This window comes from Hoplias malabaricus, chromosome X2 (assembly GCF_029633855.1).
Source record: "Hoplias malabaricus isolate fHopMal1 chromosome X2, fHopMal1.hap1, whole genome shotgun sequence".
NCBI lineage: Eukaryota > Metazoa > Chordata > Actinopteri > Characiformes > Erythrinidae > Hoplias > Hoplias malabaricus.
Genome location: NC_089819.1, coordinates 9,454,192 through 9,598,370, shown reverse-complemented (window position 1 = coordinate 9,598,370; position 144,179 = coordinate 9,454,192). Strand labels below are relative to the sequence as shown.

Sequence of the window (144,179 nt, the reverse complement as noted above, 5' to 3'; positions counted from 1 at the left end):
TATATACAAAAAAAAAAAAATTAACTTCGGGTGTTGAGTTTGGGTAGAACACTGGACCTGGCCTTTTTTGGGGTCTAACGGCATACAGACTGGAAAGAAATGACTACAGCTTTCAACACTTTCCTTATATATGCAAATCTATAATCATACCTCACCAAAAGAACAACATCACCACCCATTTGCACACAAACACACACTTTGGCAACACTGTCCTCGGAGAATTGGAATTATGATCCCAACATCACAGCCAAGAATGTCCCGCAAATTGATGCCAGTATTAGAACTGTTCACTATAAGGCAGGAGGTTTCAAAATGGCTGCCGAGTGAGGTGATGAGAGAATGAACGATGATGGTGAGGCTAATAGGAGCCATCTGTCCCAGTAATGAATGCACTCGTCCCTAAATGAGGTGGTTTTAATTAAGGCCCACTGAATTAGCCTTGCTACACTGCTTATCAGCAGCATCGTCATTATGCAAATATAATAAAGATCATCAAGCTGCAGAGAAATTAATAACCAAAGCGACTACCATGTTAATGCTAATGGATTGCTGTAGCTCTTTTGTGTTAATTCAAACTATTAACACTGAGAGGAGTTTTTTGTGATTTTTCTAATGTGATTTTAAGGCCAGACTCTAGGTAATATATGAGGAAGAGATTAGATTAAGTTTAGAAATGAATAAGTCTTGAGTCATATTGATGCAGATGGTTTCATGTTGAGAAATGATCTATCAAGGCAAAATGTACAGCACATGTTTATTTCCTTAATATGATTCATTCAGCTTGTGAAGGGATGGATAATTATTTTCCATCAAATAATGCTTATTGCACTGGGTCCCAAGGACCCTCCACAAAAGACAGATTACAAAGACAGTGCAAATATAACAACTAGGTAGCTAATGACACCGTATACACATACACCGTAGGTCTTGGTGGCACTGTAGCCAATGAATAATTTTTTTTTTTAATGAAAAAGATATGTTTGTATTTTTTAATTAATTTAAATTTATAGATGTATGGTCATGGGTTTTGTTACATAAAATATTGCAGACAAAATCCCATATTTTGTTTGCAGTAAACTGTTAAAAATTAAATATTCTTTGTAGGCCTGTGGAGTCTAGTTAGACACAGCAAAGCAAGCTTCCCAAGCTGGACTTGTGGCTATAAACATTACATTAACTCTAAACATAATTAGGTCGTGACAGTGGAATCGGCCAATCATATTTCGGTCTGCAATGGGTGGGACTAATTTCATGAGAAATAATCACTCTGGGATTTTTCTGGTCACTGAGGTAAATATATGCCTTCGTCTAATTAGTCAACTGTAAGAAATGGAAGAGTGAAACCTATGCAAACAATTATAGATACAATTTTTAAATATTATATTACAGATATTTTATTAATATAAAATAACGCTAAATATCATGCCTGTATATATAAGTTGTGACGTCAGTAAGGAGTGCTAACGGTCAGAATTTCTTAACTGTCCTATGTTGTAGTATACACTGAACACTTTGTTTTACATGAATGATGTGGAATATTCCTTTGAACACAGGACTGTGCTGAAAAGCCTCACACACTAACTATGGAATGGGTGAATAGAACAGCAACTTAAGTACAACCATCACCACACTCTTCAATTATTCTCACCACTGCTTACATCGTTTTGACGTACTGTACGGATGTTGTCAGTTTGCGTTTGTTTTTGGAAGAGTGTGTGTTTGTGTTGTTTATTGATCACTTCGCTTTGTTGCAAAGACATTGTGCTCTTTTCTGACCCCATGGTCATTAATCTCTCGGGTCGTAAAAGAATGGATGATAATAGACAAGTCAGTGTTTCCAAGGTATCATTACACACTTACTCCATCACTCACTTGTGCGTTCACACACACACAATCCTTCACTAAGTAGGTCTTAAATCTGTTCTGTGTGGATGATGTTAAAGTGTGTGTGTGTGTGTGAGAGAGAGAGAGAAATAGCGAGAGAAGTGTTGAGAGAAGGTGTTAGCAGTGAAACCTCTGCTGATTCAGCTTGAGTCTTAGCTTTCTATTAAGTGAGTATATGCTGATTGTACAGTCATTAGATCCATTTACTATTACTATTTACTATTTCATAAAACATTCAGCATGAAATTATGATTTTTGTTTTTTTAGGAAATAATTATATGCATAATAAATAACAGATTGTTGATTATTTAAATTGATTGTTTCATTAGAGATTCTATTTTTTTTCCTAGAAAATATTTAATTTAAAATTTTTACTATAATCCAAGTAATTACAATTAGATTTAGGAAATGTTTTGGTGTGAATCATTTAAAGGAAACAACACCGTGCACACTAGCCGACATGAACTACTGACTGAGTCAGAGGGGCCTCTGACTACCAGGATCTTGAAGAGGCCAGGAGACCAGAGCATTTAAATGATGCAAGAACTTCTTGCCTCTTTCACACATTCACAGTAATCCAGAAATATCGCGGTGTTTACCCGGAGGAGCTGTATGTGTGAACGAGACCTCCCGGACCTTACCCGGACTTTATCCTCCTCGAGCCCTAGAAAGTGTTCCAATTCAAGTCAGCGCATATGAGAACGGTGCGGTAAATGTTCCTGAGTTTATGCCACGCCCAAATCGCGTGTCTCGTCTCCCGCTGCGAGAGCGCGCCTGAGACACAACATCTCCCGCTGTGAGATACATGTGTGAACGACCGGTCCGGGGCAACTCCGGACTTCTCCGAGTTTCTCTAGAAATTCTCCCGAGTTCATGTGCGAAAGGAGCAAGTGTGACGACTAAATATATTTAAGGACTAAATAAATGATACAAAGCCTTTTAGCTTATGAAGTGCCACTATAGAAAGGGATATGTTATTACCCTTTTCCAATAGTTAACACAGTTCCCTGGGAGAAAAGTGTGTCAATTGAATGATAAAACGTAGTGTTGAAGACATAAAAGCCACATTTATTGCAAATTACCCATTTTGTTTGCATTATATTTTTTTCCAACTGTGTACAATAAAATATTTTTTTCCAGTTTTTTTCAGAATTTGCAAATACAATAATGCTTCAGTCTTTTATGACAGGGATTTTCTAAGTGATTGCACAAAACATCACACCATTGATAGTGACACTGGACCACACACTTTAAATGTATTTATTTATGGAAACAATTCAATACTAAAACTGATCTACACAACAGTTCGACTGGTTTACTACAGTTTGTGAAACAGTTCAAAATTGCTATATTGAATATTGCAGTTTAGGTAAACTACCACTTTCCGACTAATTGTGATTAATTTTTTTTGCTAACGTTATGCTAAGCTTCCTGAACTGGGCCTGTTTTTTCTTCATAGAAACTCTGGAGGTACCCCCTCTGTTGGCCAGTCAGAGACTTTCAGTTGGGTTTATTTTCTCTTTTGAGTGTGTGAATACAGATGGACTGAGGATTAAAGCATGAGTCACATCAAAGAGCCAAGAGCACAAAAACAAAGCTTCAGTGTTGAGTGGAAGGGTGGAAGGGCACACATGAACACGCACACACACACACACACACACATATATATATATATATATATAGAGAGAGAGAGAGAGAGAGAGAGAGAGAGAGAGAGAGAGTTAGAGTTTAAAAAAACGTTCCATGTAAAGTGTTCAAATACAGAGTCACAAAAAGGTTAAAAACACAACACACAAAACTACCCTTACTGCCTGCATACATTCTCTCTCTCTCTCTCTCTCTCTCTCTCTCTCTCTCCCTCCCTCACTCTGTCCAGCCCCTGTTCCAGCACATCTCAAGGCAATTACTCTGTGTTGATTTAGCTGTCATTGGGGGCATGTGTTTCAACATGATTTATAGACTAGCTTCCCGTGCCAGTCGGTTCGCCATAAATTGCACAATACTCAGAAAGGGCTCATTTGCTGAGCGCTACATTAGAGCGGCCGATGATTGCTGCAGAAAGTAATGTAAATGAGATCGGAGAGGCCCCATCACTCATGATGTCATGTAGCCAATCCTATTATTATTTATTACCATAATTGCCCCATGTTTCCCCAGGCCATGCCGCTCAGATGATGTATGCCATGACAGATCAACTCAGTGTGACAAGAGGAGAGAGAGAGAGAGAGTGAGAGAGAGAGAGAGAGAGAGAGAGAGAGAGAGAGAAATAATCCTTACTTATAGCAAAACCAGAGAAAAACAACGCTAATCAAAAGGGAAAAGATTTTATTTTTGGTTTGTGAATATTAGGATTAGAATATGGATTACAAAATTAATCCTTTAGAAATCTGTCATTACCTATTTCCCAGAGAGGGCTTAAGTCTAGTCATGTGCTAAACTGCTTTAAAAACATTAAATTCCCTCGGAATCCTCCAGAACCAGCCTTATTCTCTGTCCAGGCTAAGGGCAAATATATTCACCTTAGAACTACAAATTTAATGTGGTATATGTGTTAAAGATGAGAATATATTAAATAAATGGACAGTAAATATAGATACAGTGTATAGTCAAGTATTCGATGTGAATTTACAATACTTAGATGATACATTATGATGAAATATATTTAGGTGTTTACATATAAAACATACGTATAAGCCATCAATCTTGTTCACCAGCTTGTGGATTTGACCTTTGTTCTTATGAAGGCCCACATCGAAATTATCTAAATTCCACTGCGATCTCCCGTGTGCCACAGAGAACATGAATAGAGGCAGCAACATGAAAAAGCATTTGTATGTGTGGGAAAGTAGCTGCTACTGACAAAATATATGTTTATTGTGAAGTACCTGGCACACACTCAGACAGGTTGTCCCTCACGTACGCTCCCGGATGATGTGTGAGGGCTGTATGTTATCAGTGTGAGGAAGGAGACGCTCTTTCAGCTTTATCAGCGAACCTGTGGCAGGGGAGAGACTGATAGCATCACTGATTTTACCGACAAACTTATGCAAACACACGCTGTTTCTCAGCCATTCACACATAGATCTTCAAACACATGCAACAACAAAAAAAAAAAAATCACATGACACCAGCCACACTTGTAATGTGATAAAATTGCTAGTTGGGTAATTTTAATGGGTTATTTCTTTTAAAATAATACTGACGATAGGCCACAATATGAATCTACCCATTGGTCTATCAGTAATCTGCTCACAAATGTGTTCTTTATAAAATAATTTTTCTAGACTGGAGAAGCATTACAAAATATTAGCAAATTGTTTATCATAATAGCTAAAAACTATGTACTATTATCATGCGGAAGGTCACAGTGTTAGGATAAATCTGTGGATTTTTTTTTTGCCTGTGTTCTTGAGGTCCATTGGAAAATGGACATGACTGAGGCTTGTCCATGAAAGTGTTGACAAAAATGTAGATATATAAATAGATAGATAGCAGCACCTCAAACTCACTAAAGCATACATTTTGAATACAAACAGCAGGGGGAGTGCTTTAATTATGCCACCCCTTTGGATGTGGACAAAGTCTCAAAGATCACATGCTTGCTCACAAATGCTAGTGAGACTGGACCTTTCTGACCAAATCCCAGTGAAGCCTGGTTAGATTAACTCACTGTGTGAGTGTCAAGTGATCCAGCTATGGTTTACAGAAAGGAAACTGGTTGATTTTAACCAGGCTATTTTTATTTTATTTTATTTTATTTTTTACTATGTACAAATGGCACCACTGAACAGCCCACATGTTTAAAACATGTATTGTGTTGAGAGAGTTTCTATCTCAGCAGCAATCTGACATGTCAAAACATTGCTACAAGCAACTGCATCTGTCAGACATGCTGATCTGTGAGCCATAACAAAGATACAGTCAAACACAGTCCTTTTATGTGGCTCAGAGTTTGGCACTGGGCCCTTTCTCCAACTCCACCAATAATCTCATCACCCAACACCTGAGTGGCATGAGCAGATCAGATAGCACATTTTTTGTTTGCTTCGTTAGTCTTGCACTGAATGTACGAGGCTAGTGTAGCAAACTGCCATCAGCACCATGTACAAATGACAAATGTACATGCACTGCTCTCTATAAAAGAGGACAAAAGTTTTGTGAGGAATGCAGAGAGGGGAGATACTGCTAAGCTAACTTTACTGTAGTGGCTATTGTAGTATATTAGAGTCACAATGGGTGAATAAGCCTCACTGGACACTGGTGGAGAAACATTATGGTTGGAGTAGACTCTAATGCCCACTTTGACAGTATCTGTGGATGAAAATATGACTTCACCACTTTACCTCCCCAAGTCGCACCTGCACAGAATGTTGAGCGATCTGACTGTTGCATGTGCATCTGTGACGGGAAAATGGGCTGGGACATTCATGGTGACCCTATCCCTTGGGGCACCTGAACGAAGGAGCTAGTGCAGGGCTTCAGATTGTTGTCTCAGTCCCTTTTTAGCCGTACATCGGTCACAGCAAAGCACAGACAGTTCCACGTCTAATCAGCAGACTGGTGCACCGTATTCAACGGTCTTTCACCGGCTGTGGGGCACCAGCAAATATCACGCACACTGTCCTCACACCAGGTTCCTCCAACCCCCAGCACGATAAACCATTCTGGATACAAAAACCCTCCCATCCAGCCTGTTTACTGGGCACAGCAAATACTTCCACCCATGTATCACTCGGGGCCATTATAACAGCAGCTCACTTTTCAGTTATTTCCTCTTTTGCAGAAGGACACCCCTCGGTGGGAAAAGGCATCTGTATTACTGTGTACACACACAGCCACAGTGTTGAATTTTAAAGAGGTACTCCTGCAGTGCCATAATTTATCCCACCACCTGCCCTTTTGGGTTCTTTGAAGTGCAGGACCCATGTGAGGGAAGAGTGATCAGTCTGCAGGATGAAGGGGATACACATGGGGCAGCCTGGTGGGGCAGCCGTGGCCTGATGGTTAGGAAGGTTGCCGGTCCAATCCCCAGAGACAGCGGGTCATGACTGAAGTGCCCTTGAACAAGGCACAAATGTGTGTTTCGCTGCACGGATTGGATTAAGTGTGGAGAACAAATTTCTCCTTGTGCAAGCACAGTGACCAATAATGTGATTTAAATTCTAATTCTACAAATAGGGTGAAAATGATACAGCCCCATTAGCTAACAGTTCTCCCAGCACGATAAAGTGATTCTGCTTGGGTTGGCTTAAACACCAGCTAAAATATGCTATGACACTCTCAGTCCCATTCTGGACCTGTGAGAAAATGTGAGATACATGTCGCTAGCATCAGTGTCCACAACAAATTCTCAGTCTATCTTAGCCATCACTGGAGTGTTGCAAAAACAGGCATGGAGCATAGTGAGCATGTGCTCGGCTTCCCCAGTTCTCAGTGAATGTCATCAATGTGAGACTGGTGCAGGACTCAGGCTTGGTCATAGCACGAAGTTGACGGTAATTTACACAGAAACGCCAGCTGCCGTCCTTATTTTTCACTAAGACAACAAGGTGTATCCTGGGGTCTAGTAGAATGTTTAATGACCACCACAGCTGCCATCTCTTCCACTTTTATTTCTGCTGCTTCTCATTTTACCAGTGGAAGTCTGTTTGGTGTGAGTCAAACTGGCATGCCGTAGCCTGGATCGATTCCATGCTGTGTGTAGTCCTCCTCCACAGCTGCAAATATCCCTATATAATGCTGCAAAATTCCCCACAAATGTTCTTTCAAGCTACTTTTAAACTCCACAGAGTGCTGCTGCCATAATTCATCCAAAGTTAGCTTTAGCCCTGGCCCTATCTTTAAGTCTACTGTTAGCATTAGCAGAAAGTAAGGCAGGCCGCATTTAGCCCTGTTGCTAAAAGTAAATGTGCAATTATTTTGTTATTGTACAACATACAATAAAATGAGTTTTGTGCATTTAACACATCTCTGGCAGTGAACACACACACACACATAAACACACACTAATGCACTGAACACACACCCAGAACAGAGGGCAGCCAGCTCTGGGCACAGTTGTTGTTAGGTTCTATGCCCTTGGACATTTCAGCTGTGGATTGAAGGAGCAAAACAGTGCTCCCCTCTCACTGTCCCTGCTTTTTTCTCCCAGTCATGGAAATTAAACCAGAAACCTTCCAGTCTATAACCCGCTTCTCTAAACTTTAGGCCACAGCTGTCCCACATTAGGCCTCGCTAGCATTAGTAGTTGTAAAAACTTCAGGCTTTTCCCCAAGTCTACCACTTTAAGTCCAAGACAGTGCTGGCAGCAAAAACACTAAAGTCCTGTATAGGGGCCAGCCAAAAATCATGAAGGCACCATCCCCTCAGGTCGCCATGGGCCAAGGTAACTGACCTGAACTGAACAGTTGTAGAATCCTTGCCATCCGGCGTTTTGATCACTGTTGGGTATTACTCCGGGTCTCAGCAATGACACAGATGAATCTGTGTGCATTCGGTAATCCAATTTCTGCTCACACTGCACCCAAGCAAGAGTGCTTAGCAACAGCTAATCCCAACAGAGATGGCGTCAACATTGAGGGGGAAAATGCTCCAGAGTCTGGCCACCCCTCACTGGGCAACTCTGTTGTCATTTGGCTGGCACAGTGCCCTTGTTTTTGTGCATTGCCAGCAGATAAACAGCACTCCGGTGGCTTGTGCTAGAACCGCCTGGCAGTTTCTTCATCGAAGGGCTCTGCTGTGCAGTAGAGTACGTTGCACCACACTGGCCCCCTGCTGAGGATGTGCTCCATTCATTCTGCCTTAGTGATGACTGCTTGTGGCTAATTGGCACCTCAATTCGAACATATACCTTTTCAAGTCATTAGTGCATTTAATGTGTTCAGGAAGTGTTCCAAAGCCAGAGCTTGCCCCTAGGGAACGCCTGGCTGACTAAAAGAGCTCTCTGTTGCTAGAACTACATTGTACTCACTCAAAGTTTCTCCATTTTCCCCTCTTCATCTGCACACCAATCCACCACTGGACCTTTTAAATTCCACAGTGATTTCCTTCCAGTGCAGCAGAAGATGCAACCCCTTCTTTAAATGGCACAGGAAGCAAGTAACCAGGCAGTGTTTGAACTTGGTTGTGTACTGAGATACAGGGGCAACACCCACTGATGGTGAGCCCCCAAGAAAATGGTATACAATGGCCTTAACTGTTTGTGCCTGTAGTGGTCATCCAGTATATAAGGTAAAATGAAACACTGAAGTACTTATATATTGCGATGGTGGTTGGCTTGCATTGAAATACAGTAAAATTATTAATTTCTACTTTCACGTCCATATACCACATCCAATAGGGCACACAGAAAATATATTGATTCTCCCTGTCACAAAAATGTTGGCATAGTTATAGAATGATGATTATAGAATACAGATTTTTGCAAAGTCAAAATTACTTATAGCGGCCGGGTGGTGCAGCAGGTAGCGTCGCAGTCACACAGCTCCAGGGGCCTGGAGGTTGTGGGTTCGATTCCCGCTCCTGACTGTCTGTGAGGAGTTGGTGTGTTCTCCCCGTGTCAGCGTGGGTTTCCTCCAAGTGCTCCGGTTTCCTCCCACAGTCCCTCCCACAGTTAGTAGGTGGATTGGCGACTCAAAAGTGTCCGTAGGAGTGAGTGTGTGTGTTTGTGTTGCCCTGTGAAGGACTGGTGCCCCCTCCAGGGTGTATTCCCGCCTTGCACCCAATGATTCCAGGTAGGCTCTGGACCCACCGCGACCCTGAATTGGATAAGCGGTTACAGATAATGAATGAATGAATGAATGAAAATTACTTATGGCGGCCGGGTGGTGCAGCAGGTAGCGTCGCAGTCACACAGCACCAGGAACCTGGAGGTTGTGGGTTAGATTTCTGTGAGGAGTTGGTGTGTTCTCCCTGTGTCCGCGTGGGTTTCCTCTGGGTGTTCCGGTTTCCTCCCATGGTCCAAAATCACACGTTGGTAGGTGGATTGGCGACTCAAAAAAGTGTCTGTAGGTGTGAGTGTGTGTGTGTGTGTGTTGCCCTGTGAAGGACTGGTGCCCCCTCCAGGGTGTATTCCCGCCTGGACCCACAGTGACCCTGAACTAGATAAGCGGTTACAGTGTTAATACATAACACTGTGTTTTCAGGGACACAATTGTGTTTCAGAGTGTTTCTTTTTTTGTCTTATTTGAACTTAACTAAGACCCACTAGAGCAAGGACAAAGTCACAGTCATTCTGTTCATTATGTTCTTTATGTTCGGACATTTCCCTCACTTTAGGTCTTCTTGCATATCCCTATATCCTTCAGTCTCTCTGTTGCACTCTCTACCCTGCCTGCCTCTCTCCTGGAGGAGGATCTGTTTGAGTGAATGAGTAATTCAGGAAAACAGGGGCTATTAATCAGGCTGTAATTAGGCTGTGAGCAGGGTTACATATGAAAATGAAAAGAGCGAGAGAGAGAGAGAGAGAGAGAGAGAGAGAAGAAAAAAAAGCAGTGGAGGTGAGAAAGTGAAACAGAAAGAACCAGTTAAAAAGGGAAGGAGTGAGGGAGAAGGGATGGAAAGAGAGGGGGAAGGGTTGGGAAAACAGATTAGTAGTGGGTGCAAGAGAGATTAAGAGAAGGACAAAAAAGAGAGAATGGAGGACAGAGCGAGATAAATGGGCTTAGAGAGAAACAAAAAATTGGTACACATTTGAATAAAATAAAATACTTGAATAACAAGTACAAAAAGTGTCTTTAATACAAAGCCCTTTTATTGCAATCCTTAAATGGGTAAGTCCCTTGTGGTGCGATTTCTAACCTTGTGAAAGAGAGGCAATGTATGTAAGCATTTGAGTGAAACACAAACCTGTTTCATGAAGTGCTCTGCATCTAAAAATCGTTTTATGTTCAATTGTATATCAACACCTGCTCATCTAATGATATTGTGACACAAAGAGTATTAATCTGTAGTTTGTTCCTCGATGTAGATGTCAGTGAAATGTAACTTTTATTTTTTCAATTTACAAAGTTACCCTTTTATCAGATGTAATTTAAGTGTTTTGGCTGCACTGTTTATATATGAAATAGGCCCTCATTGGTCAGTCATTTGGCTTTCATGTTTAATTTAATGTCAGTCTTACATTCACATAAAATATGAGAATGAAAATAATGATATTATATTTAGACAAGGAATATATTCTGATCATGTTTATTTTGTGAAGTCATATAAATATTTTTTAATTGTCAAATATGGTATTAATGCTTTAATTAATTTTTAATGCTGCCTAATTTCTATGCAGACATATTTCATTAATGTAGAAAGAACATGCATACAGTATTTGAATGATATAAATGAAATTCATGACTTTTTCACAGAGGTTATAAAGGATGGCACAATAGCAAATAAAAACAACTCAATTGTTGCTAAAGAAAGCACTGCAAACAGAATCTCTGGAATAAAAATAAAAAAAGAAAAAATAGTTGCAATGTGGAACTGTTTGTCAAAACATGTGTTTAAAATCCTCCAGATATGACAGAGTCCACATCAGCAGAGACTGACTCATCTGCCTCAGTGCTACAGATGTCAGTCAAGCTAATAACCTTCCTTCACTCACATTGCTATGCTTTGAAGTCATAAGGCATAATCCCCAATCACATTCTCACTCTCTCCTTCACTCACTCACACTCACGCACACACATACACACACACACACACACACACACACACACACACACACACACAACTACACTCATTCCTAATGAGCTGTCAGTCTCTTTTAGAACTTCAGCAACTCACTTATGGATTGACAGCATTTGGGCAGAAACCTCCCCTTTGCCAAAAGGTCTAAATAAACATTAAATTAGGGCCACATGTCAGCCAGAAGTCATACCCTTCTATTGGCATTTTCATTTTTGGTCCATTTTGGCTCAGACCATCTGCTGCTGCCAGCACAGCCATATCTCTGTCAGAAGTGGGTCAGATCCATTTGGTGACGTGTTGCTATTTGAGCATTTTCTCATGAGTTTCCCTCTAGGATCAATAAAGTGATAGATCTATCTATCTATCTATCTATCTATCTATCTATCTATTTGGAACACAACTGAACTTTAAAAGGACTGTTGACTACATTTACACTGTTTATCTTTAGTGACAGTAATGTGCTTCTATCGTACCTTTTTTCAGAGAGTGTGGACCAAACCCTACTTTAAATTCCACTTTCATGAAGTGACTGGTTTGAAAAGTCCACACCCACTGTGTGATTCTTTTCACATCTACATTTCACTCATTTCTCGTGGTTGTCCTCAGATGTTCCCGTTACTAGATCTCATCTGTCCCCGCCTTGCGCCCAATGATTTCTGGAAGGCCCTGGACCCACCACGACCCTGAACTGGATAAGCAGTTACAGACAATGAATGAATGAACAGATCTCATCTGTGTGAAGTTGTGTTATAAAGGCACCTTTAAATTTATATTGTACGGCAGCACAGAGAAAGCTCCAATATTAAAGGCTGCTTCATTTTATTATGCATACCTGCTCAGCAGTTACTCAGGGGGCAAATTTTAATCAGGGAAAGGGGTCAGATGCAAACACTGGGGATCACTGGCCCTGGGATTTATCTTATCAATATGTGTATCTGTGATAGACTGGTACTTATGGGACTTTTAGGTGATTGCAAATAATAGTTGATGTCTTTTTGCTTTCTTGAATGTCTAAGGGATTCAATGTATAATTCAGGAACTACAAATCATTGAATGGATCTTTGAAACTTCTCATTCCCATTACAGTTGTATTAGATGTGTTATGCCCTTGTAATCTGAGAAGGTACTGTTGAAGTGTACTGCAGAAGCTCAAACAGTCCCCTTGTTTATATTTAAGCCACTGAGATTGCATGAGATGAGCAACACACTTCCCAGTATATAACAGCCGAATAAGAATCTGTAAATAGGACAATACTAAATATAACATTGTATTTTCCATTCGTATGACATTATGATGACGAATTTACAGTTTTTCTCAGTTGCTTTGAAGTATTTTTCAGATCAGGATTGAATTTCTCAAGATTACTTGTTTAAACTCTATATGATCTAGTTACATGTGCACCTCATAAACGCTGTTTTTCATCCATTGTGGAAGAACAGCACGTTTGGTTAATCATGCAGATGGTTTTGTCTGCATTTTCTTACATTATCAAATGCTTTTATCATGTCAATCATAATTTATTAGACTGTTTCTCTGTTGAACAGTTCAACCACCCAAACATCTTTACAGCTTTAGATCAACCAATGACTAACCAGTTCTCTAAAATAGCTCAGAAGTGCATCTTATGAAATTTCAGTTGCCAAACATATATACAGGGGTTAGACAATGAAACTGAGGTGTGGGAGGTTTCATGGCTAAATTGGACCAGCCTGGTGGCCAATCATTAATTTCACATTGCACCAGTAAGACCATGTGCATCCAATGGTTCAAACTTTGTATCAGGATGACAATGCACCAATACACACAGCAAGACTGGTGAAAGATTGGTTTCATGAACATGAAAGTGAAGTTGAACATCTCCCATGGCCTGCACAGTCACCAGATCTAAATATTATTGAGCCACTTTGGGGTGTTTTGGAGGAGCGAGTCAGGAAACGTTTTCCTCCACCAGCATCACGTAGAGACCTGGCCACTATCCTGCAAGAAGAATGGCTTAAAATCCCTCTGACCACTGTGCAGGACTTGTATATGTCATTCCCAAGATGAACTGACGCTGTATTGGCCGCAAAAGGAGGCCCTACACCATACTAATAAATTATTGTGGTCTAAAACCAGGTGTTTCAGTTTCGTTGTCCAACCCCTGTAGACAGAGTACAACACAGTGTTAAAATTTCTGACAATGTAAGAACAAGGAAACAACCAGGTCAACAGTCTGAAATATGTCAGGAGCCACCCTTATACACAGATGACCCTGCTGCCTGCTATGGATGCAGCATGTGAGGACATCACAGCTGATGCCTGTAGAGGCTGGATAAAATATTCAGTATGCAAGGGAAGATATCTGATGTGATGTCAATGAGAATCTGTGGCCCAACAGAGAGGAGCGTCAGGAGATCTAGAAAGACACCAGTGTAATTCCCAAGGCAGCCGTGTATGTACATCTCTGTCTAAAGTGTTTCCCATGTTTATGATTCTGATTTGTCTGATTTTTTCCTATTCTTTTGTGCTAAACAGCCTTGTCATTCTTTTCTGTCTTAATGACAGGGCCTGTCATTGACCTACAGTACAAACAGTAAAGCATCTGAGAAAAACTAAACTACACTGGCGTCTGTATGAACATTGACCATTGAGGGGATCTGTCAGCTCTGTGTGTGTGTGTGCTTCAAAAGAGTATGTTGAAAGCAGTCTGTCTCTTTATGTCTTCTTGTCTCTCACTGCTTCTTCTTTTACCACTGACATTATCTCTGTCTGTCTGTATGGTATGATGTGAAACCTGATGGATATCACACTATCACATACACACACATGAACGCACACACACACTGGGTGATTTACTTTGTCAAGAACCATACAGATGTGTGTGTGTACGTGTTTTCTCTCTTCTGCAAACACAAACACACACTCAGAGAGAGAGATTACCTACTAATCGCCACCTTCCTCAAATACATTTTTATAAATACAAAAAAAAAAGTTTTGGAGGTGAGAAATACTGGGAGCTTATGCTCACCTGCCAACTTGCCAAAATCCCAACTGCTTTGGAGTTTATTGCAGGCTTCAAATTCTGTAATTGTTCATATTTACAAAATACAAGACAATGGAAACAATAGGAAAAACTGTTACATTTTTTTTACTTTTGTCCTCTAAATAAATTTAAAACAAATTTGACAATTTACATATTTTTAATTAAATTTATTTCTACTAAATGTTCCAACTTCTACAGAAATGGGTTTTGTACTTAAAATATATCATTAACTGTATGTGTAGCTCTCTCTGTGTTTTGTGTGTGATTTTAGTTTTCAGTGTGCTCTCTTTTTCCTGGCACTGAGTATGTGTGTAATACAGAGTGACATGTGTAAGTGGGACTTGTCAGAAGCAGAAACAGCAGTGTGAGTGACAAACCGAGAAATACCGCAATGACATTTTGTGTGTACGTGCATTCATGTTTGTGTGTGTTTGCATTGTCCCTTCTTAAGACTGAGGCTTTTAAAGGATTTTTTAATAATGTAAAATCAAACTTAAACCCACTTAATTTCAGTGAAATGTGTTACAGCAGAAGGAGAGTAAAAGAAGAACATGAAAAGTGTATGTGGGTGTGTGTGTGTGTGTGTGTGTGTGTGTTAGTTACTGGAACAAAGACAACATGTTACTGCAAGTTGTGTGTAATGTATACTGAGGGCAGCTCAGTCAATCCCTTATCAACAAGTAGCATCTGTGATTTTTCCCCTATACACTCCAACACACACTCACTCCAGCATAGGCCCAGTGTGTGGGTGTGGGTGTGTGTGTTCGATGACGAGGGAGATGTGACATGTGTTCACGTACAAGCAGGTTAAACCCTGAGGTGCATGTGGGTGGTGAAAAAGCTGGGTGGACTGTGTACGTGTGTCTGTGGGTGGCCGTGCACATACACATTCTATATAACATCAAAAATGAAACTTTGCACAGGCCACATTTTGTTACAGTTAATTTGCTGAAAATGTGCAGAAAAACTGTAGAGAGAAAAAATACAGAACAACGTCCTACGTTTCATAGTCACTGCTCATCCCAATTTGAAGTTATCCACACATGAATAGAAGGGTGAAGGGCAATGTGTTTGATTATTTAAGAGTATTCTATATCACAATGTAGGAAAAACAAATGTGAAAAGAAATTTTGAAAAAGAGCGGTGATGACAATTACAGAACTGTCATTGTAGCAGAAAAATTTTACAATGGAAAAAAAATGTTTTTAAATAGTAAGAGGAATATAATCTTTACTTTGAAAGACTTTAGCACTTCTACTACAGCAGGACCTCACTAATTTCTCACACTGTTCTGGAATGATTTTATTCCATAATACTACCAGGCCTTTCCACAGTTCTGTAACTGTAGTGTGTTTCTTTGCCATAACTTTGTCTCCAGTGATCTTCCAGAGATTCTCTCTTAGGCTATGATCTGGACTATGGCCTAGCATTTTCATTGTTTCAATGTTACCAGCTACAAGTAAGTGCTCATTTATTTTGCAGTGCGCCAAGTGGCCTTGTCTTGCGTAGAAACCTCTGGCTAATGAAGAATTGTTCACAGGGAATGCTATGTGTTGCCAAAAGAGGTTCAGATAAAGATTAGCACTGATCTTGACGTGTAGGTGTAGAAGCCCATCTTCCAGATTCTCCCCAATGGTGAGACATCGTGCCAAGACAGAATCTTCCCCCATTCTGTGCTGAACTGGCAAGTGATTTCAGCTGAGCTATGCCAGCAAAAGTCTTCATATTATCCTGGTCTCTCATGCATTTGTCTTACGTAGACAATGAGTGTTTGGGGAAATGTGGTCTAATTTTGTTCTTTACTCTATGTTTTCTATAAATGTAGATAGAAAATGTTGCATCAGATTGTCTGTCTCTACAGAGAACGTGCACATTGTAATGCAAATAAACTAAACATAACATGTGGCCTTTGTAAAGTTTATGGCATGTTTTATACGTTTATTCCAGTAAGTTTCACTCAGCAACTAACTAGAAATAGACATCCTCTTTGGAGTTTCTTTCCATCTCACATTTTCTCATGTCTCATTCTTTTAGCTAGCTCTCTCTCTCTCTAGCCATAAAACTGTCAGCAGGTCATCTCTGGTGGGGTAAAGTTGGGGATTTTATTTTTGTTTTTCTTTCTTTCTTTTATATTTCAAGAACAATCTCAATAAATTCACTCTGCTTTAAACAGAGCTGTCAGTGATCACAATTCAATGAGGTGAGGGTGATTAACACTGTAGTGTTGGAAATCTTTTCCATGCCAGGAACTGAGAATCAGGAAACTGTTTTTACTGTATTTTTAAAATTATATTATTACATATTTTCATTATTATTCCATGTATTGTCTTTATTTAAAAATTACTTCCATTGTGTTCTAAAACTAATCTGACCAAGAGGTCTGAATATACAATACTAAATACTGCACAGGGTTAATGCTATAGCAACAACCTTTTTATGAAATAACACAGTAAATTTTTTCCTTCCCATTTTTAGTAGCACTTTATACACCAGTCTGCCATAACATTAACACTACCTTGTTTCTTCACTCCCTGTCTATTCTCTCAGCTCCTCTGACCATACAGGAGCACTCTGTAGAGCTACAATTACAGGTTGTGGTCCATATATTGCTAATAATACTTGCCCGTTTGCCCATAGTGGTAGTGTGTGTGGCGCTGGTACATGTGGATCAGATATTCACAAACTCTGTGAGGAGTTTAGTGTGTTCTCCCTGTTTTGGCGTTAGTCTCCTCCAGGTGCCCTGGTTTCCTCCCACGGTCCACAAACACACGTTGGTAGTTGGATTTGTTAAGTTTGGTAAGTGTCCATCGGTGTGAGTATGGGAGTGAACGTGTGAGTGTGTTTTGCCCTGTCAAGGACTGAAGCCCCCTCCAGGGTGCGTTCCCACCTTGCATCCAGTGATTCCGGGTAGGCTCCGGACCCACCATAACCCTGAACTGGATAAGCGGTTACAGACAATTAATTAATGAATAAACTGAGGTGTAAGACATGAGAGTGCAAGACTGAAGTCCAGACTTAAAGACTGTTTTATTCTTCTCAAAGTAGGAAACACAGGAGATGCTGGATGTGGAATGTCTGTAAGATATCAGCTATTGTTATGCCAAGCTGAGCAGGGTCACGGCTTGGAGAGAGCAGTGAAGCCAACCCCTGGTCAATGGTTAACTCTAGTGGGAAGGAACAGAGCAGAAATCCTTGTCTGTTGGCAGCAGGGGGAGGTCAGCTAGTGGGTTGGTGAAAACAAATGTAGCAGAAAACAGACCAGTTGTAGATATTCTCTTAATGTAATCTAAATGCTTTTCAAGGCATTAAAATTGTATCTTGCTTTCATCACTAATTCATTGAAGAGTTCTGACTTAAGCTTTCTAAAACGTTTTATCGCAAAACTCTCAATGAATTTGTTTGCATGTTAATAATTTATAGATTTTCTCAGTCACTTTGGAGCAGTTCTATGATTAGAAGTGCATTTCTCAAAATTACTTGTTCAAACTCCTCATCATCCATTCTTTGTTCACCTCATAAAAGCCATTTCTCATTCATTGTGGACAAACAGCACATGCTTTGGTTAATCATGCAGATGGTTTTGTACAACTGTCTGCTCTTTCTTTCTTTATCACTTGCTTTTATCATGTTGATCAGAATTTATTAGACTCGTTCTCAGTTGAACAGTTCAACTTCCCAAAACATCCAGGCACTAGTCGATTGAAGATTGTCAGTACACTCAAAAGTGTGAGGACATCATAGGTGATGCCTGTAGAAGCTGGATAAGACATTCAAAAATATTTGTTCCACACTGCCTTGCAAGAGAAGCTATGCAAAGTGATGTAAGTAAAAATCTGTGGCCTGACAGACAGGAGCATCAGGAGGTCTAGAAAGACTCCAATGTAATTTCCCCTCGCAGCCCTGTATGTACATCTCTGTCTAAAGTATGTTTCCCATGTTTATACTTCTGATTTGTCTGATTATTTTCTATTATTTTATGCGAAACAGTCTTGTCTTACTTTCCTGTATCATAGTGACATGGTCTGTCACTATGATACTTTTTTTTTTTCACTTTTTTTTTTTTCTGAGCTGGCGGCGCGCGCGTCAACACGTGTGCAGCGGCCGCTCCGGAACCAAGCGGGTTTTTTGTTTGTTTAAAAAACGTTTTTTTTCATTGTATTTATAATATATGGACGCAGGAACACCTGCAGTACGTATATATCACCGCCAGACACTGCTTCAATATCGCAAACAGGAAATTTACAGTATCAGCGATGACCTCCAGGAGACGCTGCGGAACCTCCGCTTGCTTCGGAGGCCTAGCCCTGAAGCCTCGACGTTTCCTGATGCTGGCGGCCGGGGAAGGAGACGACGCAAGCGGTGTGAGAGGAGACAGAAGCGCGGCAAGCGAGGGGGGATCCGTGCTAGGCTAAGAGCTAACCCGAGCCGGCAAGCTATCCCTTCTCTCTTTCTCTCCAATGTCTGCTCGCTGGATAATAAACTGGACTATATCAAACTTCAGCGAACTACACGGCGAGAATACAGAGACTGCTGTGTTTTTGTTTTTACGGAGACATGGCTCAGCGACAGTATTCCCGACGCCGCCATTCAACTAGATGGGCTAGCCGCATTTCGAGCCGACAGAGACCCAGCGCTATGCGGTAAGACTCGCGGTGGTGGTTTATGTGTCTATATTAACACTGAATGGTGTAAGAATTCTGTGCTAGTCTCTGCTTATTGTTCACCGTTAGTGGAGTTTGTGGCTGTGAGATGTAGACCTTTTTATTTACCTCGAGAATTCTCCGTTGTTTACTTAATCGCAACCTATATCCCTCCCGATTCAAATACAAAACAAGCGCTGTGGGAATTATACGAAGCCATAAGCGACTTCCAAAACACACACCCGGATGGTCTGTTTATTGTTGCTGGAGATTTTAATCATGCAAATCTCAAGAAAGTGTTCCCTAAATTCCACCAGTATGTGAACTTTGCTACGAGAGGAGCGAACACGCTGGATCTTATTTACACAAACGTTCCAGACGCGTACAGAGCAGAGCCCCGCCCCCACCTCGGACACTCAGATCACATGTCTGTTATGCTAATTCCTGCATACAGACCCATCATCAGGCGATCGAAACCTATCCTGAAAGAGGTGAAAATCTGGCCATCAGAAGCAATCTCTACTCTGCAGGACTGTTTCGAGTGCACTGACTCGGACATGTTCAGAGAGGCTGCAACTTACAGCGACAAAATCAACCTGGAGGAGTACGCATCATCAGTGACCAGCTACATAGAGAAGTGCATCGATGATGTGACCATCTCCAAGACCATCACCATCCGCTCCAACCAGAAGCCGTGGATGAATGCAGAGGTGCGTGTGCTGCTGAAGGCTAGAGACGTTGCTTTCAAATCAGGCGATAAGGCGGCCCTGAGAACAGCGAGGGCCAAACTCTCCAGAGCTATCAGAGAGGCAAAGCGTGCACACGGCCAGATCATCCACAGCCACTTCCAGAGCAGTAGAGACACTCGGCGCATGTGGCAGGGCATCCAAAGCATCACCAGCTACAAGACTACACCACCTGTTTGTGACGGAGATGCTTCCCTACCAGACGTGCTGAACCATTTCTACGCACGGTTTGAGGCACAGAACAATGTAACGGCGAGAAAGTCCACCCCTTCTCCCAGCGACCAGGTGCTGTCTTTTACTGTAGCCGACGTGAGGAAAACTCTATGCAGAGTTGACCCGCGGAAAGCTGCTGGACCAGACAACATTCCTGGCAGAGTGCTCAGAGAATGTGCAGCCCAGCTTGCTGATGTCTTCACTGATATCTTCAATATCTCTCTTAGCAGCGCCGTTGTTCCAACATGCTTCAAGAACACCACCATCATCCCGGTGCCTAAGAATTCTTCTGTGTCCTGCCTCAATGACTATCGTCCCGTTGCACTCACACCGGTCATCACAAAGTGCTTCGAGAGGCTCGTCATGAGGCACATCAAAACCCTACTTCCCCCCACACTGGACCCTCTACAGTTCGCGTATCGTCCTAACCGTTCAACGGACGATGCCATATCCACCACGCTGCACCTGGCACTCACCCACTTGGACAAGAAAGACACATATGCCCGAATGCTGTTCATAGACTTCAGCTCAGCATTCAACACTATCATTCCTCAGCATCTGATCGGGAAGCTGAATATACTGGGCCTCAACACTTCTCTCTGCAACTGGATCCTGGACTTCCTGACTGGGAGACCTCAGTCAGTCCGGATCGGTAGGAACACCTCCAGCACCATCACACTGAACACTGGAGCCCCCCAGGGTTGCGTGCTCAGTCCACTGCTGTTCACATTGCTGACCCATGACTGTGCAGCGATGCACAGCTCAAATCATATCATCAAGTTCGCTGATGACACGACTGTGGTGGGTCTCATCAGTAAGAACGACGAGTCAGCATACAGAGAGGAGGTGCAGCGGCTAACTGACTGGTGTGAAGTGAACAACCTGTCTCTGAACGTGGACAAAACCAAAGAGATGGTTGTAGACTTCAGAAAAACAAGGGGTGAGCACTCGCCGCTGAACATCGACAACTCTGCTGTGGAGATTGTCAGGAATACCAAATTCCTTGGTGTTCACCTAGCGGATGATCTCACTTGGTCCACTAACACCAGTAACATCAAAAAGAAAGCCCAGCAACGCCTCTACTTCCTGCGAAGGCTGAAGAAGGTTCATCTCCCCCCTCCAATTCTCACCACTTTCTACAGAGGAGTCATCGAGAGCATCATGACCAGCTGCATCTCTGTCTGGTTTGGGAACTGCACTGTGGCAGATCGCAAGTCCCTCCAGCGGATCGTGAGGACAGCTGAGAAGATTATCGGTGTGTCTCTTCCCTCCATTACAGACATCTACACCACTCGCTGCACTCGCAAAGCACTCAGCATTGTGGGAGATCACACACACCCTTCACACACACTCTTCAACCTACTGCCGTCTGGAAAAAGGTATCGAAGCATTCGAGCCCTCACATCCAGACTCCGTAACAGCTTCTTCCCACATGCTATCAGACTCCTGAACACCTAGAGACTAAGGCTGGACTGAAAGAAGCACACACACACACACACACACACTTCACACAAACACTGGTCTGTTGGACTGTAAATGTTTTCACATATCCGGTTTACATCATGTTTACATCCAGTTACCGTTTACAGCACAAATACACTTTAAATTGCAGTGTCTCTCTCCCTCACCCCCTCCGTACTTATGGTTTTTGCCTTGTCTTGTATTACATTGTATTGTATTGTACTGTAGGGACATTGTTTTGTATTTTTCTTAGCCATATCTTCTGCACTTTAATGTGTATGCACTGGTTTATGTTGCACTAGATTGTACTAGTTGCACTTTAATGTTGTGTATTGTTTTGTGTTCTATGTTCTTTGCACTTTAATGCGTGTGCACTGTTTCATGTTGCACTAGCTTTACACTAGTCGCACTTTAATGTTGTGTATTGTCTTATGTAGCACCTTGGTCCTGGAGGAACGCTATTTCGTTTCACTGTGTACTGTAAACACTATATACTGCTGAAATGACAATAAACTTCTTGAACTTGAACTTGAACTTGTCATTGACCTACAATATGGACTATGAATATGAATCTTGTCCAGTCTCTTTCAGTCAATCTCCCACATACAGGAATGCTCCTCAAATTACAAGTGCAGCTTAGTGCATTTTCAAAACATTCTCAAAACTCTGTTGCTGATATACTGACAATGTGGCTTAACGTTTTGACTGTGTTCGTAATCAGTGACACATGGTCTTGATATTCTGAAGACACAGACATGCTCACTGAGGTAAATACTTCATTTTGGGACATGGATTAAGTATTCTGAGCAAGTTACAGGCATTTGCCGATAATCTAGTGTCTGGCACTCTTTGTAAAAAATATTTTGAGAAATGCACTTAATGTTGTGCAAATATAAATAATGATTTGAGAAATGCTCCAAAGTGACTGAGAAAAACTCTAACCCACTGGAAATGTTTGAACTGTACACTGTATTATTGCAAATAAATTTATAAGAACATTGATAAACACAATATTCTTCCACACAAATATCTCTACTAGTGTAGTGTAGTGTAATGAAGAAACAGAGTGCAGTTTTCCAATATGTGGGATGGCATTGTGAGAATATGCAAATGAAGCAATGACACAAGCAGCATAAGCTGTTGAATTCAGTTCTTAAAATGCACATATCCTGGCATTTTTTTATTGTGGCCAGGTTGTCCATGCAGCAGCGGGGGCCAGTTAATCAGCTCAGAAAGTGCTGAGGTGGGGCCATAATCCACCAAAAAAGAAAAAAAGAAAAATTTAAGAAGACTCACAGTTTTAAAGAGCCATTTGGGGAGTCCAGCAGGCGGTACAGGCCAAAGCACATAATCTCCAGATAGTCCAATGCCTGGCAGAATAAATCCTCAAAGTCATCACACTGCAGAATGAGCACACTGAGGGTTCAGTCTTCGCAACCAAGCTTTTCAAAATCACAATTCTTCAGACTCCACTGCCACTTTCCTTTTTCTATTTATCAGCAGCTTTATCTATCTTACAAATATAAACCCCCCTTCACACTTTCTGCTTTACAACCTGCTCTGGCAAGCTTAATATTCTTTATCTGAAAGAGATAACATCATATAGGATGGCAAGGATGTAACAGCTCATACATACTCAAGTCAATTACTGTGGCATGTAAGACTATGCAGTGTAAATACATTAAGGATTCAGGTTGTCAGGATGTCAGACATGCTAAGGCTAGTCTGCACTATTATGCAAAACTATTACCATGTAGCCATCAAAAACTTTTTTCTCAATCTCCTTGTATAAATTAAATGTGACCAGACACCCCTTTGTCCAATTTTTTGGCAATGGTGAGTGAAGATGTTCTAATGTTGTAATGATTCACGTCTTGGTCTGTTATCATGGCTGTTTCTCAATACAAAGTATGTCAAGTTCGAACTGCTTTACTTCGTAGTACAAACTTGGCGAATTCAACTTGCGAGTGCAAACTCCTGAGGCCGCTGTGGACGTTATGTAATTGGAACACCGGATTACTAGATGAGTCACCATCTCTGTGGTGTGAAAAATTAATAGCTCTGAGGTTGGTGCGAAATGCATTCTGGGATATCCGACTCTCACGTCTACAGACGTCATGTCCCAGTGCATCCTCTATAATACGGGTGGAGCAAGAACACAGCCGGGTATTTGAACTGTACTTGGCTAGATGTGGACTTTTAAATGGAACAGTACTTGGGCTGAGACCAATGACATTTCCCAACAACACAAGTACAGACAAGAACACGTATTGGGAAATGGCACGTATTCAGTTCTGTTTTCCCAGCTTTGTGTCTTTTTCCCAACCTGTTTCCCTAGTCACTTCCCACACCTATGATTTCTTAGTGTATCTTGTGATATTGATCACAGGAGTTGCCTTTTGTGTCCACTATTTAAATCCTGGTTATTCCTCAGGACCAAGAACACAAAGAATGGACTTGTTTTCTTCTGGAGAACATTCTTAAGGAGTCACCTTGCAGGAGCAAATTCATGATGCCATAGTGAATGATAGAATTTTCAGGTTGTTTTCTTTGGCAAGCCATGAACTGATGCATCTGCATTATTTTGAGTGGAGTAAGAACCACACCTGTGTATTTGAAACATTCTTGGTGTTTGTGATCTTGAGTATTGGAACGTATTTTCGGCACTAGAAAATGGTATCAAGCACGAACACGAGAACGTAAGAAGACACAAGAATGCATATTAAGAAACAACCCCTCTTTGTGGTTTCTCTGTTGTCATTCATTGAATGTACCTCCTGCCATAGTTTACTAGGTGTTTATTATGCTGTTGTTTACTACTTGTTCTTTCTGACTTGCTTTAAGTTCATGTATGTCTGTTTTGTGTCATTTTAATTGTCAACCTTGTACATGGTTCCACCCCTGTGCCTTCTTTGCTCAACACCTGACAAATATATTCCAGCTGCTGCAGGGTTTTCTTGGCTAGTCACATAGTACTGAAGATCCATGTGAGGTCATCAGCAACATGCACCCCAAAGGAACTTGGACTTTTTGACTCTTTCCACGGCTGAGCCTTTGTTGTGCAGTGGAGAGTGATCACTATTGGCACTTTTCCACTGCATGGTCCCAACTTGACTTGGCTCTTTTGCTTTTCCAGTAGGCAAATCTGGAACCTGGTATGTTGAACCGAGTAGATTTTTAGTCCCTTAATATGATGTGAAACTTCATATGCAAAGTACTGACTGGCCAGAGACTTGTCAATCACAACAAAATGCAGGCACTGAGCACAAACTCATTTGTAAAAACCGGCAAGCTACAGTAGCGATCACAATGGCAGTAAAGCTTGTAAAATTACGCCATGGTCTTTTGAAGAGGTTCAAATGCACCTTGGATTGGTGGCTGATAAAATACTCCAGTGTGAGCCAGGCGGGGCAATAAGGAATAAAAACACTCTTTTGCTCTGTCTGAACTGGAAGGCAGAATTGTGTTCAGTCCCAGAAAACAACAATCTGCAAATACATTATGGGTAAACAATACTTAACGTTACTGATGCCGTTGTTGTTGTTGTTTCCAAAGCTCCAAAGTTCCAAAGTATTTTGCCACATCACCAGCTACATTCAGTGAGAAAGCAACATATGTGTCCTCCTGAAGCCAACAACCATCACTTTTGTTTTATCAACATTTATAAATAACGGTTCCAGACTCTGTTTGTGCACCAATCTACCTTCTTTTTACAGTCCTTTTACAAAGGTTGAAGTAATATAAACTGAGCTGGGTCCTATGTGAAAGAATGTTTATTTTTTATGTTAAATACCCAGCCATTCAATGCATTTCTTGATGACTGCTATGAGTTAGTAATGATGATCATCATCGTCATCATCTTCTTTGCCGCTTAATCCATTTCAGGGTTGCGGTGTTAGTAATAATAGTTATCTTTAAGGCAAGACAGATGATTTCCTTGGCACAAGTATGGTGGTATTTGTCTTGAAACAATCTGGGACAGCTGCCTGGCTCAAGGAAATATTGATTATGTCTGTAAGGACATCTGCAAGCTGGTCAGCACATTCCCTGCACACTCAGCCTGGTATGTTGTCAGGCTCAGCAGCTTTCCACAGGTAAGCCCTGGAAAATGTTATCTTGACATCTGCTGTGGACAGGCTGAGAGATTGGTCAGTCGGAGTAGGGTGCTCATGTCACTAGCTGGTGTTTTGGTGCTTTAAACTGTGCAGAGAACTCTGGGAGGGAGGCCCAACTATCTTTTTTTTTAGTCTGTCTGACTGAAAGGCAGCATTACAGTTTTTCAGAAGCATACACACATATGCAGTGATCCAGAATCTGTTAGGCATGCTTGAGCAGAGGTTTGCATGATGGAATTAGAATAATAAAGATGAAAGAAGTGTTCCAAGCAGTCCAGTGGGATTTTGAGAACAGCAGAGATAATCTGAATTTCTCTAACCAACATCAACACCATGTACACCAAGAGTTTAAAGAACCCTTTAATGGTTTGAAAACCCATCACACAATCTACCCATTTAAATGTATTAGCAATGGTTCTTCATGGACCCCAAAGTGGTTATTCTATTGCATCACTCAAAAAAAACCCTCTGTAGCACTTTTATTTGTAATAGTGTAATTTTCCTGTCTGTCATGGGAATCAAATCCACAACCTTTCAATCCTAAGTCAGCTGCTCTAACCATTAGGCCATGGCTGCACCCAATCACTCACAGCCATCACAAAGATAACCACTTTAACTTCATCAACCCAGGCCTTTGGGTTAAAAGACTGTTCAGGTTTTTTTAATCATCTATAACACATCTCCAAACATCTCTGGAACATCTTATCTGGAACTGGTGCTCAGGATTACATTTTTGTCAACTGATTCTCAACATGTGAATAGATCTTTATCTGTGTTTCATAAACATGTCATAAATTCAATCAACTGATTACAAGTCAGTTCTTGACTCTAGAATGACAGATTGTTGACAGTCTGTAGCTAGTTTGCTGACTGTACAGTCTACAGGTGGACAATTTTAAAGTACTGTTGTTTTTACTTTTATTTTATTTTTTGTTTTATTATTTTTTACTTTTGAATCTCTAGTTCTCTTATCTTGAAGCATTTGATTGGATCTTTATTCAGGGCAAGGAGAGTGAGTTTGGAGCTCATTTTGCTTTCTTCCAGATGGTTACTCTCAGCCAGCTGGGCCCCTAGGCAGGGGGTATCTCCCCCATCATTGGTAGCACCCCGATCAGAGCTGGGACATAGCGTTGAAATATGTATAAATACATACAAATCCTGTGTTGAACATGCTAGAATGTGTAGTATATTTTTCACTTCAAAAACCTTTAATTATTTTTTTTTGTGATAAAACCGTGAGTTACATTCTGAAAGTGGGAACATGTGCTTATTGAGAAGTGCACAGTGCATCTAACAAAGCAGTATAGAGCTTCTTTTATATAGCGAGAGAGAACAGCATATTATCATCCTGTAGGGTGTTTGGAGTACTCACTGCAGTCGATAGGTCCAAAGAAAACACTGATCCAACTGTGAAGGAGTCAGAACTAGACAGGAAACCCCACAGCACCATCCACCTTACTGATGTACTGCATATTAGATGGGAGGACAAGTCATTTTTCCTATTCAGTGAGAAACTACAGTTAACCCAGCTGTCTTAATATGCATCTTGAACTTGAACACAGTAACTTAACAACATTTTATTCTGGCAACTTGTTTAAAAGTTTGAAAATTAATCATTAATATTAATCCATTCATTTCTCACCATCATAACTTCAAAGGTACATATTGTAAAGCAGAAAAATAATTTATGGAAACTACATCTAGAGTTTGAGGGGTTAAAATAGAATTTATGTAACTTAAGAGTCAGTGCACTCTGAAAATCAAATAAAGGTCTCCTGAAGCTCTCTTACACCCTGTGAAGAACTGGTTTCCCCTCCAGGGTGTGTTCCCGCCTTGTGCCCAGTGATTCTGTGTAGGCTCCAGACCCACCGCAACCCTGAACTGGATAAGCGGTTACAGATAATGAATGAATGAATTAAGCCCTCTTAGCTCTTTTACATGTGTATTATAACAGTGTAAAGCGTGTGGAGACAATAACGTGGTTGAAAGAAGTGGGCAGCATGCACTGTATGAGCGACCATATAAAGAAATTAGAGTGAAAGTGAAGCCCCCAACACACACACAGTATGGTGATAGGCATATAGCAAACAATTTGGTAGTGGTTTTGACACTGTGGGCATGTAAGGAGATAGAAGCAAGTATTCTAAAATCTCCTTGTAGATTGCTGTGTTGACTTTGAACATGATGAAACACAGTGGACCAACACCAGCAGGTGACATAGCACTCAGGTAATGTGTATGAATGCAGTGTGCAGAGTCCACTGTGTGATCAACCATAAAATGAAATTAGTGTGATAGGGAACCCCCCAATGCACGCACGCACATAAACACACACACACATTTTTCTCTGTCTCTCCCTCTCTTTCTCTCATTAGACACCATGTCTTAATTATAGATTAATTGGATCATTAGTGGTGAGCTGCTGCTTGTGACCACACTGAAGCTGTCAAGGTTAATCACTGTAACAGGTTTATTCTGAGGGTCTCCACAGCAGGCCATCACTCACAAAAAAAAAAAAACACTCACTAGCTGTGAGTGTTCAAAAGCAATGTTGTTATGGTTAAAGCAGAGATTGGAGAGACTGACAAAGAACGGGATGCTATCATTGTCCTGCATGGACTCACACAGCTAAAAACACACACATACAGCTTTTTATTAGTTCCACAAAGAGGAGAACCCCAAAAGGAGAGAGAGAAAGAGGGAGAGAGAGAGAGTAAATGTTCTCTGTTCTGACTGGCTGACGTCTTTTAAATATCACAGAACAGGGCAAAGCCAAACTGCGTGACGCAGAGTAGGGGATCATATGTAAACTCATTGATAACCGCGCTATAACAACAAGGAATTATTTAAAATAAGCACAATTAGCAGTAGACCATAGAGCTGTTATGGACTGATATCAAATTCTACAAGCAGAAATATTAAGACAGACAGGCGTCTACTCCCTTAAAATTGGCTCTTGGGGTATTTTAGTTAAAACACTGACACATTAATGCACATATAGTTCTTTATCTCGTATATAGTCCTTCTTTGTGAAGAAAATCTTTTTTTTTTTTTAATAAACGGCTCTAAAAATGCTTCTATAGCACCACAAAGAGTTATTGCTAAAAATCCCCAAATCCCTTCATCAGCAATGTATATTGTTTTTGCTACTTGTACCATATTTCAGAGCCAATGAAGTAACTGTACGACAAGTATGGAGGCACACATAAGTCAGAGTGATACAAAATGTAGTATTTGCATTTTGGCAATGTTATATGTTTTGCTATAATTTGAAAATAATTAAAAGACCACAGCCATCATACAAACAGCCCACAAGCCAGGACAAGACCATTTAAGGTTCTAATCCATCCCACTAAATGTGCACTGTGTCCACGTCCTAAATTGAAAATGTCCTGTGGCCCGTACCTGCACACAGATATCCGGGTCACAGATAACCTGGTCCATGGTCTTTTTCAAACTAGCGGCAAAACAATATGTTCTTCTTTCTAGAAGTAAGTAATTAGACACAGAGTGTGGAATTTCTATGAGAAATGAGACAAATCCTGCTACAATGAGAAGTTATTTATACAAAGTCCACAGCAGTGCTAGGAGAATATAATACTGAGGACCATTAACAGACATGAGCTACATTAAAGAAGCTGCTAGGAGAGTTTAATCATAGCAGGGCCATGAGTGATGCCACTGTTCAATTTGTACTAACAGTTCTTACATTTTTATAGTATACACAGTCGGTACAGTCTGGGTATTTTATTCAGTTTGGTTTTGCATCCAAAATGCACCTTTTTAGAAAATGCAGGATAAATTATGATAAATTACAATAGACCTTGGGTGTGTTTCCATTTTTGAGATGCAAACTTTTGCAATATTATACACAAAGGTGTAGTGTAACCAGTGGTGATTACAATAATATTTCTGCTCCATATAATTGTATTCTACAGTGATCTAAATTAAACAGTAATGAATAGGAGACATACTCTGTGTTCCTTATATTAACGTTCTATATAGGGTTTTAATGTAAAGAAAAGTGATTAAAGATCCATCATTGTTCCACATTAAAGGAACATTCTAGGGTTTTCGAAAAGACCTGTGATTAGAAAACACTGTTAGCGTACCTGCGTGTTTCACCTGATGGACAACACCTAGACACCTCAGTCTGGCAGCTCAGACTGAGAGCAGAGACTCTGAAGAGTGGTTAAACTAACGCTGGTGATGATGCTAATAAAAATGAATCATCCCCGATTCACATTATTCAAAGTAGCATCCTGCCTACTGCTGGCTATTTTACTTCTACTGGGGTGGCTCTATTACATTAGGTTAGAGCAAGACCTTTTTTGGAGGGCAAACGTACAGACTCACTTGTTTTGGTGTTACTATACAATAGTCTAGTGTCTCCACCTAGTGTTAGAAGAAGTTATTTGTCTATGAAATCCTGATTTTTAAACTAAAATCAGTGCAGCGGTTTGACGCCTGTAATTGGTTTTGTCTATCATGTTTTCACGTGTGCTTTTCTTCGTCCTGTCCCCTAGCCACGCCCCCAAACCCGTGAGGAGAGTGTAACGTGACAGTGCACACCTGTGTTTCCACTTCTGTGATCTTTTATGAGCTTCCTCTTTGGCCTTTAATATTAGGGCGCTTCCACATTATACGCGGCATTGTTGTTCTATGGAGAGAGCGGCGCCGCTTCACTCTGCTGCAGCGCTACCGTGAGTGGTGCGCACCGCGCGGTTTTGATGCTTTGCCGCTGCGCTCAAAGTTCAAACAAAATGAACTTCGACCTACTTTTCCACTGACCTTTCCGAAGCGATGATCTCAGCCAATGAGATAACCTCAAGTGTATGGTGTAACACAAGCAGCGCCACGGGTTGACAGACACTGTAGATCACCGTTTTGCAGTTCCCAAAGCTCTATAGCACTGCTTTTCCAAACTAAAATGAAGAACTAAAGCAAAACCGCTATCACACCGTTTTCACATTGCTTGACCTCTTTACGGAAAAACAATGCACGAGGATTTGCATTTTAAAATTAAATTCTGAAATGAAATAGTAAAAATGTAAAAATAGCAGAAATGTAATTACATCACCTCGAAATGTAATATTACACAACTATTGCTTTACATCGTGAGATATTTAAAAAATAAACGCCTAGTTGACAACCTTTAAACACTGACGTGCGGAGAACGTGCCATAAAGAATAACAAATATTTATTACATTGATTTAATGTCGCTGCCTCTTACCAGATAAAAACGTGTCGGTTTCCATTTAAAGAATAAAATGCTGAATTCGTGTCAGAATTGAACACAAACTATGGAGTCAAAAAGATTTTGAGTTTGTAAAACTATACTCACAAATATAACCCAGTAAACATTTAGCCGTTGATTCAACGTTGAAATAACGTAATGACTGTCGTCTAATCAACGTTCTCTTAAGGTTGAAAATGAAAGTTGAAAAGACGTCCAAACACAGACATTGAAAAGACGACTATTAGACGTATTTTGGACGTCCATTGACGTTATTAATTGGTCCCGAAATAAATTACTTGTATAAAACGCATTTTGGACGTCCACTGACGTTATCGATTGGTCACCACTTAACTAACTTATTAAGACGGATTTTGGACGTCCATTGACGTTTAAAATATGTCCTTGACGGACAGACTACTTTTAGACCTATTTTGAACGTCCAGGGACGTTCCTTGTTTACTGGGGTGAATCAGTACCTTCTCAAACGGCTTAAAATTTGCAAGAGCAAACCTTTTTAAGGTTCCAAATGTGACATTGGGAGTTTTTGAATGAGGTGGGAAAAATCCACACCTTCTCTGCTGCGTGCGCGAATCTCTTTTTGCAGTTGCGGATTTAAAACCGTTTTGATGACCAATTGATGGACCAATAGGAAAGCTTTAGCTGGACCAATCACATCGCGAGGTTTGTTTAACCAATCAGAACACTGATTTGTTGCTGTCATCCATAGCGCTTTTTTCCACCAAAAGAATTCCGGTTCTTGACCCGGTTTTGTATCTCATTCTTGGAACCTTGGTTCTTTCCAGTGAACCGCGGCGTTTCTACGGACAGCGGAGAAACGTAACCAAGAGCTGCGGCTCTGACCAACACGCATGGCATCGCGCCTAACTGCACCAAAGACAAATAAAAACGGGGCGTGTTCCTGTTTTTTTCCTTTTATTCATTTGTATGAAACATTGTAAATGACCCCGTCAAGCTCCACTGGGCGATAACACTTTATTTGAAGCTCTGAGCTCTTGGTTACGTTTCTCCGCTGTTCACAAGGTCAGCAGGACGCCTCTGAACTCGGCCACAGCGTCCCCCGCTCATGATGTATTCCTGGTCCCCCTCTAAACGTGTAGAAATGCTGCGGTTCACTGGAAAGAACCACTGCTGGGCCTGGATGAACCAGTCAGCCAGAGCTAATATTCCCTGCATGCGAGTTCATGTTTGGGGATAGTGATGTGTATGTCGCGAACGAACCGGTTCAAAGAGCCGGCTCTTGTAAGTGAACTATGAGAGCCGGTTCCCGTCTAAGACCGAGCCATTTTTTCTAAGGCTTGTCATTCAACCAATCAGAGAACAACAAGCAAAGCTGAGACACTTGGTTGTCCTGAATGCCAATCTGCCTTCCAAAAAATAGTTGAAGAAAATGTTAAATTAGTTATATATTTGTTGACAGTTGTGGTTGTTTTAATCACTATGGTTGAATGCTGCTGTTTTACACTTTGCAGAGTATTTGTTTATTTTATTACCCAGAAATGGATGATTATTTAATTTAATAAGCTATTTTGTAATATCTACCTTTTGGGTTCCATTGGCTATATTTCAGAGTTTACAAGTGATTTTTATTAAGGTGTTTAAATAAAAATCCAGTTATTTATACAATTTAATGTGTGAGTGCAATCAGTGAGTTATTACAAGACAGCCATAAAAACAAATGGCCATTGCAACACTATTTATTATTTTTAATATTGAACAATAATATTTTGTCCATATAGTCATATAAAATGTAGGTATTATTGTTCCGTACCAGTGGAAATAAGTGGTAAAACAAAGAGGCATTTAGGAGCTGAAGAGCCTAGCCAAAAGAGCCGAAATTCCCATCACTAGGGGATAAACTCATTTCCGATTGTTCCGCACAAACACACAGAGCACAAAAGTACCAAACAGTTATCAAAATCTTGCAAGTGTGACTGTGTAGGGTAACAAACTGACTGCATCGTCAACTGCCAAAACATCTTTAAAAGATACAGAGTACAAAGAGAGAGAGAGAGTGGAGCATATTCATTGTATCACAGATCAATAATATTCCAGAGTGAGAATTTAAAGTATAATAAGGGAATGCCTTTCTTTCTTCAGCAAACAAATTCTGTAATTGATTTATCCTATAAGTTGTCTGGGTGAGTCCGGAGCCCACCCAGAATCATTGTGCACAAGCCCGGACAGGTGCCATCACCTACGAGCCATCAACCGTCTGGAAGAGACTGCAGAACATCACCAGCTATAAAAGACCACCTCCACGGTTAATGGGAGATTGTCAGCTGGGTGATGAACTTAACACGTGCTACTGTAGGTTTGAAAAGCCCAGCACCACACAATAATTCACACTCTCCTAACACCCTGACATCCTTCCAGACACCCATTCAACCACATGCCCTGAAGATCTGTGTGGAAGACTTGCAAAAATTCTTCAAGAGACAAAAATTCCACTTTTCCACTGCATGGAACCTACACAACTCAGCACAGCTCTTTTGCTTTTTCACTGGCCAAATCGGGTACCTGGTCCCTGGAACCGGTTAAGTTTTCAGTCCCAGCCCGTTTGAGGTTCCAGCCATGCAGAGTAGGTACTAAATGGTGACGTGTAAACCGTGCAGAGCACTGATTGGCCAGAGCCATGTCAATCCCCACAAAATGCTGAGCCAATTCAAATCCAGCACAAACCACCGCTTGTAAAAGCTCTTAAGTTACCACAGCTTTCATGTTAATTTTTATGAGACTCACAACGGCAGCTTGTAACTTTACCTCAAGGTGTTTTGAAGAGGTTTATAAGCTCCTTGGGCCTATGGCGGACAAAAATTTCCAGTGAAAGCCGAACGTGCAAGTAAAACTCATCTGTAAGAACTGGGGCACGGAGCCGTGTTCAGTCCAAAAATCTAAAACGACACGCGAATATACGATGAGTAAACAGCGCCTAACTTTACCAACTTTCTTTACTAACTTTCCAGTAAGGGAACGAGGGAGGGGGGGGGGCATCACCGGCTCCATTTCACGGGAGAGCCCTGCTAGTGAAAAAGTGACAAGCTTTAAGCACGCCGAGCTGAGCTATGTGTAGTTGAGTCATGTAGAGTCGGACCCATGCAGTGGTAAAGCACCAAAATTGAGTAAGGCACAAGGCCCTGATGGAGTTTCACCCTCATGTCTGAGGGCCTAGGCAGAACAGCTTGCACATGTCTTCACTAAGATCTTCAACACATCACTGGAGCTGTGTGTTGTACCCTCTTGCTTCACTATCATACCCATCCCCAAGAAGTCAACCATCAAAGGACTGAATGATAACAGACCTCTTGCAACCTCTGTGGTCATGACATCCTTTGAGAACCTGGTCTTCACTCACCTGAAGGACATCACAAACCCCATTGGACACACTGCAGCTTGCATACCGACCCAAGATCAGTGGATGCTGCCGTGAGCAGGGGACTCCATGATACTCTCCAACACTTTGAACACCAAGGGGTATATGCAAGGATCCTGTTCTTGGACTTCAGCTCTGCCTTCAATGCAATAATGTGAGCTACTGTAACATAAACCAAATTCCTTTTATGTGTGAGCTTGATTCTGAGATTTTCATGGGTTCACTTTCCTCTTATTTGATCACATAGAGAGTTGTGGTCAGCTGTTCCAGTAACAGGGTTAAATTTGTACCATGGTACAATCACTAAATGCATACCTTAAAACAAACAATATACAATTAGGGAAGAAATGGATGCTGACCATACTGGAAGTGTGTGCCTGAAAGGACAGCATTATTCAGTCTAAAAGGGAACTTACTAAAGCACACTCTGCTAAAGCTGCAAAAAAGTAAACTGTCAGACCTAATGTTAAATACAGCAGATTTCTCTGTAGCACCCGGATCAGCAGCTAAACATCTTGGAACCACAATTGTTTCAGATCTATGACCTCGCTTATAACTCATCGGTCACTTCATCGGTCTTGAGGATAAGGATTATATCCGGATAAGGCCAAGCAGCATAAAGACGCAGACACACACACACACTAAGTTATAAGGCAAAATATTTATCTATATAAAAATGTTTAAGTGTCGGATCCACATCATCCATCCATCCATTCCATCCATTATCCACCGCTTATCCGGGTCCGGGTCGCGGGGGAAGCAGTCGGAGCAAAGAAACCCAGACCTCCCTCTCCCCAGCCACCGACTCTAGCTCAATTGGCTCAACCTCAACTGGCTCCTCTCGACGTGGAGGAGCAGCGGCTCCACTCCGAGTCTCTCCCGGATGTCCGAGCTCCTAACCCTGTCTCTAAGGGAGAGTCCAGACATCCTGCGAGGAAGACTCATTTCAGCCACTTGTACCCGCGATCTCGCTCTTTCGGTCACTACCCAAAGCTTGTGACCATAGGTGAGGGTTGGGACGTAGATTGAACGGTAAATCGAGAGCTTTGCTTTTTTGCTCAGCTCTCTCTTCACCACAACGGACCGGTACAGAGCCCGCATTACTGCTGATGCTGCACCGATCCGCCTGTCAATCTCACGCTCCATCTTTCCCTCACTTGTGAACAAGACCCCGAGGTATTTAAACTCCTCCACTTGAGGCAGGATCTCACTTCCAACCTGGAGAGAGCACTCCACCCTTTTCCGGCTGAGTACCATGGACTCGGACTTGGAGGTGCTGATCCTCAACCCTACCGCTTCACACTCGGCTGCAAACTGGTCCAGCAAGAGCTGAAGGTCCTGGCTCGATGAAGCCAACAAGACCACATCATCTGCAAAAATCAGACATGGAATCCTGATACCACCAAACCGGACACCCTCCGCCACTTGGCTACGCCGAGAAATTCTGTCCATAAAAATTGTAAACAGAACCGGTGACAACGGGCAGCCCTGACGGAGTCCAACTCTGACTGGAAACCAGTCGGACTTACTGCCAGCCATACGAACCAGACTCCTGCTCTGTTTGTACAGGGACTGGATAGCTCGTAACAAAGAGCCCAGTACCCCATACTCCCTGAGCACCCCCCACAGAATACCCCGAGGGACACGGTCGAATGCCTTCTCCAGATCCACAAAACACATGTAGACTGGTTGAGCAAACTCCCATGCACCCTGGATCCTGGAGCCAGGATCCACATCAGTGTTTCAGAAAACATGCGCAGGTTCCTTAAAATGTATTTAAACTTAAACTTAATTGACTTACCTACAGACAACAAAATTCAGACAACAGCATTAAAAACATCCATATTTCATTCATTTTTATATTAAATATTCTATTTTAACTGGTTGGTATGACTACATGTTCCTGCATATGCTTTGATTTCAAAATGACAAAAACAACATATAAGGGATTTTGTTCTGTAATACAAGATTGAACACAACTTTCTAATAATATCAAAATCTAGGAAATGGCTCTATCAGTGAATGTAAATATGCGTCAGATTTAAGAAAATACTAGTTTTCCTGAAGGTGATAATGTATCAGTGTCCTGACTTTTTTTGGCATTTGACAGCTGCTCTGAACGCACCCAACCAATGTTGGTTGACTAAGTACAAACACCATTTCCAGAAAATTGCAGCAACCCTAAAGTGGAAATGATGATTTCCAGAAAAGTTGAGAAGCTTCGCAAAATAGAAATAAAAACAGAGTGCAATGGTTTGCAAATAATTTAAACACTATATGTAACTGAAAATGTTGAAACTTGTAAAATGTATTGTTTTTTTATATATATATGCATTTCAAATTTGATGCCAGCAACAGCAAATCTCTTTCTCGCTTCCCTCATAATTGCCATGTGAGGCAAGTACCACAAAGATGTAAATAGATCTCACAAGAGGTTTCATGTCAAAATCCAAAAGTTACATAATGCAGTTTCTACCATGCTGAACGCAGCGTATTAACAACAGCAACACTAGTCTCTCTATTACCAATATGTGCAATAATATATCAATTTTGAAACTGTAATTTAAAGGTAATTATGCATCCATTGTTGACATACATTCAATCACTCAAAAAAAAAAAAAAAAAAAAGACAAATATTATCCATAGAACTTGGAACTCAATCAACCACCATTGGTAGAGAATTGGTATTTGGGTTCCAGAACTAAAAGTTCAACACTAGCATCTGACCTCACCAAGGTTTGCGTGGCTCAATGCAATTAAATCACAGTAATTTTTCCACAACTGGTGTAAAAAGACTTTCTATACAAGTAGAGGCCACTTAAGACAGGACAGAGTGTGGTTAACTAGCACTGCAGTGACGACCACTTATCAAGTTCAGGGTCATGGTGGGTCCGGGGCTTAGCCAGAATCACTGGGCAGGAACACACACTGGAGAGGACACCAGTCAATCACAGGGCACCACTCACACCTTTGAACACTTTTGAGTCACCAATCCACCTGTGCACCCAGAGAAAACCGATGCGGATTGGTTTTGTCAGAACACTACAAAATATAACCATTCATTCTTTAATTCATGCCTGTAACTGCTTATCCAGTTCATGGTCGCATTGGGTAAGGAGCATACTTGGACCTTGGGTGTCAGGCAGGAAACTGGAGCCACTAGATGAAACCTGCAGGCAGGGCTCAAACCTACAACTTTAGGACCCTGAAGGTTAGTTTTAAATGTTCAAACATTAAGAAAATGCAATATATGTGGATCAGCCATGAAAATTTCACCTCATTTCTGCACTTAGTCTTATTTCACCAGCTCTATTGACCATAAAAGTGAACTACAATTAGACTTTAGTCCATTTCTGGCTTCTTATATTAGGCCACTTTCATCCTGTTCTACATACTTCAGGACCCCACAGCACCACCAAAGCAGGTAGCATTAGGACAGAGGATCATTCACAGCACTGCAGGGATACTGATAATATGACAGCAGCAACAGTGTATGTCATACTGGTAAGCAACGATCAGACGCAGCAGTTCTGCTGAAGATGTTAAACACCTCAGTGTCAGTAGTCTGAGAACACTCCCAAGCATTAAAAATATTCAGGCCAGTCTTCGTGACCACTAATGAAGGACTAAAGGACAAGCAATCAAAACTGGATCAACAAATAAACTGATGAGCTTTACATGGAGAAGGTGTTTATAATAGTTACCAGTATAAAAACTCCAGTAACACTTGAGATCCACCAACCAAATACGATCTGCTCTGGATATCTGTTTTATTTCTGACCATTGAATGGCAGGGCAAAGTGGATAAAGTATGCAGAGCACAGAGAGCATAGCTGGTCAGTGGAGCTGATAAAAACGGGTTTTGGCATTTATCGGATCAGTGTATGTTCTAGTGACAGATGGAGTTGGGTCAAATCAAATTATGAATGAATATCAAATGCTATTTTTACCCTCAGTACGCAGAAATCAAAAATGTGTCATACTGGTCAATGTTCTTTTCTATTTGTTCTCAGATCACAAAATTAAAGGGCAAAATAAAGACAAAACAGGCATTTCTTACTTATCAGAGTCTTGGAATACTGGAACAGTATTTTAATGGTTATCATTAAATGGTTATCAAGTTATTTACACATGTAATCAGAAAAAAAGGAGAGAGAAAAAAAAAGTCCCTCCAAAGAGGTATAGGAGGAAAATGGAATGAGAGGGCCAAAGGGACAAAAAAAAAAAAAAATCCAAAAACTCAAATCAAGATGAACGACAGTACATTTCTTCAGCTTTTTTACAAAATACAAATTCAAAACGTTATAGAAAGCAGACTGTCTGATTCATTAGTCCAAATCTACTAAGTGGTGTTGAGTGGCAAGTTCGGGGGGGGGGGGGGGGGGGTGGGGGTTTCCAATACAAGAGGGGAGAGACGAAAAAAGAAAAAGGGAGGAAAAAAAACAAAAACAAATTTCTCGCTCAGGGATTTAAGCACTAAGCTGTAAGGGCAGAGTGATGACTAATAGCAGGGGAGAGTGAGATTATGCATAGACATCTAGAAGAAAAAGAGGGGAGAAATGAAAAACAAAAACACCACACGCTGAACAAAACTCAGGTTTGATATGACCATAAACAGCTCAACACATGGCTGTGTCACTGTCTTTCTGAATCAAATTAAACTGTGTGGCTCGCATTTGAAAGAGGGCACCTGCTGTTTTCTTAATTCTAGCAAGTCAAGAGCAATCAAGATATTCACCATCATGCCTACCATTGTCTTTGGCTTATAAAAACAAACAGTGACAAGCTTGTTCATGTACGGGTAAAAAGTAAATGAAACAGGCTACAAAAAAAAAAAAAAAAAAAAAAAGAAAAAAAAAAAAGGAAAAAATTGAATATCTAAATAAATCTACTGAACTCCATAGGTTGTTTAACATGTCAAGAAGAGAGTGATATAAGTCGACATAGCCTAAGATTGCCCATGCAATGTACAAGATGGTAAACAAATCCCAATTTACAAGCTTTGACAAAGTAATTCACAACCCCATTTTACACAGAATTACAAAAATATCTTTACATAGAACTTAGAACACTCTGTGTTGTCATAGCCTAATTTAATCTCAGAAAACATGATTCTTAATAACAACAATAAAAAAAGGATGAAGTTTAAACATCAGAGCTTAAAATAAGCTGTGTATATTGTGAAAAGTTTGAAAATTTTAGACAAAAGGAAAAGTGTTGTGTAACGTTATGAAATTTATTAAAAGCTGGAGAGGAAATTAAGAACAATCTATTACTTCGCAAGAAGTTCTGATAACTTCGAGATTTCAAGTACATGTCAAGGCCACTGAGGAAGCCTCCTCCAAATTAGAAGAAGAATTCTCATAACTTTCAGTTTGGAGATAAAATGCTCCTGACTACTGAGCTGAGAGGGTAACTTTACTCTGGTGCAAATAAAAGAAATGTCCATCCAATAATATTTAAGTCCATACAAACATAAGGGGTCCGAGAGAGAGAGAGAGAGGAAGGGGAAAAGAAAGAAGGGGAGGGAAGAAAGAAAAAAGAAAAAAAAAAAAAAAAAAAAAACACACAACCTGAAGGTTTTTTATTTTGTTTTGCTTTTTTTTTTTTTTTTTTTTCTTTTTAAACATGAAGACAGTCCTCCTGTTCTGATGGGCCAAATGACTGAAGTGTTTCTAATACCAAGTCCATGGTGAGAAGGAGAATTTATTTAATTTAAAATTAAAAAAACAAAAACAAACTGTCCAAATGATGGGGAGAGGAGACAAAGGACAAAAAATAAAAATAAAAAAATAAGGAGGGGGGGGCAATAGCGAGGGCAGGTTAATGATCCAAATATATTTGTACACTGGTTAAATGGAGTCCTTTCACACCTTTTCCTTCTATTGGCATAAATTGTACAGCCTGCTGAAAATTTGCCACACTGGAGCAGGAGTAACACTTGAGCCAAAGGAGGTGGTGGAGGGTGCCCACAGCATACTTATTTATAACCCTGCTGGTTCCAAGCCTGGCCATAGACTCCATAAGTAGGCATCTGCCAGCCATTGGGCACATACTGGCCCATCTGCTGCCCGTTGCCATAAGACTGGCCCCACTGGCCATACGGCTGGGCAGCATAGCCAGGGTTACTCTGTGGTGGACATGGAAAAAAGAAAGAATTACTTGAAGAATTTAAAACATTTCTATTCATATGGGTTTGGTGTTCTCATTTAAAGTCAACAAGCAAATAATGTTTTACAAATACAAAAATAAATAGCATGGTTTTCAAATATACCCATGTTATGATTAGCAAACATGTGCATCCTGATTTTCAAATTTGTGAATCACAAGTTTTTTGCCTGGTAAGTGTGCCAAAAGTCATGAGATATGCAACTAAATGCAAACTGACTCAAACATATATATCACCCTTCATCAGTAGGTAATGCTGTGGGTACACATTACCAGTGCCAAATTCCCATGACTCCCCAGGGTCACAGCAGTATGGGGACAACAAAATGTCATTCCTGCGTGTCTGTTTATAGTCTTGTGGGGCCATTCATTTGTACAAATCAGTTGACATTGGTTTGCCAATGTCCACTCAAGTTTGTGCTTGGTTAGAACTGCCACATGATTCACAAATTTGCATATCAGGATGTACCAATCGAGATATCATTGTAAATTTCATTGTAACTTTTGTATTTGTAAATGATTTGTATGGTAAGTATCAATTAGAAAACAGCTATTATTTGAAAGTCACATGCATTTGCAACACTTTGTATTGTAAAGCATGTTGTATTTGTTTGCAAACATTACTATATTTACAGAACGCATTGTTTATTTGTGACACTTGTTGATTTAGACACTAAATTAGCTCCATAAACAGGGTACTCATTGCTTATGTTGAGAGCTAGATGCACAATGAAAAACACAAGGACATAGAAAAGGAGCATGTACCTGAGGCATGGGCATCTGCTGCATGGCCCTCATGTCTGCAGTTTCTTTCCCCCAGTAGCACTTCACTGTGTGGCCCTCGATACATGTACCATTCACAGATACTATGGCATGTGCTGCACCCTCGTGGGAGTCAAACCTGCAAGCAGGGAGAAAGAAAAAAAAAATATATTCTTGTCCTTTCTCAATTTATTAATTTACTCACTGTATAAACAGTTACGGCCCATTTTTAAATATGTTAAAATGTAAAAACCAGTAACAGCTCAATATTTCCCCTCTTAATGACATCTACAAAAGAGGCAATAAGGCGAAATGATGGACCAAAATGGGAACTAGGGGTGGGCAATATGACCCTAAAATAATATCACGATATTTTAGGGTATTTCCACAATAACAATATCCTTGGTGATATGATGAAACAATGAAAAATACTTTTAATTGAGAACACTACTGCAACAAAAAAGGATATTAATATTATATTAAATATTTTAATAAAATGTAGAAGTTATTTATTAAGTTTTGTTTTATACATTCAGAGACACTTCCCAAACTACATCCTTGTGCATAAATGCAAATGTTATTGCAAATGACATGACATGATATATGGCACAGCCCTAATGGAAACTTAAAGTTTTGCCATGGTATAGCTTCATTATCAGTATCGAGGTTAGGGAGGTATCGTATTCAGTAAAACTCACCTGACAAACGAGTAGCCTTTATCTGGGAAAACCCTGATCTCCATGATCTGGCCAAATGGAGAAAAGGTCTGTCTCATCAGCTGATCTGCAGCAAAGAAATAAACAATTGTCAGAGTCTGGTGCCTACTGCACTGTGAAGATTCTGTGTGCATCTGCACCATTACAACATCTTGTGCTTCTGCTATCAATGAATTTCTGGGTATTGATTAATGTAGAAAATATGTCCAAATATGATCCAGACATTGGTGGTAGTGAATTTAGTTATTCTGTTAAAAATAAGGCTGACAGTTGATAGAGGTAATCAATGCATTATATTCAAGAAACTACTTACAATATTTCATGACCAATATATCCAGACACTAAGCCACAAACGAGCCCAAGTTCAGTAAATCCAAAGCCAATCGTGGGCTAAACAGGTATGGAACCCCCACAGCACTGGACTGTGGTGCAGGTTCCAGAATTTCAAGGTATCTTACAATTGTTCATACAGAGTAATGCAATACTTGCATTAAAAACAAAATTTGATACTTGACACCAGATTCAAAATACAGAGCTCCAGTTATCTGAACACTGTAATTTGAAAATTGAAAAACCACAGAAAGGGGGGAAAAACAAAAAACAAAACACCAATATATTCCTGGTCAAAGTTCAGTGTAGGCTTACAACCTGGCTCTCCACTTTGTAGTAAATGATTTTTTTACATTTATTTACAGGCCAGGGGGTGTTTTAATTTTGGACAGTTTCCCAATGTCTTGGATTGGAATGAATGAGAACATTCATTGGACCTGTCCTTGCTCACAGGTTGCATGTTTGAAACCCATGCACTTAACTATGTAGCACTTATTTAATTTAATAGAGTTAATCTAGATGGCCAACCTCCATCATGGATTGGAGGAAGAGGACAGTGCTGTTCCTTCACTCCCACCAATTTCTTTTTATTGGCCTAATCTTTCAGTCTTTCATGATATCAACAAACCTGTGAGGCCAGAGGTGACTCCTCCACAGTACACAGTGCAGTTACTGGGGCTGGATTGGCTCAAGACCTCCTCATAGGACAGGTGCTTGGTATTACCTGCTTGCAAAATAAAAAATAAAAAAAAATAAAAAAGAAACAAAAGAAAGATAGGTTAGTGGCTAGAACATTTAGATCCAGAAAGCACTTCTGCAAGATTTTCCCTTCCAAATGCTTATAGAAAATGCATACAGTTGTATTCAAGTGTGGACATACAGGTAAAGTTGTGAGAAGTAGATTTTTTTTAATAAAATACAAATCCTCCGAAACAAATTAAATGGCATTTCTGTACATTTTAATTCACAATTTGATTTAAACCCTCAGTATTTAAAGATATCCTATCCTATATAGGAGTAATAAACAAACAAAATGGTTACAGCAATTGAGATTTTATTTGTTTATGTTACTTGCAAACTGCTTCCTGGAAAAACAATTATACATTTAAGCATTTGCATACAAGTGTATCACTTTTCTAAAGCAGACTTACTCTCATAATTGGACTTGGGTGCAGGTGGTTTCCTAGTAGCCCAATTGGTTCTGATCTGCCTGCCTCCAAGCCACTGGCCGTTCATCTGCTGAATGGCATTCTCAGCATCCTATTAGTAAAAATCACAATTACATTAAACAACCTCAGCAAATGTGTCAAGTTCATTTCAACTGTGAAAAAAGGAACAACCGTTGAATCAATGTGGAAAATGTTACAGTCTGCAGTCATGTTTGGCAGTACACTCTAAACCAGGGGTCTTTAAATTATGGCCCGCTGTTTTAATTTGACAGGCCCCTTTAACAACAGCAGCAGAGCCCATTCACATCACTTCTCGCTGAAAAGCACATATATGGTCCCAATTTGAGAAGTTTTCCAAGTACACTCTCACGTACTGTAAAATTCAATGTAGATGCGGAACGAACTGCCATCCTGTACTCCAGTGACTTTACATTCTCTAAATATTACGGCTTTATTCTCATAAAAAGATGACTAACTTCAATATATGTATGGCTTTATGACATGACATACAGTTTTTCAAGCTGTTGTGTTCTCTGGCTGGAGTTGGACTCCCAAAAGACTGAAAAACTGAACTGGTCATTTGATTAAAATGTTTGAGGACCCCTGCTCTAAACTGTAACAAATGGTCCATATTTGAAAGCCATTTACATGGCTCTACCCACTGAACTATACCTGCTCTGCAGACTACTGCACTCCACTAGCTACAGTAGGTCATTACACCCCAATTCTGCAAGCATCCCCACTGCAATTAAAGCTAACCTGGGGCACAAACCTGTACATCAACCCCCAATATCCCCCAAAAACACCATTATGAATCTCTAGAGAAACTCTGAAGTATCATGTCCTTTCACACATGAAGTGCACAGTGGGAGATTTTATGAATCAGGTGTACTCTCGCAGCAGGGAATAAACACCTGCTTTAGGCATGGAGCAGTGCCTGTAGGAGAAACTCCAGAACATTATCCTCCTAGCGGCCTAGTAAAGACTCCAGGTAAAGTCTGAGTAATGTCCAGGATGAATGTTGCGGGTGGTCACATTCACACAACTCCTCCAAGTAAACTCCATAACATTCCTGGATTACAGTGAATGTGTGAAATGAGTAATAGTGTTTATCACCATGATGCCTAGCAAAATGCTTTATAAAATCTGATACAGCCCAATCCTCATCTGCAACTAAATCAGCCCTTCTGGACAAGAGTCTCCCCAAGCTTGCTGTATATGTCTATACTTATTTACCCATTTGTTAATGAAGGAGATGAAGCCATATCCTTTGGACTTCCCAGTAGCCAAGTCTTTCACCACACGAGCATCACTAAAACAAAAAAGGCAAGCATGTGAAACAGACTGAATTTAAACAAATTTGCATATAAATCAAAGGGGATATGAGAAATATGTTACTTAATCATCATCATGGAAAATCTGATACTTTGGTTATAATCTAAAGACGCAAAATGTATTGTTTTAAAAGGGCTATCTATCTCCACCTCAGAGATCAGCACTATTATGGCCATCTCTTGGCAAAAGAAGAGATACCTAGAGACTAAATACACCAACTGATGAATTTTTCAGTGGCAATTTTATCCCATTCTTCTAAAAACAAGTCTTAAGATGAGCATCAGTACAAGACCTTCATTGTCGCATTTTGCATTTTAAAAAGGTGCCTCTAACTCTGAGGTATGTACAGCCTACAGGAGGCTAATGTCGCACCACTTTTCACGTCTGCAGCCATGCCTGTATAATGCATGCAGAATATGGTTGTGTGTTGTCTTTTTAAAATATGCATAGACATCCCTGTATCATGACAGACCTTGGCGAAGAACTTTTAGCTAGTAAAAAAGTTTGGATGGTCGTCTTGTTCTTTAGTATTTGTGGGGGGAAAAAATGGCCAAAGTTTTCCTGAGCCTATGTGGATACACTGATAAGGAATGAATGACAGTTCTTTAAGAAGTGCCATTTAAGGGACCAGAGATTAGTGTTATTCATTATTAACACTGTTTCAACCCTATCCTAACTTTAAAAAACAAACCAGCTTCCTTTTTAACTACATTTTCCATACAATTCCAACTCATTCTACTTTATTTTTTGTTGGGTTGGGGGGGGGGGCGCGCAACACTTGACAATAAGAAAAACAACGAAATTAGAGCTTTTTTGCAAGCAACAAATCATAAATCTCATTTGACTTGATCCTCGACAAATCAAAGTTTATAAAACTAACCTAGAAGGTAAAACCTTTAACAAATTGAACCAGATACAATGCTTTAGAAAACAAGATGCATGTTTGTCTGCATTTATTTAGGGAGAAGAGAGTGATTTGAGTAACACCGAATTTTCCCCATGGATTATCAGTCAAATGAAGGAAACATGAGCCGACTGCTGCACATTAGGGATATATGGACATTACAGCTAGCAAAATATTTTAACTTATCATCAAAATGAAACTTTGTGAAGTTTGTAAAAATGTACGGAAAGCCTTGATTAGCACATCTATACATAGCAATGACAAAAATATTTTACAAATTTAATAAAAGTGCACAGGACAAAACAGAATAAAGCATCGGCATTCTATTATTTTGCCTTTTTTCCACTTTAAAAAATTCTGCTGTTTTATTGGTAAGCCTAGGCTCTAGAAACATAGAAACTACTGTACAATTTAAAGAGGATTAAACATGTATGTTAAAGATGTGTGGGAAACATCTTTAACTTGATCAACCCTTGTATGTATACTGTCAGTATTGTTGGATGCAACATTTAAATAAATAAATTAATTAACTAAAAACACTATTCATAAACAGTATACTCACGATATTTTCCCAAAGGGAGCAAATGCAGCTCTGACATCATCTGTGGAGATTTCAGGACTCAGATCACCAACAAAGACATGGAAGTGGTCTGAAATTAGAAAAAGGAAATTTTAATATAAAATTATCTATTAAAAATGGGCCTCGAACTGATATGCTTCTTATTTTTTCAAGCACGTTGTTCTGTAATGGTGCTTTCAAAACAAATTTGAGAACAAGCCATTTTCTGATTGGCTACTCTATCAGGTATTATCGAAGAAGCTGTCAGAAAGTCAGAAACGCTTCAAAATTATCAAAAATGGGTAAAGCAACTATACAGCGATCAGCCACAATATTACAACCAACTACTTATTTCTAAACTCACTATCCGTTCTCTCAACTCCACTGTCCACAGGAGCACTTTGTAGTTCACCAACTACAAACTGGAGCCAATTTGTTGTTCTGGGTAAATTGTTTCACCCCATTCTTTTAACGGTCAGGACCACCACAGAGCATGTATGTATTTGGGTGGTGGATCATTCACAGCACTGCAGTGACAATGACATGCTGGTGTTTGTGATGTGGTGGTACAAGTGGATCAGACAGCAGTGCTGCTGGATTTCTTTTAAGCCTTCAGTGTCACTGCTGGATTGAAAACAGTCTCAAACAGCTCACTGCAGCCTGTGTCCACTGATGGAGGACTTCCAACAAAAACTGGGCAGGAACAGGTGACTCTCTTTACATCTACAAGGTGGACCAACAAGGTAGGAGTATCTAACAGATTGGACTACTGTGTCTGATCCAGTCATACCAATGCAACACCCACCAACACATCACCACCACGTCTATGTCACTGCATAGGTCAGAATGATCCACCAACATGCTCTGAGAGTCCTCTGGGGGTCCTGACTATTTGAAAACCAATGCAAAAGGGGAAAAAAAATAAAAAATAGTCTTTAGGACAACAAATGGACTGTAGTCTGTAAGTGTAAGGTCAGTGAAACGCAATGAACCCTGTAGAATCAAGGAGATGGTCATAAATTTTATGGTTGATCGACGTATAGAAATGTTTTGTGACATCACAAAAACAACAAATGTACACTTCTCTGTAAACAGACTAATGTTTTGAAACCAATATGGCAAAAAATTTAAATAAAAAGAGAGCTCCTCCATAATCTTGGCTATTTTATGGAAATACACCCAGACAGAGGCAAATCTGGTACCTGTCCCCTGGATACAGCTACCTTAGTTCTTGCTTGCATGCAGTTCCAAACATGAGTAGGGACTAAACATGTATAAACATTGCAGAGCGTTGACTGGGCACAGAGACTTGTTTACATTGCGTAATACAGACCTCCAGAACAAACTACCTGCTTGTAAAATCTCCAAGCTACAGTATTGATTACATTTTGTTTTAGCTGATTCAGCAGCTCGCAAAATTATGCCGTGTTTTTTATTTTTGATGGTTCAAAATACTACAAACAAACTCAAGCTTACAGCCAGGTGCAAAAAGAAACTGTCTGACCTGAGGCACAGACACCTACTACAAGAAAAACTAAAAGACAATTACTTAAATTTTATAGATTCCATTGTTTCCAAAGCCAGCGGTACCCGTTAGATGGTTTTTTGCAATGCCGCCAGCTACATTGCGGGGCATGGGGCTTTACAATGAAAAAGTCACGAGGGACCAAGTTAGCACACCCGAGTACATCCATGCAGGTCCCACTCAGTGAAAAATCACCATTTTACAACAACAAACTAAGATTGTCAACACTTACTGCTTGTATCTTTCTTCTGGCTGCTTGGCATCGAGGCCCAGTTGACTTTCATGTCCTGCAAAGAATAATACAATGCAAAAATAGCAAAACATTAAGATAGATGAAAAATTAAACAAACAGACGAAAAGAAAGCTTGCAACTTACTTAGAGTGACAAATGAGTCTCCAAACGTAGTAACAGACTGATGAACAAAACGATAATGATTTTGTAAAAGAAACTAAACTTAAATCAGAAAAAAGATTCCGGTCCATCACTCAAGGCATCAAAAAATAGCTATTAAAAATATTAAGGGAAGGGAAAAAAAAAAAAAAAAAAAAATCTGTAAATAGAGACTTACAAAAGAGTGACACTATCAACTTGTATTACTCCTCAAATGGTCCTTCATTACCTGTTGAGGATAAAATATTTTCATTGAATATATTTTTACCAAGGGGGTTCTGGTGGAGGAGGCCTGGTGTGGATGGAGTAGAATAAGAACAAGCACAGGTGGGGGGGGGAATAAAATATATATATATGACGTATATAGAATATAGTTTCCTCCCGATATATGGCTCTACAACTGAAAGTGGATTGCTTGCTTTCTTTCCATCAGGAACATGCCTACCTATGACTGTCCAATGACTAAACGGATTGTAGAAAATGTGCAATACAGATTCAGAGCAAATAATTAATTTATGTTCAAACTCAACTATGCCAGGGTTTCTGCTCTACTGGTCCAATTCTCTCATTTAAAAGATGGCAAAACATTTTGCCACACAACCATTACCCCACAACACAGCCACCTATGGACCTTTAGCCTGAATTTTTACTTACAATTTTCAACAAGTTCACAGTGAAATGTCTCTAAACTTGTAGATGTGTGGACGACAAAGAAAAAAAAAATCGTATATATGCGCCTGTTACTCACTATGCATCACTCTTTAGTTCTTGATACTCCATAAATCAAAATGTTCTTTTAAACAGGGGAGAAAAATACTATACTACTAAACTTTATAAAAAACTCTCGCTATGTAATGACACAGTTCAGTGTTCTTTATTATACTGGTGACATGCATCATTCTTGCTGAAATTTTATCAGGAAATATAACCAATCCTTTGAGTTGTGTCTCAAACTCAGTACCACAATAAAGGGGAGGGAAGAGAAGGGGGAGGACTCTTCAGTTACTCCTACATTAGACTCAGACGCTCTGTTCAAAAGCCAATGGAGATTCTGAAACTTACAGTGCACTAATCTGGCCTCACTGTGAGGATTCTGCCAGTTGCGTTCCAAATGGCTCCCAGTTCATCTGCGCATATGCACTTCCATGTGCCTTTTTGTACTGGCTCTACCCATGAATCATTAAGACTGCCTCCCACACGTCATGCCAAAATAGCACATTTATGATTGGTCCTTGTGTCAAATTAATTTTCCTTCAATAGTAGGCGGTTCCTGGCCATGTTAAGTGGCAAAAGGCATCCCATATTTCCTAGAGAGTCTGGCAATGCAAGACTATCCCTACACAGTCTCAACCACAGATGCCCCACCCACAAGTAGACAGAGTCCAATTCCTTCAGTGTGTTAAGCTATCTTCACTGAGGATTCTGCCTGTTGCATCCTGAGTGTCTATCTGTACATCCATGTACATGCACTTCCGTGTATTATTTTGTACTGCTTCAATGTAGTCTGACTCAATTTTCAACATTGCCTCCTTCGACAAGTCATGCCAAAATAGTTCTTAAATTTATAATTTCAGATAGAAACAAGGCACATCAATGAACGTTAAACTCCAAAACCCCTCAATCTCCACCATCTCCCATGGCCCAATTCTTAAGAGATGGTCAGGAATTGGCCGCAAATAATATTGTTTAACGTCTTACTATGACCAATTTGTGCTCTATTATAAAGGCAGCAAAAATCTAATGAACAATTACTAAAATGCATCCTCTTTCCTTATTTTAGTTCAGTACAAAAATCAGGACCCATTAAAGAAGTTGATGCTATGGAGAATAAATGATCAGCATGATCATCTCTTCATTCAAATTTCTGAATAATCAGTGTTCAGTGCTTGGGCATAGGATTCTAAGAAAAGAAAAATATATAAAAAAGAATAAAATAATGAGGGGAAGGTTCATGGTCCACAATCATACCTGCTTTTGTACAGATTTTCCACAAAAAGGTTCACAATAAAATCCAAAGCAGCTTTATAGTTACAAAGTAAATTTTAATTTTATATATATAATATAAAATTAATAATAATAATAATAATTAATATATATATAAACCCTATGCACTCAATGTTATTAAAATATACACAACATCTTTTGTATGGCTTCTTGTGATTATACAACGATCGACCCTAACATTATGACCACCTCCTGCTTTCTATACTCACTGTCCATTCCTCTCAGCTCCACTGTCCACAGTAGCACTTTGTAGTTTTAAAATTACAGACTGGTTCCCATTTGCCCTCATTCACCCTTCAAATGGTTAGAACCCCCACAGAGCAGGTATGATTTGGGTAGTCGACATTTCTCATCAATGCTGTGAGACTCACGTGGTTGTGGTGGTATTAATGTGTGTTGTGCTGGTATAAGTGGATCTGATCAAGTGACACTGAGGGCTTTAAAAACTCCAGTAGGACTGAGGTACATCAGGGTGTAATTATAAAACTACAAAAGACAGTTGAGCTGAAGGAATGGACAGTGTGTAGAAAAAAGGAGATGGTCCATTGGTTATGGTTCTTTGGTGTGTGTACACATACATGTGTGTGTGCAGGAAACAAGTGATTGCTTGGTACTACATACCAGTTAGCTCCAAGATAACATCTAGGCAAAGCAATTGAAATATTGAGTTAAAAGCCTGTGCAAAATTGTTGTTCATATTTGTACTAATGTAGTTGCCCTTTCTTACTTGCACGTTCTATTCCATATTAAACGATAATGCGTTTTTCACCATTTATGACACAACATAAATCTTAAAAATTAAAAAACGGTAGCTTGCATTAAGAAGCCAAATTGGCACACTTCCTAAACCCTGGTCATGTCATTAGAAGACTAGGTTAAATCCCCTATGATGTTTCAGTCATCTAAGGCCAAGAGTCTAAATCTGCATATTCACTGTTGGTCATATTTTGAATTAGTGCTGCAGCTTAGTTGTGTTCTTGTGCCTTTATTAGTTCCAAAGTCATATATAGTTCATAAAATAATCAATATAGCGCACTGGATGAGTTTAAACTTTAAAAAGGTGATGTTTAGAGGATGTTTCTTCACCAATTGCTAGCTCTCCGGCCTGTTTGCATGCAGGAAAAAAATTACACAGCCCTAGTTCAGTAAATGAGAAATAAACTAAGTGGCTTGTTCTTAATTTGCTCAGGCTTTCTCAGAGCATTGCTGGCTGAGCCACAGAAGAAAAACAGCATCTGGGGGCATTTGGATGGTTGAAAGACCTCCAAATGTTAGAAAGCATAAAAACATATCAGGATATTGCTCTATTCTTTTTCCACGTGGGCAATACTGACTTATTTTTGCTGTTTCAGGTGTATTATATAAGCGGGAAAGTGGAATCTGACTGCTACATTTACATTAAAGTAAAAGACATAAGTGTTACAAACTAAACAGCTAAACTTACAAATAAGTTTCTGTGGTAATTCAAACAGTAAAAAAAAAAAAAAAAAAAACCATCCATAGACAAGTTCAATTTCAACAATGTATAGTTCGTTTCTTACTCAAACACACCATTCCAACTTAGGAGATATGGAGCTTCTGAATGAAGAACAAACCAAAGGGGGGGCTTTATTTTGGTGTGAGAACAGCAGTTCTCCAGAACAATCTACTTTCCTTTTAAAAAGGGTACTTCGAGTATGTTGCATATCATTTATAAAAAGGGTATCTATTTTAAATAATCGACTGGTTGAGATAAGGTAAGAGCCAAAATCTGCCATTTCAAAAAGTTTCAAAGTTTAAAAAAAAAAAAAAAAAAAAAACCCTTCTTATTAAACCTTAGACTTCATGCTTTTTTTTAAAATATAGATTTAAACAATAAAGAAGCTGAAGTGAGGGCACATATACAGACACTTCTGATTTAAGCTCTATCACTTACCTGATGAGACCACTCTGATTATACCACATTTAATACAAACCTAAGTTATAGCCTTCCACACATACAGCTAATGCTGTACTTACCTTTCCTAAAATTTTCCTCCCGTTCATGGCAGCTAGTGCAGCAGCAGCATGAATGTGCTCATAGAACTCCACAAAGCAGTAAGGATCATTTCCTGCTGTCTAAAAAGAAAAAAAAACCACAATGTTTGAAACAACTTTACCCAACAATATGTTAAAGTACCTTTCCATAGTCTGCTACTCACATCAATTATCATTTTACAACTCTTGCACGGGCCAATCTGGGTGAAGACCTGTAAGATGAGGGCCTCTGTCACATCCCTTGAGAGGTTCCCCACATACCTAAAGAAAAGGAATAAATGGATTCACCATAAATGAGATTGAGCTAATATTCAAGTGTTAACAAATGTAATATTCACTTATTTCAAAAATGTATTTAAACATGACTAGTTTTAGGACGTTTTTCCTCTTATAAATTGCAATAAATAGTTCTACTCAATTGGTTTTCGGGCAGCAAGTTAAACGTCGAATAAGAACCACAGTACCCATATTAATCTCAGCTCTTTAGAATTCTGTAGGACTTATGCTAAGTGTATCCTAACTGCAAGTGAAAAGTGAGCGTAAAAGCAGATCTATATGATATGTCACAGTATATCTACACTACACATGTCAAGTCATGTATAAATGAGTCAGAAATCTACCCAATTCTTTTGGGTTTTTTTACCTGCTCCCTAGGCTCCTGTTATGGCTACCAGAAGCTATGAGCATGAGTGTATAATAATGATTACTAATTATTTTTTATTGCTGTGCAATGACAAAAGAATCGTTCATGTTATATCTGCCTTTGGTAACTTAGTAAGGTATTGTTTTAACGAAAATTTGCAGACAAGGAACGTGCAAAATTATCGCGATACTGATATCATCAATATCGTCCAGCCCTCGCATGGGAGCCGGCCATGCCTGTAGCAGCAGGCTTCGCTGCTGCCACGTTTTCATCTCAGCTAGCGAATTACTCAATTCACTTCAATTACGATGCAATAAATCTCCAGGAAAACGAGGATTAAACCTGGGGCGTCGTGGTGTTCAATTTCCACTAATTATAGTCATGAAATTGTGTTTTTAAGCGCAAAATCAGCTGAAGGGGCACAAGCAACCACAGTAACAAAGCGCTTTCACAGTCGAGTTTAACCGGAGGCGCTCAGTGAGAGACATTCTGCAAACTGACTAAACAATGAAGTTACTAAAGATAAAGACTATCACACCATGCGGGGCATGAGCGATCGACTCCCAAAATAAAGCTATCATCTAAAATACGTGAACAATCATGTATTCAAATGTGTTGACCAAATTAAAGAAATGTAGCTAAGAAAAAAAAGACTCGCTAAATCAACACTCTCTCACTTTACAGGTCATAAGGTACAAACGATGTTTAAGATCGTGGTACAACTGTGTTAGGCCTCTTAGAGCTCTACATTTATGTACTGACCCTGCTACTTTCCATTCTGATTCATTTTAACATCGAAGGGGCTGCGTTCATCTCCTCCTGGAATTCCCCGTTCCACCTTAAATGGTGCAACGGTGAACGGCAAATCAGGCGCCACCGACCGCACGCTTTAAGGTGGACCGGAAAATTCCAAACAGAAGCCAATTTCAGACTAGTCTTCAAAGACTTCCGAACTGAGTCGGGTTGAGTACATTAGTTAGCATAGACTTCAAAATTAAACCCCGGTGTCATTCGCTCTCGGTCACGCTCTGCACTTGCTCCTTGTTTTAAACGAGTTTTGTCGCTGTGTGCCGCATGATGCTAAGCTAACGCTAGCCGCTGGCTTTTCTTCGCAGTAACGACCTCATTCCTACTCACAGCGTTTTGGGTTGGTCGTCGTCCATCATAATGTCGTCTGAAGGCTTCAAATGTTTCGTTAAAAGTGAATATTTTCGACGTTACGCACGATTTAAAGAGTCCAATCTCAGTCTTTTGTGCGCTAGAGTAACTTCCTCTAACGTTACTCTTGATACGCAACGGTATGACGTCGCAATAGAGCTCGCTCAGCCAATCAGGGCTAGGCAGCGGCGCGTCATTAAGCATACACCGGTCAAATCCTGCACCCCTCAGATTCCTGCCATTGGAAGAGCCCATTTTCCTCTGTATCGTTCTAATTAATGATTAAAAGTTTATTTAAAAAACTGGATACAAATATAAAGACAACAAATAAAAACAGAATTATATGCTACTGCAGAATAAAAATTATATATTGTGGCAAAATAATGCAAGGAACAAAACTAATTTCATATTTTTGTATATACATATTAACACAAAATATATATTTGTTCATTCTGCCATTTATAAGTAAATAAATAAATAAGAAAATCAATTTTAAAAAGTGTATAAAATAAAATTTTGAATTTCAATTTCAAGTAGGAAAAGCTGGGGAAAACTGTTATTGGATAGTCCTCAACTTTGTTTAACTGTTTTTTTTTTCTTCAGAAAGTGAAACACACAACCTACAGCCAGGGGATTAATTCAAAAAGCAAACAAAACCAAAAATATAAACACTTTATACAAGTGACAGATTTTGTATTGTTACAACCACAAAGTGTTTTCGAGTATTGCTTGGATTCAATAAAAAAAATGGGGGGTTTTGATTTGTGTATTTACATTTATAAATATGGAATTTGGCTAGTAATACGACTAATTATATTATAATAGGTGCCTTGACAAGAGAAATATTTATGAAGCCAAAAATTACATGTTCAAAACAAAGAGAAAAGTTACTGTCACACTTCTGTATAAAAAAGGAACAAAATTAGAAAGATCCAAAAGCTAGAACAATGAGGACAGTTCCAAAATAAGTAAAAGTAAATCCCATTTGGTGTCTCTATGTCCTGCATGTTTCCTAGCTGCAAAACAGCAAATTATTCCATACAGAGTTTAATGTTTAAATGTGACATGATGAAATCTAATTTTCAGTGTGTGTATGCATTAATTTGAGGATCTGGATCTCCTGCCAACTCACAAACTGAAAAAAGACAAGCCATCATGTTTTGTGTTGTCTGAGATCATATGGCTTGTAATAATGAATATGTAATTCCCCACTTCACATTTTTGAGAGAGCTGCTCCAACACATCAATTTTTAACATGTTGTATGTGATTAGAATTTAGAAATTGGTACATCATATTTTATTGGTGGACAGAACGCCACATTCACATTTCATGAATAAACTACACTAATTAGATTTCCTATAACAGTGTCGTAATAGTTTTAATGTTCTGTTTAATATGGCGACATGCAGTTTAGCATGCAGCTGTTTTTTAGTACAGGCGCCATTGACGAATGTTGAGTTGGCATGGTTTAAAATCAGGCAGACCAGAAGAAGGTACTAAGGGTCTTTGGCGGTGCAGAATATGGCGGGGGTGTTCAGAATGACGCACCGCACGGCACCGGCAAAGTGGAGGAGTGGAGTGCGCCGAAAAATCCCGAAGAGAGCTCGAATCGGTTCAGAACAGCGAGTCCTCTGTACGGTTCGGTTCAGAGTGGAACAACCGAGTCAAACGGAGCCACGTACAAGGTACACCGATCCACGATATAATTTAAACCACAACGTTGTCTCTACACATATTTTGCAAATGTTTCGCTCCACTGATGATACAGGGGCATCTTTTGGTTCTGCAATTACAGAGTGTAGTCTATGTAGCATTTCTTTTTTTGCCGTATTCAACCCTATTGGTCAGGACCCCCCAGGACCTCCAAAACACCCATAACATACTGCCACCATGTCAGTGTCAATGCTGCACTAAGAATTATCCATCCCCTAAATCATATTTGACTTGAGGTGGTCCTGACCACTGAAGGACAGTGTGAAATATGGCAAAGTATGCAGAGCGGTAGATTGACTGTCTAATTCTAGTGCTTTGATATTACAAGAGGATCTGATCAAATGTACAGTGAGTGTATAATAATGCATTTTTAAACTGATAACTGATCAAATATAAAATAAATGTAGCTTTAATTGTGTTATTCCTCTAAGTGATATACTGCCGCTTTTTCAGTGAAATATAGGTATTACACAAAAGGCGTAACTGCGTAATCACATTACACCTAAAACCATATATATATATACTATTCCATGTTACTATTTTACATAACTATGTCATGTATGTATTATGTATGCACTCTTTAGCTACATTAGCTACACTGACTGGATGTTAGCTGTACACTAAGTCCCTTACGTCCCATTTGTGATATTATTAGGGCCTCTTTGCACATTTGTTTAGATTTATTATGGTTATTTAATAATATAGGCTCAGTTCCTGTGGTTACGTTAGCCTGTATGTATGTACACTGCACTACAACACACTTATCCCACTATTACTGTATTTGAACCTCTTTTAATTGTAATTGTGCATCTTCCCAAATTTATTACCAGTACATCTATCTATCTATCTATCTATCTATCTATCTATCTATCTATCTATCTATCTATCTAGTCTAAAATATATAACCAACAACACATACTGTTTTGACTGGCCACCTTGTCACCCTGACACCCACAGGTTGTACATGGTGAATCAGACCCTATCAGCCACAACCTGTTGACAGGCTTCTTTCTGGCCCATGTAACACACTTGTGCACCATCTTCATGTGTCATCCAAAGAGTCTCTCTCTGGCAGATCCATCATCAATGACATGCCATGACTCTGAGTTGTGTGTTGTATAGCAGGCACTGTTGAAAAGTAGGGAAAAACCCACTGGTCTCTTTCTCTTTTCTTTTGCACATGCACTTCCTAGTGTGTATCACTCAATACCCGGGGCTTGGGACGGAAAGTCGTTGGTTTGATTCCCCAAACCAGCAGGAAAATTGTGCCCTTGAGCAAAGCATCGAACCCCCAGCTGCTACCCGTGTGCCAGGTGTAGCTGCGCTCCGCTCTGGGTATGTGCACAACTCCTCATGCACTAGTGTGTGTGTTTTCACTCCCAAAGATGGGTTAAATGCCAGAAACATTGTACGATGACAAATAATTGCACATAATCCATTATTATTATATTTTCACAATGACATCCAATATTTAAAATTCAAAACTCAATTGGAAAACTTTCTGCTAGGTTTTTTATATTTTTATATTTTTTAATCTTTTTCCTTTTACAAAGACGAAATATTTGGGCAATCAGAGTGTAATATGTCAATAAGTGAAATTTGCGGCTGAGTTTGCAAACTTCTGATAATTATCACAACATGAGCATTCATTGCCATTTTATATAAGACAGAGTCTCTTTTTTGTATTTTTTACTTATTGTAACAAAAAAGGAAGTCCAATAGCACAAAATAATAAATCCCTTCATAAGCACTAGGTTCGAGACTGATTTATTATAAAAAAGATTTGGTTCTAAAGAGTCGAGTCGTTCACAACCCGAGCGCCGATGCGATTAAAGATGGCGGTGAGGAAGAGGTGGCCGCCTGGATGCTGCAGAAAAACGCAAAAATAGCCTGAGCGTTTGAAGATTAGCAGGCACCTGTTGTTTACATAGGTGGGTAAAGATCCACAGACACTATTTAATACGTTATTTGGGATAAGTTTAACCAGAACTGTCTTGTCATTTCAGCGTTGTGTCGATTTCAGTTGAAGCTGAAGTTAGCCTTTTCGCCCAATCCCAATTCGAGTTATTCGGTCCACCTTAACTGGCGCAACAGTTCAGTTCTGTAAATTTGTAATTCAAGTAATGTTGTGGTTTTTTAAAGAAGAAATACTTAAAAATGTATTTTACTTAAGGCGCCCCAGTGGAATCCCTAAAGGTGGATTAGGGAACTATTAGATCTGAGGCGGTAGAATTAAACTTCTGCACATTTTAAGGTGGAAGGGAAAATTCGAGTGAAAATGTAACTTCAGTTTTACCTAAAATTAATTATATTAAATTAATTACTTGCTTTTTAAACTATTGACTGATTACCGTAAAATGTAGCAGTGATTTTAAAAGTGATAGTGTTAAAGTGTTTGTAGGTGATATCGAGCCATTGCGTTATGGCGCTGCTTTTCGTGTAATGTCGAATTAAATCAAACGGTAAGACGTAATCCCTACGGTTCACCGCAACTTTGTAAATTAGCTCCGTGTTGTTAGTTTTAATATTAAGCGCAGTTTGAAACATAGGTTCATTTGGAGTTTTACTGTCTTGGACAGGGCCGATGAAAATCCAGCCTTTTGTGTGTGTGTGTGTGTGTGTGTATATATATATATATATATATAAAACAAACGAACAAACATGTTTGTTTTTTATATTTATTCACTAATTTTACAGCTGAAAGTCTGGTTAATGTGTGATCAAAATGGTTACGTTTCCACTCAATACACTCAGTAATACACAATTGGTACAAATTAATAGTGTCTAAAGTAATTAAGGGTTTCCTAAAATGTTCAGTGAATGGACTAAATTCATATTAACATCCTTTACGTTTAATTTTAAAGGCTAAGCACCACTTAGTGGACCTCCATGAATATTTCACATTATTTTAGTTACTGACATATATAAGTATGAATTAAAATGAAAATAGCAGCTTAATTTGCTTTAAAACTGACAGTTTTATTAAATTGACGGAAAAACCCGAGCTCGCTACGGAAATTCTTGAACGCATCCGTGACGTCACTGGTGGACAACAGCTGAACAACGCCGCGGTAAAACACCGTTATGACTGACTGTTGTGACAGTATCTAGCTAAATAACCAACATTATTCATGACAATAGCCTAGCAATAAGCTAAACTCAAATTTAGAGTAAATGTGATCGAAGTCGAACTATAAACCTCCGTAATGCACCTAGTGATACGTAGCCTAGTATAATCTGAGCCACCATATTTAGCAAGTTAAAATAACGTTAACTAACACCGACTAAAATGGGGGAAATAAGTCTACTTACCCTATTTACCTCCATGTATACAGAAGCTCTGTATACCATCGGTCTTTTAAACCTTATTCCTTGAATTAGTAAGAAATATGGCCATCTCAGAAAGCAGAAATTCAGTAAAAGTCCTTTGTTCCTTTGTCTGACTTAATATTAGAATACATCTCTCTGGATTTTGTATAAACATTTTTTTAAAATCCAAAATAGAAACAGTTTGGTTGAATCACACAAAGTAAGCTTAATTATTAAATGAAAGTGCTATTTTGTTATAAAGAACACATATTTGAACACTCATTTTGTAAATATGCTATATGTAATAGCCTTAATACTGGTTAAAATATAGCCAATCTTTATTTTCTTCAACAGTTAATTCTATTTCTCTTGATAAGGAGATGGATTTATGACTGAAAGTAGTGTCCAGTAACAATGTTTTCTTTTTTCTCATTTGACCTTTTCCAGCTCTGGCAGAAGACTCGACCTCTGAAGATGAACAGTGCTTTAGACGTTGTCAAGGTTTAAGCTGAATGCATTGTGATTTCCAATAATTGAGACAGTGATTTCTAAAAAGCTGTCTACATTAATGAAAAGAACAATGTAGTCAGCTTAGCATATTCAACACTGATCTACACATGAGCATTTTTAAAGCAGTGTGATGTTCTTGTGAGTAGTTGGATTTTTACCTTTAAATATTAAGTTGTTAATGCATAGGGCAGACCTCTCCCAGAGTACAGTACTCAAATCTCTGTAGGCATTTTGTCAAAAGATTGTTTTTTTATTAAAATTGGACAATGGATATCAGTGAGTTTTTGCCTCCTCTTCCGCTTGAGCCTCCCGAATCAGAAGGATCAGGGAATGGTAAATTTAAAGCACCTCCACCACCTCCCCTGCAAACGTCCAGTGACGCAGAGGAAATGGACGTTAGCTCTGGTGGTGATGGACCCGCGCTCACCGCGGCAGAGGAAAGGGACTCGCCGCTTCTTACCAAGGGCTCTGTGTCCTTTAGCAGTCACCATACAAACGACGACCACTGTGGGCCTGGTGCTTCATGTCCTAGAACTGCACGCCATGCACCTCCTGTCACAAAATTCCTCCCTGACCTTAAGCTCCTCAGAGATGTAAAGATCAGCATCAGCTTTGGCAATGACAGCAGCAAAAGCAAAGACAGGAAGGTGCTGTACACGGGCTTAGGGCAAATAGCTGACAGGGAGCAGGACCTAGAAAACGGGCAGATGCATGATGGCTTAGAACAGGGAGCAGGACAGGCCAGTGCAGGTGCCTTTGGCCTAGATGGAAAGAATGAAGAGCCTGAGACTGACCAGGAGAACAAGGTTGAGTTCGCCGTACTGGATGAACTGGAGGATTTCAACGAGAACTTTCTGGAAGTGGAAGAAGGAGAGCAGTGTGATTTCACATCGGAGATGATAGTACAGCAAGAGCAGTCCAATGAAGAGGATCTCAGTTACTCCTATGAGGTAATTTTTGTTGCTTTATCATTTTTGCTTATTGTTATTAGCTTTTAAATTCTCAAGTTGAGAACTGATTTTGCCATAATCTTAAATCATTTTTTTAGGAATACATTATGACAGCATTTGGGCCAGTGACATTATCCAGTAATGTTTTAGTTTAAATCAAGTCTAATTTGGCACACACTCCTCAGAGGTCTGGCATTAAAAAAAGACATTCGTAAATATAACGTTTGTTAATATGTGAAATTCACTAATGCATTTATATAGCCAATTATAGGTCAAATCTAAACATATGATGCTAGTCTTTTTTCCTCTCATAAAACATATTTTAATATCATGGTCCATCATATTTTTACTTCCATGTATTGTGTCCCAGTTTGTGAAGTATAAGTGCTTTATACTTCATACGTTATACATTTTTGATCGGTATTCTTGCACTATATGCTATGCTCTGCATTTAGGTTTGGAGGTTTGTAGATCTATTTATTACTTTTGGAAATGCAAGCAGTATGTGTTGAGGCAGAAGATTATAAAATGTTTTGGATGTTTTTATAAGGTTGCTGGGACACAATCCATCTTCTTAGTGGTCACAACACCACCAGTGACAGGGTGTTTAAACAATTTGTTTCAATTATCATTTCAGTAATTTATATGTTCATGGTTATATTAATTATCAATATTGGTGCATCTTGCCACAGCAGTAAAGTAGTTCAGAGTGGGATTTGTTTTTCTGGAAACAGAGGTATTTAACACTACATTTTATTTATTTAATTAAAATTATGTAATAGGTCTTCATTCAGATTTTCAGCTCTCGTCATGCTTTGATCAGCTTAAGCATTGAGCTGTACCCATCACTAAACAGTGCTCTCTTCCAGGAGGACTTTGACAATGATGTAGATGCGCTGTTGGAAGAAGGCATGCCTGTTCCCAAGAAGATGCGTCTGGCAGAAGATAAATATACAGGAGACAGTGACCACCAATCTGATGGGGAGTCAGGTGTTCAGCCAATGATGACCAAAATTAAGACTGTTCTTAAGAGTGAGTTATGGTTTTTCGGTGCTTATAATGAGGTAGTTGTAATAACGGTTTGGATAAGGGATTCATTGTGTAACATTTTTAACCTACAACTTAAACATAAGTTTACTTGTAGGGGTATTTAATTAATATTTTTTATATGACACGACTACATTTAAGACTTATATTTCTGTATAAAACATCCTGATATAAATGATTAAATGAACAAGAATTTGTTAGGAGTATATATTGTCATATTTCTCACATGACAGAAACGAGAAATATGGAGCTGTGATTAATATATATGGACACATTTATGGTAACTAAATGTACCTTATGTGGATGAAAACGTGATTTACACATTTTTATTTAATACACAAACCTGTTTATGTTTCATAAAATATTTGGTAACACTTTACAGAAGGGTAGTGTTTATAAGGGTACTTTTACATCTGTATAAACCAAGGAAGAAAAACCTCCAGTCCACAGGCCATATACAGCCCTCTGTTCCAGTGTATGTGGCCAGCTAGGTTTCCTACATTTTTATTGGCCACATTCTGGCTTTCTTGAGTAGAAATCGGTGCACATAAAATGAGTTCTGTTCAATCCATTCGTTTGTCTGTAAGAATTGTGATTGCTACTTTATTCAATAGCTGTATCTCTGGTGTCTATAAGATTTAAAGATGTGTAAGCAAAGGAAAGTTGGCAAACATTGTCTTTCAAGGTAAATAGACAGTGGTTTACGTTTTGGCTAAAGTGGAAGGAAAGTGGGCTTTGTGTATAAAAAGCAGAAACATTAGGTTCTGCAATAAAACAGGTTTTGAGGATAAGTAACAGACTTTCTATCTCAGGCTGACTGAGCAAAAGCAGTTCTTTAAAGATTTAATATTTGTTGCTTTAAGTCACTCTGATATGCGCTTTCCTACAAAAAACACTAATCAAACAACAAAAACAAAAAACATAGATACACATAGATCCCGATTTCCTATTATGGGTATGTCTGTAACTGCAGAATGATTCACCATTTGGATATATGCATACATAATAATTCTGTCCCAAATCCTAGTGAGCTGTCTAAATGGAGAGCATTTTACGACATAGTTTGCGTGCTTCTGACACATAGGCTTTCCCAATTCTTAGATACCTCAGGTATAGATAACTTCATTTGGCTGATTTTTAAGGCAGCATTAAACTGTTCCTCAGCCTCGAAGGCAATCTCATGATGCAGCGCAGGCACAACTCCCTTTATTTCGCTCTTCTCCTAGAGCAAAAGTATTTAAAATTGCAATAAAAACTGGAAGGCTATAATTCATCGTACTGAAGTGTTGAGGCGATTCTATCCACTGTGGAATGGTTCTATCCACCTGTTGTGTTAATAATCTGCCACATGAGGACGGATGTCTGTTAGAATGCTGACAGTGTAGTCAGGGGCCTACTTGGGCAGCTCACTAGGTTTTGGGACAGACCTTGTATATTTACTACTTATTTTTTTTTTATTTTTATTTTTTTATTCTTTATTTTTATTATCTATTGTACAGTGTCCTTGGGTCACTTGAAAGGCGCTTTCAAATAAAAAATTTATTATTATTATTATTATTATTATTATTTATGTAATTAATATTTCAATATGATTAATAATAAGAGTAATCAATATTTATTCCTCTTTTTATTGAAGTGAATGTGTGTTTAACCTACACATATAGCAAAGAATATATTTTCTCTCCCACCACCTATCAAACAAACCTGTAATCTGTACTTACTGAAGTCTAAAGCATTACCTATAAATGTTTTAGAGTTGGTCTCACTGTTTTGTAAGTTTTCTTCTCAAATATTGTCAATGGATTCTCAGAACTAACCTTAATCATAATCACAAATATAACTAACTCTAACATGTTAAACTAATAAAGTCTCAGGATATTCATTTTTTTATGACTGTACAAGCACAGCAGATGTTGATGCAGGTTTTTGGGTGTGTCTGTGCAGGTCGTGGGCGTCCGCCTACAGAGCCACTTCCTGATGGATGGATCATGACATTCCATAATTCTGGCATTCCTGTCTACCTCCACCGGGAGAGCAGGGTTGTGACCTGGTCCAGACCGTACTTCCTTGGAACCGGAAGCATTAGGGTAAAGATAATCTGGCATATTCTCCTAGAACTTGATTTAATGGTTGATAACTTGATTTTCTTTGTAGTAAAATTAATTCTTCTTATCCATTTTCAATTTTTCATGTTCAAGTAGCTGATACCAAGTACCGATACCAACTCTGTTTATCTTAACTACTAGACAGATGCCTATAAATCCAGATATTTATATTGCTATACTTTCAGATTTTATTTTGTTAAAGCAGTGTTCTATATAAGGTATCATAAGCATGAATGAACATAATATACTTCTTTATTAACTGCACATTAAAAAATGTAAAGTTTCAGAGCCATGAAAATGATCAATATTTTATATATCAATGCAGTAACAAGTAGGAAGACATAGTCTAGCCTGACTGAACTGCTTTTTACACCTTTATGAGAATATTTGTCATGACTGTACAATGCACTTTCTAAGGCCCGTTGCAGACTTGTGCTTCGTTGTGTATGCTTGAATTAAGTCAGTGTTCTTTGGCATGCCTTAAGCTGAGGACACACTACACAACGTTTAGCCCGATTTTAAATTGTTTTACCTCAAAATCGCGTTTCAGACCAGTCGCATCATATCAAACGTCAAAAAAGATTTTTATTTCGACCCGAATTTGGACGTAGTCACATAGTGTAAACTCTCCAACTCTAGGCTGAACAAGTCCCTTCAACAGCCAATGAGAACAGAAAGTAAACACAGGCACGTACTGTGGAGGATGGATTAAATGATAAAACTATGAAAAACTACAATATATTACATAGTACTGGATGCACATGTCCCCAAATAATGAATATTACCTGTAGGAGATCGTAGTGTACCACACAACGCTGTTACAGCTTTTATTCCAACTGTGTTATTTTCCATTCCACCTTAAATAACGAAACACTGGCACATGCTGCGGCGCTGTTTCCGAACAATTTAAGGTAGAACGTAGCTACAACTATGTGCTATTCTACTAATCTCCAGCTTCCACTGCAGTGAGTAGCACTGACTGTTTACCCATGCACGACCCAAAAACTTTTATAAATGTCTTTTTCTTTGTCGATCTGCACAAACAATAACAGCAGTAAGTTGTACATCCGTATTTATTTGTGTCTCTAAGGAAATGCGAGTTGCATGTTTGGTTGGGGAGTTTGGGGTCATGTAGTGTGTTATCCCCAGTCATGTAGTGTGTGTGTGATATATTTCCAGTCTCTGTAAAAATTGAGAAAAACAGTTGTATAGTGTGAAAAACCCAGTCTGTTTATAATCTGCCCCAACTTTTAATTGCAAAAGAGCTGCATCTAGTGGTGCGCATGCACGTCAGTATCTGCTTCATGAGATGAGTCCTGAAAAGTGCCCTGTGTACTACATGTAGGGAATAGTGAATAGTGGGCCATTTCCAACACACACATGGTATCGGTGCTCTCTATAGCCAATACCGATACTGTGTTTAAGTGCCTATATCGATACCGATACGGTATCAGTATCTGTGCAACACTAAAACAGACATATACACATGGATCATGAGCCCCACAGATATAGTTATATATTTATATACACAAACCTTGTTATCCACCTCAGATTTGTTCCCTTGAAGTCATCTAAATCTGATTAGGTCAAAAAAAAAGGACAGAATAAGAGTAATAAAAGCTATAATTAGAATGACTTTTATTAACTTTTATATGGAAAACAGATGCTCTTAATCACTAGCAGTGTTTCAGTATTTTTGGAAAAGTGATGTAAATGCAAATTAAAATTAGATAGAGCGATGTGAATTCAGTAGTGGTGTATACATAATATTACACAGTTGGAAGGGCATGTGTGTTTTTATTTCCTGACATTACTTTTGACTTATAGCACTCATTTGTCATATTTTAGAAACACGACCCTCCTACCAGTAGCATTCCCTGTTTGCACTATAAGAAAATGAAGGAACAGGAAGAAAGGGAACAAAATGGAGAAGTTACCCCTGTCACAGTGTCACCAGTCAAGCCTGGAGAAATGGAGTCAAATGGTGTGGAAAGCATTAAAGAGCCAGACTCCACTGCTCCGGAGGAGGCGTTAGCTAGTGGCTCTCTTGAGGACTTTGGCCTGGTGGACACAACAGAGCCTGTAGATGTCCAAGGAGAGGGGAAGGAGAGCCAAAGCAGTGAAAGTGCACAGGGTGCTCTTGGCCAGGTCAAAGCCAAGGTGGAGGTGTGCAAAGATGAGTCAGTTGGTAAGAACAACATTGGGAGTATAATGTGGAATGGAACAGACCAGTACTGTGTGTGAGATATATATATATATATATATATATATATATATATATATATATATATATATATATATATATATATATATATATATTAATAATAATTAAATATATATATATATATTTAATTATTATTATTATTATTATTTTTTAATCCCAAATCCAACTAACCCTTTACTCCAAATGTAACTGATAATTTAAGACATGTTTGGTTTCTTTGTACTGGAGCTACAAGTCTAATAGCTACCAAGGAAGTCTTTCACTTAAAATATGGTGTATTCATAGCGTTAGTACAAAAACATCAATGTCAGCAGCAACGTTTTTTGGACGGATGAGTAATTGGTTTTAATGAGAGAAACTGTTAAAATGCAATTCCATCTTTGTTTGGCTGTCTTAATTTAGCATTGAAGGCAGATTTCAGACGTTTTTAAAGTATTACATTTATTTTACCTGAAATTGTAACCGTGAAATGGAAAACATATTGCCTGTTAGATTTTTGCACTCTTTAGCATTATATATTTACTTATTTGGGGCATCATATGCCACATGTTCTTTTGCACAGATATTGAAGAGTTTCGTAGCTACCTAGAAAAATGCTTTGACTTTGAGCAAGTGACTGTAAAGAAGTTCAGGACGTGGGCAGAGCGGCGGCAATTCAACAGAGACATGAAAAGGAAGCAAGCAGAGTCCGAGAGGCCAATCCTACCAGCTAATCAGAAACTGATCACACTGTCTGTGCAGGATGCCCCCACAAAGAAAGGTGAAAGGAAGCTCACTGAAACTAGCACTGTTAATTATATTATTAATCACTATTATAAAATTTGTGTGAATATTTGAGAAACAATACAGGCATAACATTTCAAAGACTATAAAGTCAACTTGCTTTGTTGTACTTGGCACTTGAGCACTCTTACTGGTCATTATACTTTATAATATTAGATTTTAACTGAAAACACAAAACTGTTAAACTCTGAAATCTGAAAATGTGAAGTAAAATTACCAGTATAAAATTGGCTAAAAAACTGATTGTCTCCAGATTGAAAACAGATTTTATGTGGCCAAAATGTCTTTAATGCTTGCAAAGTTATTTTGAGTTTAATAGGTTAAATCAAAACCCTAAAGCTTCAAAAGCAGATCCAATTTTCATTTGAAAATTTTGAACCTAATATTTACCACTATGTCTTAGAGTTTGTAATCAACCCCAATGGAAAATCAGAGGTTTGCATCCTCCATGAATATATGCAACGAGTACTCAAGGTCCGACCAGTTTACAACTTTTTTGAATGTGGTAAGTACCATAATTTTAATTAGTCCCTATTTTATTCCCATGTAACCCAAGCTAATATTCTAGAGGCTAGACTGAGGGAAAAGTGAAGCTTTTTCTGTTTGCCATTTTCTTTTTGTTTATGCATTTATTGGCTTTTATTGCTTTGTATTTTTAATTGTTTTATTTTTTTTGTTTCTTTTACCACCAGAAAACCCAAGTGAACCCTTTGGAGCCTCAGTGATTATAGATGGAGTCACATATGGCACAGGAACTGCGAGTAGTAAAAAACTCGCCAAGAATAAAGCTGGTATTTTGATTCTTATTAATCAATTTTCTTACAGGTCAGGGTTTAGTCCACTTAGAATCTTCTCACAGAAAATTTACAATGTGTGGTTTTTGTACTAGTGCTTTAATTCTGCAGGAATTGATACTTTAACATTCCTGAAGATTCCCCAGCCAATCCATTCAGATTTTTGTAATGTTTGCACTCATTAATAGAATTAATGATTCTTTTTGCTGTTCAGTATATTTTTAGCCTTTTAGCCTTTAGCCTTTTTTACCTTTTTTTTTTTTTTTTTTTTTTTAAATTGCCATTTGTATTATACTGAGCGGTGTTTGGTGCACTACAATGTGTTGTAGTGGGGGGGAGTATGTACTAGTGATCATGGCAAAACACATCTGGAGCTTACATCTCTGTTCATGTTGGGTTGATATTCTGGAGACTTAAATTGTACATTCTGCATATGTATTTATTTTTTTGTGGTTTTTTCTGTACAGCTCGAGCAACACTGGAGATCCTCATCCCTGATTTTGTCAAGCAGACATCAGAGGAGAAGCCAGTTGAGGGAGATGAACTGGAGGTACACCACTACTGCATTGATTTTTATTTTACTGCAGAGCTGGGGTTACTGAGCCTATAACAACTTGCAAAAACATTATTTTGGATGGTTTGGATTTTGGAATAATAAGTGTGTGTGTGTTTTATATATATATATATATAATCTGTGAATAGAAAAAAGGTTTTTTTTATAAAAATGTAAATGTGTTACCATAATACCATGCGGCCTTTTATGAAAAACTACTTGACCATGATAATGAAATGCCAAACATTCCTTTCAACAAGTGTGTAATTTGCTAGTAAATACACATGCCCATCAAAAGATGATCATGCAAAATTTTGTTCTGCCAGTTTGGCATTTTCTGCAGCAGAATGATTAAATGAACCACTTCTGCCCCTTCCCCTCCCCAACAGTACTTTAACCATATCAGTATTGAAGACTCAAGGGTGTATGAACTGACTAACAAAGCAGGCCTACTTTCACCTTACCAGATCCTTCATGAGTGCCTTAAGAGGTAAGTTATACCAAAATAGAGATGATCTCTTGTGAAATAATAAAAATGATTATCTCTCTCATCTTTGTGCTTTGTTACATTCCATGAATTAGTATTTCTGTTAGGTGAGTAGCATATCAAATATCGGTTAGGGTTTTTTTTTTTTTTTTTTTTTTTTTTTTTTTTTTTTTCCCGTTTCCCGTTACCCCCCCCCCCCCCCCCCTTTAAATCTTTCATTCTAGACATTGTTTATTTATTTTATTTTGTTTTAATTATACCAAATAAAAATTTGGGGGAAGGTTTTAGCTATATGTTTTTCAATAGAAATCATGGGATGGGTGACACCAGCATCAAGTTTGAGGTGATCCCAGGGAAGAACCAGAAGAGTGAATATGTAATGACGTGTGGAAAACATAGTGTACGCGGATGGTGTAAGTATTCTTCACATTATTGTGGTGGTTGTGGTGGTGTTGTTGTTATGGTTAATATGTATTCATGTGCTTTTTAAGGTAAGAACAAGAGAGTGGGCAAACAGCTGGCCTCCCAGAAGATCCTCCAGATGCTGCATCCTCATGTGAAGAACTGGGGCTCTCTTCTTCGCATGTATGGCAGGGAGAGCAATAAGATGGTAAAAAAGGTAATTGGGGTGGGGGCAGGTAAAAGATATCAGTGTTCAGGAACCAGTGCCAGAGGCAGGTGAACAGATTAAATAAAAATTTTGGTTTATATATATATATATATATATATATATATATATATATGAGCATTTCATATATATATATAGCATTTCACCTGCCCAATACACACTGCCTTTTTTTGTGTGTGTACAAATCTGACAACTGGTCAGTGGGATGTCCAGAAGCCTACTCTAAAATTATGATTTGAGCATGACTGAATGTATAATCAGGTGACTGCAGTGACGTAAAATGACTAAATGATGTGAGAGTAAATGCCTTTACATCTAAATTTTGTTTATTTAAAATAAAAAACCTTTCAAGTAGCCGAATAAAGCATAATACAAATTAGAGTAGCTTCATTTTAGTCACAAACATTGGAATTCATTAGAGCCCTGTACAGGGCACTGTCTGCTAATGGTCACATGACCCAAAGTTAATATCAGCGAATCAGTTTTGACTGTTTAATTTCTTCTGCCTTAGGAAAATTCTGATAAGAGTGTGATTGAACTTCAGCAGTATGCCAAAAAGAACAAGCCAAACCTCCATATTCTGAACAAACTTCAAGAGGAAATGAGGAAGCTGGCAAAAGAAAGGGTGAGTCTGTGGATGGGCATAAATGAGCTTCCATTGATTGGGGTGTTTGTTTGTTTGTTTTTTTGCTGTTAAAAACAGAACGAGTCCTGTAACTATAAACTTGGCAAATACAAATCTAGTCCGTTTCATATTTTTAGGTTCTTTGCAGTCTAGCCCTAATGTTTGATTGTCTAGAGAGTATTGGCATTCTCCTAACAATTAGGTTTCATGATCAGATTTACAGTATATAGAACCACAGCACTCTTGACTCCTGTTGCTCCTGATAATGTGCCAACGTTTGATTCCTGTTGCTGGGGCTAACTTGTTGCTTCAACAAAATTTTAACCAAGACAGACACCAGAAAATGTGTATGTGCTAGGGGTGGGTGATATGGCCCTAAAGTAATATCATAATATTACAGGGTATTGAGGCGATATGGGGGGAAATAAAACACTAAAAAATAATTTTGTTAATTTCCAGAACACATTATTGCGACTAGATAAATGATATATTATTTTTAATTAGATTCAATTAATATAATTATATATAATTTTATTTTTTTTACAAATCTAACTATTTTAAATATTCAGAAGGAACAACAAATTAATGTGTAAGCATTTGCTGGTTTTGTAAACAACTATAACTTACCAAGGTTCTGACATTGTATAATTTTTATATTATATATATATATATATATATATATATATATCTCCACACGACTGAAGTCACTCGTCTTATTGAGCAAATTCTTAGAATGCAGGGCAAACTTCCACCATACCTGTTGCTGTGCTTAAATGACTCATGTAATAAATGTGTCATGTTACGTGTAACTGCATGACGTCATTACGTAAACATGTCAGAATATATCGATATCGACTTTTTTTGAATATATAAATATGTAATATTTTTAAACAGGAGGAAACACGGAAGAAACCTAAAATGACCATCATGGAGTCTGCGCAGCCAGGCAGCGAACCCTTGTGCACTGTTGACGTCTAACTTGCCTTCATCAGCTGCTGACTTGGGGGGAGGGGAGGACTGACCAATGGTCACAGTTCTGAATGAAGGTGGTTACATTACTGAATTATGCATTTCATTTTAGCGCAAACTGCAATACTAGCTACATTTTTTTTTTTTTTTTTTCTCTCTCCCCTCTTTCTCTCTTCCCTAAACACACTTATGCTGTTCACAAGATGTTAATTTTCTATAATCTGTGCAGTCAGTAAAGTGACATGTTCTGAATAATGTAAATGCACTTAGTGAATGATAAATGAATTTCATCCAAAATCCAGATGCATTCTTCAGATTTTAAGCTTTCATTGATAATAATTATTTGGATGAAGGAAGAGTACAACCACATAATTGTGTCCAAATGAGTATTTCGCATTTGTGCTTTTACTTCTATTTTTAGGCTTTATGGCTTTTAGATGATCTTGAGGAATAAAGGTTTACATATTGGAGTTATTCATTTCCTGAAACAAAAGAAAATATACAGCAAATAATCTCAGATCTTCTGCACATGAAACAATATGGCTTTTATGAAGTTTGCCAAAGCCAGTGTACACTACTTGAGAGGTTTTTAAGACATTTCTCTCATTTTGATGATGATTTGTTTTACCTGTTTTATGTGCGCCTATGGAATCCAGCTGGTTTTGCCATGTGATATAGTTTGTGGCTATTATCGTACTTACTCTTTTGGACTGGACCTAACAGCACTGAAGGACATGTGGCCAGCTGTAGTGTTAATTTGCACGTTTAGTATCTGTTTAATTGCTTATTATCTATTTAAGTATCCTGAAGCGAGCACAATAGTGTTCAAATATTGTCTTTCTTTATGGAGAATAAACAAACTTTTAGTTGGACAAAAGAAATGAACATTCTTTTATTTTTCCCTTCCCATTTATTATTTTTTTTTAATAATACATATCAGTGGGCATGCAAATATCTGCTGCTCAACCAAGCTAGTATCTTGTTTTCTGTTTGCACTGCAGAAACATCACAAGCACAAGGGCTTGGAGTACTGTAGTCTCAATTGGGAGAAAGTGTTAACACACATTTAATGCATTTTTCTTTTGCATAAACTTTTTAGTTGCAGATATCCTTATAATATTCATTTGTTTATATCTAATTGTTTTCCATGATGCTCTTCTATAGGAGAATATATGGATTTTTAATGTTGCCTTAGTTGCATTATAGGAGAGAAAATATAGCCGAATCTGCGGGTGTGAATTTTCTGGTGATGTGTTTGCTGTGGAGTGAAAACATGCTTTGTTTAGAAAATTGGTATTTTGAAGAAAATACCTATAGCATGAAATATATTTAGTTAGTGGGGTTTTTATTTTTTATTTTAATTTTTTTCTCCCCCTCCCCCCAAGTTGTCTTTTGCTGATTCAGTACATTGTGACTGTTGATTGTGCGTATTCAGTTATCTTTTGTGTAGTTGAATAAATTTCGAGCTGCAGTCTTTGCTCCGAAAGGCAATCCACAGAGGAATATAACATAATACAAAAAAGGTACTTTATACCTCAGAAAAAAAATTCAGCAGCAACATAAGATCCAATAACTTACAGTCCGAACCAAAGCTTTGTTTATGCATTTTTATAGAATTTACTGTAGGTTGCTGCGAAGAATATTTATAGAAATGTACATGCAAACATGGTACAAGAGAGAAGAATAAATGGGTGCTACTTAACAATGAGCTGACCCTAATCATGAGTTAATTAATTACAAAAAAACCCTAAACATTAATGAGCATTTAAAACACCACACAAATATAAAAGGTAACAGTGAACTTGTCATCCATAACATTTAAAGCTAGATTCTTGTTTCTACGTTCATTATAGTGGCTTCATTTACCAAATTTGTGCCCCATTGTTTTGACAGTTCCGAATTGTAGTCCATCTTTTGCTTTGCGCACCCTGCATACTTTACCCACAGACCAACCCCAGATGTTTTTGAGTGATTAATCATTCTCAGCACTGCAGTGATACTGAAGAAGGGGTGGTATATGTGGATCAGACACAGCTGGAGTTTTTAAATTTGCCCTCCACTGTCCACCCCATTAGACACACGTACTGTTTGTTCACCTTGTGCATATATAGATGACACACAGATCAACTATAGAAATAGCTATTTCTCTAGTTTCCTAGAGATCAGATTCTCACCCAAACCTGTCAGCATCATTACAGATTTTACATGCCACTTGCTGTTTTGGTTTGTGTTTTATGGTTATTTTGGCATAAATGAAAACTGAATGAACTCATTTTAAATTATTCATAAAGCATTTCTGAGGAAAGTCATTGTAAAGTGGTGCCAAAAAATGCAATAACTGCTGGAACAAGAGTATGATAACTGCGGTGCATTGTGATCTTGTGAAGTGCTTTTAGCTGAATGTTTACTGCGTTTGTCTGGACACCTCCCAGCTGTAGATGACCACAAGACTGCTGCTGTTTGCTTTGAATGTGTTGCTTCTTCACATTCACTGATTACTGCCTGTCCTTTCCTGTCTTGCAAGGCGTGTATTAGTTTAACTTCCTATGTATAATGTGTTTGAATGTGTGTGCACACAATCCCTTACTTTCTTTATTGCTAGGAGTATTGCTGCCTAACACATGGAAATTAAGTGATTTGTTGTGACTTAAGATCACTGACCAACAGTGATTTCTTTATGCAACTAAAATAAACTTATAATGACAATATTTTCTATTTCTTTCATTACATTTAGCAAGAGTAAATTTAAAGAGATTTCATAAGGGATCACAGAGACTGGTCAAAACTGCAAACTACTTGTAAGCTACATAGAGACAATTGTATCTCCCCTAATAAAAAAAAAACAAATGTTTGAAAATGTGGTACCAGCTTCATCAGTGTAAGATGAGTTTAACTTATAGGATCACAGCTAAAGCCATTGCCCTAAGTAATATGATTACTGATCATGGTAATGTTTTATTTCAGAAACAGATATGAGTTGGGGAAAAATAACCCTAAATGAGTTTTGTCTGCCAGGTTAAAAAATTATTTACACAGTCCTCACTTACAAGGTAGAATAGGCAAAACAACCATGCTGCTCATTACTATTCCTTGGCTTAATCTTGGCCTTTAGTGCCAGTGTAATGTAATGGCTGTATTACATGGTTACCACATATCAGCGGGCATTGGATGCCCATGACCCTTTCACCAGTTCACTGCCTGACCTTTGCTTGGACAATGTTTGATAGGTACTAAACTGCCAACCAGAAACACCCCAAAAGATATGCCATTTAGATGATGCTCCGACAAAAACGATTGTTAATTCTCTTTAAATTATTTTTAACTGACAATATAAAATAAATATTTTCCCTGAGCCACCTGATACCTATCAGAGCCACCTATATAAAAATAAATACAAACACATTTTGAATTTGAAAACGCAATACTCAAATGTTGGGATGGGAAAAATAAGATTGAAAAGTTTATAGAAAGCAGAATATCAATGTTAAACATCAGTTTAACATTCCACTATTAGCAAGTGAAAAGAAAACGTAAGAAAGTGACATCAGCCAAAGACTCTTGGCAAGCAAAGATGCACCATGGCTCATCACTTGGTGCCAAAATTCATAAGACAAATGTGAAAAATTTCTAAAAGAACATTTCTCAACTGAATATTGCAAAGAATATGATTCAGTGTTTTTTCAGTGTGGGACATTCAAAAAAAAAAAAAAAAATATATATATATATATATATATATATATATATATTCAGGTGTTTTTTTTTTGTTTGTTTGTTTTTCAATCTAGTAAGTCAACATGTAAGAAACCTTTTTATTTCTGTCATTTAAAGGTTCAAAAGAATGCATAAATTATAATAGTACATAAGTGTACAGTTAGTGCAAATGCTAATGTTGTGTAACAATGTTAAAAATAGTACAAGCATAATACAAATAAATAGGTTCAAACAAGTAGTAGCAGTAATAAATGTTAATCTTTTTCAAAGAGCAAGAATTAGTCATTTTCAGTACATCCAGTATTGAATACAGGATACAATATGGCAACAGTGGAAAATATTTAGCTAAAGCTATTCAAACTGTTCTTTGGTTGTCTGGCTGTAAGTTCCATTAAAAACAGCTTTCTTCTGTTTCTCCACATGAGCTAACGAGCTGAAGTATTTGAAACTGATATAATTGCACTATTCACTATCCAGATAAATCCAGAATTCCTATGTGGTTTGTGTTTTGGAAATCTGTGCTACTCTAGGAGGTTGGTCATACGGTCATGCCCAGCTTTTCCTTCAGCCTCTGAAGCTCATGTATGCTGATATTGTTGCCACCACACACCACGACAACCACGGGACCCAACTTCTTTGCCAGCTTATGCTCTTTCTGCAGCCGGCTGATGATGTGGCAGTAGACAGCTCCAAGCGTTGCACCACAAGCTGGTTCAACTAGAATCTTCTCATCATCTACCGGCAAAAAGCCATAGGTACAGTGGATTAAGCTGAAAATTATCAGTTGTTCTAAGCAGTTTTATAGTTATGGTAGTTTTAACAGTGTGGGCTTTAAATATACACATAAAATAATGATCAAATCAGATTTATTGTTCTTCTTTTATTCATTGTCTAAAGAGGTATATCGTTGCTGTGCAGAGAAAAACAGTAATATAGTAACTTTACAGAAGTCAAGTCAATATAAAAAGATTTTATTCCAAGTAATTTTGAAGCATTTCTATTAATCCAGTCATGACATTTTCACATAAGGTGAAGGATAGCTGCTATGTTCAAATGATGTAGTAAATGAAAAAAAAAAAAATTACTAACTACTGTTTTTGTGCTTCACTACTAACCTAAGAAGCGCTCAGTCGACCATACAGCTTCCTGGTCTGTGACCAACTCTGAGTAGACGGTGTGTTCTGTTACTAGCTTCATAGTTTGAGATGACACCTGCGTAAGGCCCAGTGTAGTAGCAACGCTAAAAGACCATAAACACAAAATAGGCATTTATTCACGTTTGTTTCCCACCAGCTTTTGTTTGCCTTTCCCCTTTTTTTTCCTTTTAAACATTTGCAGTTTAAATGGCCTTATGTGCTGATCTGACACTACAATGTGAAACCCTTACCTAGTGATGGCTGGCAGGGTTACCAGGTGTCCCATTTTCATTGATTCATTGAGGCTGTGAGCACCCACTGTTTCCATAGCAATGATGGGGACGTCTTCCCATCCAACACGTCGGAGACCTTCAACAACTCCATTTAGGAGGCCACCGCCACCCACTGACAACACAACTGCACCAGGCTTCTCATCCAGCTGTGACTCCAGCTCTTTTACCAGGGAGGTGTGTCCTTCCCTGAAAATTTAAACCAATAATTATACTGTGCAGGCAGAGGATCCTGTGGTTAGTCAGCTAACCTTTACATTATTTTACAATTACAAGAATTTGATGAATTCAAGGCTACACTGAACGATTACTGGATTATGAAAAACTACCTTCACACTCAGTTTCCATTTTATCAGCTCCACTGACCGTACAGAAGCATGTTGTAGTTCTACAATTACAGACTGTAGTTTATCTGTTTCTCTGCATACATTTCTCTTTGCCATTCACCCTGCTCTTCAATAATGGTCAGGACCCCCATAGGACCACCACAGAGCAGGAATTATTTAGCTGGTGGATCATTCTCAGAGCTGCAGTGACACTGAAATTATGATGGTGTCTTAATGTGTGTTGTGCTGGTACACGTGGATCAGACACAGCAGGGCTGCTATAGTTTTTTTATATAGAATATTTATATATAATTTTGTGTTAATGTACACTGATTCTGAAGAATGACTGAAACAATTTACAAATCTTCCAAAGGGCTGTTTAAATCTAGGAAATCTTTAAAAGTTCCAAATTATGCTTCGGTAAAAGGATCATTGGGGAACGTCTTAATTCTTTGTAAGCAATGACACGTCAAGTCTTGAAACTGAACAACCAAAATGAGACGTTATGTTAGTAACATTTCTCAGTAAGGGCTGGTGATATTAACTTCCTGTTTGTGGCAAATTAGGATATGGGAGGGGGGAAACTTTTCAAGATGGGTGGTGACCATGGTGGCCATTTTGAAGTCTTTTTGGATCCAACTTTTGTTTTTTCAATGGGAAGAGGGTCATGTGACACATCAAACTTATTGAGATTCAAAACGACCAACTTCAAAATGGCCGCCATGGTCACCACCCATCTTGAAAAGTTTCCCCCTCCCATATACTAATGTGCCACAAACAGGAAGTTAATATCATAAACCATTCCCATTTTATTAAGGTGTTTCCATATAAATAGCCCACCCTGTACATTGCAAATTTAAAAAAAGGGAAAAAAAACAGCCACTGTCATGTTTTGTTGTTGGGTAAGTGCTAACAGCATACTATATGTAGACAAAATACGTAGACACCTCCTAATCACAAAATATTTCCTTCAGTCCCATTGCTATATGGCATATAAAATCAAGAACCTAGCCATGCGGTCTTCCTTTACAAACATTAGTGAAAAAAAGGATTGTAAGGAGCTCACTGTATTTGAATGGATCTATAATTGGATGACACCATTGCAAGTGAGTTTGTGAAATGTATTCTCTCCTAGATAGTCCATGGTCATATGAGTCATTTTATTGAAAAGTGAATGTTTTTAGGAACTACAACAATTCAGCCACATATAACAACTCAACAGACCACATGCAGTTACAGAGCAGGGTCACCAAGAGCTGAGATCAGCCTGGGATAATGCCAAATGTCAAATGGAGTGGTGTAATGCATGCCATCACTGGACTATGGAGCAGTGTAAACGTGTGGAGTGTCAAATCCACTTCTGTGCCTGGCAGTCTGATGAATGAGCCTGGATTTGATGAATGCTAAGAGAGCATTACCTTACTGACTGCATAGTGACAACCAAACAGTTTGGTGGAGGATGAATAATGCTATAGGGTTGTTTTTCAGTGATTGGCCTAGGCCCCTTAGTTCCTGTCAAGGAAAATCTTAATGCTTCAGTATACCAAGAGATTTTGGAAAATTCCAGCTTGGTGGGAACAGTGTGGGAAAGGCTCTTTACTGTTTCAGCATGACTGTACCCCAGTGCACAAAGCAAGTTCAGTAATGGACTCACTCACCAATGAGATTGGTGTGGAAAGACTTTACTGACCTGCACAGAACCCTGATCTCATCACCTCAAGCCAGGCCCTTTTGTCCAACATCAATCTCTGACCTCATATAAGCTCTTGTAGATGAATAAGCTGAAATCCCCACAGACACACTGCTTGCTTGACAGCCCATTCTAAATGTCATACAAGGTCTTGTAGGTGTAATGTGTGTCTAAATATCTTTGTCCATATAGTGTAAGTTACTTGCATATCTGTAAAGGCATCATTCATTCTAAGCGGTACATAAGCATTTTTGTAGCAATATATGCTAGATATTGCCAGGCCACATTGTGCACTTGTTACTTACAGCAGTGTGGCTTTAAAGTAAGTGCAGGCTGTAGCCTGGCATTCCTGCAGCACAGATCCAAGACTCCCACTGGAAGGTTTGTAATGCATAATGAAGCCCAATATACAACAACAGAGGCCCTAGATTGCTGAGTAGTTAAAATTTTACATCAAGCAAGAATGGGCCAAAAATGCACTACCACAACCACAACAATCTGTCAATGCCATAATCTACATCCTTCCTTGCTTTCAGGATAATTTGCATGGGTTTTTGTTTTCATGTTTGCAGCTTTTGCAAAGTGGTCTGGATAAGACGGACTGCTAAATGAATACATAACTACTCACCAAATAAGTGGATCATCAAAGGGAGAGATGAATACCCAGCCAGAGTTTTCAGACACTAGCTTCTGACCATATTCAAAGCTCTCATTCAGTGACTGTGAAAAGGAGAACAGTTACCTATTTATTACTGAATTATTCTGGATGTTACAATATGTGTAAAATGACATTCATAAATGTTCATGTTTCCTTGCAAGCTTATTATGCCACACAAATAAAGCAGCATGAAATTAAACACATAATGCTGCTGTGAAAAACTTTAAAATACATCATCAATAACCACCTTGCCATGGATGATTACATCTGCTTCTTCATCACATAGTCTTTGCACAGTGCAAGAAGGGGTGAGACTGGGCACCACTATAGTGGCAGGCACTCCCAACTTCCGTGCAGAGTATGCAGTTGCCATGCCAGCATTGCCTCCTAGTAGCGCATACAGAAAAAAATAACATGATCCTACAAATTTGTAGGACTACCTCATCTTTCCAAGATTTTCCAACAAAATATAAATATTCAGTAAGGAGGAAAGTTTGTGTTTAGCAAACAAGGTAAATTTAGAGTGTTGTTTTTGTTAGGAAACATCCTGTCTGACATTACGCACATTAGTTTAACATCCATGCTTTGCTCTGTGTTTGTAAGTTAATCTCACCAGAACAGCAGACAAATCGACTGCAGCCAGTTTCAGCCCACTGTGGAAAGAGAGAGAGAATAGATACATGGGTCACAAATATTAAAAAAAAAAAAAAAGCTAGCTCAAGATAAAGAATGGGGATGAGTTCTCACAAGTATAAACTTACAAACCCAACATTATTAACATATTACCAGTTTCAAACTTGTCCAACTTCATTATAACCTGAGCTATTACTAAGCAGACACAATGAAAAGAAGTCCCACACCCACATCAGTTAACACCCACAGCATTGTACCCCACCCATTCATATAAGTAATTCTTAGGGCGTTTTCACACTTTTGCAATTTCAGTGTTTGAAGCTATCTTAGTCAGCTGAGTCATGGTTTCATTTGCAAATGTGATCATGACCCCCACTAAACAGACCTATAAACAAACTTTACTTTTCCAGCAGAGTTCTCAGTATTGCCCGTTTGTTTTTGTTTGTTTTTTTCGGCTTGGTTTGTGCATTGTTTAAGCAATGCAGGCCCCATCAGCTTTACATTTTGATTTAGGGCCTGACATATATGGTACCAACAAAATCAAACAAAAGCTGTTTTAGCAACGTCTCCATATTATGAAAATTGTGCCCTATATAGGGATTAATTTAACTCACTATATAGTGTATTATACAATGCCCATTATTCACTACAAATTGTAGTGTACAAAGGATGTACACTGCATGGCACAATATATACACCATACATTAGTGCAGTTGCTGAATTCCTAACATAGTGTGCATTAATTAAATTATATTTTTTATGTAGTGTTTGAAAAACCATTCACTCTAATGCTTATTCCCTAGTCAAATCATGAAGTAGCAAATGCTATGTATTGAGTAGTGAACAAGTTAATGAGTGATCCACTCCAATGTATGCAAACAATGTCTGCACCTGGGATTGTGTAGTAGCAGGAGGATGTGACAGAGTGCTGCATAAAACAATGCGAAACAATGTGACAAAAGTACATGAAAAAAAGGTGAAAAAAAGATGAAAGGTGAGAACAAGAAGTGATGCTCTTTCTCCCATTTACAACCAACCAAACACACACACACACACACACACACACATACGTACACTTATTAGTGCAATAAACAAAAGAAGCATGAAGGACTATTGTTCTTGCTCCTGTTGTATCACTCTGCTCACTTGAAGGCTAGGATGCAGAATTCTGTACCGCTGCTCTTTGACAGTTGTAAAATAATGCCCTATGAATAAAACCTAATGGAAAAGTGGACATCTTAAGTTTACAACTCGTTATTCATAGTTTCACAACTGTGGTGTGAACAAGAAAGAAATTGATTCCATCAGTGCTGAAGAGAAATAGGAATTGACTTTATCTCACTTTAAAATCTGCTTACAGTGTGAACATAAAGAGAACACAAAGTTCTAATTTGCAGCCAATTCCCTTTCAGGTTCAAATGAAAGGACATGTGGTTGGTTCATTTAAACAGAGTCATGTTAGGCTAATATAATCATGATATTGTAGTAAAATACATAGGGGGAAAAAACAGGCCCCTGCTTTAGAAAACATATGAACACATTATCACAAGACACAGAGCTATTGAAGTGCTATTGAAATGATTAACTCACCATTTTACACAAGTGGCCAATGCCCCGAATTTTAAAGGAACCTGTGGGCTGGCAGGAGTCTAGCTTCAGATACACAGAAGTACCTGCTATTTTTGAGAGGGACAAACTCTCTCTTAAAGGAGTGACGGTGTGAAGTTGACGAGCAGGCTTCATATTCTGGAATTCTGGAACCTTCTGGAATTAACCTTAATCATTAGTTTGTCAGACAGATGAAAAATAATACCTATTACAATTTACTGCTTTAAAAATGTATTATTGCATTGTTTGATTTTTCAAATAAAATGTTTAATAGTTTTATGCAAAATATAAATGATTTAGGATGTTCAAAACAAAAAAATCAGTTAAGCACAATAGCAAGTCAATGTAATAATGTTTTCTTCTAACTCACCTATCCCAGTGAAAGGCTGCCTAATGACACCAGTCTTACCCCAGCAGATGCTGAAAAAGTCACTTTTGCTAATTGCAAACCTTCAGCCTTCTTACAAGTGTGCCATTTTATTCATTTTCCTTACTGTAAATTTTCCAACCGTGGGTGGCAAGAGCCAATCATCTCTCTTTCCACCTCTCACACCTCTGACCTGGAGCCATCATTCTGTGTATTTTTACCTGAAATCACATGAGCATTACTTTAACTGACCTAAACGTGTGTAGTCACCATCTGTGTAGGTGTGTAGTCATCATTTGTGTTTATATACCCAAGTACTTCACTATTTTTACCCTTCTGAAAAGTAGATAAAATATGTTCATATTATAAGCAAAAATTCTGAATTCTTTTTATCCATTTAGGTGTTTGAATGACTATATATTATGGTATATAGTTTCAACACTCACTGTCCTTTCAATCAGCTCCATTGACTCTACAGGAGGATTTTGTTGTTCTGCAATTACAAAATGATGCTCTGCATATAATGTTTGCCCCCTTTCACACTTTTCTTCAACGTTCAGGAACCCCACAGGGCCACCACAGAGCAGCTATAATTTGATTCTATGATCTGGGTGGTGGATCATTCTCAGCGCTACAGTGACACTGAAATAGTCGTGGTGTGTTAATGTGTGTTGTGCTATTACGAGCGGATCAGACACAGCAGTGCTGCTGGAGGTTTTAAACAGTATCCACTCTCTGTCCACTCTGTTAGACACACCTACTTTGTTGGTCCACCTTGTAGATGTAAAATCAGAGATGGTAGTTCATCTGTTGCTGTAGTTCAATCTTGTCATCCCCAAGTCCCTCATTTTTGCATACAGGACCCTATTGGCTGGACATTTTGGATTGTTCTCGGGTCAGCAGAAACACTGCGGGGTTAAATACTCCAACAGCCCTGCTCTGTCTGATCCACTCGTACCAACATAGCACACACATCAGTCACCGCAGTGCTGAGAATGATCCACCACCCAAAGCATACCTGCTCTGTGGTGGTCCTGTGGGCTTCCTGAACATTGAAAACAGGGTGAAATTAAGCTAACAAAGTATACAGGGCAACCTAAGGTCTCCCATCTGTAATTGGGGAAAAACTAAGTGCTACTTTGTGGTCAGTGTGTCTGCGGGAAAAAACAGTGAGTGTAGAAATAAGGTGGTGGTCATAATTTAATGGCTGATCAAAGTAAAATCTAAAAATGTTTGGGGAAATCATAAGATGGTGTGTTAGGGTTAGGGCAGGAACAAACCATTACACCAATGAGAATTCCTTGGGCTAGACTCCAAACACTACATTCACTTAAAAATATTTCCCAAATGACATGAATTAATCTATTTTTAAAAGTGCAATTAAACTGAAACTTTCAGAATAATTTTGCACAAAACTGAGCGTGTGGGTAGCTCTTACCCCAAGATGTATACCATTAATTTCCTTAAATGTTCATACCCTTGAATGATGAGAAAATGGTTGGTAACTGGTGACAGTAAAGACTCCTCCATTGAGATCAAACAGTACTGGATTGTTATGCTGGGTTTTATCACTGCTGAGTTCTTTCAGTTTTTCAAGTTATTTTTCCAAAATCAGAACAAAATCATCAATACAATATTAGTTTTGGGCTTTGTCCCTTGTATACAGATGTTTCCCTGGATTCTCTGAATCTTTTAATGATATGTGATTTGTGTATAATTTAGCTATTTTTGCTAGCAGTCAAAATGGTGAACACTTCCCCATCTTTATATCTGAATGTCTCAGACTCTCTGACTTACTTTTTTTTATACACAATCATGTCATTGACCTGTGGTCAATTACCTTAGTGTCTGTAGTGTTCCACACAAAAACAAAACAACAAAAAAACATAAAACCTGTCTTTTCTCACCCCACCCCAACTTTACTTGTAATGTGTTTCTAGCAACAAATTTAAAATGGGCCTATATTTTTCGAAAATTCAACATTAGAAATGTTACTGATGTTTTCAATTAAATATATTCAATTACATCAAGGACAACGTGATGCAGAAATAAAAACAGTTTTATTTGCATAGTTTGCTTTGTGAAAATTTAATAAAACAAAACTAACAGAGAACACAAAAGGTTCTTTTAACAAAATGATCTAAACACAGCTGTCAGGGGACACTTCAGCCACACATTTACTCTCTTTAATCATTCCACCATCCGTTTTAAAGGAAATTTGTTAAATTAATAATGTCCAGAAAACTGTCAGATGAAATGGTTGTGTTTCTCCTGCAGGGGGCAGTGTTTATAATCTCTGTATTTTTATAAAATAAAGGCTGCTGGTCAATGAAAGCTACAGCAACAGCTATAAGGCTTTATGTTTAAATTAAACAGAATGTTATTAATAAACCACAACTGATTTACACACTGATAGAAAGAGTGCATGTATTTGCATACACGTGTGTCTGTGTGCGGTTATGGAATGTTCCAGAAATTGCCTCTTCACCACTCAGTCCGAGTCTTCATCATCCAGATATTCCTCTGCATTACTGTGAGTGCGGGTTATTACTGCAAATAAAAACAGAATTCATATACACAATATTATTAAGCAATCTCAGTGTATATATGAAAAACATTTTACTTAAAAAGGGGACATATTATACTCCTTTTTCCACAAGTTAACAGAGTTTCCTAGGAGTGTAATAATGTCTGTGACATGCTACAATAAATAAATAAAACAACATGGCACAATTCTTTACCTGTCTGAAACATTCAGAATTACCTGTTTCAGTCCCTGTTGATCATAAGCCTCTATTTATTACAAACATAAGGCATAAGGTGAGAAACACTGGCTTTCTAGACACTTTTGCTTTGTTCTCTCACAGTACTCTCATTTACTATCGGTTGACTGAACTATCTGATAAGATCTGAACAGCTACACACTGTTACATACATTTGTGGAGAGCGTTTTGTTTGGGTTAATGAAGATGAATGTGTTTTTTGTATGGTTTGTATCCTCACCGTTGCCCTGTTTCTTTTTGAGGAGAGAAGCACACTGTGCATTAGTTGCCATCTCCAGCGCTGTCTTCTTCTCATTATTCAGAACATCAGTCCTGGCATCTACTCACACAAATAAACACATCATTATATATGTAGGCCACAGACTTCCAGACAACCAACAGTGGGGTTTTTTCTGTGTGTTACTATGTACAGTGTAAATGTGTAAGTATATGTGTGTTATTATAACATTAAAAACACCTGCCCACAATTTTGTAGGCCCTTCCATGGTGACAAAATTTCCCTGCTTTAAGCAAACCAACTTCAATAACTAACTGTACATTTGTTGCCTAACATATCCCACCCGTGCCACTGTAATGAGATAATCAATTCATCTCACATGTCTGTAGGTTTAATGTTGTGTCTGATCAGTATATATTTGTGTAGAGTAAATATTTGTATGTACAGTGTATGTTTACAGTGTACATATATGTGTTGCATACTGCGGTTGAGAAGCATCTGGACGATGTCGGAGTATCCCTTCCAGGATGCAGCATGAAGAGCAGTGTCTCCCAGTTTATTCTGCAGGATGGGGAAAAAAAAGACCTTAAAATAAGTTACAATTAATAGCCAGAGTATAACGTTTTCACCATCAAATCTACATCAGTTCATTTACACCACACCCTTAAAGCATCTACACCTCATCATAGTATTCACACCAAAATACTAAATCATCTACACTTCATCATAACATGTATAATTTCATTATAAATTTTGCACCACATTATAACATTATTGGACATTATTATGACATCTACATCACAACATCATCTACTCTTCATCATATCATCTACAGCCAGGATTTACTGTTGGAACACCCCTCACCTTTCTTTTGGCAAATCAAATGCATGTCCTTACATGCTGCTTTTACAATAAAAACAGTCTTTGAGTAGGCCTGGGCAATATGGGCAAAAACGTTATCAAGATAGAAAAGATTATATTGATCAATATGGATAATATCTGCATTGAAAATATATGTAACATTGTCACAGTTTTAAAAGGAAACTATATATAAATATCAAATATTAAAATCTTTCTAAAAACTGTAGAGTGAATTAAAATGCTTTTATTAAATTACCAATATTTATAACATACAAATATTTATCAGAACCCAATATAGTAGGTGTAAAATAAGTGTTATTTGTGTAACTTTATATTTGTGACAATTGTAATTCAAACAAACATTCTCCTGCTATTTTTGTGGTACCTGCAGATTTATGGTAACTGATGCATAGTAATAAAAATGAAAACGATAATTTTATTAAAAAAAACAAAAACAAAAAAAAAACAACTAAAATTTAACTAGTTTCAACATGGCAAGCAAGAATTAATCAGGTCCTCTTGTCCAAAATCATTGTCTGTCCTCATAAATGCTCATCTGGATGAATAGGCAAACATTCCCACAGACAAACTCTTGTGGGAAAGGCTTCCCAGAAGAATGAAATCTTTTACAGCTGCAAATATGTTCTGATTCCATATTTATGCCTATAGATTTCGAATTAGATTTCATAAAATCTCCTGTAGGTGTAATGTGGTGGTTTCCCAATACTGGTGTCCATATAGAGTATCAACAAATCACTTTATACTTTATTAGATAATCTGAAACCATAAGTGTATATACTTGAAATTCGGTCATGAGAACATTTAAAAACACAGAAGCCCACAGCCTCTGGGTCAGAAGAGTAAAAGGCTGTCATCCTCTGTTAGCCATTTTAAAAATTCATTTTAGAAATCCCAGATTTTGACTGAGTGGTGTGTTTATTAGTAAGTGTTCAAAATGATGATAATTATACACAATAACATAATTTGAAACGCAAGGACGTGTTGTTGTTGTTTCTGAACTACAGCTTTAAACCCACCTGTTGATTCACCTCACAGTTCGGCTGAGCAAGCAACAGCTCCACCACATCTACAAGACAAGCAAAGTACATCAGCATGGTACAGTGAGTATGTGATGAGCATGAATTTATCCATCATTGTTTTTTCTATGGTAAACAAACAAAAAAAAATACACTTTTGCTTTTAATTTAGATTTATCTTTAAATAATAAAACAAATGAATATGTCATGCACAACAACCAGGAGACCATTAACCTAATATTTTGTTGCACAACTTTTAAAGGCAATCTCTGGAAATGATTGATTCCTGTAGCCCTGAACGGAACTTCTGTACCTTTCAACAGTTAGGGTTGGGTTGCCACTCTTCCTGAGAAGACTACCTAACTGTCTCATGCTTGAAGGGTGTCTTCTCCAGACAGAATGTCTAAGCTCTTTACAGGATATTTGATAGGATTCAGATCAGAGGTATTATATCAGAGTTATAAAGCCATTTTGTAGTAGTCCTGTGTTTTGTTTTTATCCATTGAGTCTTTTTAACTGTGCATTTGAGGTAATTATCCTGTTGGAGGACACATTATCTGCAAAAGAGTCAGAGCTTTTTGTCTCTTAGCAGCATGTTTTTCTCCGTAATGACTTTATAGTCTTGAGATTTCATTGTGCCCTGCACAGTTTCAATACACTTCATTCTAGACACAGCAGGCCCAAAATACAACCAATTCTCCCCTGTTTCACAGCAGAAATTGTGTTCTTTCCTTTGAAATCTTCTCTATTATTTCATCTGTGAACATATAGCTAATGTGACTTGGCAAAAAGCTACAAGTCTGTTTCCAAAGAATATTCTCTCAGATGAGATACTGATGCACCTTGGCCTCAGGTTCACCTTGTGAATTTTAGGATTTTTTTCTTTGTTGTATCATTCACACGATTATTCTGTTCAATCCAAGGTCAAGTTTCCTCCTGTGGCCATGTCCAGGCAGGTTGGCTACGGTGCAATGGGCCGTAAACTTAATAATAAAATTTTAAATATCATATTTGTATTATTTTTCATTATATATAGGATTATTATTTTTAAATAATTTGCACATCATTTTATTTTTATTTAAATTTTACCTAGTGCCTCAGCTTTTATGCTTAAGGTGGGTCTCAAAAACAAATTACCTTTGTGTCCTCCATGGCATCCCCAGTACAGTGCTGTATTCCCTGCTTTATCCAGTCCATTAATACCAACCCTGTTGTCCAAACACTCTCTCAACCAGCTCAGATTACCTCCATACACACAGACATATAAAAACATTTTTACTAAAGGTTGTAAAGATACAAAAACAATTATGTGCCAGTCATCTAAAGGAGACTATATTAAGGTAAGGTAACAATTCTGAATAAAACACTAAATGTGGAGCACCTCTTTTGGCTGCTTCATGCAGTGGGTTATCAATGGATTCGGCCTGTTCAGCAACTGACAAAAATACACAATAATGAAATTTTACACAAACACACATATTAAGCATAGAATAAACACATTTACACACATCCATCAAAATACAGAAAACACACACACATATACATACATACATACATACATATATATATATATAAAATAATATTTTGTGATATGAATGAAATTATAATTTGTGTAATGATGCAGAAATGTTGTAATTTAAGGAACTCACCTATATCTTGTTAGAAATTGTAAGATATATTTTAATGGTTAAAGTTCAGAAGCTGGTTGTGTCTTTCAGACCTGTCAGAGGTGCTACAGCATTTTGCTCCAAAAGAACATTGCACTTGTGGTTTTTAGCAGTCACACAACCTGGCAGCACCATGTGTCACAACCCACTGTAATCAGTGCATGTTTACTGTCCTCCAAATTACAAATTGGCCAAAAAATTACAAATTGGCCTATGACCCTAATTCATCAAAGTAAAAACAATCGTGCTGAGTGAACCATTTATCTTCTGATTCATGAATCAGAAGATCAGAGGTTTGATCAACATGGAAACAGGGTGAGAAATGCATGCAGTTGATAAATCAGTTTAGTGCATTAAATCAAGTTCCAACCTACCAGTGCCTCATTTATCATGCGGCATGCCCTAATTCATGCAGATGTATTTATTAGTTTACTAAATATGGAATTTAGACTGTTGTGAGGCACTGATTCTGCATTTAGGTTGAGTTTGAGCAGTGTTAAACTGGAGTATTAGTAATGTAACAGTGTCATATTTGTGTTGAAGTGGAGATTAGGAAGTTTAACAGTAGTTAATTTGTGCTACAGTGGAGAGTCTGCACTGTAACAGTTGTTTGTTTTTTGTTACATTGGAGAGTCAGTACTTTAACAGTAGTTTATGGGTGTTGATGGGACTTACTGACCATAGTTGCTGGGGATGAGACCAGTTCTTCCTCGGCAGGTTCCTTTCCACCAGTTACTGTCACTCTATAAACACATCAAACAGTATGTCACCAACTACTCAATACACAACACATACCTATAATACATTGGGGAGGGAGAGAGTAAGAGAGTGGCGTGCTTTAGATAGATAGATAGATAGATAGATAGATAGATAGATAGATAGATAGATGAGGGTAAACTCACTGTGTCTGAGATGTACAGAATATCTCCTTCCTCAAAGTACAATTCATCTGGCTAAAACATACAAGATTAAACAGTTCAGCCACCTATAGTTGGTTATGATGATTACAGTACTTAATAAACTTTAACTTTAAAAGGAAATATATTGAACTCTGAGGATCACACACCGTCCGTGGGTCAAAGGTGTACAATGCCCTGAACACCTTCACCTGACCTGTTAAAGCCAAACACACACACACATACAAATAAATACTAAAAGTACTACTTGTAATTGAGGAAACCTGCCTAAAGCTGATTTAAACTTCTCAAACACGCCCAAGCCTGCTTCATGCTCCACACACACCCTGTTGTCCCCCACCTGCAATTCAGATACACTGTCTCCCACCCCCAACACTAACTAAACAAAATCCCAATAATATAATAAACCAGCTTATGGCATTAATCCACTAAGAGCCAATAATCTGACATGTGTCTGAGGAAGTGGAGTAAAACCTAAATATGGACTCATGCTAAATATAGACTTTTAAATGACGTATATGGCTATTATTTGTTTTTAACAGATCTACAGGACTTCTATGAAATTCTTACAGTAAAATAACATACTACACATAGTAACTAAATTAATATAAAGAATATTATACAAGACTAAATGTTAATACAGATAATACTTCTACAGTTTTATGTAATTGGTGTATATATATATATATATATATATATATATATATATATATATATATATATATATATATCGCACATGCGCACACACACTTATACAATAGAAACAGAGTCGGTAATACTGATAATATTACTGTCAAACTGAACTGGGTGGGTACATACCACCTTAAAATATCCAGCACAGCCTCACAATATAACTACTAAACCATTTAAGGTGGAACGAATAAATTCAAAAAGAAGCCAATTTCAGCTTTATCGTTCAAAACACGCAAAGTATCAACAACAGATCCGCGCCTTAAAAGCCCAGGGTGTGTGACCTAGTAGTAGAATCGATCTTGTAACGTTCAATAATGAATCGAAACTTTAAAAAACACAGTTTGATAGACTTTCAGCGCAGTTCTTACCTGGTTTCGCTGGTTTGGGAGGAGGTTTAGACATTTCAGAGACTCTACAGATCAGCAGCGTCTCTAAACCCGGTCTTACAGGCGCAAAAAAATGTGAAATATGACTAAAATGACAAGTTCAATAAAAAAAGGCTAAACGTAAAAAATAAAGAAGTTCGCCCTCGTAGGAGGAAGCTGGCGGATATACGGAAGAGAAGTAATGCGCATGCGCGCCGCCCATAAACACAACAGTAAGTTCCCTTTATTTAAAAATAATATGTAAAAAATTTTACATAAGAAAACTGTCAATACTGTTTAAATAAATTTCGTATGTTCATTAACACAGAGTTGGTTTTGAATATTTTTATTTGTATTTTTAATAAAATATATTTATTTTGATGGTTAGACCTGGACTATTATTATAATTATTCTTTATTAACTCTTATTGGTCATTATTCTTAGTGTTACTATAATTAATAATGGTCATAAAATTCTTGCTAATGATTGTATAATACTTTTTTTTCCACATAGTTTAATTTCATTTAACAGTTATTGGGGTGGTTTCCCAGACGGGTTAAGCCTAGTGCTATTTATTGATTTGCTTGTTTGTGACCCTAGAAATTCTGGACAGTTGAATCATGACAACACAGTGAGGTATTTCACCTTTTCAAAAGTGGCTGGTACTTTTTCGATTTAAGCCCAGACAGTTTTTTAAATGCATCATGTTTTCTAAGTAAAGCCCCTTTCACACATGCACAGTAACCCAGAAATGTCCCGGAATTTACCAGAGCTGTATGAATGTAAACAACACAATATTTGTTCCAGTTTCATGCAGACTTTATCCCCCAGCACCCTAGAACCCAGGTAAAATCAGAGACATGTGTGAACTCATTCGCTAATATTGCACAGGTGCTACCCCAACCTAAATTATGCAGCATATTTCCCGCTGAAAAAGCATGTCTGATACAGATCTCCCACTGTGTGCTCCGGACCTGACACTCTGGGGTTTCTGTAGAGATTCTCCAGAGTTCATGTGTGAAAGGGGCTTAGGAGTCTGACTTACTTCTCTCTCTGGCTCTGAAGCGAGTCTACACTAATATCCGCGATGGGAAAGCAGAGGTTAAGGACAGTGCCTCTCAGAGTAGGGAAGTGACTCAGACACTGAAAGCTTCATGGACCATGGGACCACTGTTTATGCTGGAGTTTGGAGAAGCTGGAGAAAGTGGTGAGTATTATGAGCCCTGCTAGAGGACGAGGAACAGGACATGGTTTCTAGTGTACTTGGTACCAGAGTACCCAAAGTTCACAGACTTACTTTCTTGTTTGTGTTTTCTGACATTGGACTGTATGTTTTGGACACTCAGACAAAGACTGGGGCTGAGCTCTCAACTGATCACCCTCTAGTGGTAAATTTGGATTAGATGGCAGTGAAAACTGCCAGAGACCTGGTAGGTCAAAATATATAGTGGCAGAGGATGAGGTAGAGGACATTGACTCCCGGTTCAAGACTTCCATTTTGGAAGAAGCTTCATATAATTTGCGACAAATACTTTTTGGTGCCTGTTACAGTAGCAACCCAAGAAGCCAATGGTGGATGCCAGTGCTGATGGAACCCGTCAAAGAAGACATGGGAGGAGTTTGGAGAGGCCATGGAGAATTACTTTTGGGAGGCCTTAATGAGATGTTTCTGGAAAACACTCTGTAGCTCAGAAGTGTCTGTGTGTCAGATTCTAATTCCTTTCCCAAAGTAACAGATGCAAGGCTCTGCAGTCCCAAGACCTGTGGAGTGGTTGAGATTTGCCCAGGATTGCTGAATATCACATGGACATTGGGAACACTTTCTTTGGATTGAGTTATGTGTGAAATATCTCTCTACAATAATTAAAACTACTGTAACCATGAATAAAAATATTAATAAGAAATTCATATTTTAGTGAATTAAATCTTAGAAATTACACCTGTTCCTAGGACAGGTGTAGCAATGTATCATTCATCTGAACTGGAGGGACAGTTTGAATCCCCTTGTATTTTTCTCTTGGTCAAGAGTTCCAAAGCCAAGGTAAAAAGAGGTTTTTATTTTATTTTAACTAAGTGGGTTTGGGGAGGCACGGTGGCGCAGCAGGTAGTGTCGCTGTCATGCAGCTCCAGGGTCCTGAGGTTGTGGGTTCAAGCCCTGCTCCAGCAGTTTGGTGTGTTCTTCCTGTTTGGGTATCCTCTGGGTGCTCCAGTTTCCTCCCATGGTCCAAAAACACATGTTGATAGGTGGATTGGCTACTCATAGTAGTGTGTGTGATTTTGTTTACTTGCATATTTACAGTTTCAATATTTAAAACCTTGTTGACTGGGAATATCTACATGAGGATCATTATTGAAATGGTTCTAGTAAATGTAGCATTTTTTTCTTTGTCCACACAACAATCCGGTGTTTTCTGCTGATACTGGCCTGACAGTAGTTAGTTTAATTTTATATATATATTTTTTAAATAATTATTTTTAGTTAAATAGAAGTATACTAACAGCACCCTTGAATAAACATTTTTTCCCCACCTTAAGCGGTTACAGACAATGAATGAATAATTGGGTTGTCTAATTTAACTGTAGTCCTGCATAGCTTTGAGTGTTGGCCGTTTGTGATTACGTTTCTTCTTTGAATTGGCCTCCCTCATGTTTAGGGGTATTGGGATATTGGTTAGTGAAGTTGGTGAAAATCACCTGCAATAGATAATACTTTTGATATGGAAAATTATTTGAAATGTTTTGTAACAAGCTGTAATGCATTTTTCTGTGTGCGTGTCTGAAAATATTATAGGGGGAAAATGTTTATATATGCTAGGCTAGAGAAAGAGAACTTGCAGCTGCTGAAAATTTGAGCACTGAATATTGCTGTTAGTGTGCAGAATAAAGAGAAGCAATATAGAGAACTGTTTGTGCCTTCACCCATGTGCACACACACACACACACACACATTCACACAGCCCATCATGCAAGGCCTTTCATGGTGTTATTTTTTAAATAATTAATTATTATCATTACCTGTTTCACATTTATTTTATGTTTAACACTAGTGCTAAATAATAGTGCTGTTTGTTGTTGTTGTTGTTGTGCTGCAGGTCTGACTGGCAGGATTGAGCATATATTTACATATGAAATAAAGCTGACCGGATGTTCATACTATCAGCAACCAGATGAAATTTAGAAAAAACTTCTTTATTTTTTGGACTCTTTTCCACTTTGTTACTTAACATTTGTCACTTTATAAGAAAATTATTGATTTACTAAATATTAAAATGTATAATTTGTTTTTCGAAAACATTTGAGGTCACAAATGTCAACTGATAGACAAAACAATAGGAAAACTTATCAGAGTTCTATTTTGCACTGGTATGGAAATATTGTGACACTGGCTGTGCAAAGAGGACCTAGAGATGGCCTTTGTTGTTATTGTGAGGGCTGCATATGGCCTGCTCATCAAGTGCCAATAGTGTACTGATAAGCAAATCTCTAGTCACCCAAGGCGGGCTGCCTTCAGTGGGTAGATGCTATGGGAAATATACTCCAGCAATATGCAAGTCACTAATATTCCAGTGATGGCTGTCCACAATGGATTAAATCTATGGGACCAGTGCTGCATTAATGAGCAAATCTCCAGTGAACAAATGGTTCAGTGCAAGCATGTTTGCTAGGTGATTCAGGGCTGTGGGCACATGACTCTCAAGCTATGTGGCACTGAATACCTGTTTGTGCATTTCCAGTAAAAAAAAACATGCTTAAAGTTATAAGGTGATTAAGAGATCTGAGAAGAGAGAACTAGACACAGAGAGACTTTTTTTGCTTGAAGATTACCTGGCTGATAAGGTTTTCATCTGTGTGTTTGTGTGTGTTTGAGAGAGAGAGAGAGAGAGAGAGAGAGAGAGAGAGAGAGAGAGAGAGAGAGAGAGTAATTAGAAGTTTAATACAAAAACATACAAAGGATAAAAAAAACAGAAAAGAAAAATAATACAGAACCAGAAGTGTGAGCAGCAGACATTAAAATTCGCCATCAAAATGCCTACAGACAACATTGGACCAGCTCATATCTGTTCTAAAACTGACTGAGAATGGAGATGACACATGCAAATCTACTTATCTTGCGGCAACTTCTAAGCACTCCTGCACAGAATGAATGATTAGAAACAAATGGACAGCACAGTGTCTCTTAAGTGTTCTAGTGCCCCTGCTGGTTGGTTGTAGCATGATGTGTAGTTCGCCTTCCCCCATTTGTTCTCAATTCAAAGCAGCCCATTTTCAATATCATTTATCTCCTCTAAACTACTTTTTCCATCTCCAGTTATTACTCCCAGCAATTAGTTTTTCTTGTGCAAATGTTGGCACATTTCTATTTTTGCCAAGAAATCAATATTGAAAGCATTATTCTGTTTATTTTATCATAACGTGAATGACAACAGAGGCTGTGGGAGATCAGGAGAGGGAAAGAGAAAACTTACTGTGGAGTGAGGGAGGCATTTCCGTGACCATTCAGCTGTCATCTTAGGGTCAGCAAGACAAGGACCCAAACCAAAAATGCACATGGGGTTACCAGCCGTTTTAGAGCTAGAGGTAAAACACAAGGAGCAGAGAGAACATCTTGAGGAGCAGTAGTCTAATTTATCAGCTAAGGGAAAGAATAGCTCAAAGAAAGAGATATTTGGAGAAGCACAGAAAGAGAGAGAGAGAGAGAGAGAGAGAGAGAGAGAGAGAGTTGGAAAAGTTGGTCAAACTGCACACAGTGGAGAATAACAGAGAGAGGGAGAAAAAGGAAAGAAAGGCTAGAATGTGAAAATAAGAGGCAGTGAAACAGCAAGTGGTGGGTCAGCTCCTGGGATATCTCCAGCACTGTGTAAGTCCCTCAGTGGAGTGAGTGCATGTATTGAGAATATGGTGAAAAACATACATCTCGTGTTGCCCTGTATGGCTAAAATCTTCTGACAATACAACAGCTCCTTGTTTGCCGGTGCTACTGCACTGTGAAATGCCATGCATCCCAAAAGCACTGTTCCCCACGCTTGTATTCAAGGAATATAAAGCAGAGCTTAAACACAAAAAAATGATGTATAGAATTACACATTTGATTCACAGTTCGGATGGAGTCCTTTTATGTGAAAACCAACCCACGCAAATGAACTAATTATCGGTCTTGGGTGTGTACTCAAGTATTTGTGGCGTGTGTGAAAATGCCCTGAACAATTAATTTAAATCAGACACCTACGGATATTGTTACATGCTCTTTGAGGCAGCTCTTATTCTTGGCTGCACTGTAAAAATAAAATGCTGGTGGAGGAAATCTTCTTAAATCTTGTCAACATACAATATATATCACTTCTCAGAGATTTCTGTTAGTTTGAAGTACTTTCTTCTAATGAAGTGGTCTTTGCTGGTAAGCATTTTTGGTAACACTTTAAATTGCAGCTCGCTATTTACTGGGTAAGTCCAGAGTAAGTACCTGTTAAGTAAACCATAAGATAAAATAAGTGCTAAGTAAAGGGTATGATACTAGAAATATGTGGTTATTACTGATTATCTTACAAATACTTTACAAACAAGGCACGTAACTATGTTTTGTACCTCTAAGCATAATTATACCTTATAAAATTTAATTCAAAATATGACAGTTTATGCAAGTGACTATTACTGTCATGTTTTATGAATAAGGAAAGCAGCTTCTATTTTGAATTCGCTGTAGTTCTGAATGTAATTATTGATCCTTTAAAATGATTTACAATGCACATACAGAGAAGGACATGGTCAGTTACTTTCATTACAGGCATTAAGAGAGTTTCATGGTGCTTTGTACCACAATAATCATCATCACATACTTCAGAGTTATTTTACACTGTTTAGCTGATATGTATTGTGGCATTATATGAACACAGCTGACCATTGATGAAATGGGTGTTTCTCTTCTGCTCTCCTTCCCTATTTGTAAAATATTTGTAAGACACTCAGTAATATCCACATATTTCTAGTATCATACATTTACATTTTTGTATATATTTCAAGTTTAAGTTTTGGAGTAAGATGAAAAATGTATTTAAATATGTTAATTTTGCTCTGACATTTTTAAAATACAAGTTCCATAACCATTCAGAGAAGAAGGGCCAATGCTCAAAAATGTAACAGTTGTTATACAAATATTATTGTCCAATGGGTTTGACTTTTCAGTTCATCATAGCCCAACAAAGATAGAGGCCATTTTGAAAGGCCTTTTTCTCTTTTTTCCACAAAAGTAAGAGTCAGTGTATGAAAAGCTGCATGACTTGTCTGCGATGAGCTAAACCTCTTTACACTCTTGTTATTATTAATTTCTATTTTTTTGTCTATGAAATGTAACATCACATTTTGAAGTTCATCTTAATTACAATTTTGTGATATCACAGTGGTCTTGACCACTGTTTAACAAAGAAAGTATACAAAGTAACACACTGACTACTGTCTGTAATTGTAGAACTACAGAGTGCATCTGTACAATTAGTGGAGCTGATGTAATGGACAGTGAGCATAAGAAACAAGGAGGTGGTTTCAATGTTATGGCTAATCACTGTATGCCATTCATTCATCCATTCATTCATTCAGTCATTCAAACACAAATCCTGAAACAGGCGCAGCAGGTAGTGTCACAGTCACACAGCTCCAGGGACCTGGAGGTTGTGGGTTTGATTCCCGCTCCGAGTGACTGTCTGTGAGGAGTTGGTGTGTTCTCCCCATGTCTGCGTGGGTTTCCTCTGGGTGCTCCGGTTTCCTCCCACAGTCTAAAAACACACGTTGGTTGATTGGCGACTCAAGTGTCTCTAGGTGTGAGTGTGTGAGTGAATGTGTGAGTTTATGTGTTGCCCTGTGAAGGACTGGCACCCCCTCCAGGGTGTACTCCTGCCTTGCTCCCAATGATTCCAGGTAGGCTCTGGACCCACCGTGACCCTGAACTGGATAAGCGGTTACAGACAATGGATGGATGGATGTTTACCAAAAATGATTGTGTATACTTAACTACATAAGTACCACGTGAAAGACTGGCGCCCCCTCCCAGGTGTATTCCTGCCTTGCTCCCAATGACCCTTGCTCTGGACCCACCACGACTGAACTGGATAAGTGGTTACAGATAATTAATGAATGAATGAATGCATGCAGTACATAAGTACAGAAAAGTAAACTGACAGCATACTTGCATATTTTTTCGTTTAAAAGTATACTAACAGCGCACCTGAAAACACGTTTTTCCCCGCATTGCGACCAGTGATTCCAGGTAGACTCTGGACCCACCACGACCCCCAACTGGATAAGTGGTTACAGGCAATGAATGAATGAATGAATGAATAAACATTTTTGTAAGGATGGAGCAAAGTCAATCTCACACTAGCCTGCATGACTCCTTTTTTGCAGGTTTTCCTGCATGGTGGAATCCCCTGCATCCAAAAGTCAGTGTTCTTCCCTGCTTGAGCATTTGCGTTCGAAGAAAAAAATGAGAAGCAACAAACAATTGGTGTTTCTTCCTACCATTTTGTGAACCTACACAGAAAACTCTCGTATGGAACTGTGCAATCGATTCACAGTTTAGATGTTTTTGTGTGTGAAAGCCAACCAGCGAAAATGAGCCCCTCCCCCAAACAAGCACAGAATTGGTCCTGGGTGTGGACTCAAGTATTCAGGGCAAGTGTGAAAATGCCCTAAAACTCATTCATGTAAAGCTGACACCTACAGATACTGTTACATTTGTAGAGGCAGTTCTTATTGTTGGCTGCACTATAAAAAGGAAATGCTGGTGGGAGGAATTATTTACCTTTTTCAACAAGACAAAACAGGTTTATAATATTATTTCTTTATCTTTTTGCAAAAAATTCTGTTAATTTGAAGTAGCTTGTTTAGTGGTCTTTTTAAACTAGCAAATATTTTTCAGAGAAAAACTTTAAAGGCATTTAATTAAAAATGATTATTTCTGTTATATATCTGACAGTTAATTTTATACACCTTCCCAATCTCAGAAATATTGCACAGGGGCTAGATCCTGGACTGTGAGGACCGGCTTGAACAGCATGCGTTAAATATCCAATGCCTGAATTTGGTCAGGGGAGGCATGGTGGCATAACAGATAGTGTTGTGGTCACACAGCTGCCTGTCTGCATGGGTTTCCTCACACAGTCCAAAAAAATACTCTGGTAAGTGAATTGGCTATTCATGTTTCTGTTGTGATTGTGTGAATGAATGTGTCAGTGTGTGGTGCCTTGTAATGGAATGGCACCTTGTCCAGAATGTGTTCCTGCCTTGAGCCCAGTGATTCCGAGTGAGCTCTTGACCCCTGAGAACACACCGATTTCCTCATAGCCATTTACTCGAAACTGGGATCGAACACCCTGCCACATCTACATAATATTAATAAAAAATATAACAATTACATTAATAATTCTTTATTATGAAAATAATTACTAGCACTTATTATTGAATATAAAGAAATTTTATACCAAACATTTCTTATTCCCAAATTCTCTGCAGCCTCAGATCTTACCAACAGTGCCTCAGGCTCTAGTTTTCTTTCCAAAAACATTTAAAATCTGAGATTTGAATTAGGTATTATAATCTGTGACTATATAATGAATGTTTAGTTTGTTGAAAATCCTTTGGCCTGAAATCTTCACAGGGGAGAGTGAAAAAACACTCTCACGGTCGCTGCTGATCCAGACAGAAATAAAGCACATGTAAAACCTTGTGGAAATGTCAGTCCTGCCTGAATCTACTCGCAGATTAATTATGAAACGTGAAATGGACAGAGCCCATCAGAGCACCAAAAAATAATTTGGACCGTGAGATAAATCAGTTTTATTCATGTCTGCGTTATCTTGATGCTGGGTCTGTGTTTGTTCAAGGAACTGCATGGTCCTTTGCTTGGAGGACTAAACATAGGGTGGCCAGATGTCTGGCTCTAGGATGGACCATCCAGGTTTTCAGTTACCTGTCCTCCCTCCTGCATAACACCTAAATTGACACTAGTCCTACTTGTCAGTGCGAACTAGTTAATCCCTTCACTTTGAATTTGTTTCATGATGTGATGATATTGATTTATTCCTGCTCAATAGGTGGGTAATACTGACTTACTTTTGCTGTTTGAGATTATTTAGGTAGGTACCCACTCTAAATTCAGGAGAGAGCTAACTGCATGAAAGTAAAGACCAAAAGCGCTACAAAACTAAACAACTTGAGTTACAATGTTTCTGTGGGAAATTTAAACTGTGAATAAAAACTTACAGACAAATGAAACTACAAACAGCAGCCTTTATTCTCCTCAAACATAACTTACAAGATGCAAAGCTTCTGAATATAAGCAAAACAAAGAGAACTGCAGTTCTCCACAATCGTTTAATCTTTAATTGGTTTAACAGCATTATTTGACACTGTAGCTCACCTACTGACTACTGCAGAAGCTTCACCCTTGCTGTTTGGTTTCAGTGAAGAAAAAAGCACGAAAGCATGAGAGGAATCTTCTCAAGGCAGAACTGCAGATATGGACAACAAACAACCTCCACCACCACTACCCCCATGTCTGTGCTCACTCAGAGACATTAAAGAACAAAAAGAAACAAAGTGACAGTTTAAGTCCACACCTGAATATATATATATATATATATATATATATATATATATATATATATATATATATATATATATATATATATATATATGGAGAAATGTGGCAGTTAAAACAGTTAATTTCAGGATTTAATGAACCACAAATTTTGTGAAGTTTGTTAAACTAAAATTCTTTAATAGAAATCCAAATTAGAAAACCAAATGTAGCCCAAACCTCTGGAAGACTGCATGGATGAGGCTCTCTAATGTCCTACAATTGGTTGTGCTCCTCCTCCAAGGTTAGGTTATGAGTTTCAACACAGGAAGCGGAGCTCTGAGCCAAGGCACGAGCAAAACAGACTACCCATCAAACATGCACACATTACCCTGTTTGTGAACAAGCCATGGACAGAGCAGTCTATGAAAGGCCACAACGGACCGTAATTAGCCAAAACTGGACCATTACCCTTTCCCTTCATAGCCTGACTATGGATATCCTTTGGCAGCCAACACTTAGGCATGCTAGGGTGCAGGTCTATTAAGAGTGGGTCCAAATGTAGCATGCACAATTTTTTACCTTGTAGGCTGAGGTGAGCCACATGACTTCACTCAATAAGCAAATTTAAGGACTTATGTCTCAACTTGACTTTGACTTGGTATTCATGACTGGAGAATTGGACATGCTATTGCTTTTGTTTGTTTGTATGTTTGAAATCCTTGGGTAGGTAAATGTCTAGTTTAGGTCTATGTCAAGTCCTAAATAACATAAATAACCTAAATAACCATCGTCATCATCATACAGCTAAATTTGTAATTTATATGTACTATTGTGCTTTAATTGGAGTAAATAATAACATAATAAAAGCTGATTAAATTCAGCCTAACTTTGCTGTTAGGACTGTGATGTCACAGTCCTTCATTTGAAATTTAAACAAATTAACAATGTTGTTTCTGAACGTCTTGCAGTCTGGTAATATGTTATTGTAGTCATACACAAGATAAGATGTAAAATTTGCCAATCCATTAAAGCTTCACATAGGGCCCACCCCTAACCTCTTCCTTCATGCAACCACAAAAAATCCTGTTATCTCCCATTGTTCCTACACCTAACTACTAAGGTCATTGTGGCGGTTTATGATCCAGTCAGCAACCAGCTACATCTAACAACATTTAGGTGTACTAGTATCCTACACCTACCCACTAAAATAATCTTACCCACTGAATCGCATTGCTGAGTTTGTCTCGGTCAAGTCAAGTCAAATGTATTTTACACAGTGAAATGTATCAATATTTCTCCAGGATGAAGGTACAACACAAAACAACTCACACAACAAAGCAAGACAAGTACAATAACAATAAACATAGACTGAAAAGCACTATGTTGTCCTTGCTTTTATCAATACCTTCAAAATACAAGATGACCTGGAACTATACGTGATGGGTACACCCTGAGGTCCTCTATACCAGAGCAAAAGAGTCATTATTAACCACTACATAATAAATACATAAATTCATCATCACTCACCATAACAGTCAAGCATACAATTTAAAGGCTTAAGGCACAGATAAAATGTAAAACTGAGAAAACTTCAGAACCAGAAACTCACCTCTACATTAATCAGACAGTGGCTTAACTGTTGGACAAATGTTTGACTCTTGTTCAGGACTGTGGTGTATCCGGCTGTAAATTTGGGGTTGTTCTGGTTTAGTTAATGCTGTAGTTTGGAGTTATTTTAAGCCAGATTGAGTTCCGGATCATTAGCTCTGTTCCTCCACTCATACACAATGCTAATTAGCGTTTAGCATTAGCTCTGCATGTAATACTGCATTTAAAGTTAATGATCTGAAGTTAATGGCTTTAAACAGTGTTTTATTGAACAACACTGTAAAAGTGGAAAATTACCCTAAAAGAGCCCTTATCTCTTAAAGTTTTAAGGAAAATGTGTTTAGTATCAAGATATTGCCAAACAGTTAATCAGTATGTTTATTATTCAGTTAAGTTTATTGATTATTCATCGCTGCCCAATGAAAAGAGCTTTCTTTCACACTGTATGAAAATTTCATGATGATTGGACCAACAAAAATGCTCCAAAATTACTTGGAGTAAAATCTTTCCCCAGTAAGGTTTTTCCCTTTCTGTGAAGTTGCTATTTTGGAGATACATGTTTTTCATTGGACAGTGGACTTTTATAGTGGTAAATGATGACATATTATTTTATAAGTTTTTTATATAATTATTATATAAGTTTAAAAAAATATATTTTTAAATAAACAAAGACATGTTCCTATTTTAATATTAATAATTGGGAAAAGAAACATTCTGTAAAAAAAAAAATAATAATAATAATGGAGATGCAATGTTCAATTTTACTAGTTGTTTGTGTGTGTGCATACCAAACATTGTTTGAGTACCAAAATGGTAACTTCTCTTACTTGTTGGGACCACAGAGATTGTCACCAATGTAAATCAGTGAACTTTAAAGTAAAGACTTTAAGAAAGAAGGTTATGTTAAGGCAGGCTTTCTCCCAGAGAAAGCGTATATCAGTCCATGGGCTTAAATAAGTCAATCCCCCTGTTGACTGTAGGCCACTGCTAGTCCACCATCGAACCCCTCAGACTAGTGTCGTGTTACGAAATGTAACTAGGTTTTAATCTCCTCAAACTGATTTTAAATTCACAAGGCCTTTTAATTAGGAAAAAACTAATACAAATATTACAAACAACTTTGAGAGATACAATAATTAATAGATCTCACATAAAATAATTATTCTGAAAACGTTAACATTGTGCTAAATTAAATTAATTTACTAATCAAATTTACAAAGAATAACGAGTAAATTGGACTGTGAATGGAAAAGTGCCAAAATGTGACATGTTGTCTAAAACAACTGGTGGTCTGCCTCGAAAATGCTATGCAAATCACCAGGGGACCTCCAGCTTTGCCCTCAGTGGACCAACTGTGGTCTGCTGTCTTCTTGCTATCAAGGTGGTGCTGTCAAGAATATTCTGATTTTGCTGACATAAATATAAAAACAATTGTTACAAACTTATCATATACAAAGGCTGTTAGAATGTTTGACAAGAAATAAAACTGCTGGGCCTGTATAATTTCAGGCAAAATTGGATGCACTTAAAAACAAAGCTGCGCCAGCCTCGTGTGTCTCATACACTCTTCGCCTACCTTGCGCTCCAGCTCTGAGTCAAACTCGTAGGAATGTGCATGAAGCAAAAACGCAGAGGATGACCGCATGCGTGAATGAACTGTGGCTGAGAATAGGTGGTCCTGGTTCTGTTTGTGTGGCTGGACTCAGACCTACCTGTGTCCACGCCCCTGAAATAAAGTATGAATATTTTGAATAATTCAATATAAAATCCAATGTAACTGCGGTTTAGATAAGCCAATTACCTAAAATCATGTAGTTTGAAAGAAATGTTTTGGATGACTAGTAAAAGAATTTTAGAGGAAAACTTAATAGTTAATTAGTTGAGTTTCATTGGTGGAATGGTGATGGGGATAATTTTTTTTCTGTGTAACTTTAGGCTAATTTAACTTATTTAACTTAAGTTAAGAGGCTCCTCATTTTGAGGAGAGTACCTTTGACTAACACTTGCACAAGCACTTGCATTAAATCAGAGCATTTATGACAGTATTTTTCATTTTTGTCTTATTTAAAATATAATTGAAATGGGAGGGAGTCCAAGTAGGACGTAGGTTAGGGCCCCCAAAGGTTCAGAAACAACCCTATTTTCGTGCATGTGTTTGCATGTTTAAGCGTTTGTCTATGTTTTGAGTTCCATGCTTATCTCTTTCTCATTCTTCAGAAGTTTGGCTGTTTTCATTCTTTCAGACAGACATTACGTTTCTCTGAATTTATTTGGAATATTCTCACTATCTCAGAGCAATAATTCTGTAATAAAGCATTGTAATGCCAAGAAACAGCATTAGAGCTCTTGATCTCTTGAGCTCTAGTTATTGTGTGTGTGTATGTATGTGTGTGTGTGTGTGTGTGTGTGTGTGTGTGAGAGAGAGAGAGAGAGAGAGAGAGAGAGAGAGAGATGTATGCAAATATAAATTGTACAGTGTGTGCATATAGAGTTCAGCTGTATCAGTGTAATTAAGCCACTGTAATAAAGACAGTGGAGGGTTAATGATTATCATTCACACTCTCTTTCTCTCACACACACACACACAAACCCACACATTTTGGTACACACCCCAAGGTATGTGTGTGTGCGGAAGTGTGTGTGTATAAAAGCTGCAGCAGTGGCATGTGTGTATGTGTGTGTATTATTCTGCTGTGACATGAACCTTCTCTGCTCTCTCATCTACCTGGGTGAGTACACATACACACACACACACACACACACATAGAGAGAATAAATAGTTGTTTGTTTTAAAGTTAAACTTGTTCAGTGTAAGGTTACAGATAAAGTTCTCAGTAGATTATAAAAAGTGATTTAGTGGAATGTTGTGTATTGTAGTGTCTTTTATTATGGTATCACTCAGTTACAGCAACAATTTGAGGAAGACTTTAGTTTTTACATTTTTAATGTTAAATCGTCACGTTATTTTCAATATAGAGACACTGATTTTAGTATAGAGACACTGACTTTCATATAGAGACACTGATTTTAGTATAGAGACACTGACTTTCATATAGAGACACTGATTTTACTTATTTAAGAAATAGTAAGAAAAGCAATAGAGACGGCTGAGAGGAAAACAGCACACAGTGAATAAAAGACATTATTATTTATTCATTAACATTTTATGTAAAACCAGGAGCTAATTTTCCAGTCATGCTGTCATTCTCTCCATGAACTATAGGCATAATTGCTCTATGACAGAAATCAATTTATGGTTCAATTAAGGGCTGAACTTTAAAAAAAGTCTTTCTTTCAGTGTGACTATACTTCAGTGCCCAGTAACCTGTAAAAGTTGGAACAGTGTTTTTTTTTTACCACTGGACATGAGAGCCTCCAAACAAGAATATTTATTTCTGATATAGAGAAGTCCAGTTTAGACCCAGAATTCCTTTTAAGGGCAAGAGGCCACAACAAGATTGCCCACGCGATTCAAGTGGAATTCTGTTAGCAAGAACTCTGTAGAACACTGTTAACTTGGGAACTCTGTGAACACTTTCAACTAGAACTCTGTAGAACACTGTTAACTTGGGAACTCTGTGAACACTTTCAGCTAGAACTCTGTAGAACATTGTTATGCAGAACTCTGTAGAACACTGTTTACTAGTCCTCTATGGAACACTGAGTAAATGAATGCACACCACAGTGAAGGAGTGTGAGATACAGGTCAGAACTTGTCTTTCTACAACACACACAGTCACACACACATACAAAAACACTTACTTACTCACACTCTCTCTCTCTCTCTCACACACACACACACACACACACACACAAACACATGCAAACACATAGGGTAGTGTTCTATTCTAATCCTGAATAAAAGATAATGACGATGTTCCCTTGTGGTTCCACTCCACAGAACTATTTCCTGAGAGTGTGTTTTAAAACATAATTTTGTTCTCTCTCCTGAGAACATGGAGGTAGAAAATGTAGTGAATGCGAAAAGATTCCACCCTCCGAAAGCTACTCAGGTGTGGGTTACAGGTGAAGAACTTAGACAACAAAAGGAAAGAGATGTACTATTGTTCACACACACATTTTTAGCTACTTCAGAGGACAGACACACCCCTTACATACACACTCACAATGGCATTAAACATTAGATGATTGTGTACAGACGCTGGCGTCCAAATTTCAGATTCTCCATTCAATCTTAAACTCTATGAAGAGTGACTCAACACAAACAGCAGACAGAAGCGTGGGGTTAGATTAGCATGCTAATGCTAGGATTATCTAAAAAGCCCAACAGATTTACTAATGCTAATGTCAATGCTAATGGGAATGCTTCGTCTTGTGATGAGACTCATGTATGATCACGTCTTCCAAGAAAACCACACTGCCATGTTTCTTTATGTGGGAATAAAGATTAAGATTTAAGGGTGGGGTTCAGAGTTGAGACTAGGCGTGGGGTTAAGGTAGAGATTATTTGTTGGCGTTAGAGTTAAAATTAGTGGGCGATTAATGTGGAGATTAGGGGCGTGTTTTAATATTGGTGATTGTTATATAATTTCTAAAATATTTAAAAATATAATTTCTTAAACTTCATACGGTTGTGGATTTCAGTTAAATTTATAATCTCTCAGATTTAGCTTTAGTTTCTGATTGATTTTAGAAATCACATGTTTAACTGCAGCATATTTAATGTACACTAATTGCTAACCATAATCCCCGATATAGTTCTCACATTAAATTACACCTGTAATCCCAACTCCAATCCCAACCCCTAAAATCCTCATTAAACTTAACTTATCTCAAAACTAACCCAAACCCAATCAACAGACTCATGATATTATTATTATTATTATTTCTAATCATGTTAGAAATAATGAATCATTTTCATGAAGTCATGTAGTGTGTGTGTGTGTGTGTGCAGCCTGTAGTGTGGTCATCTCTTTAAGTTCATCTATCACTCACACACCTGCATTGGATCATGTGATCTTGACATCAGCATCAGGGGAGGAGCTTCAGAGTGCTATGGGTGAAGAGCTGGAGTCTGATGGAGCCACAGGTTTATTTAGTATCCCACCATTAATTAGAGGTAAGAGCTCTGTTACAGCTGTTTTGTTTGACCTGAGAATGTTGTTCTTTTCTGTTTTTCTTTTCTCTCTTTTTATTCTTTCATATCCAAAATGTTGAGTTGTTCCTATCACAGTGAAAGGATATACACAAAACATGAGAGTGGAGCTTGAGTTTCTCCTCCAGTCCCTATACCATGGTCTCTAAATGCTCCTTTTTCTCTGTTAAAATTCTGTTTTAAGTCTGTAATTTGACCTTTTTTACACTGACATTAGCTGGTCATTATATCTCTTTTTTGCCTGGTACTAATCCAGAAGTAACTGTATATGACTTGCTGTAAGAGGTGGTTCTCAGGCAGTTCTCGCAATGTTTTCAGTGAAAAATAGTGTCTGCAGTGTAAAGTCTAAGAACTGCAGAGACCTGGCTTCTTCATCTGTGGAAGGTTCTCTTTTTGAGTCCTGGTTCTTCTCAGGGGTTATGTATAATATGTGTGTGTGTGTGTGTGCTTAGTTTCTCCCACTGTGAGTGAAGAGCAACGCTCCTCCAATGCTGGCCGGAGGAGGAATGGTGGGAGGCGGAAAAATAAAAGTCATGTGACCTCAGGTCACTTCCCTACACAGGTACAACACTCCTTCACAACAGACACTGATCCCTGCAGGACATCACACCGAGAATACTGCATCCATGGACACTGTACCTACCTACAGGACCTGAAGGAACCTGTCTGTGTGTATGTCTCTAACACACATTACAGAGTCTAAATGAACTATGCACAAATTATATACACTATACAATACACATATGTGTATAAAGGATAGATGTTCAAGTCAAGTTACACTTGAAGCTAAGAGGGCTTGAGATATAGACTGGGTCCATCAAGTCTGGAAGGAATGTTTTTAATCTGGTTCTGACCAGCTTTGACTAGGTCCATCAGTTTGGAACGGCCAGATGGTGACTGGGCACTTAAAAGGCACTGGTTCTCACTCGATTCATAAGTGGTTCAGACTGGGTCATTCAGATTGGAGGAAGTTGGTTTTAAACAGGTTCATCAGATGATATTTATGATCAGGTCCATTCGGTTGGAAATAATTAGTTCTGACATGGTCTATGAGGTATGGAGAAGACAGTGCTTTTTCTGTCTTTGTAGGTAGGCTATAGGGTTTTACATCTGATGCAAGAAGTTACAGAAAGAGCACAGCAGTAGAGTAAAATGAGTGATCTTCCATTGACTGAAGACGATTTGTGCTGCTATGTCCTGGATGAGCTGCAAGGGTCTGATGGTCCACAGAGAATAGAGCTGCAGTAGTGAAGCCTTAAGAGTGAACAAGTGACTGAATAAGTCCTTAGGAATCCTCCTAAAAGAGAAAGGTTTGAATTCTCCATATGGTTAAAGCAGATACACTGTATTACCAAAAATATTTGCTTGTCTGCGTTCACACGCATATGAACTTGAATAACATCCCTTTCTTAATCTATAGGGTTTAATATGATGTCTGCCAACCCTTTGCAACTATAACAGCTTCAACACTTCTGTAAAGGCTTTCCACAAGGTTTAGGAGTGTGTTTATGGGAATTTTTGACCATTCTTCCAGAAGCGTATTTGTGAGACACTGATGCATATAATATTAATATAATGTGCAATTATTTGTCATTGTACAACGTACAACAAACTTTGTCTTCTGCATTTGACCCATCTGTGGCACTCACACACACTAACGCAATAGGGTCTGTGAGCACACACCCAGAGCGGGGGGCAGCAATTGCTCAAGGGCAGTTCAGCCACGGATGTCTTGGGGTTTGAACCGGCATCCTTTGGGTACCAAGACATATTGACATAAGTCATATTGGAACAGGAAGGGACCATGCTCAAACTGTTCCCACAAAGTTAGAGGCATGAAATTGTCCAAAATCTCTTGGTATTATGAAGCATTAAGAGTTCCTGTCACTGGAACCCAACTCCTAAAACTCCCCACCCAATAACCCCTCCACTTAAATTGCAGTTGTCAATTAGTTTGGCAAAATGCAGTCAGATAAGTTCCCTGATTCATCACCCCAGAGAAACAGTCTCCACTTCTCTAGAGTGCATACAATGCTTTGGATTGCTTTTGGTGATGTAAGGCTTGGATGCAGCTGCTCAGCCATGGAAACCCGTTTCATGAAGCTCTCTACACACTGTTCTAGAGCTAATCCAAAGGCCACATGAAGTTTGGAGGTCTGTAGAAATTGACTCTGCAGAAAATTTGCATCCTCTGCACACCATGTACCTCAGTATTCGATGTCCACGCTCTGTCATTTAAATGGCCTGCCACTTTGTGGCTGAGTTACTGTTGTTCCCAATCACTTACACTTGGTTATAATACCAGTTACAGTTGACTGTGGAATATTTAGTAAGGAGGAAATTTCACTACTGGACTTGTTGCACAGGTGGCATTCTATCACAGTACGACACTGGAATTCACTGAGCTCCTGAATTCAATGATTTGGATGGGTGAGTGAATAACTTAAGCAATATAGTGAATCTGTTTGACCAAGTTTGGCTTAATACATAAGTCAAGATATAACTACTTCAGAATGACAAAAATTCTGTGTGCAGCTAAAACAAAGTGACTTTGGAATTATACAAGGTCATGGAGGTAAAAAGTTCCTACGATGGACACACTGTGGTAAGGATCTATAATTCCCAGTATGTATATATATTGGAAGAACCTGTAGTTCCCAGGATTTACTGATCACTGTGTGAAACTGTGGTTCTGGGATGTACAGACCACTGTGGTGGCCTTGGTCCTGGTATGTGCAGATTGTGGTGAGGACATGTTGTTTCCAGGCTGTAAAGATCAGGGTAAGGACATGTATGATGTACAGATAAGGGTGAGGAATAAATAGCAGTTTGGACCTGTAGTTCCTAGGATGTACAGATCATGGTGAGGTCCTGTGGTACCTGCCCAGGATGTACAGATAATGGTGAGTACCTGTAGTTCCAGGAAGGGTAGGGATAAGTGGAAACCCAGAAGTGGGAATGGTTAGTTGGCTGTCATCTCTGCAAAAGTGGTTGTTTAAACCCAGACCGTACATGATATCATTAAGACTGTGAGTGGTTTAAAGAAAATTAAAAAAGAACCCAACACAAAGGCATTTACTGGTGCATATTGTTGATTGATTTGACTAATGCTATTGATCAATAAATTAATGGTTAATTAATGCATGATATCGATTAATGTTATTGATTATGTAGGTGTACGAAAGGATATGATGGTGTACGCTGTGGGATACAGCTGTTACAGACATTCTCTGGCACTGGTTCTGGATCTGAGGATCTAATTGATCACACACACTCTCTGCAGCTTGTGCTGATTATTATTGCCGTCGTCCTGTCAATAATAAGCTGCTTCGCCATCATCATCATCATTACTGTACAGTGCGTATATAAACACACACACACACACACACAGAGTTACATGCTTTTAAAACCCAGCTGATTAATTATTTAATTGAAAATAAAATATCAGACACTGAAACTGAGGAATGTAATTTTTCTTGAAAAATATATGACAGATTTTAATTTGCACAACATGTTTCCATTATTATTTTATTTTGTGCAGTTAAACACACACACACACACACACACACACACATATATATATATATATGAGAATTTTTTAAATGTTTTATGTTTTTTATTCTTTCAGGTATAAATCCCAGCGTGGTTTCCAGGCAGCATTCCTGAGCTCGAGTTCTGAAAGGGAGAAACTCCAGAAAAACCTCAGTGTCTAAAAATCATCTCTATAACACACACACCCACTCACTCACACATATTCACCCACTAAAACATTACCTTACTTGCATGCTTTTGTTACACAGCGATTTCACTGTGCTCTGTTTGGATTATTTACAGAAATTGATGTAGAATATTTTACTGATGATCCCATAACAGTGATTTCAAACACAAGTACTGATTTCTTTCACTCTTTCAAAAGTCTTTCAGTGAAAAAATATTCACTGGTTAACAACAACTTAATTCACAGTTATTTGTCACACTGAGGGGAAAACACAAATATTTAATTCAAATTAAATCTTTAAATTCTCAGATTCTGATTCTAACACAGATTAAAGTGAGTTTATTTCTGACCTAAACCCACTCTGGCTGATTTAACCTGACAGTTTATTTATTTATTTAATTTAATTATTTATATAAATTCTTGAAATATTTTGTTTGTTCATATGTTTATATTGAGGGAGTCCTGTCCCACTATTAAAGATTTAAAACTCATTAGCTACGTATTACACAAACAACAAGCTTAGCCAAAAAACAACTATATTTTCCAAGCATGAACTGATGAAAAATAAAATGTTTGTGAACCGTTGCTGTATGTGATTTCAATCCAGTACACTTCTGTATTCTGTGAATGTTTCCTTATGGTTCACTAACTCTCTGTTTGTCTGTGCACTGGAAAAAATCTGGTGCTTGTGTTCAGCCCTAGCTCTGTAGATGGCTATAGATAGAAGGAATGGCTATCTCAAAATCTAGTGAGCTGCCTAAATAGAGAGCATTTTACATCATAGTGAGCGTGCTCTTGACACGTAAGCGGTCATCATTCTTAGATATATTAAATATGCTGTCTACTTAGATTCCTTAATTTGACAGAATTTTAAGGCAAAACATTTCCTCAGCCACAAAGACAATCCCATGGTGCAACACTAGCACAACTTCTGTCTAGTTTGCACTTCTTCCAGAGCAAAAGTATATAAAATAAAAACAGGAAGAGGAAGATGAGGTAATAAACTGCACCGGTCGCGTGCAGTGGGTAGGAACAAGCTGTGACGCAATCGCTCTCTAGAGAGTCTCAGTAATCTGCCTGATGAGGACAGACGTCAGTTCAAACGCTGCCTACTTAAACAGCTGCCTACATAGTCGGTGCACTAAATCTGGCACATGTGTGGAACTACACACATTGTCAAGAAATGGCCAAGAAGCAGCCAAAAATGTACAGATCTAGTGGACAAAAGCTGAACAAAAAGTTCTTAGATCTGGCAAGGGCCAAGACATGTGTAAACACTGGTGAGGTTTTTGGATGATGAAGACGCCTCCTGATGTCGAAAGGCATTTAAAGAAATTAAAATGTTGTTTTATTCCTGCTCTATGTCCATGTTTCGTGTCATTCCATTGGCAAAAGCTGAATTTGGGGGGACAGAGCTACTGAAGGAGCACTGAAGGGAGTGGTTTGTTTGTTTTGCTTTTGAGTTTAGATAACATTAGTTACCTACAGAAGTGTATACTGTGCCTTTAAATCCCACCTGAAACCTTAACTCTGCTTTAAATCCCAAAAGAAAACATTACATGCCTCTTGAAATATAACAAAATTTGTATGACATATTTACTCCTGACACATAAACTTGTTTTCATGATGCGACCCTCAGTAGCAACCCGTTTTTAAAGAAAACAATTCAGTGCTGTGTAAAAAAAAATTATAATTATAAATTAATCGTATCCCAAAATTACGATTTTGAAAATATATATAATTCACATAAGTTGAAACACTAAACAATTACACAAATGCATTTGCTATGCTTTTTTTTTATTTTTTTTTTTAAACAATCCCCCTGGGTCATGTCATATTTAAAAATCTCTGTCTGAAAGTCAGCACATTTCAGTGTATAACCCTTTAATTACAGCACTCTTTCAATGTAGTGATAACATAATCTTTGAAACTGTATCTTAAGCATTTATGAACATATGTTGCTAATAAATTTTAAACAGCAAAGAAGTGTTGATGCTGTTTGTCTTTTTAAGTTTGTTTTGTTGTTTGTGTTGTTGATGTATCATTTTGATGATGAATTTTGTGGCAGCGAGAAAATAAAATCTTCAGACAACGAGGTAGCATTGAACAACAAATCTGACAGTTGAGCTGACGCGTTTTGTACACTCCTAGCATGATTACAGTGTGAGTCTCTGGGTAGTAGCATATCATGTGAATTACGGTATATTCGTGTGATAGTTATTTTAAATTAAAATACTCTTATAAACAAGTGTTCAGAAGGTAGGCGGGACTTGATCTATGCTCTGATTGGCTCAGCGTCATTCCGCAAGCACGCGAATACATCCGGGTCTGCGGCGCTGTATCCGAAGCAGCATTCTTTAACGCTCTGTTTAATTCGGTCTTATTCGGTTTAATCACACTTTAATTCAGTTTAACGATGCCATTGAGCACTGAGTGCTAAGACTGAAGTTCCTGACAGAAAGGTGAGTTTGAGTGTTGTTTAATGAATGAACAGCATCAGACCCCGTGTTTCTGGTACTAATAACGGTAACGTTATCGTAACGTTTATTGAAGATTAAATTAAAAAGAGGTAAATAAAATTACATTAACGTAATGTAAAAAAAACATATTTTTAGCATATTTTCTGTTTATACGCGGGTATTTTAGTGCTTATTTGCATCTGTTATTAGGAATGTGTCCTGTCCACCTTAAAATGTCCAGCTGTCATAGAAGTAGTTTTTGGCGTTAGATTATAACAGCTTTTAAGACAAAACGGAGAAATTCCATTTAACAGCGTATTTCAGCTTGCTTGTGTTTTCTGATCGTTTCAACAACTGTTACTAAGGACATTGCTAAAGGTGTTGATTGTGTGGTCAGTGGATTTTCTCTGAACACCCAGCGCCTGTCAGCTCAGAATCTGAAGTGTGTGCCACTCTTTTTCTTCTTTATGGATCATTTTATCTAAGCAATAAAGCAAAATCACAATAAATATAGAAAAGAGAAAGACGGGCTATATGTAAAAGGAAGAAACTAGTCTAAGGAAAAAGGAGACTTCTTTACTCACTGATATACCTCAGTTGATGTTAAAAAAAAAATCAAAAATATTCAGGAAGCTACATATTCATCAGTGTTTTTCTGAAGTAGCTAAATGCACACGAGTAAATGTAAATAGCTACTACACACCTTTGAGAAAACATGCTTTGTCTAAATATAGAATAGTGTTCGCTGTGTCTCCTGTTTCTGATAACCTCCTCCTGAAAGTGGAGCAGGAGAATCTGAGATATTTACCCATCTTAAAATAAGTTCCCAAAGGGCACAGGGGCAAAGTGTTCACTAATCAGGGCACAGGGCTCAGAGTTGAAGAAGGTGATCACAAAGGAGGGCATAGTGTTTGGGGAGAGATGTAGAAAGAACACAGGGGCTTAATAAACCAGTACCTGATTGTGATGACCTTCCACGGCTTATGTTCAGATATGTTGGTATAATTGAGACCTGTGTGTTATGACAGAAGCCATTAGGCCTTTTCTGAGGTATTTATAACTGTGGCTTTTAATCTGAACTTTGTGATGTGAAGGTATGAGCAGTAATAAATTTGCGTTATAAAAAAAGGTTTATGAAGCATTTTCTCCTGATGCTCCAGTAAATCATTTGCCTGAAATAGTAAATACACAGTGTGTCTCTCTGTTCCTTTTTCTGAAACTGAGCTCAGCAGCTTCAGTTCCTCTGTTTAAGAACTTTAACTCTGAGATTTACCAGAGTAAGAAGATTAAAGTTCCTGCTTTTAATTTAGTGTCAGCCTTACAGAGAATAATAACAGATTTTGCTTTGACTCTTAATCCTAATGTGTGAGTTTGTGTGTGAACGCACAGAGGGCTGTTCTAACTGTATGATGCTTGTTTATATGTGTTCTGGCATGGTCTGAGAATCTGTGTGTGTGTGGGCTCAGGGCTGTTCTATATGTATGGTGTATGTGTTCAGGCCTGTTGCATTTGTGCTTGTGCATATGGCTTCAGGGCTCTTCTAAGTGTATGCAGTGTGTATGTTCTCTCTCTCTCTCTCTCTCTCTCTCTCTCTCTCTCTCTCTGTATGTTGGGGGTGTCAGGGCTGTTTTAAGTATATTATGTGTGTTCTGGGCTGTTCAGAGTATATGTTTATGTGTTTATTTCTATAAAACTGATCACCGGATTGGATTAAAGCAAAACTAGGTAGAATTCATTCCATAAAATCACATCTTCAGAATCATTGTGATGCTTAACTGACCTGTAATAGGGAGAATAGAGCCTCTGTTGGCTAAATGTAAGTTAAATGTAGTTGTGTATGCTATTGTTGTTTTCTGCAGGTTTATGTGTGTTATGAGTGTATTAAGTGTGTTTTTGTTTGCATTTTTCTGCAGTTATTTGTGTCTGAAGATGTTGTGTAGATTTCGCGCCAGTGTGAGGCCATGGGTGAGTGTGTGTCGTTGGGTTCACACTAAAGAGAAAGGGAAGCCCCTGATGCTGAATCCACACACTAACAAGGTACAAACACACACAAAAACGCAAACAGAGAGAGAGAGAGAGAGAGAGAGAGAGAGAGAGAGAGAGAGAGAGAGACAGACAGGCAGCAAGTCTGTTAGAGCCTGGAAACAGTTAGAACCATGACTCAGCAGAAAGGTGTGTGTGTGTGTGTGTGTGAGAGAGAGAGAGAGAGAGAGAGAGATTGTTTGTTTGTTTGTTTTTTAAACTAAATCTTTGGCACAGTACTGTACGTGTGTGTGTGTATTGGAATAGGGGGCTCAAAAATATTTTTTCTACAAAAGGGTATACAGCATAAAAAATGGGGACCACTGATTTAGTCTGTTCATTCATATTCATATTTCAATGTTCCTGCAAAATAAGGTATTGTTTCCAGTTACACTGTTAAAAGTGAAGAAAATAATACAGAATTAAAAATAAATTATAATATCATCTATATCAGAGGCAATGTGAGCTTCATAACTGCAAATATTGTTTAATTAACAGAAAAAACAGAGGCTCCATCTAAAAACCCTTTGGTGAGTGTGTTTATATGTGTGTGTGTGTGTGTTTAGGGAATGGCCTTTACTCTGAAGGAGAGGCAGATTTTGGGACTGCAGGGACTGCTCCCCCCAAAAATTGAGACGCAGGACATTCAGGCCATGCGTTTCCAGAGGAACCTCCGCAAGATTTCTGACCCCCTGCAGAAGTACTACATTACCCACAATGCTCTCTGATCATACACACCAGACATTAATTACCACATTTTTCAATGGATTGAGCGACAGTAATCACTGCATTAAAGCTGGCATTTTCAACTTTAGGCCTTTATCCAATTTCTGTGGTTTATTGGTATTGACTTTCCTACCTCATCCACAAGCTTCATTCATCAGGAAAGTTTCTGAAACTCAGTGGGGGAGAAGTACTTAATAACAAGATATTTAGAAATGAAAGAAGCACAATCACTCGCCTGTTATCAGCTGTAGACTGGTGTATCCTGGCCACTGCTGTTAGCTTTTCTGTGTATCTGTGTTTGTGGTAGTTGTTATGGCAACGGTGTGATCTCACAACAGTGCATTTGTTAGTTTAGGTATAAGCAAAATAATTTATGCAAATAAAAACCTATTCTATGAATGTATTACTTCTGAGCAGAACATGCGAAAATCACAATGTTATTTTGGAAAAAAAAAGAAAAAAAACTCAAATATTTTGGTGCACTTTCTTAGGAAACGGAGACTCTGCTTACTGTGCTGTATGTACTTACAGGAAATACTAATGCTATCAAATCTACTTGTGCTAAGAGAAAATGGCTAATGCTAGCTGTGCTGTACTAACAAAAATAATTTGGATAACTGTTTTGACTCTCCTGTCTCCTGTAAGACTGCTAGACTTCAGCTCAGTGCTGTGTTACTGGGCTTGTCTCGAGACTAGTGTTGCCAAATTTAACATGTGTTACCACACTGGAATTTAATACATTAAGTGTTTTTAACACTAATTAATTATTTTACCCAAACGTCCTCCTATAATTATTCCATTAATTAAATATCATAAACGGTCTATCTTAACTCATTGGCATTTAACTGCATGTCTGAGCTATTGTCCATTTCTGTGTTCTTTGCAATGTGGGAAATAAGTGGTGGTCATCATTATAGTGCATTTCCCCACTGAGGGATAATAAAGGATTATCCTGTCTTATCATATCTTAGAGCATCACAATACCCTTTCTTAATAGATTAGATGAGGGTTGAAATGCTAGAGTTAGAGTATGTGTGTGTGTGTGTTTTGGTTTGAAGGTATATTTATCTGATGGGGATTCAGGAGCGTAACGAGCGTCTGTTTTATCGTGTGCTCATGGAAGACATTGAGGCCCTGATGCCAATTGTTTACACTCCCACCGTCGGCCTCGCATGCACACAGTATGGACATATCTTTCGCCGACCTAAGTGAGTACACTATTTGATTACCTTACATTACCATATTACCATAAACTCTACGTCAGTCCATGTTTGTGATAGCAATACCACAGTCAGCCCTGTTATGGATTAATAACTTCATTTGTTAATGTTTAAATATAAAAAAATTTGATGAATAAAAACTCTTCAAATAGAAGTTTGGACACAAGTAAGTAAAGTGTGTTTGTTGTACAGAGGCCTGTTTATTTCCATTATGGACCGAGGACATATTCGGTCTATCCTGGACAATTGGCCAGAAACTAATGTGAAGGTAAATATACACAACTGGTTATTAGTAAATAAACTAAAAGTAAATATCGATAAACAATTATGTAAGTGTCTCCGTGTGTCTGTGTATGTGTGTGTATTCCGTGAGTAGGCGGTAGTTGTGACTGATGGTGAGAGAATTCTGGGATTGGGGGATCTTGGAGTGTATGGAATGGGAATACCAGTTGGAAAACTCTGCCTTTATACAGCATGTGCTGGGATCCGTCCTGAGAGCTGTTTACCTGTGTGTATCGATGTAGGAACGAATAATGAGGTTTGAACTCTAACTCACACCACCAACAAGCTTGTTACCTGTGTGTATAGATGTAGAAAAAATATTGAAATACTGTTAACATTGTTCATTTCTATTTCCATATTAATGTGTGTGTGTGGTTTGAATCAGACATTGCTCAGAGACCCGTTCTATATGGGACTGTATCAGAGGCGGGACCGCTCCCAACGCTATGATGATCTGATTGATGAGTTCATGGAGGCAGTGGTTGATAAATACGGACAGGACACACTCATTCAATTCGAAGACTTTGGGAACCACAATGCTTTCCGCTTTCTGAAGAAATATCGCCACAAATACTGCACCTTTAATGATGACATTCAGGGTAATACAATCACACCCACATTTACATATACATTCTCTCTTTTGCACACATGCACACACACTCATTCTGTCTCTCTCTCTCTCTAAATACTGCCTACCAAATCTTATCTCGTGTTCCTCTAACAACACTCTGTAAATGTTTGCGAACTGAAGAGACCAATTGCTGTACTTTTGAAAATGAACTCTTTTCCCAGTCTTGCTTGTTATAGGATTTCAGGTGCTTGACAGGTATGGGTCTTTATTACAGGGTTAAACTTTGTAGCTCCAGTGTAAAACTAAAGACGAAAACTTCCAAAAGTGAACGTGTCTGATTATATATATTTGCAGTTTGCATGTGATTTTAATTTTATTTGATATACCAGTTTAATTGATTGCATGTTTGTTTGTAGGTACTGCATCAGTAGCTCTGGCTGGTTTATTAGCAGCGCGGCGTGCTGTTGGGAAACCAATCACTGACCACACTGTTCTGTTTTTGGGAGCAGGAGAGGTACCCTACTTTTGATCACATACACTGTCACACATATATACATTCACTGTACACACACACACACACACACACACATATATATTCACAGATCTGTCCTCATGTATTCAGATATATAGAAAAGCCAAAAATGTTTTGTTGGCTGTTGCAGGCCGCACTGGGCATCGCAAACCTGATCGTCATGGCGATGGTAGAGGAGGGCATGTCCCAAGCAGAGGCTCAGAGGAAGATCTGGATGTTTGATAAATATGGCTTGCTCGTACAGGTGAGAGAAATAGAGAAAGAAATAGGGGAGATGGGGATAACGGATTTTAATAATTCCACAAAAACAAAACGAAGGAATATAGCAGAAAAGGTTAGGAGTCTCTGGAAATAATGCTGCCTCCTGAGGTTTGGGTGAACTTGCTAATTAGGAGGAGTAGATTTTTATAGATTAAATTGAAGAATTCCTGATTGTTATTTATAACATACTCATTGTCAAGCTAAAATTATTTTGTGTTGACAATGAGTTCTGATCATTTTTTCCAAAGTAGCAGAACCTGTATGCATGCAAAAAGTATGCTTAGTACAACAGAAATTAAATTTGAGTAAAAATTGTTTTAGGAAATAAAGAGTTACATGCACCTTAAATTTAAAAATAAGGAAAATGTATGAAACCGTATTTTCCAGACTTCTCTTGTGATAATGTCAAACTTTCCTGGCCTGAGATGATAAACACACAAATGATGTCATTACATAGAAAATAATTCAACTGAAGACTATTTAACAGTCTTACTGGATTATCTTTTGTTAAGAAGTGCATGAAATTTAAAAAGTACATTAGTAAAAGATTAATTGTAAAACTGATTCTGTGTTTGTCACAGTGAAATAAACACACCTTGATTTACCTATGTAATTTAATGATTTTAATGATTATGAAACGGACTATAATAGGATATGAGTCAGGCCTAAATCATAATTTTAATCAACGTTTTGCTTATCTCACCAGGGCTGTAGAGATATTTTGACTGTCGCACAGGAACTGACGCACAGACAACCCTTGTAATACAGACTGTGTGTGTGTGTGTGTGTGTGTGTGTCTTTAGGGTAGAGAGGAGGACATGGACACAAATCAGGAGGCCTTTGTCCACCCAAGTCCAGGCGAAGGAGTGAAAAGTTTCTTGGATGCTGTTAATGTCCTCAAACCTACTGCCATCATTGGTGAGTTTACAGTGTGTCCAGGAGTATTCAGTGTATGTGGCACTTAAATGTCCAAGTGTAGTCCAGTTTGTAATTCTAACTCAATAAGGTATGCAAATGTATTTATGTGTGTTCAGGTTTGTTTTACTTGTGCAGGAATATCCTGGCATTTAACATTTTTTCAGTATATATAGGTGTGTGTTGCCATTATGTGTAGTGTTTAAGTTTGTTGAAGTGTGTTAAATTCTTATTTGTTGTAGGTGTGTTCAGATGTATGTAATTATCATCTATATGTTTACAAGTGTGCAATATCCCTTTTCAGGAGTGGCTGGAGCTGGGCGGCTATTTACTCATGACGTCATTAAAACAATGGGGTCACTGAATGAACGGCCAATTATTTTTGCCCTTAGTAATCCCACCGCTAAAGCAGAGTGTACTGCAGAGGATGCTTATGGACTCACGCAGGTACACATATAAACAAAGAGAAGTGTACACAAACACAAGTGTAACACACAGAGGAAGGCACCACAATGCTTATTAGTTCTTGTGTGTGTGTGTGTGTGTGTGTGTGTGTTAGGGTCGGTGTTTATTTGCAAGTGGGAGTCCATTTGGTCCTGTTACTTTGGAGGACGGCAGCATCCTGATCCCTGGACAAGGCAACAATTCTTACATATTCCCAGGTTAGTGTTTATATATATATATATATATATATTATTTTATATAATTATTTTATATAGTTACATTCATGGATTATATGTTATATATTTAAGGTGTGGCTCTGGCAGTGATCCTCAGTGGAGTTCGACACATTAGTGACACAGTTTTCCTTGAGGCTGCAAAGGTAAATAGGAAGTATTTTGTGGATAATGAAATCACATTCAGATCTAAACCCTTATTGTTCCTTTGGCCAGTTTTAAAAAGAGTTCTTTCTAGATAAATCAAACCAATATTCAGATGAATCTTATCTTATCATTTCTGTTCAGTCCATTTCAGTGCCGTGGTAACATTCATATTGTTATCGGAAATGATAATCGTTTGGCCTTTCATGAAAAAAAGTAAAAGCATTATCTACATTGTTCCAAGCACAATTTTCACAGTCTGGTGTGAAGGTGTGTTCATAACTGAATGTCTGTGAAAGCTCCTTTGACACTAAGTGGTAATAAAATTGTGTTCTAAAATATCCAGTGTGTCACAGCAACAAAAGTCACATTACATTCTTCATGTGCAATCAGAGAGTGAGTGAACTATACTAATATAGCATGAAAGTGAGAGTTCATCAGTGTCTGTGGGTTCTAGACTGGTCTTTCCGATGTAAAGATCAAGACAGTGAAGACCCAGAGCAACTTAAACATTTTATCAAGAAGGAACAAAGTCCACTTTAACAACTAGAACAATCCGCGTTCCTCAGTTCCCAGGCCAGTACTGAACACTGTTAAAGGGATGGTGATGAAACACAGTAATAAACATGCTCCTGTTCATTATTGTTTTATATATTGATTGTATTCAGCACTTATTGTTTCTTTGTTTGTTGTTCATTTGTTTTTTGTTGTTGTTGCTGTTGTTCTTAATTAGACTCTAGCTGGTCAGCTGACTGATGAGGATCTCTCTCAAGGACGACTCTACCCTCCACTCTCCAACATCAGAGAGGTCTCAGTACAGATGGCCGTTAAGGTGTGTATGCATGTTTATGGTCATACTGTGTGTGTGTGTGTAGGTATGTGGTAAAGCAGTGTACTTAACATGTGTGTATGTATAGGTGGCAGAATATCTATACACAAAGGGAATGGCGTTCCGTTATCCTGAACCTGCGGACAAAGAAGCATACGTCAGATCCAAAGTATGGAACACCAACTACGACTCGTTCCTCCCTGATACCTATGACTGGCCTGGGGTCTCCCACACGCCTCTGTTGGACTAGATTCAGTACTACATTCTACCTTTAGTCCTACACTCCTTGTCCTAAACCCTTAACCCCACATTTAACCCTGTACATTTTTACTTGAGCACAAAATCCTTATCCTGAAATCAGTGACTAGCCTGGTGTCTCACACTCCTCTGCACCCTGTACCTAGAATCCTGTGCCCTAAACCCTGTAACTTAATCTCTAAATTATTTACCCTAAATCCTTAAACCTACAGGTTTTACCCCAAATTGCACAACCAGCAACATAAACCCTACACCCTAAGTCCTTTTCCAGAAATCTATGACTGGCATGGGATTTTGCACACTCCTTATACCTTAACCCTAGATTCTGATCCAGAAACCTATAGCCCCTTTCACACATGCCTGGTAACCTGAAAATTTTCCAGACCTTACGGACATACAGGCAAGCTGTATGTGTGAATGTGAATGTTCGTAAGAGTTATAACGGACAATATCTGGAGTTTATCCTGTCAGCCCCCTAGTACAATATCTGCGTAATGTCCAGTTGAGCCTAGTATGAACAGAGCATGTAATGTTATGGAGAATTCAGTGAATTCATGCCGTGCCTCCTGCATGCGCTACACAGGTGCCGCGCCATGCTTATATCACAGAACACAGCTGAAAAAACAAATCTGACATGGAAAAGCTCCGGCTGTGCACTACATGTGTAAAAGGGCAACTCCGGAATTTGTCTGGACCTGATTTTCCTGACATTTTCCAGAGTTAATTTGTGAAAACTGTTTATGACTTGCTTGTCTACTCTGGTTTCAGCTTTAGTTATTACTCTATAACAGTTGATTTATGAACAAGAACTGAGCGAAGAGAACAGCTGTATACTTGAGCTAAAACCACTCCAGATGTTATTGGTATTTATTCTGTGTTTGTGTTGTTTTATAGAGTTTAATGTTATTTCAGTTATTTTCCACGTATGAAATGTGATTATTTTATAGTTTATTCAACTTTTCCATTCATTTCGATCCTGTTGACTGAATGTATACATTTAAATCCTGTGCCTTTCCGCCCATCAAGACACTCCTCAAACACATACACATACCCACTGATGCTATACACACATTCTCAAACATATAAGCCCCTCACGAACATGCACACACAACGTTATCCTACTCTACGCAGACACACACACATTTATAAATAATACAAATGCCTACATTTTAAAAACAAAGGAATAGCAGATACCTGAGTAATGTAGTGTGTGTTTGTATGTTATATTCAATTGGTTATATTATATTAGTGTCGTGGCTATGCGTGGTAAAACAGCAGTGAGAAAAATGTTTATCATAAATATATAAATAAATAATTACCCAAATTAACATAGCAATATTAGTATGTACATTACAGCCATGCTGGGTCACTGACAAATGTTTAGACAGAGCCTGAAATTTATTTAGACATATATCAGGAAAATAAATGTATAGAACTAGCTTCACAGATCAGTAAAAGACAATGTATTAAAATACTTTCGGAGCTGATCATTTAAGAAAGTCATATTGAAGTTTTCTGTCATTTAAACTGTAGTTAGTCTCTATAAATTTAGCAGGCTAAAGGCTTAAACACTAGCTGTAGTTTGCAGTGAGTCATGGTGGTGATGTAAAAGCACACACAAGTTTAGTAGCTTCTGGTTTTTGCGAGACATCTACAGTCTATTCACTATCTTAGAGTAATCAGGTTAAATTTATTTGAACATAAAGTCATTGTTGAATTAAAACTGCTTTTGCCATTTGATTTTTTTTTTCTTACCAATTGAAATTCTGATTCAGCCACACAAACACACTCTTTTTTTAGTCTAGATGGGTACCGCTGTATCAGTGTATTACTACTTTGCCGTGTATAATTGATACCTCATTAGTGACTGTGATAATTTTTTGGCTGATTTGAACAAATGCATTTATCTGTTATTTTTGCAGCATTTATCTTTGAATTAGTTTACCTTTAGGGTGACAGTGCACATCAGTATTTGTCCAGGATTGCCTTGGTTCCACATTACAGTAAGATTACTTATATAACACAGTTATTGTTTTAACATTAGTTAATAAATTGCTATTAAGGCCTAAATACTTAATTGCAATTTGTCACACATATTTTGAATGCTCAACTCATTTGTTATTTAGAGGACCACCTGATATTCAGAGCAGAAAATGTCATATAGAAAACATTAATTTTGGTGGTAATTTTCATGTGTCAAAAAGGAATTAAGACCTAATTAGTAACTGTTAATAAACTACTTTTAAACTTGTACGAAATGGTACCTTTGATCCCCAAATGATCATGTATTTAGGTGGCTTCATGACCTTGTTTGCTACTTTCCCTTTGCATACTGATGTTTTTTTCTATCCATTTTGTTATTGTCTGTTATTTTATTCTGCCATCAACTGAATTAACATGCGTAAAAACACAAAATAAGCACAGCCCTACATTGCTGTTAACTTTATTTATGAACAGTTTATCAGCAAATATTAAACCTTGAATATAAAATGTTATAAGAGATATTGAGTACAGTATATACAATAATACCAATGTGTTTGCACACCCTGCTCATTATGGTGTTTATGAGTTAATGAGTTTCAGTATGAAGCACTCATATTTATATTCAGGACCAATAACCTAATATATTTTTTACCATGTTTGCAGAGTTTTTTTTTCACTATATAATCTACAGATGTGTTATTATACCCATTCATGTTTTGGTTCAGTGTGCATTTGCAGTGTCCCCAAATAAAAGTTTCTTCCTCTAAGTGTGTTTCTGTTGATGTTTTCTCTTACATAAGACGTTTTTGTTCTGTTGTTTTGTTTTGAACTGATGTCACAGTATCACAGTTTTTAGTGTGTGTGTGTGTGTGTATATATATATATATATATATATATATATATATATATATATATATATATATATATATATATATATATATATATTTATATATATATATATATATATATATATATATGAGTGTATGTATATAAAATAATAACACACCGTGCATCATTAATACAGCAGAACCTTCTAAATGTTACATTCAATCTTCACACATTTTGGGAATACATCACCTACATTCACGATTTTATCGTCTAGTTTAAAACAAAAACAAATACTGCTGTCTTTGTCTCTACCCGTTTTCAGGAAGGTCCGCCCACTCTTTGGCTGCGATTGGCTCGTCTTTCCACCCGTCTTGGCTTGTGACTGGTTAGGGATCTGATTAGGAGTTTATACCTACTACTTCTCCGCCAAAGGCTGATGAATGTGGCGAAAAACGGGCGGGGCGGGTGTTGAAAATGAGTGTGAAAGGAAAAAAATACTGTCTACCGTCCCCTCGCCATATTGCAGCGGCGTTATCTTCCAGCGCGTTTAAACACGTTTATGGCTTACAAAGCACTCTAGATTTGAATCGTAAGTCTTCATATCGTCTTTAAAATATCATTAAATCAACATGAAATGCGTCATTAAGCCGTTTTAACAGGCTAATGTATGAAATCGCACGATTAAGATACTCTAGCTTTATGAATGTAAGCAAGCTGAATGTAAATACATTCTGGGTAAAGTTGCGTTACAGTTGTCCTTGGGATCACACTGTTAGAAAAATTAAAGGTTTGGCAAGTCGCCGAGGGTTTATTCATGTGTTTTACTAACGAAATAAACTCGCTCTTATTGTTTCCTAGCACGTTAGCCGTTAGCCGCAGCTGTTGTGGACTTCTCACTGGGAATGTCCCGTTCCACCTTAAGTGGCGCTGCAGTTACAGCAGTAGGCACCTTCGTCATATCGTGACGGCTGAGCCATTTAAGGCGGAACGGGCAATTCCACATAAACACATTTCAGGCTGTTTGTGAGTAAAAATTCAGCTTTGGTGACGGTTTGCATACATTTTCACTTGTGATTAACATGACAGTTTTAGTTTTTCCGTTTAGTATATTAATGCAGTTTATTTTTTACATTTCGTGTACATTTCTGATGGTTTCGTTTGTCACAGACTCTTGCATGTTTACGCCCCCCATTCATCACTCAGGTTTCATCTGCAAAAAGTTAAACTTTGAAACCCAGTGTCTGTGATAGAGACATCACTGTTTATATTGATTGTTTATAAAATGGTTTATATATTACTTAGCGCGTAACGTGTTATATTATCTGTTATCTGTTTGAGGTGTACACAAAATGACCGAATGTGCTTTGGTTCTGGAGAAACATCCAGAGTCAGAACAATTCGCAGTGGTAATGAATGGAACCTGATGGTCTCCTTTAAAAGCTCCTGATAGAAAGTTAACTACTACATGAATTGGTTCTGAATACGCTGCCGATATCTGACAATTGTTTTTGGATTTTGGATTTTAAATCACCAGGAGAGATACATACTGGATTTTGTGGGGTAAAGATACTTATTTATTTCATCTTCATCATTATCCTTCCTATACACACACACACAAACATTTATAAATATTCTTAAAACTAGTAGGGTTGATTAGATGGAGGAAATCATTTTGTTTGGTAATGTTGTCTTTTAAAATTTGTTCTTTTGTTCCTGCTTTCGTCGCTGGACGTTGTTGTTCTTCTGCTGGCAAGTTGTTTCTTGAAAATAGGAGAGGAGACTCGAAAAGTAGAGATGAAAATGAAGTTTATTGGGTGCGCATGGGTCTCTTCCTAAACAAGTCTGAAACTCTCTCTGTAAAATACCCTTTTAAGAATAACACAGTGATCCTCCCACCCTTAACCACACCTAATTAATTACCATAGCAATCAGGTTAACAGAAACGGAGGACCCCTGCTGTGTTGGGGACATCCAGTCTGTCTTCAGCTTGGCCCAAATGGTTGGAACAAAAGGCACCCCATGGTAATTACATTATACAAAGTCACCAAGGTGGTTGCGTCCTGAATTATCTTAGAGTTCATGTGAGGAAGAGTGTAAGAAAAATTATTTTCAACAGTAAGCATTTATATGCATGGTTTCATTCACCACCACTATAAAGAAACTTAAGTACACAAGTCTTAGTACAGTCATACCTGTACATGTAACTTCTTTTATTTCATACAATGTATTTCGCAAAAGTGTTTGTTGGTTTGTTTGATTGAGGTAGATTGTGATGAGTTGTTATTGTGTTTGTCATATTTCAGTGGATGTGGAGCTGAACATTGAGGGATTCAATTGTTAGAAACACACCATCTGGGTCGAGCTGTGGATTCGACATTCTCTCTCTCTGTGGCATAGTGCAGCTCCAATGAAGATTGGGTTGGTGGCAGTGTCTCTCTGATCTGAGAACCATAGTGTGTGTGTACGTGTACTCGTGCCCACTATGTCTGTTTCCAGCACCCCTACGAGTAATGATGCATGTCTAAGCATCGTCCACAGCCTCATGTGTCACCGGCAGGGCGGAGAGAGCGAGTCTTTCTCAAAACGGGCAATTGAGAGCCTGGTGAAGAAGCTGAAAGAGAAGAAGGATGAGCTTGACTCACTCATCACTGCAGTAACCACCAATGGAGCGCATCCAAGCAAGTGTGTTACCATCCAGCGCACACTGGATGGCCGCCTTCAGGTAACGGCCATGTTTTTTTTTGTTGTTGTTGTTTCTCATCTGTGCATGTCTGTTAACAATAGGATGTGATAATGTTGTTTTTTTATGTTGTGCATATTTACAGGTGGCAGGCCGTAAAGGATTCCCTCATGTGATCTATGCTCGTTTGTGGCGCTGGCCTGATCTCCATAAGAATGAACTGAAGCATGTTAAATACTGTCAGTTTGCTTTTGATCTGAAGTGTGACAGTGTGTGTGTGAACCCGTATCATTATGAGAGGGTCGCATCTCCAGGCATCGGTGAGTGTGAACACAAACAGAAATGCATTTATCTCTTCAGATAATTAAACTCAGTTCAGAGCAGTGAAAAGGCAGCTATTTTATATAATTTCTTTTAGTGATAATCAAAACATTTATACAGTAAGTTCTCAACGCATGACCCTTAAACGTCCAACGATATGAATTTTCAGCATTCACTTGTTTAATGTGTAATTGCCATCAATGCATAAGGTTAGTTCTCACATTATAGGAACCCACATTTTACATAAATATTTATAGCAGAGCAGTAGAAGGACAGGCACTTCCTAGAAATGTTGTGCTATGTACCAAATTGGTCTATATTTTAAATGTAAGATAACAGATTTTTATTATGATCTTATTTAATGTTAAAAGACTAACTTGATTGAAAACGTTATAACAGTGCATTGTTATATGCCATAGACTAAATAAAATGCTGGATGCCTTCTTTTGACTTGTGAACAAGCGCTTAGAAGTGGAGCTTGTTCATATGTAGAGGACTAACTAAATATCTTACCATATACCCTACAGCAGTTTAGCCCCACCACTTCAGTCTACAGCAGTTTAGCCCCACCCATTCACTTTGATATCATAGGGTGATTTAGGGTGGAACGCTTTATCGATGAGGCACAATACAGAGTCGACCAGAACAGAACTTGTTTACATACACTAATCAGCCATAACATTATGACCACCCCCTTGTTTCTGCATTCATTGTCCATTCTTTATGGTCAAGAGTACTTTGTTGTTCTACTATTGTGTTAATGTGTGTTGTGTCGGTGTTGAGTAGATCAGACACAGCAGTGCTGATGGAGTTTTTAAACACTGTCCAATCTAGTAGACACAACTACCTTGTTGGTCCACCTTGTGAATGTAAAACCAGAGACAGTAGCTCATTTGAGAGTAGCTAAGGGTCTCACAAAGCATGCAGAGTAACAGATGGACTACAGTTTGTAATTGTACAACTACAAAGAGCTCCTGTCTGGTCAGTGGTGCTGAGAGAATGGACAGTGAGTGTAGAAACAAGGAGGTTTTCATAATGTTAAGATTGATCTGTGTATATCAGTCTTAAAGACACAATCCCACATACAAACCAAAGAAAACATAAGAAAAATGAAAGATATTTGCTCTTCAACACTGCTTATACTGATACTAGTATTAACATTCTTCCTCTTTTCTCTCAGATCTGTCTGGACTGACTCTGGGTGCAGGTGAGGAAATTGTTATGAAATCCTTTTTGGTTGTTCTGATAATTGTTTGTATAGAAAGTGTATTTTGGCTTATGTGATGTGTGTAATGTTCTGTGCTAGGTCCGAGTGCTGGTCTCCTGGTGAAGGAGGAGTTTGAAGGACAGCCATCTCACTCTGGTTCTGACGGTTCTCACAGTTCTCACAATATTCAAACCATTCAGCATCAGCCAGCCCCTTCGCTACAGGCCCCGCCCACATCTGCACGCCCTGCCCTCTCAGACTCCTTCAGTAGCCCTGCCCTCTTGCCACCACCTGATGCAGCAAGCTCTGCCTCCAGCTCTGCCTTCCCCAGCATTGCCCCTGGACCAGCAAGTAAGAAACAGTAATGTTAAGGTTACAGTAGTATTCTATTTATAGTTATGCCAAGAAGCCTAGTACTCCTTGGTTCTACTGCTTAAACAGAAGTTCATCCAACTGTTTCTGGAATTATTATAACAATTTGAATGTTAAAATCTAAATGAAAAATACCTCTAAATAAAGCTGGTCAGATTAATCTTCTATTGAACCGTAAAATAAATCTTCAGGGTATTTGTTATGTCTTTCATTGATATTGTTTCAGACAGTAAGGCATATCCAGTTTTAAGATACAACCCAGTTTTTCACTTCAAAGCCAGAATTAAGGATTAGGATCCACACACACACCACACAAGCACATAATTATCCTAAGCAGGCACTGACTCATAGCTTATTGACGGAGGTATTTTTGGTGCAAAACCCCCGAGCACCTGTTACAGTGAAATTTGTAGTTGTAGAAAATAGTCACACATGTGTATCAATAAATATGAAGCCACAGAGAAAGTGTCTTCAGGAGTTACAAATTTGTCCCACAAATACAACTTAACAGTTACACCCTTACAAATTCTATATTGGAGGTGCACAAAACCAATTCTATACACACAAGTACAAAAATATAATATGCTCACAGTTTTGCTCCAGCTGCAGTGCGAAATATGGTGCAAAACACATTCACACACTTGTATAAAACATGCACAAAAAAATGCAAATTACACAATTGTATTTTTTTAAGGGGATATTTGTCTTACACAAACACGGAAACCGGAGCACCCAGAGGAAACCCACGCGGACACAGGGAGAACACACCAACTCCCCACAAACAGTCACCCGGAGCGGGAAACGAACCCACAACCTCTAGGTCCTTGGAGCTGTGTGACTGCGACACTACCTGCTGCGCCACCGTGCCGCCCCAAGCACAGATCAGATGTCAGCAAATCCTTCTGAAGTTCTCTGTGTGTTTCTGGGGCTGTGCTCTGGGTGACTCAAGCCTCATTTACTGTGCTGTTCGTATAGCTACTGTCTGTTTTAAACAGGACATAGCCAGGGATAAACTAATGGAGTAAGGACTAATTCACTTTTTACCACTTTTTAGAAGGATATATGATGCATATTTAGAAGGAGTATTGAGTTGGGTCTGTTTTTATATTAAAATTGTGCAGCAGAATGTGCTCACAAACGGAGACTGAGTCGATTCAGCGTGTTTCTATTCTCTGAATCATTGGCCAAAAGTTGATCCCATTTACTGTCTATGGTTGGTCCGATTCATCCCGACTGCCTGATGCTCAGAATAAATTAATTGGGAATAGACTCCTCATCAGTAAATAAATTTAGACGTTCATACTATGAACATTGGATATTTCACATCTGCCACATGTCACAGGAATGCGAGGAAGAAAGAGTTCTTATTAAGATTAAAAAGCATTTGGACCAGAATATCCTCAAACTCCCCAAGGAAAACACTTTTTCTTCCCCATAATAATATCTATCATGATAGTCCTGTTAATAATAATCATAATTCATAATCATAATTCACAATCATAGATCATATTATGATAATAATAATCATAATATCATAATCATGATAGTCCTGGTCCATGATAGTCCTTTATCTCTCTGCCACTTCCTTAATCAGAAATCTGATAAAGAGTAATTTCCGGTTTTCCGTTACATTTTTCTACACGGATCCTCTGTCCTCCATGTTTGTTTTCTGGAGAAGGCCTTTCATAGGAGCTGCTCAGTCACAGACTCAGGAGACCTCAGCCAATAGCCTTTGACACGTGCCTAACGAGTCCTCTGATTGGTCGGAAGGGTACACTGATCTCTGAACAGTGCCTGCCCTTGGCTCTACAGATGCACAGATTAGTTTTGCACCACAATACATCAGTGAGAGTAAGTGGAAGTTGTAATGTGTGAGTTAAAAACACGTGTGACTATTTTCGAAAACTACAAAGTTCACTGTCACTGGTGCTCGGGTTGTGCACCAAATATACGTCTGTACTTATTGCCTATATGTCTTCTGTAGCAGCAGCAGGACCATGGCCAAGAACAACTTTCCCACACAGCCTACAGCATCAGAACGGCCATCTACAGCACCACCCTCCTCAGTACTGTGAGTCTTTCAAACACACACACACACACCACAGGGCCACTCATGAGCAACAGTACATGAGTACAAACACCCTCACAAAAATGCAGAATTCTGTGAGTTTATCTCTCTCGCTCTCTCCCTCCCTCTCTCTCTCTCAGGGCCTGTCCATAATGAGCTGGTGTTTCAGCCACCTATATCCACACATCCAGGTGAGTCTCATAATCGACTGTACAGTAACAAATAGTATATCACACACTGACAGTATCCAATGAATATTCTGTAGGGACAGGTTTTGTGACATAGGAAATGGGTTCCTGACCCTAGACCTAGTCCTAGTGTTTTTGTGCTCAGTACTGTTTAAAACGTCCTACTTCCTGATAAATTGTGCTGTGGACACATTGGACAGTGAACTCATGTCATAAGAAATAGAACACATTTGTAGTTCTCAATTCAAACTGCATTGGTTGAGGACTTGCTCTGCTGCTGTCCTCCTTATGTTTTCTTCTGTCTCCCTTTTGGTCTCCCTGCCTGTCTCACTCTTAGCTCCTGATTACTGGTGCTCAATAGCATACTTTGAGATGGATGTGCAGGTTGGAGAGACATTTAAGGTACCGTCCTCATGCCCTGTGGTGACGGTGGATGGTTATGTGGATCCATCGGGAGGAGACCGTTTCTGTTTGGGTCAGCTCAGCAATGTCCACCGCACTGAGGCCATCGAGAGAGCCAGGCAGGCAGATGTCTACTTCATTCTTGGTGTAACTGTTAATGTTACTGTGAGGATGATTGTGTTTAAATAGGACAGCAAAACTGCAATAAAAGCTGTAATGGGTTTTGAAAAGTTTATGGCTTCTGTTCCTCACTCATGTTTTGTCATCTCTGGCCTTTCATGTGTTAGAGAAAGAGCCCTCAAATTTAACTGGAAAAACTGTGTTTTTTTGTTTTTAGACTGCATATTGGTAAAGGAGTACAGCTAGAGTGTAAAGGTGAGGGTGATGTTTGGGTGCGATGCCTTAGTGACCATGCCGTGTTTGTCCAGAGTTACTATCTGGACAGAGAAGCTGGTCGAGCTCCAGGAGACGCTGTACACAAAATCTACCCCAGCGCCTACATCAAGGTAAATCTAACCACTCCCTACATTCACCTAGTGAATAATCCATTGTTTAAATCTAAACTATACAAATATAGAGTCTGTGTTATAATGATGAAACAAACTGATGTGATTTTACCATAGTGGAACATCCCAAACAAATCTGATTTCAGGTCTTACATAAAGATAGCTCTGACCCCTAATCCTGTCCTCTGCTTAACTCGGTACTCTAACCCCAGTGTTTACACCAGGGTAATTGCAATCCCAAAATCTTGGAGTTAAGAGTTAGAATTACATCAAGTTTTCCAATTTTTTACTGGCACTTAACCTGTATGTGTTTGTGTGCAGGTGTTTGACCTGAGGCAGTGCCACAGACAGATGCAGCAGCAAGCAGCTACTGCGCAGGCAGCAGCAGCTGCGCAGGCGGCTGCCGTCGCAGGAAACATCCCAGGACCAGGATCTGTGGGAGGAATTGCACCAGCTATCAGTGAGTTTACACACACCCAGAAACAGAAGACAGACACCACACATACTGCACAATTTAGGTGTTTTGGTGTAACAGATTTTTGTGATATATTTTTGTGTGTGCCAGGTCTTTCCGCGGCGGCAGGTATTGGTGTGGATGATCTTCGGAGACTCTGCATTCTAAGAATGAGCTTTGTAAAGGGTTGGGGTCCAGACTATCCCCGTCAGAGCATCAAAGAAACTCCCTGTTGGATTGAGATCCACCTGCACAGAGCTCTGCAGCTGCTAGACGAGGTCCTCCACACTATGCCCATTGCTGACCCCCAGCCTCTAGACTGACCTGCAAACCATTCAGTGACACCTGGTTAACCCTGAACTGACTTGAGAAACATCTGACAGTTGACTTATCCCCAACTGAACTCTAGCTGGAATAAGATAATAGCCCTGTCAGATGATATCTTCCTGTTAATCCTCTAGGACTTTTACACCTTAGCATAGTGTTTCAGTCAGTATTGCACACAAAAACAGTGTTGATTATAAGGTCTGTTGAGCATAATCAATGTCTAAGCCCTGAAACCTTAAATCAAGTGGATTAGAGAAATTGTGCCAAACTGTAAAATTAGTCTAAACTGTGCAGATGACTGAGGTGAGGACGATGAGTTTGGTTGTGACTAGCTCACACTCATTAGCATCTAACGGTTCTTACCACTTCATAACGTGAAACATGAAGATAGAAACCAGAATGGTGACTAACAATGCTAAAAACCGTCAACTCTACACACAGGCCTCTCGACTGAAAGAACTTAAGTTTAATCACTGTGATTCAGGGTGGAACCCAAACAGCACAGAAACTCAACCTCGACCACGCTGAAGAATCACCTCGATAAACACTGACTTCTGTCTGAACACTAAGAGAAACGGTATTTCGTGAATGAACTCTAAATGACGTTTACTAAGTTGAACCATTGTGAATAAGGATCCAGGACTTTTACAGACTCTTAACAGAACATATGTCCTTCTGCTAAAAGGGGGCACCATTTATTAATGCAGAACTTCATCAGACAGGTTTACACTATGAATTAAGGATTAAGAGCTTGCCTTTTTACACTTCAGAGTTATGTATTTTCTAAAGTAGATCATGAGTTTATATCCAGAGGATGGATATTTAAACAAACGTTTAATGTAACGGTTAATGGCCCTGTTCTTCTGTGATGTACAAAACCTTCACCCAATCTCTTGAGTGTTTCTGGCCCCAACAAGCTTTGGCCATATCAGATTTCTGGATATATTTTCTGTGTTTTGTTAGACCTTTCACAACATACAGTAATATTGCATTTAGAGGGAGGTTTGCTGTAGCTAAACATATTAGAGATACAAAAATGTATCGTGTTGGAAATAAATGTTCAAATGTAAATAAATGTGTTGAAAATGATGCACGGCTGTCATAGCATCAAAATAAATTTCTCCCAGTGACAAATCCTAGTACTTGAGGAAGGGTTACCAATCAGTGTTGTAACATTAAAGATCTGAAGATTGTCATCCAAATGCACAGATGCAGTTCATAATTGAAGTTGTTTGTAAGGTAGAAAGTGGTGAAGCAGGTAAGTGCACCTTATCTCAACATTCAAATGAGCTCTTTAATTGATGCATGTTATTTAAATGGGGAATTACCTTTTCACTTATGGCTATTACAAAGTAACGTGATTCACAGTTGGACTGAAAATAGTCCACCAACCAAAAATATCCAGCTAACAGCATCCTGTGAGCAGGCACCACTGATGAAGGGTTTGAGGATGACAACAAAATGTTCAGCAGCAGAACATAATTACTGTCTCTGACTTCAAATCTATGGGGGACTAGGTCTAATAGAAAGGTGGGCAAGCCTAAAAAAAATTCATTAATGATAATTAACAGACAGGTTTAAAAGGGGCTAAGATGCTTAAATTAAAGGACTATGAGGTGTATCAGTATGTGGAGTGTATAAATGGACAGTAAGTATAGCTAATGTTAATGTTATGACTGTTCTGTGTATAAAGTATTATATTTTAATGCACCATTAATATTGGCTGGCAGCTTTCATTAGTTATGTTTCAGTTATCTGTCCAAATAAAGTGCTATTTTTTAACATTTAATGTCTGCTCAACTAAATTAGGACCAGATCCTTTAATAGCTAGAACTAGGGGAAAATATACATTGTGTATATATCAATCAGATTAAAAAATATATATAGAAATGGAAACCGGTTGATCTTAATCACAGAATCACTCAGAGTGAAAAACGGGAAGGAATTGTGTTTTCATAAACGACAAGGAAAAACACTCATAGATTTGTTTTTGTGCACGTATGAAATTGTTCAGAAAGATAATTCACGTAATCATAAGCAGTTTAGCACACTCAGATAAAAATATCACTTTCAAGATTAAAGTATTGGTGGTGATATCTGCTTGTTTGCTTGTTTCTGCATTTGTACACAGTTACTAATCTGAACAGACCAATGTGGAGCAGTTCGTTGTAACTGCACATTTAAGGTGGAGCGGATAATTCTAGCTGCTTTTATATTTAAGATGGACCGGATTACTCTAACGAATGCATCATTTAAGGTGGAAATAGAAGTTTGGTATCCAAGCGACTGTTTTCCAGGCAACGCAGCGACGCGCTCTAGGAGCGCGCAGGAGTCCCTGCTTCACACAGCGATTCAAATCATTTTCATAAAATCTTTCAGTCACACTCCAGTGAAGCAAGAAGGGTGGTGTTATTATCAGAGAGAGAGAAAGATGTACAGTAGAGCGGCCAGAGTCACGGAACTGAGCTCAGGATCAACCAACGACTCTGTGGGACCTGGTGCTTACAACATAGACAACTCAAAAAACACAAAACAGGGTAAGAACGATTAATCAACAAAACACAGGATGATGTTGTTATTATTATTATTATTAATATTATTAATATTTTATGCAACTGGGTACAACCAGGATATACTTTATCAAAGTCAGATTTGTAATAATATTTATTTATTATTTTTTTTATTATTCTTTTTTTTTAATTGGTTGCTGCTGGTAGCGTTGCCACACAACTCCAGGATCTCAGGGTCCTGGTTTCGATTCCTGTCTTGGTTCACTTTCTCTGTGCTCTCCCAGTGTCGGCATAGGTTTTCTCCAGGTGCTATGGTTTCCTTCCACAGTCCAAACACTCATGCTTGTCAGTGGATTTGCTATGAGGAACTGCATGAGTGTGTGAGTAACTTTGTAAGTGCTTGATGAACTGGTGCCCTATCAGTGGTGTTCTTGCATTGTGCCCAATGAGCCGAGGTAGGTTCGGGAGCCTCAGATCAGGATGTAGCGGTTACAGAAAACGAGTAAATATATGATTATTATTAATGAATTCAACACTGAAGAGGGGAGTATTCCACAAAGCAAAGCCAAATCATTCAAAGACCCCCTCCACTGAAAATGAAGTGTTTAACCTTGATAAGCTGAACATTTCCAGTTTGAAACACTGTACCATAGACTGTATGAAACAGGCAAAATGTGACAGCCAGCGTTTCTGAGAGTTAGGAAATCATTCCCATTAACCTGCAGGGTGGGATTACTGAGCTGCAGCTGAGCAGTGGAGGGAGATTTGGAGATAAGGGTGGGGTGTCATTATATTCATATGTATATTGAAAAAAGACAATGGTGCATTCAGTCATTCATGTAAGCGCTTATCTAATTCAGGGGCGTGGTGAGTCTGGAGCCTACCCAGAACCACTGGATGCAAGGCGGGAACACACCCTGGAGGGGGCACCTGCCCTTCATAGGGTGACACACATTTACGCACACCTATGGACACTTCTGAGTTGCCAATCTACCTACCAACGTGTGTTTTTGGACCGTGGGAGGAAACCCACGCAGACGCGAGGGCGAACACACCAAACTCCAGGAACCTGGAGTTGTGTGACAGAGACATTACCTGTTGCACCACATTACAGCTAAACCACTTTTTAGACATTCAAACGTGGGTTTTTTACTAGAAGAGCAATTTTAATTGCACAGATACAACAGGTACAAAAATGTTTACAGACACTGCGGGATATGAAATATAAAATACAAATATTCAAATATAAAACCTGTAAAACTCCACTGGTGTGTGTTTGTGTGTGTGTGTGTGTGTGTACACTGTTAGACTGTTATGCTCCATTCATGTCGCTCTGCAGTCGGTCGTCCATGTTTGAGTCGAAAGAGTTTTCTCCTGGACCCGGACAATATGACATTGCAGCCTCAAAGGTAACAACTATACATAAAATTATTAATATTAATTAAGATGTAATAATCATGCAGTGTGTGTGTTGCCTAGATTCCAGTTCCTGGAGGTCAGTCACTACAGAACCGTTCTAGACGTTTTGAAGAATTCGAGTCATATGCACCAGGACCAGGAGCATACAACATTACACAAACACATAAACCCAGCCCACAACGGAAGAACAAGGTACACACACACCCAAATGTTCACTGTGTGTATTTGTGCCTACGTGTGTGTTTATCTGTGTATGTGTTTCTGTGTTACAGCGTGTGAAAACGGTGTTTCCCTCCAGTGGTGTCCCCTCAATCCCATGCCCTGGCCAGGCATTTGGTTTTGAGGAGAACAAGCATGGTGTCCTCTGCAGGCACCCACCTCCAAACACTGACCACACAATAGGACCAGCCTTCTACTGCCCAAAACAGGTCCATAGCATATGTACACTGTGTGTGTGTGTGTGTGTGTGTATGTACGTGTACACTAGCCACACACTGGGACCAGTATTCTGCCACCCAGCACGGGTGTGAATTCTGTTCCCTGCACTCAGAGGGAGGTTCTCCTTCTGAGTCTCTGGTCATTTGATTGGTTCTTTCTCTTGCTCTGATGGAGGTTTTGCTCATTTTTTCTAAATTTGTTTGAACAAGGATTTCAGTAAAGCTGCCTTCTGACTGTTGTGTGTGTGTGTGTGTGTGCTTGGTAGATTGAACAGCAGTGTAAAGGTGTTCCCTTCAGTCGGATGACAGAGAAGAGAGCAGATCTAAAGATTGTGGAGGGTCCTGGACCGGGGCACTACTGTCCAGAACAGTGAGTTACTTAAAAAAAGCAATTAACAACAAAGTGGTCCTGTGGACAGTGGAGCTATAAGAGAATGGTCATTGAGTGTAGAAATAAAGAGATGGTCATAATGATGTGGTGGTGTGTTAATATGTGTTGTACTGTTATGAGTGGATCAGACACAGCATTGTGCTTGAGTTTTTAATCATTGTGTTGTTGGCTCGATATTTTTGGTTGGTGGACTATTCTTAGGGACAGAGACGTCTGGGCTTCTTTGATCGCCCTGCTGCCACCGCGACCCTGAAATGGAAAAGCGGAAAAGAAGATGTATGTATGTATGTATGGACTATTCTTAATCCAAAAGTGACACTGAGGAGTTATAAATTCCAGCAGCCCTGCTGTGTCTGATCCACTCATAACAGCAAATCACACTCTAACATCAGTGTCACTGCAGTGCTGAGAATGATCAAACACTCTTGTGGTCCTGTCATATACCTGTTTGTGAAAATATATTAAAATGACCTCCTTGTTTCTACACACATTGCCCATTTCACTAGCTCCCCTGAACATACAGATGCACTTCACCATTTTCGTACTTTGTTACCTTTTTTATTTACCAATTTCTTTAATGGTCAAAACATTGTGTTTGTAAATTCTGCTTACGACAGGAATCACTCTGTGCTCTATGAGAATGTGAATTTAAAGAGGGATTTGAACTGTCGAGCAGAGCTGCAGGTCCCCAGATATCACGAAATCCTAGCTATGAAGGAGGAAAAAAATGTAGGCTACAGCCCTTACACACACACACACACACACATACACATATATCTGATATAATAGAATGAGCTTTTAGCTTACTTTTCCATGTTTGCTGAGATAATATATTGTGTGTGTGTGTGTGTGTGTGTGTAGGGAGTTCCTGGTCCAGGTCAATATGATGTTAAAGGTCAATTTGAGAAGTTCAGTGATTCACATAGTGCTACGTCCAGAGCACCATTTATGTCTCACACTCCGGCAAGTACACGTTCACAGTTACTATGGTAACCCAGGTGGTTGTAATGGTGTTGCCAGACGGTTATTATAAACCCATGTATGATTGATTGTTGGGACTGTAGTATAGTTCTTTGTTTCTCTTGCAGCGCTTCACTTTTGTGAAAGATGTGGCGCCCCCCGTCGGCTGTTACCACGACCCACGCTCTGCTCTGGAAACAGTCAAAAAACCCACCGGCAACAAGACGAGGCCATTTAACCTCACAGCAGCACGATTCATATCCGATACCAGAACACACTCCACACCGGGTACACACACACACATTCACACCACATACCAGAACACACTCCACATTGTGTGTAAACGTGCTGTAAGCAAACTGTGTGTGTGTGTGTGTGTGTGTGTGTGTGTTTTAGGACCTGGAGCATATGATGTGTTCGATTTGGGAATGGCCCAGGAGAGTATGAAGAAAGTGTGTGTGGAGCGAGGGAGGAAGGCAGCTTTTGGTTCCACTGAAAAACGAAAACTTCAGTTCATTAATAAACAACAAAGCACACCTGGACCTGCACATTACACTGTAGAGTATATCATTTAACACACGCTACACTGTAGAGTATATCATTTAACACACGCTACACTGTAGAGTATATCATTTAACACACGCTACACTGTAGAGTATATCATTTAACGCACGCTACACTGTAGAGTATGTCATTTAACGCACGCTACACTGTAGAGTATATCATTTAACACACAGTACACTGTAGAGTATATCATTTAACACACAGTACACTGTAGAGTATATCATTTAACACACAGTACACTGTAGAGTATGTCATTTAACGCACGCTACACTGTAGAGTATATCATTTAACACACAGTACACTGTAGAGTATATCATTTAACACACGCTACACTGTAGAGTATATCATTTAACACACAGTACACCGTAGAGTATGTCATTTAACACACAGTACACTGTAGAGTATATCATTTAACACACGCTACACTGTAGAGTATATCATTTAACACACAGTACACCGTAGAGTATATCATTTAACACACGCTACACTGTAGAGTATATCATTTAACACACGCTACACTGTAGAGTATATCATTTAACACACAGTACACTGTAGAGTATATCATTTAACACACGCTACACTGTAGAGTATATCATTTAACACACAGTACACTGTAGAGTATATCATTTAACACACAGTACACTGTAGAGTATATCATTTAACACACAGTACACTGTAGAGTATATCATTTAACACACAGTACACTGTAGAGTATGTCATTTAACGCACGCTACACTGTAGAGTATATCATTTAACACACAGTACACTGTAGAGTATATCATTTAACACACGCTACACTGTAGAGTATATCATTTAACACACAGTACACCGTAGAGTATATCATTTAACACACGCTACACTGTAGAGTATATCATTTAACACACGCTACACTGTAGAGTATATCATTTAACACACAGTACACTGTAGAGTATATCATTTAACACACGCTACACTGTAGAGTATATCATTTAACACACAGTACACTGTAGAGTATATCATTTAACACACAGTACACTGTAGAGTATATCATTTAACACACAGTACACTGTAGAGTATATCATTTAACACACAGTACACTGTAGAGTATGTCATTTAACGCACGCTACACTGTAGAGTATATCATTTAACACACAGTACACTGTAGAGTATATCATTTAACACACGCTACACTGTAGAGTATATCATTTAACACACAGTACACCGTAGAGTATGTCATTTAACGCACGCTACACCGTAGAGTATGTCATTTAACGCACGCTACACCGTAGAGTATGTCATTTAACGCACGCTACACCGTAGAGTTTATCATTTAGCGCACGCTACACTGTAGAGTTTATCATTTAACACACGCTACACTGTAGAGTATATCATTTAACACACGCTACACTGTAGAGTATATCATTTAGCGCACGCTACACTGTAGAGTATATCATTTAACACACGCTACACTGTAGAGTATATCATTTAACATACACATTACATTGGCTTTCCCTTTGCGTAATAAATGGGGTTTATACACTGTTTAATTTCATATTTTCTAACACACACTGCGCTTCAGAGATTAAGTGTAAATTGTGTTTTTTGTGTGTTTAATTTGTGTTACTTGTAGGTGGAGAAAGAGGGGGAGATATTTTATAAACAGAAGCCGACTGCAGCATTCAGATCAAACACAGACAGACTCAGCACGCCTGCTAAAGTAAATAGCACAGAGATAAATAACAAATAACACATAGATAACACAAAGAGAGAACTCATATCACCTAAAAAACAACTCACAAATAAGGCAAACCTGGTATTTTGTTTCCTGTTTAGGTCTCACCTCCGGCGAGCTGCTATAATGTGCGTGAGGCATTTGAGGCAGTGAGCGGGAGGCGGCAAACGAGTAAACCTTGTACTGATGCTGCACGCAAACGACAAAACAGCTTCTTAACATCTGCCCCCAGAGACTCCGCCTTCCTCTGTCAAGACACACAGCTGCCAGGTGAGTACTGTATAACATTACAGGAGCTAAATATAAACATATATATATAACAGGTATGTACATACTGCACAGATAGATACTGCACTAATAAAGGCATGAGGTTGTTTAACTGTCAGTAAATATTGCCAAAAGTAATAATTAACTGATATATTGTAATAATTAATAGACTATTTTTTATTTCATGAAATGTCATTACCTTTGCTATTATATAATTCTATTTTGTTAGAATTCTTTCAGGCCACAGCACTTATAGAAGGGTCAAACGAGCAGCATGAGTGGTTATTATGTTCTGTGTTAAGCTGCCTAAATTATCTAGTTTGGTATATTGTAAATTTTGTCATTAAATGTACGATGTATGTAATGTTTATTTTGAGGTCCTGGTCAGTACACTCCTGAAGTGAATTCCACTCCAAAACTTGCTCTGATTGCTTCTCGCTCTGATCGCTTCAAAGAGTTCAAAAACACCACACCTGGACCAGGAACATACACGGTACACACACAGACACACACCCTCAGTCATACACACTCATACACAACTTCAGCACTATAATCTTTAATTTGTGTGTGTCTCTGTGTGTGTGTGTTTTAGCTCAGTCCTGCTGTTCTAGATACTGTCCTGAAGGGAACTTTTAATGTGACCCTTCAGAACCCCTTGATGTCACATGTTCAGGCCCCAGCTCCTCAGGTCACCATGGCAACAAACTTTACCATAAGCAGTGTTTAAATCAGGTCCAAGGTCAGTCTCTTGTTTAATCAGCAGTGTTTAGCTGAGAAGTGGCTGTGAGTTTGTGCATATTATTCTTCAATTTTCTTTTTCAGAAACGTGTCTCCAGAGAACAGACTTTCTCAGAAATAAAGACGTGAATTTTTCTTAAACTGTGTTTGTGTGTTTCATTAATGCTTGGAGCTGCTTGGAGGGAGGGTGTTACAGATGTTGTTATAACAATAAACACCAGACACTGGTCTGTGTTGATTAGGGAGTCAGTCCTGTTAGCTGTAAATCTGAAATTAAAGTGATGATACCCACCTAGTACCTGATGTCAGTATGTTACCACACAGCTAGCTGTGATTTTATTTGAGGTTATAGGTCAAACAAATGCTGATGCCCCCTCCAGAACATCATAATATGTGGGAACTAATGGTCTATTTTTCTTGAAAATTTAAATAACTGACAAAAGTATAAAAACTGTTGTACTTTCCAGCATATTCACTGCCAAAGGTGTTTTGTAAATATAAAGATGTTTTGAATTTAATATCTGCAGCAGACTCTGTTTGGTATATTTCATATTATTTTTTATGACTGCAAATAAATCTATCAAATTCCACAAATAAAATTTTGGCCCTATGTTATATATATTATTAAGGTCAATTCTGATCAAACACATTTCAGTTTTCAAGAAAAACCAGACACAATCCCGGTGTGTGTGTGTGTGTGTGTGTGTCTGTACCAGGCATTTATCACATTGTGGGAACCACAATCTGTTTACACACGGTGTATATCACTCTTTATATGTCCACATATCACATTCTGGGAAATTGTCTTCCTTCTGAGGACCACCGGCTTATAACCAAAATGTAAGTCAATGAATATTAATGTAAGCATATGTTTTAAGGTTAGGTTAAGGTAGTAGTACTCAAAGGTTAATGGTCATTTTTTCCCAAATGAACGAATGGAAGTATAAGTAATGTTCCCAAAATTCATAGTTAAACAATTTTTTTTGTGTGTGTGATATTAGTACTCAGTGTGTTTGATTATAACAGCTGTGGTGATTTTGTTCTAATTAGAGTTAATTAAACATCTGGAACACAAACATCTGGATGGTGATTGTGATTTGTAAATGTTTGAGGCCTTTTAGTGTTTCTTATTCATCCTGCTAGGTTTAAATTGTCATAATATTAACAGCTCAACAGCTTATTCAAAGCCACCTTAAAGAAGAGTCCCATTCTGAGACAGTGTGTGTGTGTATGTGAGAGTGAGAGAGACTATTGATGTGTTATTGCTTATTACTGTATGTTGTTTACTGCTCATCCAGATGGTAATGTTGGCCTTTGTTCCTCTTCAGATCTTCACCACAGTCTTAGAGACTTCTTGAGGATGGAGAGAGAATACTCTTCATATGTTTCTGTTTTTCTTCCTCAGGATGAAGGGAATGATCATCATATGTTTCTGTTTTTCTTGCTCTTTGTTCCTCTGAGAATTGAAGAACTTTCTGGAACATTCTCTTTAAATTTGATCATCTTTAAAGTGTGAAAGTGAGAATATAGAATATGAAGTGTCCTGATGAGTTAAAACTGAGTATAGCTAAAATAAATTTTAGGGATTTATTAGCAAGATGTTGTTTAAAATCACAGAAGACTGAGGCAGGCAGCAGGTTTTCCAGTGCTCTGGTGCCTGTGAGAGGTTCAACACCCTCATACTATCAGCGAGGATTTGGCACATTTTTATGGGTGCAACCCACATACTCAGCTCTACTGTTCATCCCACAAATACATGTTCCTTACTAATGTTGCACAATTTAAAAGGGAAATGAACAGTCTTTCCAGCGGTATAAGATTTACAACAAAGAAATAATCTACCAAACAAAAATGTCCTAACTTTTTGTGCTATGTTTAAATGTATCTCCAAAATAGTAACTGTAAGGGAGAAGGAAAAATGTAATATCTTTTAGCAGAAGTCAGTATAAAAAGATTTAATTCCAAGACATTTTGAGCATTTCTATTGGTCCATTTATCATGAAGGTTTTACACAATGTGAAGGACAGCTACTGTGTTCAAATTCATTCATTCATTCATTCATTCATTATCTGTAATCGCTTTGCTGTGTTCAAATAATGTAGTAAACTAAAAACCAACAGAAATGGAGACATATTGCTCTTTGGACAGCAACATTGTTTTATTTTGTTTAATATTAATTTCAAACACTTACACACAACTTGGTCTTCTGCACAGATGAGGGTAGGTGTGTGTGTGTGTATAGGTAGGGGAGTATCCACAAGAGGACAGTGTGGTTTTGAGTCTCAGAATCAGTTTAAACTTCAGCGGCAGCAGTTCACTGCACTTTACTGATTTCTGAGTGGTATTTATTATTTGCTTATTGTTTATCTGTGTGTTTATGTGGACAATTGACTGTGGAGAGAACACCATGCTACTCACTCTCAGTTCACTCATCTCATTTCTCTCTCTTGTTTCAGCTGAAGGTAGGAAGCCTTTCTCCTTATTTTGTTATAATACATTTAATATTCATACAAGTAATATGTAATTAGTGTGATTTTAAAGCTGATATTTAAGATGATCATAAGTTAGATTATTCTAAATAACAGATTGTTCATATTTTCATGTTTATGTCTATAATATATTTTGTACTTCATTCATTAATCTATGGAAATACGTATGACATTCTTCTATGGTGTTCCTATAAATACTATATATTTTAATTTTAGACATCATTTGAACAGTGCAGCTGTTTACACTGTGTTTAATATTCATAATGAATTAATCAATAGAACTGCTACAAAATCCTGTTTAATTAATTTCCAAGTAAACAATAGTCATATCACCCCCTAAATTACTAGCTCTGAGGACCCTGTGAATGTTATACAGAGTTTCAGATCATGTTTATATGTTTATTTGTTGACTTCCTTTATAAGCAAATTTCACTGAAGATCAGTTAGTCATCTCTAAGAATCATTCATTTTTATTAATTAATTAGCTATTTGATTATATGTCCCAAATGATTAAACAACTGTATTAATTAATGAGTCTTGTTGATTAACCAGCTGTATTGATTAACCGCAGCCCTGGTTGTTGTATGTGTGTTCTGCAGGTGATAATGACTTCCTGTTGCCCTCTGACCCACCTGAGCCCCTCCCCCACTTCCTGTTGGAGCCAGAGGACTCTTACATCATCGGAGAGGGAAGTGTCAGAGTCACTTGTAGAGCGACA

General features: G+C 38.4%; 9 protein-coding genes across 17 annotated transcripts in view; 6 read left to right on the top strand and 3 right to left on the bottom strand.

The window, feature by feature from the left end:
- Positions 1-38,855: 38,855 nt before the first annotated feature.
- Positions 38,856-54,187, bottom strand: LOC136676375 (cytotoxic granule associated RNA binding protein TIA1-like). 2 transcript variants are annotated; one of them, XM_066653325.1, is made up of 11 exons: positions 54,053-54,187; positions 52,437-52,533; positions 52,255-52,353; positions 48,094-48,148; positions 46,340-46,427; positions 44,775-44,850; positions 43,521-43,629; positions 42,998-43,096; positions 42,022-42,106; positions 41,327-41,462; positions 38,856-40,523 (listed from the first exon to the last, which is right to left on the bottom strand). In XM_066653325.1, the coding sequence occupies exons 1-11, from the start codon at positions 54,079-54,081 to the stop codon at positions 40,374-40,376; spliced, it is 1,023 nt and encodes a 340-aa protein (XP_066509422.1). In that variant the 5' UTR covers positions 54,082-54,187; the 3' UTR covers positions 38,856-40,373. The 2 variants fall into 2 exon arrangements, with proteins under 2 accessions (XP_066509422.1, XP_066509423.1); XM_066653326.1 differs by having other exon boundaries at positions 42,998-43,093.
- Positions 54,188-55,633: 1,446 nt separating this feature from the next.
- On the top strand, positions 55,634-72,193 carry LOC136676373 (microprocessor complex subunit DGCR8-like). Of its 2 annotated transcripts, XM_066653324.1 has the most exons (15): positions 55,634-55,759; positions 56,981-57,122; positions 59,544-60,556; positions 61,426-61,588; positions 63,548-63,690; positions 65,557-65,896; positions 66,495-66,692; positions 67,119-67,220; positions 67,408-67,506; positions 67,977-68,059; positions 68,452-68,552; positions 68,856-68,962; positions 69,041-69,168; positions 69,689-69,802; positions 70,697-72,193. In XM_066653324.1, the coding sequence occupies exons 3-15, from the start codon at positions 59,873-59,875 to the stop codon at positions 70,778-70,780; spliced, it is 2,346 nt and encodes a 781-aa protein (XP_066509421.1). In that variant the 5' UTR covers positions 55,634-55,759; positions 56,981-57,122; positions 59,544-59,872; the 3' UTR covers positions 70,781-72,193. The 2 variants fall into 2 exon arrangements, with proteins under 2 accessions (XP_066509421.1, XP_066509420.1); XM_066653323.1 differs by lacking the exons at positions 55,634-55,759; positions 56,981-57,122 and adding an exon at positions 57,610-57,718.
- Positions 72,194-74,810: 2,617 nt separating this feature from the next.
- Positions 74,811-79,402, bottom strand: LOC136677453 (L-serine dehydratase/L-threonine deaminase-like). The gene is made up of 7 exons (XM_066654985.1): positions 79,369-79,402; positions 79,196-79,235; positions 78,830-78,969; positions 78,553-78,644; positions 75,870-76,097; positions 75,598-75,722; positions 74,811-75,217 (listed from the first exon to the last, which is right to left on the bottom strand). Exons 3-7 carry the CDS (start codon positions 78,953-78,955, stop codon positions 75,021-75,023), a joined length of 768 nt encoding a protein of 255 aa, XP_066511082.1. The 5' UTR covers positions 78,956-78,969; positions 79,196-79,235; positions 79,369-79,402; the 3' UTR covers positions 74,811-75,020.
- A 3,835-nt stretch (positions 79,403-83,237) lies between these two features.
- LOC136676969 (osteoclast-stimulating factor 1) lies at positions 83,238-89,930 on the bottom strand. Its single transcript, XM_066654293.1, has 10 exons — positions 89,734-89,930; positions 88,822-88,868; positions 88,658-88,708; positions 88,435-88,498; positions 87,470-87,523; positions 87,226-87,333; positions 86,089-86,138; positions 84,673-84,751; positions 84,194-84,292; positions 83,238-83,740 (listed from the first exon to the last, which is right to left on the bottom strand). Exons 1-10 carry the CDS (start codon positions 89,765-89,767, stop codon positions 83,682-83,684), a joined length of 645 nt encoding a protein of 214 aa, XP_066510390.1. The 5' UTR covers positions 89,768-89,930; the 3' UTR covers positions 83,238-83,681.
- A 13,665-nt stretch (positions 89,931-103,595) lies between these two features.
- LOC136676676 (proheparin-binding EGF-like growth factor) lies at positions 103,596-111,637 on the top strand. Its single transcript, XM_066653834.1, has 5 exons — positions 103,596-103,638; positions 105,825-105,989; positions 106,478-106,697; positions 109,200-109,382; positions 109,654-111,637. Exons 1-5 carry the CDS (start codon positions 103,608-103,610, stop codon positions 109,736-109,738), a joined length of 684 nt encoding a protein of 227 aa, XP_066509931.1. The 5' UTR covers positions 103,596-103,607; the 3' UTR covers positions 109,739-111,637.
- Positions 111,638-112,066: 429 nt separating this feature from the next.
- LOC136676675 (NAD-dependent malic enzyme, mitochondrial-like) lies at positions 112,067-123,380 on the top strand. 2 transcript variants are annotated; one of them, XM_066653832.1, is made up of 15 exons: positions 112,067-112,205; positions 114,116-114,239; positions 114,791-114,924; positions 116,009-116,158; positions 116,363-116,438; positions 116,547-116,708; positions 116,838-117,051; positions 117,440-117,537; positions 117,686-117,799; positions 118,620-118,734; positions 119,036-119,178; positions 119,291-119,393; positions 119,484-119,554; positions 120,286-120,384; positions 120,470-123,380. In XM_066653832.1, the coding sequence occupies exons 2-15, from the start codon at positions 114,132-114,134 to the stop codon at positions 120,629-120,631; spliced, it is 1,749 nt and encodes a 582-aa protein (XP_066509929.1). In that variant the 5' UTR covers positions 112,067-112,205; positions 114,116-114,131; the 3' UTR covers positions 120,632-123,380. The 2 variants fall into 2 exon arrangements, with proteins under 2 accessions (XP_066509929.1, XP_066509930.1); XM_066653833.1 differs by lacking the exons at positions 112,067-112,205; positions 114,116-114,239; positions 114,791-114,924 and adding an exon at positions 115,372-115,467.
- Positions 123,381-123,893: 513 nt separating this feature from the next.
- Positions 123,894-133,070, top strand: LOC136676483 (mothers against decapentaplegic homolog 4-like). Of its 6 annotated transcripts, none has more exons than XM_066653550.1 (12): positions 123,922-124,039; positions 124,985-125,010; positions 125,754-126,172; positions 126,276-126,450; positions 127,632-127,658; positions 127,758-128,009; positions 130,018-130,101; positions 130,239-130,289; positions 130,624-130,807; positions 131,026-131,194; positions 131,516-131,654; positions 131,760-133,070. In XM_066653550.1, exons 3-12 carry the CDS (start codon positions 125,933-125,935, stop codon positions 131,969-131,971), a joined length of 1,533 nt encoding a protein of 510 aa, XP_066509647.1. In that variant the 5' UTR covers positions 123,922-124,039; positions 124,985-125,010; positions 125,754-125,932; the 3' UTR covers positions 131,972-133,070. The 6 variants fall into 6 exon arrangements, with proteins under 6 accessions (XP_066509643.1, XP_066509647.1, XP_066509642.1 ...); XM_066653545.1 differs by having other exon boundaries at positions 123,923-124,039; positions 130,015-130,101; positions 131,760-133,069; XM_066653549.1 differs by lacking the exon at positions 124,985-125,010 and adding an exon at positions 125,376-125,472 and having other exon boundaries at positions 124,008-124,039; positions 130,015-130,101; positions 131,760-133,069.
- A 1,269-nt stretch (positions 133,071-134,339) lies between these two features.
- LOC136677524 (sperm-tail PG-rich repeat-containing protein 2-like) lies at positions 134,340-141,079 on the top strand. Its single transcript, XM_066655095.1, has 14 exons — positions 134,340-134,512; positions 135,794-135,894; positions 135,965-136,096; positions 136,177-136,332; positions 136,608-136,711; positions 137,350-137,461; positions 137,594-137,695; positions 137,821-137,980; positions 138,089-138,249; positions 139,866-139,952; positions 140,069-140,237; positions 140,612-140,727; positions 140,827-140,973; positions 141,057-141,079. The coding sequence occupies exons 1-13, from the start codon at positions 134,407-134,409 to the stop codon at positions 140,959-140,961; spliced, it is 1,641 nt and encodes a 546-aa protein (XP_066511192.1). The 5' UTR covers positions 134,340-134,406; the 3' UTR covers positions 140,962-140,973; positions 141,057-141,079.
- Positions 141,080-142,764: 1,685 nt separating this feature from the next.
- LOC136676584 (netrin receptor unc-5 homolog) overlaps positions 142,765-144,179 on the top strand; it is a 7,991-nt gene continuing 6,576 nt past the window's right edge. The window contains exons 1-3 of the mRNA XM_066653684.1: positions 142,765-142,783; positions 143,429-143,434; positions 144,061-144,179. The exon at positions 144,061-144,179 is cut by the window's right edge and continues 88 nt beyond it. Of these exons, the coding sequence (XP_066509781.1) occupies positions 142,765-142,783; positions 143,429-143,434; positions 144,061-144,179 (144 nt within the window). The remainder of the gene's footprint in view (positions 142,784-143,428; positions 143,435-144,060) is intronic.

Bases quoted from the DNA above. Each gene is read 5' to 3' on its own strand.
- LOC136676375 (XM_066653325.1), bottom strand. From the start codon at position 54,081: ATGATGGACGACGACCAACCCAAAACGCT. The intron at 42,107-42,997 runs GTTTGTTGATAT...TCTTTGCTGCAG, and splicing joins AGTCACCTCTGGCCTCACAG to ATCAGCTGATGAGACAGACC. The intron at 40,524-41,326 runs GTACATGCTCCT...TGTCCACCACAG, and splicing joins AGCAGATGCCCATGCCTCAG to AGTAACCCTGGCTATGCTGC.
- LOC136676373 (XM_066653324.1), top strand. From the start codon at position 59,873: ATGGATATCAGTGAGTTTTTGCCTCCTCTTCCGCTTGAGCCTCCCGAA. The intron at 68,060-68,451 runs GTACACCACTAC...CCTCCCCAACAG, and splicing joins TTGAGGGAGATGAACTGGAG to TACTTTAACCATATCAGTAT. The intron at 69,169-69,688 runs GTAATTGGGGTG...CTTCTGCCTTAG, and splicing joins GCAATAAGATGGTAAAAAAG to GAAAATTCTGATAAGAGTGT.
- LOC136677453 (XM_066654985.1), bottom strand. From the start codon at position 78,955: ATGGCAACTGCATACTCTGCACGGAAGTTGGGAGTGCCTGCCACTATA. The intron at 76,098-78,552 runs GTGAGTAGTTAT...TTAAATTTTCAG, and splicing joins TTTGATGATCCACTTATTTG to GGAAGGACACACCTCCCTGG. The intron at 75,218-75,597 runs GTTAGTAGTGAA...TTTTGCCGGTAG, and splicing joins GTCGACTGAGCGCTTCTTAG to ATGATGAGAAGATTCTAGTT.
- LOC136676969 (XM_066654293.1), bottom strand. From the start codon at position 89,767: ATGTCTAAACCTCCTCCCAAACCAGCGAAACCAG. The intron at 88,869-89,733 runs GTAAGAACTGCG...TGGCTTTAACAG, and splicing joins TCCCAAACCAGCGAAACCAG to GTCAGGTGAAGGTGTTCAGG. The intron at 84,752-86,088 runs GTGGGTTTAAAG...CCCATCCTGCAG, and splicing joins ACTGTGAGGTGAATCAACAG to AATAAACTGGGAGACACTGC.
- LOC136676676 (XM_066653834.1), top strand. From the start codon at position 103,608: ATGAACCTTCTCTGCTCTCTCATCTACCTGG. The intron at 106,698-109,199 runs GTATGTCTCTAA...TTGATTATGTAG, and splicing joins CTGAAGGAACCTGTCTGTGT to GTGTACGAAAGGATATGATG. The intron at 109,383-109,653 runs GTGCGTATATAA...TTATTCTTTCAG, and splicing joins ATCATCATCATTACTGTACA to GTATAAATCCCAGCGTGGTT.
- LOC136676675 (XM_066653832.1), top strand. From the start codon at position 114,132: ATGTTGTGTAGATTTCGCGCCAGTGTGAGGCCATGGGTGAGTGTGTGT. The intron at 117,052-117,439 runs GTAATACAATCA...GTTTGTTTGTAG, and splicing joins CTTTAATGATGACATTCAGG to GTACTGCATCAGTAGCTCTG. The intron at 119,555-120,285 runs GTAAATAGGAAG...GTTCTTAATTAG, and splicing joins TTTTCCTTGAGGCTGCAAAG to ACTCTAGCTGGTCAGCTGAC.
- LOC136676483 (XM_066653546.1), top strand. From the start codon at position 125,933: ATGTCTGTTTCCAGCACCCCTACGAGTAATGATGCATGTCTAAGCATC. The intron at 126,173-126,275 runs GTAACGGCCATG...GCATATTTACAG, and splicing joins CACTGGATGGCCGCCTTCAG to GTGGCAGGCCGTAAAGGATT. The intron at 130,290-130,623 runs GTGAGTCTCATA...TCTCACTCTTAG, and splicing joins ACCTATATCCACACATCCAG to CTCCTGATTACTGGTGCTCA.
- LOC136677524 (XM_066655095.1), top strand. From the start codon at position 134,407: ATGTACAGTAGAGCGGCCAGAGTCACGGAACTGAGCTCAGGATCAACC. The intron at 136,333-136,607 runs GTCCATAGCATA...TGTGCTTGGTAG, and splicing joins CCTTCTACTGCCCAAAACAG to ATTGAACAGCAGTGTAAAGG. The intron at 137,462-137,593 runs GTAGGCTACAGC...GTGTGTGTGTAG, and splicing joins CTATGAAGGAGGAAAAAAAT to GGAGTTCCTGGTCCAGGTCA.